The sequence below is a fragment of the Schistocerca cancellata genome, chromosome 1, assembly GCF_023864275.1.
Source record: "Schistocerca cancellata isolate TAMUIC-IGC-003103 chromosome 1, iqSchCanc2.1, whole genome shotgun sequence".
In the NCBI taxonomy this organism is placed as follows: Eukaryota; Metazoa; Arthropoda; class Insecta; order Orthoptera; family Acrididae; genus Schistocerca; species Schistocerca cancellata.
The window spans coordinates 694,417,360-694,561,538 of record NC_064626.1 but is presented as its reverse complement, the minus strand read 5'-3'; the positions used below and the strand labels follow the sequence as shown (position 1 = coordinate 694,561,538).

The 144,179-nt window shown below is 43.2% G+C and overlaps 1 protein-coding gene across 1 annotated transcript; it reads right to left on the bottom strand.

The window, feature by feature from the left end:
• Positions 1–79,177: 79,177 nt before the first annotated feature.
• Positions 79,178–140,241, bottom strand: LOC126094990 (hairy/enhancer-of-split related with YRPW motif protein). Its single transcript, XM_049909682.1, has 5 exons — positions 140,230–140,241; positions 136,955–137,101; positions 136,797–136,885; positions 123,574–123,791; positions 79,178–82,254 (listed from the first exon to the last, which is right to left on the bottom strand). Exons 1-5 carry the CDS (start codon positions 140,239–140,241, stop codon positions 81,593–81,595), a joined length of 1,128 nt encoding a protein of 375 aa, XP_049765639.1. The 3' UTR covers positions 79,178–81,592.
• Positions 140,242–144,179: the final 3,938 nt, after the last annotated feature.

Genomic DNA, 144,179 nt, shown 5'->3' with positions numbered 1-144,179 from the left:
TACAACAAATCGACAACGATAAAACTTCTCGAAACTAGGCATACTAGTATATCTGACATCTGACATCCACAAAAGAGTCTCATATGTTTTAAACTCTATAGCTTGAAAAATGAATCTTTAAATGGATTATAGTTTTTCTAAACTCATTATAATCATGTCTTCATAAATCACATTTAGCAAAATTAGCAGAAACTCTGTTTTATGTTTCTGCTAATACTATCAGTTTCTTTACGTAGATTTTTTGTAACTATTTCTCTCCATTACTTAGGAAAGCGTTTTCATTGGCTTTTCGCTATTTTTTTTCTTATTTCTCCCGACTTCCATGCTAAAATTATCCACGTAATTGATACATACCGATGAGCCAAAACGCTATGAGCACCTACCTGATAACTTGTTTGTCCGTCTTTGGAACCAAATACAACAGTGATTCTTCCTATCAGGGATACAAGAGTTTGTTAGCAGGTTTGTGGAGGTATGTGGCTTTAGATGTCTACGCACAGGTCATATAATTCGCATAAATAACGGGCCGTTCATTTGCGTACGCGGTGATAGCGCCCGGTAGCGACCCAGACGAATTCCACAAGATTTACATCAGGCAAAATTTGTTGGCGAGGCGTGACTTCACTATAAAGCACCTCAAACCACCGTAGCACGGTTGTGGCTCCGAGACACAGACAACTATACTGCTGAAAGATGACATATCCGTCGGGGAAGACATCAAGCAGGTAGGAATGCAAGTGGTTCGCAGCTATCAGCGTGTCTTCGATTACTGCCACAGGTCCCATGCAAGAGCACGAGAACATCTCCAGTAGCATAATACTGCTCCCACCGGCTTGTGTCCGTGGCGCGCTGCACGTTTCTAGCCGCTGTTCACCTGGATAACGGTGTTTGTGGAGGCGACCATCCACCAGTGTAGCAAAAATGTGATTCACCCGAAGAGCCGACACGTTTTCGTTGATCGACGGTCGAATTCTGATGATCCCCTGCCCATTGCAATCATAATTGCGGTTCTAGGCGCGCAGTCCGAAACCGCGCGACTGCTACGGTCGCAGGTTCGAATCCTGCCTCGGGCATGGATGTGTGTGATGTCCTTAGGTTAGTTCGGTTTAAGTAGTTCTAAGTTCTAGGGGACTGATGACCACAGCTGTTAAGTCCCATAGTGCTCAGAGCCATTTGAACCCTTTTTTTGCAATCATAATTGACGATTCGTTGGGTCAATATGTGAACACGTAGGGGTAGTCTGTTGCGGAGCTGCATGTTCAACAATGTACGATGAACGGTGTGCTCCGAAACACTTGTGCGTGCACCAGCATTGTGCTCTTTCAGTAGAGATGCCATAGATCAACATCTACCCTAAATTTCAAAGGAGACAAGCGTCCGAACCCCATGTCCTGTGAAGAGCCGTGGACGTCCAGCCATCTAGCGCCTAGTGGTAGTTTCAGTGTCCTTCCTCTTTCCGTAAATGCTCACAACAGTAGCACGTGAACATTCGACCAGATTTGTACCTTCGAGATACTTGTTCGCAGGATCTGTGTATTAATAATCCGCCCTTTGTCAAAGTCGTTTTTCCCAATGGATTTCCCCATTTGCAGCCATAACTCCAAAATTAAGATGTCAACCAAGATTAATTTACGTCACCAGCAGAGCATAAAACTAAAATCTGTTCACTTTTTCTAGTTCCTTGAGCAGAGGATGAGCGTCTTACCGATTAACTGTTGTTTTGTAAATCATAGGTTCCTGAAAGCACTTTGTACAGAGAAGTTTATCTTCACATGCGTCACATATTCGTCGCAGCATATAATTAAGACAAAGAAACAAAACCACTTCTATTCACTGTTCACTAAACTAAGGCAGGGACATCGAAAGATAAATATTTATGTCTTGAGGTATTTTTGTTCTGTCGTTCCATCTACAAAAATACGTGATTTTTTTCACCAGCCGCTTTTCGCTTTATTGAATTAAAGCAACATTTTTTTAATTTTTTTATTAAATTATTGTATGTGTGTAATTATATTTAATTGTATTGCTGTGTATTTATATACTGCGTAAAAGTAGGGAAGGAATAGTGATGGAGGCACTATTTTCAGTGTAGAGGAAGGAGAAAATCATGATGAGTGGACGTAAGTGTATAGTAGTGTCGTGGAGTGTGAGTTAGAGGAGTAGCTGAGGAGCAAGAAGTGAAATTGTGAGGAGGAGCGGCGAGGGGAGGTTGCAGAAGAGTGGAATGGGTTGAAGGATGGAAAAGGCTCTTTTCTTCTTCATGTAATTTCATCATTTATTTTATATAGAGTCTGCTTTCCAACTGTTTATTTTGTGTTAATGATTTTTGTATATGGAAATTGTCTTGGAAAGGGAGGAGTTGTCTGTCTGTACTGATTTTTATGATATTCATATCTTTTTCAATACTACTTACTCTATGGTGTTCTTGTTTTAGATGATCTGCAAATGTTGAATGGTTTGTACTGTACTTGAATTCTCTGGTGTGTAAAACAATGGTAGACAAACTAAACAAAAAATAAACAGACAAATGATGAGGAAAACTAACCAAACCACACCAACTCAAACAACTTGCACTATGACCAAAAAATGGCATACAGTGACCTATCACAACAAATACTCACGTAAAGTAGGTAACGTATTCAAAAAACAAGGCATAAATATTGCTTACAAAACAAACAACTCAATACAAAAGCACGTCCCAAAACTGAAATTAAAACCAGAGAGATACCAACAATCTGGAAACTATCAGCTCAGTTGCAGAGATTGTGGAAACATATAGATTGGAATGACTGGCAGTACAGTCGGCACGAGATATAAAGAACACATCAGATCATCTAAAACAAGAATACCATAGACTAAGTAATATTGAAAAAGATATGAATGTCATAAAAATCAGTAAAGACTGACACCTCCTCCCTTTCCAAGAAAATTTCCACTTACAAAAAGCATTAACACAAAATAAACAGTTGCTCAAAGATCAAATAAATATTGGAAACAAGACTATATAAAATAACTGATGAAACTACACGAAAAAGAAGAGTCTTTTTCATCCTTGACCCCCTCACACTCTTCCACAATGCCCCCCCCCCCCCCCTCACAATTTCATTTCACTTCTTGCTCCTCACCTTCTCTCCTAACTCACATTCCATGACACTACTATACACTTATGTCCACTAATCATGGTTTTATCCCTCCCCTACACCGAAAAAATTTCCGCCATCACTATTCCTTCCCTACTCTTACGCAGTATATAAATACACAGCAACATAATTAAATAGAATCACACACATACAACAATTTAATTTAAAAATTTAAAAAATATATTTAAAAAAAGGCTGTAGGTCAAAGACAAAGTAGTGGAAACGTAATGTTGGCGCCACTACAAAACGCAAACCGCAACACATACTTAGAAGTACAAAAACAAACAGAATACAGTGGTGTACGTAAACGTGTGCTATAAAAAACATAAGAAATGTACAGTGCTGCAGAACAACTAAAAATTAGACTAAATTATCTCTGTCTAATGCATAAAAACAACGATGTGCTAGCATATGGTATTTCTCGATGTAAGCGAGAAACCAAGCGAAAATCACCGTAAGTACAAATCAACATATTCTTAACGAACTGTTTTTCGATCTAAAAGCAAATCAAAATGTAAATAACTTAATTTCAGACCACTAATGATGCTTTACCACAATAAAGCGAAACGCATCTGTTGAAAAACATCACGCATTTTTGTAGTTGCATCGGCAGAACAAAAATACTCTCAAGAATTGTAAAGCAACTACGGACAATATGGCCACACAAATGAAGAATAAATATTTATATTCGATATAATCTACTGTTGCTATTGTCAATATGGATACCAACGATTAATCGATTTAAAAATATTTCAGAGAACAATAAAAATAAACGGACTATAGTATGTCCCCCAACAATCAGTCTGCACAGGCGGATGACATTTGTCAACTCATTTCGCGACCAGACAAAACAAATGTGGGCATACCCTACAATAAATCTACACTACGCAAATGACTGAAAAAGTGAGACATACGTAAATCAGTCAAATCTAAAATTAATGAAAAACATGCGTGAAACACTTCCTTATATGACATATTTTTCTTGCTTTGGCACCAGCAAATTCCTGTGTGAGTTTGTTCAGATCCAACGCTTCGGTAAGTCATGTTCAATCGACACCGTTGCCAGCCCACTCTGTGGTGCCTAGCCCATTGTTGACCTCAGATACGTTTTTATCAGTTTAAGCTTCGAAAAACTTCGTTCTCCTCTTGCCACTGTTACCAGTTGCGTCAGCAAATTTCGTAATGCTAGACTTACGTTAGGCGCAAAGCCATACTCTTGTATGAGTTTCAGCGTTTCATTTGGCGTTCTACCAGGCTTCACCAACGTTGACACTACTTTAATTTCATCTTTAAAATCGACGAGACTGATGTCCTTAGCCTCTCCGTGACTAAAACTGTCGCACAGCTTGGAACGCTTCTCACTTATAACGTCAGGTGACTTGTCCATAATTGTACTAATGTCATACAAAAAATGGAAAAGGTCACTGTGATTTTGAGCTGTTGAAATCTCTCACTGAGAGCGCACATTATAACATCCAGTACTTTAAAATAAAAATCTACTTTTTACATCAATTGTTAGTTTTAATTTTTTCATCTTCTCCCTCATATTGGAACTGTTTCTTCTTCCTTCGCTTTCGTATCTGTGCTGTACCACTGTAAGTAGGCTGTTTATGTTTTCTTATTGGCAACGTTACGTAGCGCTCTGTATGAAAATCACTGGCTGTGCTGTGTGCAGTATGTGGCTAGTTTGCATTGTTGTCTGCCATTGTAGTGTTGGGCAGCGGCAGCTGGATGTGAACAGCGCGTAGCGTTGCGCAGTTGGAGGTGAGCCGCCAGCAGTGGTGGATGTGGGGAGAGAGATGGCGGAGTTTTGTAATTTGTCATGAACTGCTATATATATTATGACTATTAAGGTAAATACATTGTTTGTTCTCTATTAAAATCTTTCATTTGCTAACTATCCCTATCAGTAGTTAGTGACTTCCGTAGTTCGAATCTTTTATTTAGCTGGCAGTAGTGGCGCTCGCTGTATTGCAGTAGTTCGAGTAACGAAGATTTTTGGTGAGGTAAGTGATTTGTGAAAGGTACAGGTTAATGTTAGTTAGGGCCATTCCTTTGTAGGGATTTCTGAAAGTCAGATTGCGTTGCGCTAAAAAAATATTGTGTGTCAGTTTAAGCACAGTCTTGTATAAATTGTTCTAAGGGGACGTTTCACCACATACGACTGGGTTTTCTATAACGAGTTGGGTTGCCGGATCCTTAGCGTGAAGCAGATAATCTTGGAATTTGGAGTCCTCCCCGCAGTTTATAAAATTCTGTGGTATCTTTCCGAGTAAGTCAACAGCTTTCGATATATCCGTGATAATATTTTGTATGTGTTTGCTGACAACATTGATACGGAGTAATACATCATACTATATTACCACTGAACAAAGAACGTAAAACGACGAATAAGGTTCGCCAAACTACAAGCCTCATGTGCAACCATTCTATCTGTATTTTCGTTTTCCCTTATTTCAACTAGGCCATTACAGACCTCTCCTATGTTATAGTTTGGGGAAGCGATTGCATTGATTCTAATTTCCCATTTTATCGTACTTATTGGCTTCCACGTTAGAGTAGATATATGGAGATATACGTATGGTCATTGAGGACTGCCCATCGTCGCGTAGGCGCAGAAAAGAAGTCATAAATTTTTCTCACCAAACAAAAGAAGGAAACTGTATAGTCTGATGCCTCTGCAGCATCATTCACAACTAGATTTAAGGAATGACTACTGCAGGAAACATAATATGGCTTAGGATTTATTATCTAAAATCCTCTTTTGCATTCCTATGTTCTTCCCTTTCATGTTATTACCGTTACCATGACCCTGACCCCTCATGTCCTCCAAAGGTATTTCTGTTTCTTCTGACTGTTTCAATACTACCTCTGAAAGCCCCAAACCAAACGTATCTCTTACAGGTACAAATCCAAGAAAATGTTCACTAATTTACACCGCACATGTCAAGATCAGTAGAAGTCACATTCGCAAAACACACTATCATTGTCATTTGCTCAACACCACAAATACCTGGCGTACAGTCCAAAATTAAACTATAATATTTAGCAGGTCTCAATAAAGACAATATTGTGTTTTTAATTTTTTGATGGAGAATGTGAATTATTTCATTTTGTATGTATCTGCCCAGATAACGACGAGATTTATTTTCACCACACGTTGTTCTCCTTATATGTTCGCCGAGAACTGAATCAAATTCATCAAATAAATTCGACCAATTTTAAAAAATTCCCATTGTTGTGAGTGAACAGTTCGTCTGAAGTTCCTCTTCAGGGAAGACACTGTTTAGCCAAAAACTGGCTAACTGCTATAAGGCGTTCGATTGTACCTTTCCAATGCCGGGTTTCAGCATTTAATTTCTGCAGGGTTCCCGCATCGTCAGTATTTCCAGATTTTAATCTCCTGGCGAGCTCCACTTTCGGTTCGATTCTAAGTGCACTTGGGGCCTAGCGTGTTATGTCTCAGAAATGTGGCGCCAGTTATTATAACCACCTGAAGTCAATCATATATTTTAATGTTCGAAAAGAGTTAACAGACGAAACAAAAAAACATTTGCACTTTTTAAATAAACTAACCATTTCCTCTGAACAATTTCACCATTGCACAAACTGTAACTGTAATTTTTAGAGGTAAAGCGACGATTATAATCATCCTTAGGGCAGCTTTCGAATTCCGTTGTCTGTTCTGGAGGTCACCTTTTGACTGCCATTGTCCTAACAAAATCATCATTTTGTCAGACCATTTTCCGGGATCTGGATCAACTATATCACTTGACAGTTTGAGTGTCAGATGAGCACTTGCTAGAAGCAGCAGGAACACTTACACATTCTTCAGAGAGCTTGCATGCAATGTCATATTTACCCAGAGGCGTTGAAGGTACATACTTCATCTACCGAAGGCTTACCCTTATTTACGTCTGTATCTACTTTTTGTGCTTGGATCACTCTGATCAAAATCTTCTTTAGGCTGGAAAAATTTATCTAACGAAAATTTCAATATTTTGTCTACATTTTCTATCTTTGTTCATCTTTTCCTACGCTGGCTGCCTTAAATGCGTTTCCTGCCGTCAGACGTTGCAACAGTTTACAACATTCGCAGTAAGTTAACAGCCTAAAGAAAACACATCAAGTCAAAGTGATAAAGCGATTTCACACAAAAATAATAATACGTTGGCACTGCCAGCTGAACGTACAATTATCAACTTTTAACACAATCGTTATTGCCTTACTGAACAGCCTCCAAAAGGAATGATACGAGCGGTGATAGAACAGTCTTTACGTACATCATTCTTGTTCGAAGTTAATAGGCGAAATCAGTTGAGTCTGGCAAATAAAATATGTTTCTAATAAGTGAACCACATACAAACCTATATTAGTGCCACAATCCATGGGTCGACCACTATATCACTTAACTCGCTACTCAGCTATTTACAAACAAGGTTAGCGACCATTGTTGCTATATACGGAAACTGCCAACTGAGAGCAGCGTATCAAATGTACATGGCTACCAACTCCCAAAAATATTTGTCCTGTAAACTCAAATCGAGACATCACTAAGACTAAGTATTCATCGTCTAAAACTTCTAAAAGAAAATATCCATATTTTGCTGTTGATTTTACTTATTTATTTGCAAATTATTCAAAATTTCAAACATAATTTCAGCTCTTCTTGGAGCATTCGAAGTTTTAACGCTAGTGTCAAACAAACATATCATATTGAATGAATTATGTGTCATTTAAGATCTGCATTTTGTTGCAGAAAAATGTGAATCATCAAAACCATCTTAGCTATTTTAATGTATGTGCTTCGTAGATTTTTAATTTTTTTAGAATAATCTAAATACCAGTATTTGAAATTGTTATGTATTAACTTAATACAAACTAAAGAGAAACGGAGAGGCTATATTCTGAAACATCTTCGTTATCGTGCTGTTGGAAATGAGGAACCGAACAGTGAACGCATTATTGTGTTTATAACTGCTCCATGTTATAAACAGACTTGTGGAAGTCTGTGAAAGATTCACACAAATAGTGTTAAGCAACTAAATAGTATCCAAATAATTAAAAACTTCAAGTCCGTTTTTCAATTCGCGAACATTGGCGCGATCCGGCTGTCACCTATTTCACGGTATCGTTATGAGAACGAGACAACAACCAGTGGTGTCATACATGTGACGAATGAAACGTCTTTTTGAGCAAGAGTAATAGAATATAATACGATTATATATGCATTTTTTTTATTTTATATGCGCATAAAACTATTGTCTACATCAATGTGTTCAACAATAAATATTACCAATTTTTTGTCGCAGTCAACGTTCCTTTCGTCAATCGGAAGACACTGTTTCTGTATCGTAGATAATTTTCAACAAGACCATTGATTTTATGAATAATTCGTATTTCCAACTTATTCTCACATTTCTTTGTTTATGCAAGACGAATTTGGCGCCCTCAAACATCTGCCACCCTTGGCGATGGCACAGTTCGCCCCTCCCCCCTAGGCCGGCCCTGCTGCAGCCCATATCTTCGCTAGGGTTTATTCCGCTTATATATATTCATTACTGCGTCACGGGCCCGCAACGCCATCAGTCGGCCTCAGACGTCGCGGAGGCCAGTGGTCTTTACGTTCTGGCAGATCAGTGTATTTCGTGCTCCCAACAATCGATATAATGTGCCCTTTCGAACAACCTCCCCCCTTCCCAAAACTCTACATGTGCTGTGCGAAGATTTGTTTCTACAGCTAATAGTTTTCTACTGTTCATTTAACTTGTATCATCAAGAACCGCTACTGAAATTCGTCATAGATAATAATCCACAACAATTTGAGAAGAATAGTGATGTTCATACCAACAGTCTAGAAGAAAAAAATGACCTTCAGTGCCCAATATTAAAGCTATCATTAGCTCAGAAAGGAACTGAGTGTGCATCAACAAATACTTTTCATGATTTACCAAATAACATATAACGCCTGGCAAAAAGCAAATAAAGTTGTCAGTCTAATCTAAAATCGTGACGTCTGATAATTTCTGCTATACAACAGAGGACTTTTTATTTAAAAGCTGATACCGCAAAAAAATTAGTTGTTAAGTGTTTCTATACGAATAGGAGTGAAAAGTAGCACATTCATTAATGTTAAAATTAATCATATATACATATCCTACAAACTGACTCGTTACACAACATTCCGTTAAAAAAATCGTTAATGATCTGCGCAGAATGTAAATAATTGATATCCACTGTTGAATAAAGGCCACCTCCAGAATTTACATCGTCATCAGTATCATTACACTTGTAATTATGTCTTCAATTTCTGTTTGTTTCTAGTCTATTTCCTCCCTGTTATTGTTCTTTGACAGACACACTCCAGACCAATTGTTTTCTTATATTTATTTCATTACCTGTACATCGAGTCGTTGTCTTGATATGACCTTAGTAAAATGCTCTTCAGCTATTTATACCGTTTCATTGTCAGTTTGTACTCATCTTTCTTTCTATAGTTTATACATTATGTCTTGTTATTATACTTAATTCTCAGTTTTATTTTGAAACATTCTGTGAAATGAAATGTCGTGTGGCTAGAAACTCCCATTGGGTAGACCAATTGCCTGGTGCTAGTCTTTTTAGTTGACGCTTCTTCGGCGACTTGCTTGTCGATGAGGTTGATATGATGACGACGACAACACAACAGCCAGCCTCGAGCGGAGAAAATCTCCGACCCAGCCGGGAATCGAAACCGGAACCCTCGCATGACCTTCTGCCACGCAGACCACTCAGTTATGCAGGCGCAACAAGCATTCTGTTAAAATGTTCTTTAGGTTGTGCTTCACTGCTTTGATAACTGTGTGTGTGCATACCACCAAAAATCTGTTAAAGTTATTATTAAGCTGTAATTAATTTCGAAAACTTCGGTCGTCATTTGTTAGTTTAAAGTGCTCTATTAAGCACTTCCGCTTTAAGTGTTGCAGGACTCTTCATAAGCAGAAGTAACGAAATGCTTAGGAGAGACTAGAAAAATATACTCCTAGATGTAAGAGTAACTGAGGTTACGTAGTACTTTGCACTGCGCCATTTTATTCTTCAGTATTTCCGGAGAAACGGTTTCTGTGTTTTTATACATCTGCATCTACATGGATACTGTGCAAATCCCATTTAAGTGCCTGACAGAGGGTTCATGGAACCACCTTCACAATTCTCCATTATTCCAATCGCGTATAGCGCGCTGAAAGAATGAACACCTATATCTTTCCGTACGAGCGCTGATTTCCCTTATATTATCGTGGTCATCGTTCCTCCCTATGTAGGTCGGTGTCAACAAAATATTTTCGCATTCGGAGGAGAAAGCTGGTAATTGGAATTTCGTGAGAAGATTCCGTCGCAACGAAAAACGCCTTTCTTTTAATGATGTCCAGCCCAAATCCTGTATCGTTTCTGTGACACTCTCTCCCATATTTCGCGATAATACAAAACTTGCTGCCTTTCTTTGCACTTTTTCGATGTATTCCGCCAGTCCTATCTAGTAAGGATCCCACAGCGCGCAGCAGTATTCTAAAAGAGTATGACATACTAACAAAACTGGTAGTGCTTCGCGATTGAAAAACAGGTACGAGAATCAGATATACGCCCTTATCTCCTTCTACCCCACTCTCGATGTCCATCTCAATCTCACCCTCTCTCTGTCCTCCTATTGCTCCTCCCCCCTCCCTCTTTCTGTCGGTTCCTGCTCACTATGTCCATCTCCTCCACCCCCTTATCTCTCTTCATCTCCTCCTCACCGCTCTCTCATCCATCACCTTCTCCCCCTCTCTTTGTCCATTTAATTCACGCCCTGCCTCTTACTCTGTCCATCTCCTCTTTCCTCCTCTCTCGGATCTTGGCCCTTGTTTATTGTTATTGAAAAGGAAACCTTGACTGGGAATTGAATCGCTTAAAATGAATGAGTAAATCAGCTGCGATCGTTGGTCTACGGAGTATGAGAGAGACCTCTCCAGCTGCTGGATCTGTGAGAATAGTATCTTCAGTGATAGTATTTCGCAAAGTTTTATTCTGTGAAAGGGAAGGACTATAGAGTTTCGGGGAAGATTCTAATTCTGTGTAGTGTTCGAATCATAAGCCAATAGGCCATAAACCAACTTCCCTGTTTTTTTTTTTTTTTTTTTTTTTTCACCGCTGTGAGGAAGGAAACAGAACGGCATAGTTTTGTGTGTACTGATTTGGTTAAGATTACATGTAATATATATATATGTAGGAGAAGGAATTTGTCTGAGGTTTAATTGCCCTGCCATTGTAGTAAAAACTGTCTGCGAGAAGGAAATCGAAACCGCACATTTTCATTGGAGAGCATAGCACAGCATTTTCTCTCTCGCAGTCCACTTTAACAGGAAACATGTACATTATTGTTCTGAATAATTCTTTGTTAATCTTGTAAACTTTGTAAGTGAATAATTGGCCGAGAAATTTCGAGATTATTGCCAACACTTTTACCCCATTTTATATTATGTGTAAAATATTGACCAAAAGTCGGAAATAAATGGGCGAGAACCTTACGAGCTTATTGGGGACAACTTCTAACATCGACTTGTATTTCTTTTGTAGTGTAGATAAAGTGTGATACGTACGACATATTGAATACGCTAATTATATTTTTTGCAAGAATTGGTATTTGCCGAGTATTTTACCCACACCCCTTAACGTTTATATTGACTAACGGCTTTCTGGTGAGCAACAAGGATTATTACGATTTGAGAAAGTTAGCTTTACGTCCCATTTTTATGCCCTAGTCGAAAACAGCTTGGAATTTCCATGACATAGGGTTGATAGTATTTTGTAGTCCCCCATACAGATACAATTGAAGGTCGTCTATATTACGACGGTAATTATATTGGCGTGCTGTGATCGGTGTTCGGGTAAATATCATAAGACGTCTCTCCATTGTTTCTGGTGCCACTCACTACGCACTTGATGCTTAGCTGTATCATGTGATTCATTTGCTTGGTACATACAACCGAAGGTTTAGCAAGCTTGCAGTAGCGAGGGAAATCAATGACCAAAGGCATTTTTTCTGCTCCACGTTGGCAGCACTAACTCAACCACTATATGTCTTAGGCTCGCTGGGTTAACTGTGTTGGTTCAGCGAATAGCACTGTTGGTAATGATATCAACACATTTTATTAGAGTACCCCGTTATTGCATGCACCAAGAATGTAATGAAGGGGGTGACACGTTTTCAGTATTCTTAAGGGACTAAATCCGCAGAATTATTCACAGAACGCATCTCCAATACGGTGATAGCTGTCGTAGAGGATGAAAAATTTACGAGTAGATAAATCATTTTAAACTTGGACGTGTATCTACGGCGAAGAGTGTTCGGGTAAGGACATCCACTTCGAAAACCGACAGGAATATTGAAACAGCCAGAATTAACAATAGTGTGTATGAGTTGAAGACAAGCCATGCTTCATCACTTAAAGTCGTCCGTGAAGCTCCAAACTATGGCAAAATTCCTACTCAACGAGTAACCACTCATGTGATAGACAAATAGGAACGTTTGGGAATGTCGATATTATTTCTGAGGTGCTTTGAAAAGGAGGAACAGGACTTTCTCAATCGCATTGATGAGACGCGGAACCATCACTACTAACCACAGACTACGCACTAGAGCAAGGTTTGGAAAGAACCATCTTCGTGTACAGCAAAGTAGTTTAGAAACAAAGTCTCTGCAGGGAAGATATGACGACAAAGTTTTGGGATATGAGAGGTGCACTGTTGATTCGTTACATTCTTAAACGTTAAACGGTGAACAGTGTACAGTGACAGCTACTGAGAGGTTCAGCGTCATACGAAACCCTGAATCAAAACAAAGAGGAGAGGGAAGATTTTACTTCAGGATAGTACCTGCCCTTATACATCCGGGAAAAGAATCCAGTGCATGAAAAAGCTTTGTTTCGAGTTGTGAGAGCACACACAGTGATTTTCACTTTTTCGATCTGATGAAGGAACACGTGAGTGAATCCAACTTTTCGTCGGATGACGAATTTGTGGAGGCGGTGCAAGGGTGAACGTGAACGATGCTCCAAAGCTTCGTCCAGAACGGAATAAGGAAGTTTGTTAAGAGATGGATTAGTTGCGAGGAGGTTGAAGGACATGATGTAGAGAAAGTGTGTTACATGTAGAGGAATTATGTTACATTGAATATAGTTTCGCATTACGAGCTTATCGGCTATCGGGTCAGATTTGTGACTGTATTCAGGACTTCTTTGCAACGGAACTCAACAAGTCGTCCTTAAAGGAACAATATCGACACATATAATTTCAGGAGTACCCCAAGGAAGTGTGATACGACCGTTACTAATTACAGTATACAGGATGAATCACATCTCCGAAAGACATGTCCGAAAGAACAGACACCGCCTATAGGACCATCAATTGATCACTTCAGTGCAGATGCACACCATACTCGAACTGTTACTGGAATTGGCAAAATGCAACGAGTAATGAGGACAATGGGCAAGGGGCATTGCATCTGTAGTGTGTGAATAAGCTGAGGATTTGGGCTGATGGGGGGCGTGATAGGATAGTCCGTGGAGATGCGATGACTGCTGTGTCCGCATGGTCAGCCGGCAGCGTAGCTCAGCGTGTTCGGTCAGAGGGTAGCTGCCCTCTGTAATAAAAAAAAAACTGAGTTAATGGATCAACGACCAACAACGAACAAATGATATAAAAAAAAGCGTTTTTGGTCAGAGGGTAGCCGCTCTCTGTACTAGAAAAAACTGAGTTAATGGATCGACGATGAACGTTGAACAAGAGTCGTGTGACGTCCGCCATGAATAAATTTGAACGAACAATAACGAACAAAATGAGATAAAAAAATGGTGCAGTGGTCAGTGCATATGCGTAGTAAGCGGGAGACCCGAGTTCAAGTACTGGTCCGGCACAAATTTTCAACTTTTCCCGTTGATTTAAGTCAGTATCCACTTGCAGGTAATATCAATAGATCCTTTGTGTCTTGATTGACACCTTTTCTGTTTTTTGTTTAGTCAATAATGTCATCTCTGAAAGTTTTCCCGTATTGTTTCTATTCACTCTATAAGTAAACGATCCAGTGGATCGGCAGAAGCTCGATAATACTATTCGTAAATAATGCAGCTATCTTTAATAAGGTAGCAACGCTAGAAAACTGCACCGAATTGCAGGAAGACCTACGGAGAATCCATAATCGCTGCAGGGTCTGGTAGTTGACCTTGGACATAAATAAATGTAACGTACTGCTCATGAATAGGTGAAGAAGTCCACTACTCTATGATTACACTACTGGCGACAGATCACTGGAAAGACCAGCTACCGTAAAATACAGAGATGTAATCATCCGGAGAGTTATTTTGTTTTGGTTGTATTGGCTTTCGGCATGTACTTATTCAGCCATATCATTAGTGAAATGTCAGTGATGGCGATACAAACGTAAGGACAACCCAGCATCCAGTCTCCAAGCGGAGAAAAATTGCCGATCAGGATGGAATTCGAACCCGGGTCCCTTCGCTAGGCAATTCCCGCGCTGACCGGGCAGCTATTGAGGTGTACCACCCGCACACTTCATGGGAAGGATCTTAAAGAGCCCTGCACATGCACCAACCGATTGTCCATCCGACGGAGTGACCAGTATCGTGTGAGCCTACACATTTCGCGACCGACTTAGCGATTACAGCGCCGTAGCGAAAAAAGCCGAACTTTTGTCGGGCCGTTCAAAATGGTTCAAATGGCTCTGAGCACTATGGGACTTAACATCTATGGTCATCAGTCCCCTAGAACTTAGAACTACTTAAACCTAACTAACCTAAGGACAGCACACAACACCCAGCCATCACGAGGCAGAGAAAATCCCTGACCCCGCCGGGAATCGAACCCGGGAACCCGGGCGTGGGAAGCGAGAACGCTACCGCACGACCACGAGATGCGGGCTGTCGGGCCGTTGGCACGACATAGAGACCCTATACAGGGTGTTACAAAAGGTACGGCCAAACTTTCAGGAAACATTCCTCACACACAAATAAAGAAAAGATGTTATGTGGACATGTGTCCGGAAACGCTTAATTTCCATGTTAGAGCTCATTTTAGTTTCGTCCACCTACGCTCAATGGAGCACGTTATCATGATTTCATACTGGATACTCTGTGCTGCCAGAACATGTGCCTTTACAACTACGATACAAAATGTGGTTCATGCGCGATGCAGCTCCTGCACATTTCATTCGGAGTGTTCGTACGCTTCTCAACAACAGATTCGGCGACCTCAACAGATTCCTGACCTCAACCGTCTTGACTTTCATTTATGGGGGCATTTGAAAGCTCTTGTCTACGCAACCCCGGTACCAAATGTAGAGATTCTTCGTGCTCGTATTGTGGACGGCTCTGATACAATACGCCATTCTCCAGGGTTGCATAAGCGCATCAGGGATTCCATGCGACGGAGGGTGGATGCATGTATCCTCGCTAACGGATGACATTTGGAACATTTCCTGTAACAAAGTGTTTGAAGTCACGCTGGTACGTTCTGTTACTATGTGTTTCCATTCCATGATTAATGTGTTTTGAAGAGAAGTAATAAAATGAGCTCTAACATGGAAAGTAAGCGTTTCCGGACACATGTCCACATAACATATTTTCTTTCTTTGTGGAGGAATGTTTCCTGAAAGTTTGGCCGCACCTTTTTGTAACACCCTGTATAGGCTCTTTATCACGACAGTGCCTAGCGCTACACTCCGCACAATTTGTTGTGTGAAGTGGTGGTGGGGCCCGTGTGAAGTGGATGTAGGGGTCGCCTGTAGGGTGGTCATACCCAACCGACGGCCGACTACTAAAGTTGGTCGGTCGATTGTCCAAAGTGCCTACACACAATAAGTTTTTCGGCCGGTCAGTTGTGTGTGTGTGTGTGTGTGTGTGTGTGTGTGTGTGTAGGGCCCTCAAGGAATGTAAATTCAATCACGATATGGCTTACAAAACATGACCACTGCACATCAGCAACCTTACGGGGCTAGATTAATAGACTAGATAAAGAGGACCAAGGAAGAGCGGCACGTTTCCTCATGATATCGTTTAGTCGGTGTGGGAGTGCCATTGCCAAGCTCAAAAAATTCCAATAGTAGACAATACAAGAGAGGTATTGAGCACCAGGGAGCGGTTTGCTATTGAAATTCCAAGAGAGTACGTGCGGGGAAGAGTTGGGCAACATATTACTTCTGCCATATACGCCTCGCGAAATAACTACAACGAGATAATTCGAAAAATTAGAGCTAACACTGAGCTTTATCGACGATCGCTCTTTCCTCGCTCTGTCCGCTAATGGAACAGGGAAGGGGGCAACAGACAGTGGTACGAGAAGCACTCTCCACCACGCTTGCGGAATATGGATATGGATGTAGATATATTTGCATTTCTGTTTTCCCTATAAATTTTCCTGCTTAGAAAAAGATGCCTTTGCCTTTTGATTTGCTCTCGTCCGTTTAGCTGGACAACGCTAAAAGTTTACAGAAATGAAATTTGAAGGTACTTTCCAGTTGTTGCTGCTATACGGACTTCTGTCGCCTGCCGCATCGGCGAGAAAATTATGGCGCTGGTCCATTGCGTTCGCCCTAAACACGCATGGCCGGTAGTTGACCACCTTCCCGACGTCGCGTCGCGGCCCGGCTGACGGGCACATCGCAGCCGGTAGCTTACCGGCGTTCGCGATGCCACGGCGGTGGCCGAGCGTGTCGGGCGTGCAGGCTCGGTGCCGCATCCCGCCGGGGATGAATGGAGCCGTCTCGGCTGGAGCCAGGTCGTGCTACCGGCGCGCCTTAATGGGCCCCAAACTGGTGAGTAATGGCGCATTGTTGCACGTTCGTCGTTCCCAGAGCGGTTCGCGCGCATGCGCCGATGCGGCGGGGGCACGAGCGGGCTGCACGGCCGGCGGCCGTGAGACGCCGCGGTCACGACCTGTCCGCTGTCCGCGCAGCCAGCGCTCGCCGGGACCTCCGCTGGAGTCCCACTGTCTGGGGCGGCCGTCCTGGTCGACCGTCGTGTTTACCAGCTGCAGGAGGACGAGGGAGGGCCGACGTACTACAGTGAATTAAAGATGCCTAAAATAATACTCGAAACCCAATTCCGTTGTACCAATAACGACTGAACAATTTTAATAAACATTTTTGGAACAGCGATAAAAAATTTTTTTAAAATTTTTCTTTTCAAAATTCAGTCTTGATCGCGCCACGTATGCTACAAGAACATAGGTGAACGGTTTCGGTGATATCACATGACCATCATCAGACCTGTAATTTAATTTAGAAAGTAATAGAAATCTTACTAGATTGACAATAAAATATGACAAAATGATTATAAGATTAAAATACAATAAGAGTTGTTATACCCATGGCACCCTTCGAAGATGGTAGGTGGAGCACTCTTCTCAGCTGCTGTGATGTGAAGTGCCAGCAATTGACAGGCATACGCTTAAGTACGAAGATGCTCCGCCTACCTCTTCTCCCTCTACCTCACGTCAACCAACCAGTGTAAAACGGGTTCACATAATCGTCAAAATGTAAAAAAACAAAGTACAGTAATAACATAAAAGTAGTTATGTATAAAATATCTCTTTACAACCATGGAACTACTTGAATATTGTATAAAATATCAATTAAAAGCTTTAAAATAACTGTGCCGGCCGGTGTGGCTGTGCGGTTCTAGGCGCTTCAGTCTGGAACCGCGTGACCGCTACGGTCGCAGGTTCGAATCCTGCCTCGGGCGTGGATGTGTGTGATGTCCTTAGGTTAGTTAGGTTTAAGTAGTTATAAGTTCTAGGGGACTGATGACCACAGATGTTAAGTCCGATAGTGCTCAGAGCCAAAAAAAGAACTATACAGACGATGTATACTCAGTGTGTCCTCTATGGGCTAAGGCGGTAGCCCGCATCTCGTGGTCGTGCGGTAGCGTTCTCGCTTCTCGTGCCCGGGTTCGATTCCCGGCGGGGTCAGGGATTTTCTCTGCCTCGTGATGGCTGGGTGTTGTGTGATGTCCTTAGGTTAGTTAGGTTTAAGTAGTTCTAAGTTCTAGGGGACTGATGACCATAGATGTTAAGTCCCATAGTGCTCAGAGCCATTTTTGCTAAGGCGGTAGTACCACAATGGTTTCAAAGTCAACGAGGTTGTGAAGTTCTTTGGCATTGCGGCATCAATTCGATATGTGAGTTGTGACTCGACTGCAAGTAGACACTTATGCTAGATTCAGTCTGTCTGTCTTATATTAACTTTATTTGGCAGTGGGGATATATGCAACAATGGAATGATCAGCTGCAGAGTCGTATGATATTACATACATTTTTTAAAATGTTATAAAACTGATTTATTGAAAATGGAATCATATTTAGTAATATTTCTAGCTGGAAGTTTAAGATTGTTGTAGTAATATTTAGGTACTGTTCTAAGGTACATTTCTGCCATGGATACAACTGGGTCCTATGACGGACGTGGTCGAGTCACAACTCACATATCGAATTGATGCCGCAATGCCAAAGACCTTCACCTGAGTATGCATCATCTGTACAGTTATTTTGAAGCTTTTAATTGATATTTTATACAATATTCAAGTAGTTCCATAGTTGTAAAGAGATATTTTATACATAACTACTTTTATGTTATTATTGTACTTTGTCTTTTTACGTTTTGATGATTATGTGAATCCGTTTTACGCTGGTTGGTTGACGTGAGGTAGAGGGAGAAGAGGTAGGCGGAGCATCTTCGCACTTAAGCGTATGCCCGTCACTTGCTGGCACTTCACATCACAACAGCTGAGAAGAGTGCTCCACCTACCGTCTTCGAAGGGTGCCATGGGTATAACAAGTCTTATTGTATTTTATCCTTATAAGCATTTTGTCATATTTTATTGTCAATCTAGTAAGGTTTCTATTACTTTCTAAATTAAATTACAGGTCTGATGATGGTCATGTGATATGACCGAAATCGGTCACCTATGTTCTTGTAGCATATGTGGTGCGATCAAGACTGAATTTAAAAAGAAAATTTTTTTGAAAAATAACGACTGTGTCATCTCCATCGATCGAATTTTTTGAACTGACGTTCATTCATTCATTAATTCTTTCATACAGTCAACCACACTTGTGTTCTGTGAATATCATCATGAAGGGGAACTTCCAGGAATGAAGAACGAGTTAAATTGTACAGGGTAATTAAGCTGGCTCTAGAGCTGGGTTTTATGCAACCCGCAATGCCTCCAAAATCCACGCGCGAGATTGTCATATCCTCTCACTCACTACGCGCAAACTATTAGTCCTACAGAAAAAATGAACAGTACCTTTTTGTAGTAAATTTAATGTAGTTAATAGTTGCACTGGGATATTTGCTGGAGGCCACAGTTTTCGAGTTATTAAAGAAAGCCCTCGTTTGAAAGTCACGTTTGTACGTTTTTCTTGAGTAGTTCGAAAACTTCATCTAACGTAAACGTACCCCAGCACAAAATTTAACTACCTTGAATTTTCTACAAAAATAATCCCGTTCATTTTTTCTGTAGGATTAATAGTTTGTGCACAGCGTGCAAGAGAATATGAAAATCTAGCATGTGGTATTTAAAGGTGTTAAGGATTACATACAGCACATCGTTAGGGGCAGCTGAATAACCCTGTTTGTTTATCGTTGAAACCGAAGTCAACAGACAAAATTTCGGAGTCTTTTCGAGGATAATTTCTGTTCTGGCTCTAAGCACTATGGGACTTAAGATCTCAGGTCATCAGTTCCCTAGAACTTAGGACTACTTAAACCTAACTAACCTAAGGACATCACACACATCCATGCCCGTGGCAGGATTCGAATCTGTGACCGAGCAGCAGCGCGGTTCCCGACTGAATCGCCTAGAACCGCTCGGCCACAGCGGCCGGCTAGTTTCTCCTCTGGTAGAAGTGACATCTCTGGTGGTTCGTTACAGAGTAATTTCATTTCCTTTGTACGTGGTTTAGTCGCGATGGTCCTGTTTCATAGCTAGCTCGGTCACGTGATAACAATCGGCTTCATTTTCTTCGATTCATTGAAGAGACTAGTTTTGGAAGTCCGGTCGATGATCACATGGATCGGTTTATTGCAATTGTTGCAGCCGAGAAAATAGTGAGTCGAACTCCTAATGCTCTTGAGCGTGTAAGACAGTCTGTAAGTAGCCTGTTTCCATGTTGGCAGCGCAATAGACTATGTTCATATCGCTGACAGCGCTCTGCGCCCTAGTCAAGAGATTCTGTGGACTAGCAGTTAGCGAGTGGATAGAGGAGTGTATGGGCTGTCACGAAGCAAAGGCAACTGCGCTTAACAAACTGAATAAATCATGATTGCGTTATTCCTCCGTAACGAGCCACTAGATACCACAGGTGCCGTATATCAAAATGCTAGGATAAATCCCTGTAGCGAGAAACAGATCTGCACCTAATACAGCTGATGTCAAGGAATTCACAGTTATCTAATTAATTTCGAAGTATTTAGTACAGTTGCGGTTCGTCAATAGCGTCTGTTCTTTCAGACATGCATGTAAGTAATATCCCTGAACAGCCTCTTCAATTTTATGGCTGGTGTTCGGATCCACTCTGAACATCAGTAGGCATAAGAAGCCTCTGCTGGCCGCCTCTGTAAAGTAAATTAACAGTCAGCTACAGCCAGTGCTTATATGTTCACATGGTCAATTACAAGGATTACTTTTAGACTGCGTTTTCTAAATCAGTTGTAAATTACAATATTAGGAACGGGTGAGTGCTGTACCTGGAGAATAGTGCACCTAGGAACAGATGATGTTTACTACGCGGTATTTCACTCTAGTGACCGATTCCAGAATCACATTAAGGAAAGCGCACTAGAGGCTGCCATAAGCACTTTACGGCCTTTTCTGCTGTTTCTGTTGATGTGAGAGATGAGATTGTGTTTCGTGCAGCGTTTGTAAATATTATGAGTTTTACATATGTAGCTGCTGTATAATATATGCTGAAGGCGGACCCTATCCAAAAACATACATATTGTTAGATCAAACACGGAAGAAAAGAGCTTCAACCCCAAGATGATTATACGAAATCTGTTTGGAGAATATTGTTAATTCTTCAGTTACAGAATTTTGTGGAGAGTAAAATTCTGTACATTCTAAGTTACATAACACTCGGTCGGTTAAGCCATACTTAGTCAGCTGGGCGCCATGTTGTACCTCGAAATGGAAGAGGGCTCCTTCCATGGGACAGTTGATATTTAAAAATGAAATGAGTTTTCTAATGTTTTAACTATCGATTTTTCCTGTCCTCCAAATGGCAAGTTGTGTTAGTTGCTAATAGCTTTTATTTCAAACTGTTTTTAATGTCATATTGGTTTCTGATTATATTACTCCTTCATTTGATTTCGATTAATGATTATTGATGTGTAGCAGAGTAACACATAGACTATCAAATATATAATTGAGAAGATTTCCTCGATTACAACACTTTTAAATTTGAATATAAATTTGCTCCTAGGTTGTTTGTACCTTGGAAAAATGTTAACTCTCCGGGGTGTTTTTTGTAACTTCAGAAAAAAAGCTGCAGCACGTATAAAATAAATACTATAATTTCGAATGTAATAAAAAATATTAAACTTCTGTTACAGTGTTGGCTAGAGGCCAAAGTTTGAAAAGTGTTCCAAGATACAACACTCTCCCCAATATTACTAAAAATGCCAATGCTTGGAAAGTAGCCTTTGCTTTTTATCTTACTCTAAATACGCTGCAGTTTTTAGTTATATCTCACAAAAACACAGAAGGCGCTCTCGTTGCAAAAGGAAAGATAAATTTTCTGTGTCTAGAGTTGCCCATCGTCGATTTCCACACCCAAACTGCTTTGATCTCGTCGCTCTGTACTCTTTGTGACACCTGAAATCCACCATCACTAAAATTTTTTACATAAAATTATCGTGTGGCACTGATGGCCGGGAGACCCCATCCGGGTAATTTCGGCTACTCGATTGCAAGTTTAATTTCAGGTGACGCCACATTGGGCGACTTGCGTGTCGGTGATGATGACCGACGACAAGGACAACGTAACACCCAGTCCACGAGCGGAGAAAATCTCCAACACGGACCCGCTGCATGGTACGCAAGCACATTACCACTATTTTTTTGCATTTTTGTTCGTTGTTGATAGTTGGGTTTGGTCGTTGCGGACGTCACATGATATCCGTTAAAGTTCGTTTGTTGATCCTTCCACTCAGTATTTTATTACAGAGACCAACCAGCTCTCTGACCGAATACGCTGATCTACCGTGCCGGCGCACTCAGCTAAGCAAGCGAACTATTTTTTTTTTCAATCGTAGACAGTATCCAAAGGCTTGAATGTATTGAGAAAACTGTGCCACCAAGAGTTGCTAACTGGATAGTAATCCTTGCTAGATACTACCCAGCTACCATCATTGGCTGACCTGAGCACAACGGACGTGCACTGGAAACACTTCAGTAGCACATCAGTCGTTAAATAGTATATAAATTATACAGAGGGAAGTACTCATATACTTCGTATTACAGCAGCTCTTACATAGAAACTTCCGTGGCACATAAATATGTAATAAATTTTATTACGACGATTTTGGGATCTATAGTATGTAAATTTCAATAAATGTAATAAACAAGTAATCATAATTTGACGATATGTATTACCTACCATACGAAGAGTGTTTAAAATACGTGGCAAAAAAGGCACATATAACATTATTACGCAAGTAACAGTAACAATTTTCAGTTGCTACTCAGCATACAAGCTGGGTGTACGCCACTGCTTTCTAACGACGTGGTAGTTGATACCTGTTTATTTCAGCGTTCTAATGATAAAGCTAGGCACATACATCATGTCGATCCAAAGGCATCTGTCATTATGTTCTGTTTACACTGTGCTGTTTTAATTAAAATGCTGTGTAGAAATCAGAACATTCAGATGTTATCATTACGACATAATTACAAAAGATTCACGATGGAAACTTTCACCATGTTGCAGTACGGTACACATTTCTTCAGAACAAATGAAATAGAAGTTTTACAAATTTGCTGTTTCATATATCAAAACCATTGGGAAACCATGAATTTTATTAGCGTAAACAGAAACGTAACTAATAGCGTAATCACAGTCCATGAGTCCATGTAATCACCTGCGTATAGAATCCCATCAGTGACACATTAAACTACGTAAGTGGACAATAGATTTGGGGAGCACTTAATTTGTGTATTACATAGTAACAATTACAGACAGTGTGTTCTGTATTCTAAATGTCGCAAAGCATTGATTGTCATGTAATAAACTTCGTACCCTTAATACACTGTGAAGCAATTAGCGGAAGTTAGCATTATCAGCAGAAGATGACAACGTTTTGTACAGCAAGCTAAAGTTTATAACCAACATGGGGTCACTATAATGTCTGATTAACTTTGATATCGATTTCAGAGAAGGGGTTTTTTTTTACGCGGGAGTAATATCGTTTAATTTGCCAATTCTCGTCGACAGTTGCACTTTAAGCTGTAAGTTGGATCAACACTAGCGCGCATCTGTGTTGTTTTACTGTCTTATAGAAGCAATTTTTATATGTTTTGGTGAACTGAATGCATGACATAAATATCAAACTACACTCATCAATTAACTGATAATTTATTTTAGTTTTACTAATAAGCAACTCATGTGTAATTTTATAAGTAATACAGACAATTTAAATGTGGAAATATTTAATCTGAAGTTCCATTGTACTTAGAAAGATCGAATTTAGTCATACTGTAGCGCTGGTTAACCTATAAATTTTATCAGTATTGCCAATATGCAATCCAAGTGTATTTAGCTTTCTAATCTCACTGAACAATTAAATTATGACAGTACTACCACGTTTGTTTTGTGTTCAAGGTCTTCCATATTTTGAGACATAATTTTATTTTGGTGTAAAGTTTGAATTTTTTTTTCAAGATTGGAGACTGTGTTGTTTTATACTTGCATGTTAGGATAAATGTGGGTTAAGTGATGAAACACTTCACTGGTGGCGTCAACAGTCATAATTTTTAGTACGGTTTGTTGTGCTAAAATTTCGGAAAATGTGACGTGGGTAGATAACCTCGCTACCGCAGGTGCTTTCGAGATCAAATGTAACAAAAAATCAATAATAGATGTTAAATATTACTGCATTGCTTGCTGAATTAGTTTTGCACTGTTACAGAACAATTTAGACACGAAAGTAACATTCACCCCTCCCTCCTCTCCCCACAACATTCGAAAACAAGGAAGCAACATTGAAGTTTAGTGTTCCATAGACGAGAAGGTCATTAGAGACGCAGCAAAAATTCGTATTGAGGAAAGATGGGGAAGAAAACTGGTCCAGCCTCTTCAAGGGAACCATCTCACAATTTGCGCTAAATCTTTAAGGCAAATGACGATCGTAAAGAATTTTCGAAAGACTTGGACAAAATTTCCACTTGGAGTAATGAAAGGGAGATCTCTTCAGCTGTGGATAAAGGTAAGATAATGCCTACAACAAAGAGGAAGCACAGTACAACATCACATTATAAGATTAGTGGTGAAATTCTTGAGTACGTCACGTCGTATAAGAATTTAGGTGTAACATTAAGAAGCGATGTGAAATGGAACGATTACTTAAAATCAGTATTAGAGTAGGTGAAAGGAAGATTCAAATTTATTGGAAGGGTTATCTGAAAATGCAGAGCTCATGTAACGGAAATGGCATACAATACGTTAGTGTGACCATTTCTAGAGCTTTGCTCCAGTTTTTGCGCTGCTAGTATCGTAACAGCTCGGTACAGACCACGAAAGTTTTAACAGAAGTATTAGAGGTACTTAAACAGGGCTCGTTTGTACAAGGAAGACGTTGTTCTCTCGAAACCTGTAGGCAGCATTTAGAGAAATTGTTTTTGAAGAAGACTCTGCCATCATTACGCTGCCAACAACGTATATGCAGATGTAGATGTGGGACCTAAATCTAGGTGTTCGGAGGGGTAAGTTAGTCGCTGTCTTCCTGAATACGATTGTAATGTCTACTATTGCGCCAGATCGCTCAGTCATAGTGTTATGGGTCGTGCCCATTCCCTCTCTGTCTATCCATGTCTAATTCTTTCTGCTTCATAGTTCCATTCTGATTATTACTGTTCACCGCGTGTGAACCCTTACTGCTTTCTTTTTCATTTGCCGATACTCCGTACGTTCAAGGTAATATAGCAGGTAGCTGCGAGACCTGATGATCAAGGTCAGTGACGATGAGGTTGTTCTGTCGCTAAGAGGCACCCAGCGTGGAGCACTGGATTCGCGATCTGCGGCAATAAAAAGGAGAGCCGGACGTGGGAGGTATCTGCGGGCCAATCACAGCAGCTGTGTGGCGGTCACTCCCATCTGGAGCCGCCCCCTTCCTCTGGCCCCCCCCCCCCCCCCCACCCTTCCCACCGCTCAACCCAGCGGTATTAAATGCCCGCGGACGGCGCGATTTCTGCGGCCGACCGCAGACTCGAGACGTGATATCCTGCCGCCGGCCCGGTTCCCATAAAGATCACCGACAACACCGCAATCACCTCGAGAACATCATCCTTAAAGCCCCGTAATGAGGCCCCTGCGCGTCGCTCATCTTCTTTAAAGCTTCGGGTCTACCCCAAAAGGCACACTTTGTTCTTTGTTCCGTGTATCGCAGGTGTTCGGTGCCACTCGTGCATTGTGGTTAAGCGGGCATTGAGACTACTGACTTCAGAACATTCCGAAAGGCCTCCACCCAGTAAAGACAAAACAATGGCGGAACTTAGGCGTCTCTAGTGGGAAAATGGTGATGCACCTGGAAACTGTTAGAGTATGCTCTGCTGAACGCATCGGGAGCAATGCTGGCAGAAAGGAGGCGACCTGCGTTCTGTTGAAAATCTGATTTCTTCTAACAACAAAACATCAATAATGACTTCTACTCAAATTTTTATGAGCACCATAATAATTTGCTAAGAAGTATCATCTTTAAAGCGAGAAGTTTAGTCAGAAAAATTAACATTTTTAAAGTAACAATATTTCCTGACATCTTTAAATGTCTCTTTACATATACTGCATACTACAGGGCAATTCAAAAAGAGAGAACAGATTTCAGTTGTTTATTACAGACAAGCTATGAAAGATATAAACACATTGTGCATGTCACTGTATAAAGTAGGGTCCACAGTTTATGTTTGCGAAGACACGACACCATACCAACAACACGAGCGCCATGGACTTCTCGAGAAGCATCGAAACGGTAGTCCATTTCATTTTGCGCACGAATCAACTGGTCCGTTTATTGAATCGCTAGCTTCAACTACTAGGTTTCTCAACTCATGAAGAGTGGTCGCCAAAGCTAGGACAAAGGCTCTCTTTTATTATGTACACACCTAGAAAAAAAAAACGGTGTTTATAAGGTCTAGTCCGGCCTCTAGTGGCCGAGCGGTTCTAGGCGCTACAGTCTGGAACCGCGCGACCACTACGGTCGCAGGTTCAAGTCCTGCCTCGGGCATGGATGTGTGTGATGTCCTTAGGTTAGTTAGGTTTAAGTAGTTCTAAGTTCTAGGGGACTGATGACCTTAGAAGTTAAGTCCCATAGTGCTCAGAGCCATTTGACCCAATTTTTGTTGTAAGGTCTAGTGACCTGCGAGGCCAAAAGCAATTAACTACATCTTGTTTTCCACTTCCTCGAATCCAACATTGTGGGACGGTGTTGCTAATGCCGTACCTCAAGGTGAAAGTGAGGTGGGTCGTCGTCATTCATAAAAATGAAATCATTGGAATCTTCGTGAAGTTGAGGAAACAGGCAATTTTGCAGCATGTACAGGTATGATGCTCCTTTCACAGTTTCCTTCACAAAAAAGAAAGGCGCATGAACTTCGTGAACAGAAACATTCAGTTTCGGTGACTCTCTTTCATGTTCGATGACGACGCAAGGATTTTATGTCTCCCAAATTCGTACATTATGGTGGTTTACTTTGCGCGGTAGATGACATATCGTTTCGTCGGAAAATACCCTGGAGAACTGAAATGCAAAATTCCTACAGTCTGTTATGGTCGCCGGTAAGCAATTGCTGCAGTACCTGCAACTTGTAAGGATTCGTACACAGGTTTCGTCTCAGAAGACGCCACACCGTAGTTTGAAGAAACTGAAGTTCCTGGCCTGACCATTTTGCGGATGTCCGCGGGCTCCGTCCGAACGCATCTCGGATACGCTCGACATATTCACCAGGCGTGCGTGACCGACCAGTGCTCTTCCCTTTACAAATGCAACCATCTTCGAGGAATTTGGCATGTCAGTCGCAAATATGCTTGTGCAGAGGTGGCTTCTTGCTGAATCGGCGACGGAATGTATGTGCACTTGAACATCGGACTGACTAGACGCAAATTCCAAGACACAAAATGATTTCTCTTGTGGTGTAGTCGCTACGTTGCTACAAACGAACAAGAATGCAGCTGTGTCAGAACGTTGAACCTTTCTCCATCCATTGACATGCGCAATGTGTTTTATAGTTTGTCTGTAATAAACAACTGAAATCTGTTAGCCGTGCGGTCTAAGGCGCTGCAGTCATGGACTGTGCGGCTGGTCCCGGCGGAGGTTCGAGTCCTCCCTCGGGCATGGTTGTCCTTAGGATAATTTAGGTTAAGTAGTGTGTAAGCTTAGGGACTGATGACCTTAGCAGTTGAGTCCCATAAGATTCCACACACATTTGAACATTTTGTTGAAATCTGTTCCTTCTTTTTGAATCATCCGTTTCTTCCTCCTTTATGTGCTCATTTATTCTGTAACATTTCTCAACAGAAGTATGCTTTAAATGGTTCCAGTGGCTTCTTCTAGCGTTTTCCCACAGCTGCAGTTGAATTTTGTATAATATTGCGTTCCAGTAAATAACCACAAAAAAATTAAATTTCCTTTACTTTACGTCTATGGTCACAAATTTTTTGTCATCAGCCTACTGATTTCGGTCTATAATTACCATCTTCATATCTTCAGCAAAATATGGGAAAACATAAATACTGTAGCAGATTGTCTACAGCTCTAAGTAATAAGAGAGACCATAATGAAAAGTACTACTGACATACATGTACATTTGTGCGCTTTAAATATGAAGAGGCATACCAGTTATCTATAAACATGTCATAATTTTTTTATATATATTTGACGATACTGGTGCTAATGTTGTGTTTAACATTTGACGATGCCACTATGGCTGCAGTACATAAGGACATGTTTATATAAAACATACTTAAAGCGCACAGATGTACTTGTATGTCTGTAGTACTTTTCATTATGGTCTATTTTATTGTTTTAAGCTGTAGACAATCTGCTAGTGTGTTTATGTTTTCCCATATTTTGCTGCAGATCTGAAGATGGTCATTATAGATAGAAACCGGTAGTCTGATGACAAAAAATTACTGACCACAGACGTAACGTAAAGGAAATTTATTCTATGTTCAGGTCACTTTTTATTGTCGATGTCAGAGCTTGTGATACAGAAAAAAAATTACCTGTATCCATGTCATTCCTGACACCGGAACAAATTTTTCTCTCGAAGAAATATTTTTGTAGGCACTGTAGGTTAACTGTCTGTATCCGTAATTTATTCTCGGGATTTACAGACTGATTTAAAGAAGTTGTTATTGGACAGCTACCCCCCAGGTTAGCCGAGAGCGCTAATGCGCTGCCTCCTGGACTCGGGTAGGCGCCTTGGCCCCGCCTCGCATCCGCCCGGCGGATTAACGACGAGGGCCAGTGTGCCGGCCAGCCTGGATATGGTTTTTAGGCGTTTTTCCACATCCCACTAGGTGTAAACCGGGCTGGTCCCCATGTCCCGCCCCAGTTACACGACTCGCAGCCATTTGAAAACATTCGCACTGTTTCATTTCTTATACTCGACGCAGACAACTGGTGTACAGCATTGCCGTCCCGGGGGTTAGGGGGTGGCGGCAGGAGAGGCATCCGGCCATCCTCTGAGACTAACATTTCCAAAGTGATAGGGCCGACCCCGCGTTGCAGTCGGACAAAGGCCCAAGACAATGATGATGTTATTTGACAGCTAATGGGGTGACTGCTTCCACCAGCAATACACCAACTGGAGCCTGGCACGGTCGGCTCCTAATGCGTTGTACTTTCGGCTGCGCAAAGTATTATGAATCTCAGTAGTCAATGAACCGTTGCAGTGGGAGATTTGTATTCCGTTTAGTTTCTGATGCCTTACGTTCAGCGATGACTTTAGTTGAAAGAGGACGTAGAAATCTACACTCTATGCGAAGATCAGAATTCTTACGTGAATCTTGTAGGAGAAAGGATCTTCCAACTTCATACATGTTATGAGTTAAATACTCCAAAATACCACATTTTCTGAAGCTTATACGTATCAAACAAAATATGTTAGGTAACTTTACAAAAATCTGTTGATGTACGAGGTATTTTGACAATAGCAAAAAAAGTATTTTTGTGAGTTTAATAGTTTTTGAGGTATGGCGTGATACATTTTAAAGCTCTTTCACAGACAGGAAAATTTCGACTTTGTTGTAACTTCACCCTGGTTCTACATCATCATCATCAACATCATCATCATTTAAGACTGATTATGCCTTTCAGCGTTCGGTCTGGAGCCTAGCCCCCTTATAAAATTTCTCCATGATCCCCTATTGAGTGCTAACATTGGTGCCTCTTCCGATGTTAAACCTATTACTTCAAAATCATTCTTAACCGAATCCAGGTACCTTCTCCTTGGTCTGCCCCGATTCCTCCTACCCTCTACTGCTGAACCCATGAGTCTCTTGGGTAACCTTGCTTCTCCTTTGCGTGTAACATGACCCCACCATCTAAGCCTGTTCGCCCTGACTGCTACATCTATAGAGTTCATTCCCAGTTTTTCTTTGATTTCCTCATTGTGGACACCCTCCTGCCATTGTTCCCATCTACTAGTACCTGCAATCATCCGAGCTACTTTCATATCCGTAACCTCAACCTTGTTGATAAGGTAACCTGAATACCCTGGTTCTAATTAAAATTAAAAACAAAGATTTGATATATTAAGAGAGGTATAGAGATCCCTACCATTCGCGAAACTCAGATTATTTTACGTGATTTTGGTAGGAAATAGAGACTTTACATCGATTTTTCTATTGCAGTGGAGAGCGTCGCGATGTGGCGGCTGCTTGCAAGCAGTGCTTGTCGCAACATCAACAACACAACTTTGAATCTCAGACATCTGCCAAATAATTTAAATAAAACTGTAGGAATTGTCATTTTACCTTTTTCTGTGTTGTTTGCCAGTAATTTACTGTACAAACGTGCTACATCGTAAGTAACTGCGTTACAAGGAACGTACGTGTGATTATAAGCAGCACTGGCGTAATTAAGAGTAATTAACGTCAATAAAACTGCGCGTAATCGAAAAATCGTCACATAGTAAAAGAGGTAGCTTCCTATAGGTGACCACGAGAGCCGGTGGTTCAGGTGAGGGTGGGAGCGGACGAGGAGGCAGCAGGCGGAGATTCCGTTAGGTCAGTGGACGCCTCTCGTGCAGGCTAGCCCAGAGGCTCTGCCCCTCACAGCCTACCACGGGGAGCGACTTTGGGTTTGAGGAAGTCTCCATCGGTTCTAGCGCACACGCGGTATCAGAGGCTTTAGGACAAGACACCGAGCGCTATACATTCCCGACATGTTGCTCTGTAACATAAACTCTGTAATGATCGGAAAAAACATGAAAGAAGAAGTGAAACAATTATGCCGTCTCATTTTTCTTCTTTTTCTCACATGTGTTAGGCATGCCATCTTGCTTGAAATTATGCACGTTCCCACCTTTTGTTTTGCCCACAGGATATTAATTCATCGTAAGTTTCGGTATTCTGTTGCCTTCCATTCTTGTGACAGTCCTTCTGATACGTGGTTACTTGGTTAGAGTTTGACTGATGTCAGTTGATTCTCGCTTCCCACGCCCGGGTTCCCGGGTTCGATTCCCGGCGGGGTCAGGGATTTTCTCTGCCTCGTGATGGCTGGGTGTTGTGTGCTGTCCTTAGGTTAGTTAGGTTTAAGTAGTTCTAAGTTCAAGGGGACTGATGACCATAGATGTTAAGTCCCATAGTGCTCAGAGCCATTTGAACCATTTTGTCAGTTGATGAATGCTCACCTTAACAGCCAGGAAGCTCAGTGACTGCACAGATTAGAGCTTCAGTTAATACCGGGTGTTTATAATTAAAGTGCAGTTGCTCACTGGGTACCGGTGTGGGCTGTAATTACCGCGTGGCAGCGAAACTTGGTAGATATTGTAATGCATTAATGCAGAACCGGTTTACGCTGGATCAAGAAAGTTCCAATTTTGGTCATCAGGTGCAAAAATGGGGCTGTAAATGCAAGAAAGGCGCTCAGAAATGTTTCCATGTGTAATGGATTAGGAATGCGACATGATCCTGTCTCGGACATGGATGTGTGTGATGTCCTTAGGTTAGTGAGGTTTAAGTAGTTCTAAGTTCTAGGTGACTGATGACCTCAGATGTTAAGTCGCATAGTGCTCAGAGCCATTTTGAGGAATGCGACATGAGCAGAAAAGATCAAACATGTGAGAATTGCGTAATGTTGATTTTATTATTAACCTCTGCTTGCACAATTTGTTCAATATGAACACCGGAGACGTCGGAAAGATGCCGCAACCATAAAATGACGTCGTCAATAATTGCTCGCAGCATTTATGACGGAATCTGAGCAACGTGTTCCAGTATACTGGTCTTCAGATCAGGTAGAAACCGAATGTGTTCTTGTAAACGCGTCTTTTAGTTATTCCCAGAGCCAAAAGTTACATGGATTCAGATCAGGTGATTATGCAGGCCATACATCTAGCAAACCACTGCAGATGAAACGTTCGTGGAAGGTTGCATTAAGCGAGCGACATGAGATGTTTCATCTTACATGAAAACAATGGTCTCCTCAAAGATGCTCTCTTCCAAAGCATGCTTGTAAGAGGTCCATGATTAAAGAATTTGTTGCTAGCGCAGTCGAGCAGATGTAATTTCGATGGATTGCTCACTCGCTGCCTGCGATACGTAAGGTATAAGAGAATATCAGACCAGAGAGCAGTGTTGTATGCAGTAGGAATAAGTTGTTGCTAGCTAGCAGTCTGGTGTATCGTGTTGGCTGGGCCGGTCGTGGCGGAGCGATGGCGGAGCCTGAGCGTTGTAGTGTAAGGTAAAAGTAGTCTCGCGCATATGTACTGTTGTTACATCAAGTCCCATGTAAATGTTTTAAAAAATCTCTTAATAATAATTTTTCTCGTAAAAAGTAACTTTTGACAACCATTCATTTCAATTTAAAGAATTTACTAATTTCTCCAATCCTTGGTCATCCCGATTATTGAAAGGAAAAATCTGTTGTTTCTTTTTATACATGACAAATCTATCGGGCAGCATTGCACAGGGCTGCGCCAGAAAAATTTCTTATAGGAGCAGATATCCACGTGTTATCCAGCGACCTAATTGAGGTAAGATTTTTCAATTTATTCAGAATGAATTTTCAGGGCCATGACGCAGCACTGATGACGTCCAAAATTTACCAGTTTAAATTGACAGTCAATTATTGAAAGGTTATAAGTGAGTCGCAATTTTTTTGAGAGATTAGTCACATTTTATTATTGATAGGTTACGCAATTTATCTGTTAGTAGGTCACGCTAAATGTCAATGTTATACATATTTTCACTGTTAGGTAGTTACGCTAAATGAGAATATTATTTATATTATTTTTTGCTGTTGGGAGGTTACGGATTAAATCTGTTGGAAGCTTACACTAAATGTGAATGATATAAATAATTATTGTTTTTACTGTTGGGAGGTTACGGAATTTATTTTGTGGGGAGGTTACATGCTGTACAAAGAGGTCTCGATAACATCTAGAGGTCATTGCACACCTGACAGGCCCCCTGTTCTCTTCAAAATGGAACAGACTGAGAATAAAGTTGCTAGTGAATCCACAGTATACAATCACATATGGTGAGTGCAATGGTTCTTCATGCACAACACGCGGTTTAACAGTACCCACATTCTGCAGTTCTGTGTGTTCACTTCCGGCCGCTGTGACCGAGCTGTTCTAGGCGCTTCAGTCCGGAACCCGCTGCTGCTACAGTCGCAGGTTCGAATCCTGTCTCGGTCATGGATGTATGTGATGTCCTTGGGTTAGTTAGGTTCAAAATGGTTCAAATGGCTCTGAGCACTATGGGACTTAACATCTGAGGTCATCAGTCCCCTAGAACTTACAACTACTTAAATCTAACTAGCCCAAGAACATCACACACATCCATGCCCGAGGCAGGATTCGAACCTGCGACCGTAGAAGTCGCGGGGTTTCAGACTGAAGCGCCTAGAACTGCTCGGCCATTTTGGCCGGCCGTTAGTTAGGTTTAAATAGTTCTAAGTCTAGGGGACTGATAACCTCAGATGTTAAGTCCCATAGTCCTTAGAGCCATTTGAGCCATTTAGTGTGTTCACTGCGCCCTGTAGTGTAAACTGTGCCTCGTCAATCCGCAGAATATTCCCCAGTCACACGCCATCAGTTTCGATCCGTGTAAGAAACTATAGATCGAATTCGGCGCGGGTATGAGGTTTCAGTTATTGCATCATCTAGATCTTGTACGGCTACCAGTATAAAATAGACAATTCTCGTGACACTGCACGAGCACTAGGACTACCCGAGGCCCGTGCTGCATGGTCAGTTGCAGCAATAGCAACTTCATCAATAACTTCCACCGGGATAGGAGGCCTTCCTTCTCCAGGTGCCACACCAATCTCAACGGTGTTTTCGAATTTCATTATGATCTCCTTTACACTATTTAATGACATCGAGCCTTTTCAGAGACCTTTCAGTCGGTGGTACTGTCTGAATGCTGAACTTTAATTGCTGCCGTTCACATAAAACGGTTTCACTAACATCACACGGCCTATCTGTTTGATAACTATACTGTTAACTCACTTTGCGGCTTGTCAGATGACAGCATGGATGTCATACCTTCCTACAAATTGTGTACACCGCCGAATTTGCACCCGGTAGCCATAACTGGAACTAATTTTTCCAAGCATAAATGGGTTCCGCATTAACTCACTAGCAGATCTACAGTTTCGCTGCTATGCGGTACAGTCCGTACTTGACCTCCGTGAGTTACTGCAGTTTAATTATAACCACTCGATATCTTATTTCTTTCTCTGCAGAATGGTCACAGTTTCATATGATTATTTCGGTTGGTGTATCCCAGACGGGAACTCAGCCTGTGAACGGCTAGACCGAGATTCCGTACGGTCCCGAGTGAGACGACCCTTTTGGCTTAATACTAGATATAAGAACTAAGAATAAGTTTCACAAAGGTTTAAAGTCACTTACTTTAGTTCAGAAGGATGACCGCTATTGAGCAATACACATTTTCATTAACATGCCAACAGTCATGAATAGTAACTAATAATAATAAAGTTCAGTTGGTGGTCAACTCTTTCTACTCCGTTGAAGAATTTCTGAGCAGAACCAACTGATGAGTATATGTTATTAACAATATCTCATATCGTTAATATTACGCACAATCTGACTTGCTGTACAAATTCTGCCGCAGTAATGCGATCATTATAAATAAGTGCTGTAATCTTTTTTGTTTTATGATGCGTGGTTAGAACAGCCTAAAATTTATCATATGCACACAAGTGTATCACACATTTCATAAAGAGTATTGAACATTTGATATTTGGTGGCAAGTTTCATACCCTTTTAAATGCCAATATGCTTTTTTTTTAACCGATTCCACGTCCACAAGGGCGTTTGGGAACTGTGTAAGGTATATATATTAGCATGTCTCTTCTTATTTTGTAAATATTTATTGTGTATTGTGTATTTATTGTATATTGTGTATTGTGTATTGTTTTCTGACATGTTCCACATCCCAGAGGATCTCCTCGCTATGGAATTAGGAACGAAAAGTACGAGGTGCATTCAAGTTCTAATGCTTCCGATTTTTTTTCTCCGGACTGGAAAGAGATAGAAACATGCGCATTGTTTTAAAATGAGGCCGCGTTCATTGTCAATACGTCCCAGAGATGGCAGCACTATACGGCAGATGGAATTTTACCGCCAGCGGCGAGAATGAGAACTGTTTTAAATACCTAAAATGGCAACGTTTTCCTTACTTGAACAGCGTGCAATCATTCGTTTTCGGAATTTAGGTAGTGAGAAACCAATTGAAATTCATCGACAGTTGAAGGAGACATGTGGTGATGGAGTTATGGATGTGTCGAAAATGCGTTCGTGGGTGCGACAGTTTAATGAAGGAAGAACATCGTGTGACAACAAACCGAAACAACCTCGGGCTCGCACAAGCCGGTCTAACGACATGATCGAGAAAGTGGAGAGAATTGTTTTGGAGGATCGCCGAATGACTGTTGAACAGATCGCCTCCAGAGTTGGCATTTCTGTGGGTTCTGTGCACACAATCCTGCATGACGACCTGAAAATGCGAAAAGTGTCATCCAGGTGGGTGCCACGAATGCTGACGGACGACCACATGGCTGCCCGTGTGGCATGTTGCCAAGCAATGTTGACGCGCAACGACAGCATGAATGGGACTTTCTTTTCGTCGGTTGTGACAATGGATGAGACGTGGATGCCATTTTTCAATCCAGAAACAAAGCGCCAGTCAGCTCAATGGAAGCACACAGATTCACCGCTACCAAAAAAATTTCGGGTAACCGCCAGTGCTGAAAAAATAATGGTGTCCATGTTCTGGGACAGCGAGGGCGTAATCCTTACCCATTGTGTTCCAAAGGGCACTACGGTAACAGGTGCATCCTACGAAAATGTTTTGAAGAACAAATTCCTTCCTGCACTGCAACAAAAACGTCCGGGAAGGGCTGCGCGTGTGCTGTTTCACCAAGACAACGCACCCGCACATCGAGCTAACGTTACGCAACAGTTTCTTCGTGATAACAACTTTGAAGTGATTCCTCATGCTCCCTACGCACCTGACCTGGCTCCTAGTGACTTTTGGCTTTTTCCAACAATGAAAGACACTCTCCGTGGCCGCACATTCACCAGCCGTGCTGCTATTGCCTCAGCGATTTTCCAGTGGTCAAAACAGACTCCTAAAGAAGCCTTCGCCACTGCCATGGAATCATGGCGTCAGCGTTGTGAAAAATGTGTACGTCTGCAGGGCGATTACGTCGAGAAGTAACGCCAGTTTCATCGATTTCGGGTGAGTAGTTAATTAGAAAAAAAATCGGAGGCCTTAGAACTTGAATGCACCTCGTACATCTAATCTAATCTTACGAGGCAGGAGGTGGGCAGTGGTGTCTAAAGCAGGCGGGGCGTTAGCCTTGTCCACAGGCTGGCGTCCTTCCTGCTGATGGCCACCTTCCTGAGAAAATCAGATAACGGAGTGGACCAACACTTGAGCTTGCGCCTATTTGCACATTCAACGTGCCGGGGCAGTCGACCGTTAACATTTGACGAAAGAAGTTTGTTTACGTGACCGAAAATCCTTCCTGTAATCGAATGGAACGAGTCGTCTGTCGTCTTGCAGCATTCTGAGAAACGTGAAAGCCCTTTCCCTCCATGGGGACAAGCCAGACGTTTGCTGAAAATTTGCATCGAAACATCTCATTGGTTAATGGAAATAATTTAGCTGAAAGGAGGAACTGAACGCTGTTTTTTTTTTTTTTTTTTTTGAGTCATCAGTGTTCTGACTGGTTTCATGCGGCCCTCCACTAATTCCTCTCCTGTGTTAACGTCTTCATCTCAGAGTAGCACTTGCAGCCTACATCCTCAATTATTTGCTGGATGTATACCAATCTCTGTTTCCCTCTACAGTTTTTACCTTCTACAGCTTCCTCTAATACCAGGGAAGTTATTCCGTGGTATCTTAACAGATGTCCTACAATCCCGTCCCTTCTTCTTGTCAGCGTTTTCCATGTATTCCTTTCCTCGCCGATTCTCCGGAGAACCTCCTCATTCCTTACTTTATCAACCTACCCAATTTTCAAACATTCTTCTGTAGCACCACATCTCAAATGCTTCGATTCTCTTCTGTTCCGGCTTTCCCACAGTCCATGTTTCACTACCATACAATGCTGTGCTCCAAATTTACATTCTCAGTAATTTGTTCCTCAAATTCATACTAGTAGACTTCTCTTGGCCAGGAATGTCCTTTTTGCCATAGCGAGTCTGCTTTTGATGTCCTCCTTGCTCCGTCCATCATGGGTTATTTTGCTGTCTAGGTAGCAGAAGTTCTTCTTCTACTTCGTGATCACCAGTCCTGATGTTAAGTTTCTGGCTGTTCTCATTTCTGCTACTTCTCACTACTTTCCTCTTTCCTCGATTTATTCTCAGTCCATGTTCTGTATTCATTAGACTGTTCATTCCATTCAGCAGATCCTCTAATTCTTCTTCACTTTCACTGAGAACAGCAATCTCATCAGCGAATCTTACCATCGTTATCCTTTTACCTTGATTCTTAATTCCACTCTTGAACCTTTCTTTTACTTCCGTTATCAATTCTTCGATGTATAGATTGAACAGCAGGGGCGAAAGTTTACATGCTTGTCTTACACCCATTTTAATCCAAGCACTTCCACCTCGGTCTTCCCTCTTGCCTCTTGTTGATATTGTGTAATATTAACCGTCTTTCCCTGTATCTCACCCCTATTTTTATCAGAATTTCGAACATCTTGCACCATTTGACATTGCCGAACGCTTATTCCATGCTGACAATTCCTATGAACGTATCTTGATTTTTCTTTAGTGTTACCTGCATTATCAGCCTCGAGGTCAGAATTGCCTCTCTGTTGCCTTTACCTTTACTAAAACCAAACTTGTCGTCAACAATTACATTCTCAATCTTCTTTTCGATTCTTCTGTGCATTACACTTGACACCAACTTGGATGCAAGAGCTGTTAATCTGATTGTGCGACAATTCTCATACCTGCCGGCTCTTACAATCTTCGGAATGGTGTGGATCATATTTTTCCGAAAGGCTGATGATATATCACCAGACACGTACATTCTACACACCAACTTAAATATTCGTTTTGTTACCGCTTCCACCAATGATTTTAGAAATTCTGGCGGAATGTTGTCTATGCCCTCTGCCTTATGAGATCTGAAGTCTTCCATAGCTCTTTTAAATTCTGACTCTAATACTGGATCCCCTATTTCTTTTATATCGATTGCTTCTATCATCTCATCTACGTCTACATCTACATGAGTACTCTGCAATTTACATTTAAGTGCTTGGCAGAGGGTTCATCGAACCACAATCATACTATCTCTCTACAATTCCACTCCCGAACAGCGCGCGGGAAAAACGTACACCTAAACCTTTCTGTTCGAGCTCTGATTTCTCTTATTTTATTTTGATGATCATTCCTACCTATGTACGTTGGGCTCAACAAAATATTTTCGCAATCGGAAGAGAAAGTTGGTGACTGAAATTTCGTAAATAGATCTCGCCGCGACGAAAAACGTCTTTGCTTTAATGACTTCCATCCCAACTCGCGTATCATATCTGCTACACTCTCTCCGCTATTACGTGATAGTACAAAACGAGCTGCCCTTTTTTGCATCCTTTCGATGTCCTCCGTCAATCCCACCTGGTAAGTATCCCACACCGCGCAGCAATATTCTAACAGAGGACGAACGAGTGTAGTGTAAGCTGTCTCTTTAGTGGACTTGTTGCATCTTCTAAGTGTCCTGCCAATGAAACGCAACCTTTGGCTCGCCTTCCCCACAATATTATCTATGTGGTCTTTCCAACTGAAGTTGTTCGTAATTTTAACACCCAGGTACTTAGTTGAATTGACAGCCTTGAGAATTGTACTATTTATCGAGTAATCGAATTCCAACGGATTTCTTTTGGAACTCATGTGGGTCACCTCACACTTTTCGTTATTTAGCGTCAACTGCCACCTGCCACACCATACAGCAATCTTTGCTAAATCGCTTTGCAACTGATACTGGTCTTCGGATGACCTTACTAGACGGTAAATTACAGCATCATCTGCGAACAACCTAAGAGAACTGCTCAGATTCTCACCCAGGATATTTATATAGATCAGGAACAGCAGAGGTCCCAGGACGCTTCCCTGGGGAACACCTGATATCACTTCAGTTTTACTCGATGATTTGCCGTCTATTACTACGAATTGCGACCTTCCTGACAGGAAATCACGAATCCAGTCGCACAACTGAGACGATACCCCATAGGCCCGCAGCTTGAATAGAAGTCGCTTGTGAGGAACGGTGTCAAAGGCCTTCCGGAAATCTAGAAATACGGAATCAACTTGAGATCCCCTGTCGATAGCGGCCATTATTTCGTGCGAATAAAGAGCTAGCTGCGTTGCACAAGAACGATGTTTTCTGTAACCATGCTGATTACGTATCAATAGATCGTTCCCTTCGAGGTGATTCATAATGTTTGAATACAGTATATGCTCCAAAACCCTACTGCAAACCGACGTCAATGATATAGGTCCGTAGTTCGATGGATTACTCCTACTACCCTTCTTAAACACTGGTGCGACCAGCGCAATTTTCCAATCTGTAGGTACAGATCTATCGGTGAGCGAGCGGTTGTATATGATTGCTAAGTAGGGAGCTATTGTATCAGCGTAATCTGAAAGGAACCTAATCGGTATACAATCTGGACCTGAAGACTTGCCCGTATCAAACGATTTGAGTTGCTTCGCAACCCCTAAGGTATCTACTTTTAAGAAACTCATGCTAGCAGCTGTTCGTGTTTCAAATTCTGGAATATTCCATTCGTCTTCCCTGGTGAAGGAATTTCGGAAAACTGCGTTCAATAACTCCGCTTTAGCGGCACAGTAGTCGGTAACAGTACCATCGGCGCTGCGCAGCGAAGGTACTGACTGCGTCTTGCCGCTTGTGTACTTTACATACGACCAGAATTTCTTCAGATTTTCTACCAAATTTCGAGACAATGTTTCGTTGTGGAACTTATTAAAGGCATCTCGCATTGAAGTCCGTGCCAAATTTCGCGCGTCTGTAAATTTTAGCCAATCTTCGGGATTTCGTGTTCTTCTGACCTTCGCATGCTTTTTCCGTTGCTTTTGCAACAGCGTTCGGACCTGTTTTGTGTACCAGGGGGGATCAGTTCCATCTCTTACCAATTTATGAGGTATGAATCTCTCAATTGCTGTTGCTACTATATCTTTGAATTTGAGCCACATCTCGTCTACATTTGCATAGTCAGTTCGGAAGGAATGGAGATTGTCTCTTAGGACGGCTTCTAGTGACACTTTTTCCGCTTTTTTAAATAAAATTATTTTGCGTTTGTTTCTGGTGGATTTGGAAGAAACGGTATTGAGCCTAGCTACAACGACGTTGTGATCACTAATCCCTGTATCAGTCATGATGCTCTCCATTAGCTCTGGATTGTTTGTGGCTAAGAGGTGAAGTGTGTTTTCGCAACCATTTACAATTCGCGTGGGTTCGTGGACTAACTGCTCGAAATAATTTTCGGAGAAAGCATTTAGGACAATCTCGGAAGATGTTTTCTGCTTACCACCGGTTTTGAACAAGTATTTTTGCCAACATATCGAGGGAAGGTTGAAGTCCCCACCAACTATAACCGTATGAGTGGGGTATTTATTTGTTACGAGACTCAAATTTCCTCTGAACTGTTCAGCAACTATATCATCGGAGTCTGGGGGGTCGGCAGAAGGAGCCAATTATTAACTTAGTTCGTCTGCTAAGTATAACCTCCACCCATACCAATTCGCACGGAGTATCTACTTCGACTTCACTACAAGATAAACCACTACTGACAGACACAAACACTCCACCACCAATTCTGCCTAATCTATCTTTCCTGAACACCGTCTGAGACTTGGTAAAAATTTCTGCAGAACTTATTTCAGGCTTTAGACAGCTTTCTGTACGTATAACGATTTCAGCTTCTGTGCTTTCGATTAGCGCTTGAAGCTCAGGGACTTTCCCAGCACAACTACAACAATTTACAACTACAATTCCGACTGTTCCTTGATCCAAGCACGCCCTGTATTTGCCATGCAAGGCAAGTTCCTCCCTCCATAGAGACCTTCAATGTGTTTTCACCCATCCGCTCTTCCTCTGCTTTTAACAGTGGAATTTCCATTTCGTCCCTAATATTACTTGTTTTTAATTTCACCTAAGGTTGTCTTGTTTTTTCGATATGCTGAGTCAGTCCTTCCGACAGACGTTTCTTTTTCGATTTCTTCACATTTTTCCTGCAGCCATTTCGCCTTCCCGTTTTTTTAATTCCTAAGTGATTTATGTTTCTGATTTCCGAATTTCCCTGAACATTTTTTTTGTACTTCCTCCTTTCATCGATCAACTGAAGTATTTCTTCTTCTACCCATGGTTTCTTGGCAGTTACTTTCTTTGTACCTATGTTCTTCCGTCCAACTTCTGATTCCCCTTTTCAGAGATGTCCATTCCTCTTCAACTTAACTGCCTACTGACCTATTCCTTATTGCAATACCTATAGCCTCAGAGAATTTCAAGGGCATCTCTTCTCTCCTTAGTATTTCCTTGTCCCCATTTTTCACACTTGTTTCTTTCTGACTAGTCTCTTAAACGTCGGCCTCCTCTTCATCATTACTAAACTGTGATCTGAGTCTATATCTGCTCCTGGGTAAGCCTTACTATCCAGTATCTGATTTCGGAATCTCTGCCTGACCATGATGTAAACTAATTCAAATCCTCCTCTTTTGATTCTTGAACAGAGCTGAAATTTACTGTAGAAGTCAGTTAGTTTTTTCTCTTTCTCATTCCTACTAACAAGCTCATATTCTCCTGTAACGGTTTCTTCTACTCCTTCCCCTACAACTGCATTCCAGTCCCCTATGATGTGTATGTATGTGTGTGTGTGTGTATGGGTGTGTGTGTGTGTGTGTGTGTGTGTGTGTGTGTGTGTGTGTGTGTGAGAGAGAGAGAGAGAGAGAGTGTGTGTGTGACTCCCTAAGGGACCCAAACTGCTGAGGTCATCGGTCCCTAGACGTACACACTACTTAAACTAACTTGTACTAACTTATGCTAAGAACAACACACACACACGCACACACACACACACACACACACACACACACACACACACACACACACACCCGGCAGGAGTGGCCGCGCAATCCGTGACATTGCACCTCAAACGTGGCTGCCACTGCGTGCTGCTCCTGTCCCCTATGACTATTAGATTTTCATTTCCCTTTACCTACTGAAATACCATTTCAATATCCTCACCTACTTTTTCTGTCTCTTGATCTTCTGCCTGAGACGTCTGCATGTCTACCTGAATTATTATTGCCGGTGTTGGTTTGCTGGCGTTTCTGGTGAGAACAAGCATATCACTGAACTTTTCACATTAACTCACTCTCCATGTCACCTTCCTGTTCACGACGAATCCAACTCCCGTCATACCATTCTCTGCTGGTGATGATATTACCGAACACTACTTTCCTCAGAAAATTCCAAGGTGCCCAACGGAGTGGCTGGTGAGAAAACGTGGCGACATGAGACAGAAGTGTTAAGAGCTGCGTTCTTTATCGGTTAATACTGCTAACTTGGTACACTCCTGGAAATTGAAATAAGAACACCGTGAATTCATTGCCCCAGGAAGGGGAAACTTTATTGACACATTCCTGGGGTCAGATACATCACATGATCACACTGACAGAACCACAGGCACATAGACACAGGCAACAGAGCATGCACAATTTCGGCACTAGTACAGTGTATATCCACCTTTCGCAGCAATGCAGGCTGCTATTCTCCCACGGAGACGATCGTAGAGATGCTGGATGTAGTCCTGTGGAACGGCTTGCCATGCCATTTCCACCTGGCGCCTCAGTTGGACCAGCGTTCGTGCTGGACGTGCAGACCGCGTGAGACGACGCTTCATCCAGTCCCAAACATGCTCAATGGGGGACAGATCCGGAGATCTTGCTGGCCAGGGTAGTTGACTTACACCTTCTAGAGCACGTTGGGTGGCACGGGATACATGCGGACGTGCATTGTCCTGTTGGAACAGCAAGTTCCCTTGCCGGTCTAGGAATGGTAGAACGATGGGTTCGATGACGGTTTGGATGTACCGTGCACTATTCAGTGTCCCCTCGACGATCACCAGTGGTGTACGGCCAGTGTAGGAGATCGCTCCCCACACCATGATGCCGGGTGTTGGCCCTGTGTGCCTCGGTCGTATGCAGTCCTGATTGTGGCGCTCACCTGCACGGCGCCAAACACGCATACGACCATCATTGGCACCAAGGCAGAAGCGACTCTCATCGCTGAAGACGACACGTCTCCATTCGTCCCTCCATTCACGCCTGTCGCGACACCACTGGAGGCGGGCTGCACGATGTTGGGGCGTGAGCGGAAGACGACCTAACGGTGTGCGGCACCGTAGCCCAGCTTCATGGAGACGGTTGCGAATGGTCCGCCCAGGAGCAACAGTGTCCCCAATTTGCTGGGAAGTGGAGGTGCGGTCCCCTACGGCACTGCGTAGGATCCTACGGTCTTGGCGTGCATCCGTGCGTCGCTGCGGTCCGGTCCCAGGTCGACGGGCACGTGCACCTTCCGCCGACCACTGGCGACAACATCGATGTACTGTGGAGACCTCACGCCCCACGTGTTGAGCAATTCGGCGGTACGTCCACCCGGCCTCCCGCATGCCCACTATACGCCCTCGCTCAAAGTCCGTCAACTGCACATACGGTTCACGTCCACGCTGTCGCGGCATGCTACCAGTGTTAAAGACTGCGATGGAGCTCCGTATGCCACGGCAAACTGGCTGACACTGACGGCGGCGGTGCACAAATGCTGCGCAGCTAGCGCCATTCGACGGCCAACACCGCGGTTCCTGGTGTGTCCGCTGTGCCGTGCGTGTGATCATTGCTTGTACAGCCCTCTCGCAGTGTCCGGAGCAAGTATGGTGGGTCTGACACACCGGTGTCAATGTGTTCTTTTTTCCATTTCCAGGAGTGTATATTGTTACTTTATTCACTACCATACTATTGGAAAGAATATTAAGCTGTCTCATTGGCGCGCAGAAAGGCGTGTAGGCTTAAGAAGCGAGACTGGAGAGTGTAATTAATTAACCTGTTTTTATACTTCAAAGATAAAATTGTACATTTTATCTGTATTACTCTGAAGCCGTCGTTGCTATCATTTTTGCTATTCAATTTAAACCCCCCCCCCCCCCCATGAACCATGGACCTTGCCGTTGGTGGGGAGGCTTGCGTGCCTCAGCGATACAGATAGCCGTACCGTAGGTACAACCACAACGGATGGGTATCTGCTGAGAGGCCAGACAATGGTGTGGTTCCTGAAGAGGGGCAGCAGCCTTTTCAGTAGTTGCAAGGGCAACAGTCTGTTTGATTGACTGATCTGGCCTTGTAACAATAACCAAAACGGCCTTGCTGTGCTGGTACTGCGAACGGCTGAAAGCAAGGGGAAAGTACGGCCGTAATTTTTCCCGAGGGCATGCAGCTTTACTGTATGATTAAATGATGATGGCGTCCTCTTGGGTAAAATATTCCGGAGGTAAAATAGTCCCCCATTCGGATCTCCGGGCGGGGACTACTCAAGAGGACGTCGTTATCAGGAGAAAGAAAACTGGCATTCTACGGATCGGAGCGTGGAATGTCAGATCCCTTAATCGGGCAGGTAGGTTAGAAAATTTAAAAAGGGAAATGGATAGGTTAAATTTAGATATAGTGGGAATTAGTGAAGTTCGGTGGCAGGAGGAACAAGACTTATGGTCAGGTGACTACAGGGTTATAAACACAAAGTCAAATAGGGGTAATGCAGGAGTAGGTTTAATAATGAATAGGAAAATAGGAATGCGGGTAAGCTACTACAAACAGCATAGTGAACGCATTATTGTGGCCAAGATAGATACGAAGCCCACACCTACTACAGTAGTACAAGTTTATATGCCAACTAGCTCTGCAGATGACGAAGAAATTGAAGAAATGTATGATGAAATAAAAGAAATTATTCAGGTAGTGAAGAGAGACGAAAATTTAATAGTCATGGATGACTGGAATTCGAGTGTAGGAAAAGGGAGAGAAGGAAACATAGTAGGTGAATATAGATTGGGGCTAAGAAATGAAAGAGGAAGCCGCCTGGTAGAATTTTGCACAGAGCACAGAGCACAGAGCACACTTGGTTTAAGAATCATGATAGAAGGTTGTATACACGGAAGAACCCTGGAGATACTAAAAGGTATCAGATAGATTATATAATGGTAAGACAGAGATTTAGGAACCAGTTTCTAAATTGTAAGACATATCCAGGGGCAGATGTGGACTCTGACCACAATCTATTGGTTATGACCTGTAGATTAAAACTGAAGAAACTGCAAAAAGGAGGGAATTTAAGGAGATGGGACCTGGATAAACTGAAAGAACCAGAGGTTGTACAGAGTTTCAGGGAGAGCATAAGGGAACAATTGACAGGAATGGGGGAAAGAAATACAGTAGAAGAAGAATGGGTAGCTTTGAGGGATGAAGTAGTGAAGGCAGCAGAGGACCAAGTAGGTAAAAAGACGAGGGCTATTAGAAATCCTTGGGTAACAGAAGAAGTATTGAATTTAATTGATGAAAGGAGACAATATAAAAATGCAGTAAATAAAGCAGGCACAAAGGAATACAAACGTCTCAAAAATGAGATCGACAGGAAGTGCAAAATGGCTAAGCAGGGATGGCTAGAGGACAAATGTAAGGATGTAGAGGCTTATCTCACTAGGGGGAAGATAGATACTGCCTACAGGAAAATTAAAGAGACTTTTGGAGATAAGAGAACCACTTGTATAAACATCAAGAGCTCAGATGGAAACCCAGTTCTAAGCAATGAAGGGAAAGCAGAAAGGTGGAAGGAGTATATAGAGGGTCTATACAAGGGCGATGTACTTGAGGACAATATTATGGAAATGGAAGAGGATGTAGATGAAGATGAAATGGGAGATACGATACTGCGTGAAGAGTTTGACAGAGCACTGAAAGACCTAAGTCGAAACAAGGCCCCCGGAGTAGACAACATTCCATTGGAACTACTGACGGCCTTGGGAGAGCCAGTCCTGACAAAACTCTACCATCTGGTGAGCAAGATGTATGAAACAGGCGAAATACCCTCAGACTTCAAGAAGAATATAATAATTCCAATCCCAAAGAAAGCAGGTGTTGACAGATGTGAAAATTACCGAACAATCAGTTTAATAAGCCACAGTTGCAAAATACTAACATGAATTCTTTACAGGCGAATGGAAAAACTAGTAGAAGTCGATCTCGGGGAAGATCAGTTTGGATTCCGTAGAAATACTGGAACACGTGAGGCAATACTGACCTTACGACTTATCTTAGAAGAAAGATTAAGGAAAGACAAACCTACGTTTCTAGCATTTGTAGACTTAGAGAAAGCTTTTGACAATGTTGACTGGAATACTCTCTTTCAAATTCTAAAGGTGGCAGGGGTAAAATACAGGGAGCGAAAGGATATTTACAATTTGTACAGAAACCAGATGGCAGTTATAAGAGTCGAGGGACATGAAAGGGAAGCAGTGGTTGGGAAGGGAGTAAGACAGGGTTGTAGCCTCTCCCCGATGTTATTCAATCTGTATATTGAGCAAGCAGTAAAGGAAACAAAAGAAAAATTCGGAGTAGGTATTAAAATCCATGGAGAAGAAATAAAAACTTTGAGGTTCGCCGATGACATTGTAATTCTGTCAGAGACAGCAAAGGACTTGGAAGAACAGTTGAATGGAATGGACAGTGTCTTGAAAAAAGGATATAAGATGAACATCAACAAAAGTAAAACAAGGATAATGGAATGTAGTCGAATTAAGTCTGGTGATGCTGAGGGAATTAGATTAGGAAATGAGACACTTAAAGTAGTAAAGGAGTTTTGCTACTTGGGGAGCAAAATAACTGATGATGGTCGAAGTAGAGAGGATGTAAAATGTAGACTGGCAATGGCAAGGAAAGCGTTTCTGAAGAAGAGAAATTTGTTAACATCGAGTATAGATTTAAGTGTCAGGAAGTCATTTCTGAAAGTATTTGTATGGAGTGTAGCCATGTATGGAAGTGAAACATGGACGGTAAATAGTTTGGACAAGAAGAGAATAGAAGCTTTCGAAATGTGGTGCTACAGAAGAATGCTGAAGATTAGATGGGTAGATCACATAACTAATGAGGAAGTATTGAATAGGATTGGGGAGAAGAGAAGTTTGTGGCACCACTTGAGCAGAAGAAGGGATCGGTTGGTAGGACATGTTGTGAGGCATCAAGGGATCACCAATTTAGTATTGGAGGGCAGAGTGGAGGGTAAAAATCGTAGGGGGAGACCAAGAGATGAATACACTAAGCAGATTCAGAAGGATGTAGGTTGCAGTAGGTACTGGGAGATGAAGAAGCTTGCACAGTATAGAGTAGCATGGAGAGCTGCATCAAACCAGTCTCAGGACTGAAGACCACAACAACAACAACAATTTAAAAAATAATTGAGGTACATACAGACTCCTCAACATCGCCTTTCTTCTTGTGTCTGCTTCATGTAAGAGCGCATTTTCTAGTTACTCATGCTGTTACAAGTAATAATAATGGTTTTCAGATACATGTATGTGTTTATTTTATAGCTGTCCGATAGAGATCCTGATACTAATGATACGTCAAGAAATTTTCTCTGTTTTAGTTTCGAATTACGTTGGGAAGCGACTGGTTTGGTGACTGGTCGATCAGCGCGTCATATGCGCGCCATTGTATGCAGATTTTCGTTCTATTATGAGTCGAAACTTGCACTCTAAATTACTTGTCACGAAGTTCGATCAATTTTTTTTTGTTTAATGCAAAACATTTTGTCGCATTATACTTCATATTATCACGGTATACCGCCGTCAAGCTTATCCGCTCCGCAACAACAACTCTTAACCTGACCACTACGAAATGAAGTGAAGGAAGAGTTTTATTTTGGACAGCAAAAAGTGAATTATATTAAATTGAACTCGTTATGCCATATTTTTCCTTGTTTTACTCCTGTTCTGGTCACAGTGATGCCTTCCGTCTTCTAAAAATTAGTTTTCGGAGAAGTACATTCATTTCTTTTCAGTCACATTTTTTCTTTTATTATGAAAGGGATGCATTACAAGAGCGAGCAGAATTCATTTCCTGTGCAGAGAGCAACGAGAAATAACTTTTTCCTTGGCAGACAACGAGAAAGGACCTTTTCCTCCGAGAGCATCGAGTATGGAACTTTACCTAGGTAGTCGGAGAGCGAGGACTTCGTCCTCGCTGTAGCAGTCAGTAGCAGGTTACGGCACACACAGTCAACGACTTGCAGAATTTGATGAGATTTTGCGATCTTAGGCGAACAGATGACAGGACTCAGAAATTATTTATAGGCGTTATGATAGGAGCAAATAACTGATGCGAACCTTGTAAATTTTGGAAGATTTTGAGGGCTCATTCACTATTCAACGTTTAACATGTCTTAGTGATCAGTTCTTTCGGTGAAATGACGCAGTCACTGATCAAGTACTGCGAGTTTGCCCTCACAGAGTTGCTTTATTAGATGACGACCTCACATGTTTTCCATCACCTTCTGGTCTTTGCCAAGGGTTTTGTTTCACTCGTGTTAAACGACTATTCACTCTGTGGCCTTCGCATTTCATTTCTTAGTCGGATGATTTCTCCTTTTAATTGTGTGTTTTAGTTTGTTGTTCATCTATAACTGATGTCTTATCAGGGCTACCATTTCCTAAGTAATTTAACCCGTTGTGCACAGTTTCAGTGAGAATACATGAGCCTATAGAGATTTGCGCATCACAGCCCGTCGGTAACAGTTCCATTTGTTCCAGTATTCCCTAATCTGCTCATTTAAGCTTGTCATTCCCAGTCTCTGACATCAGCATTCATCGTCATTTCGGACAGAACGTATGCAGCCATTCTTCTTACGGCTCACATCTCCGGTGTTTGTGTTCTTCTTTAATTTCTTTTTGCTACAGTCCATGACCCACTTCCGTACGTCATGGTTGGTACGGACATCGTTTTGTAGGACTAAAATAGAGATTCTCTCCTTATTTTAGTTCTGAGAGTTCGATGTAATTAACTACTGTCTCCTGTTAATCCACTCCTGTTATGAATGAGATTGTATTTCCCAATAATTTGAAGGATTTACTCTTTCTATTTTCTTATCATTTATTATTATTCTGCCGGGAGCTTGTTCCTGGCTCCTGAGCACCATAACTTTTGTTTTCCTCGAAGTCCTAATAGATTATATAACTTAACTGTTGTAGATAGAATGTGGGCAGCTCTTTGGAGTGTGTTACCGCTGTCAGCAATTACCATTTGTCATCAACAAAGAGTAATGTCAAAGGATTATACCTTTGGTTGAAGTAAATTTGCTTACCCATTGCCTCAGCATGTCATCAATACAAAATGTTAAAAAGAATCGAAGAGAAACTGCATTCTTATCTTACTCCCAATTTTTTTTGCTTTCCTGCAACGACGATTTCTGGTACTTCCTACTACCTTTATTATGTGCAGAGGCATTCCTGTTTTGTTCATGATTTTCCATAGTTTTTCTTTATTTACTTTATCCAAACCTTTCGTATAGTATATGAATAGTATGTGTCTCCGTACTGAAAACTGTGTTTCTCAGTGACTTGTCTCATTGCGAATCTATTGTCTGGGTGCACGATCTATCTTCCCTTAAGCTCGGCTGCTCTTCTAACAGAATATTTTGTGATAGTGTAAAGGTAGTTATCTCAGAATATGTTTTACACCCAGTGTTTTGCAGCGAGGTGCCCGTATAGTTTTCGCAATTTCCTCTGCCTTCTTTCTTCTAAAAAGGTATTACTGTAGCTAATTTCTAATTCTCCGGAAGTTTGTTATAATAGTCCACGCACTGTGTCTCACTTATTATTTCTACTCTTACACCATTTTTTATGTTTTTATTCAAGTTCTTCATCCTTTGATAAGCATATTCGCGTCTAACATGAGCATGTTTATCACTTCCGAAGTGTATCTTCCCTAGCTTTCTCGATTAATTTTTTGACTGTCTTTTTAGCTTCCTTAACAGTATTTTATATTCCTCTGTATTTTCAGCTGTCTTGTTCTCTAACCATTTCGAATATTCCTCTTTTTTCCTCTTTGTCTATTTATATTTTGATTCCAGTAGTTCAATTTTTTCGTTCTTTCTTTGACTTTTTCATGTTCTAGAGCGTCCGCAGCTGCCTGCTCTGTTACAGTTTGAATATTTTCCCATTTCTTCTCTAGTTCTTGTTTTTTTCCCTATGTTATCACAGAATTCATTCAATCTCTCCCCAAAATGATAGTTGATGGAATTGCCTGTTAGCAAACATTTACTTCTTATAAATGGCTCTGAGCACTATGGGACTTAACTTCTGACGTCATCAGTCCCCTAGAACTTAGAACTACTTAAACCTAACTAACCTAAGACTTCTGACGTCATCAATCCCCTAGAACTTAGAACTACTTAAACCTAACTAACCTAAGGACATCACACACATCCATGCCTGAGACAGGATTCGAACCTGCGACCGTAGCGGTCGCGCGGTTCCAGACTGTAGCGCCTAGAACCGCTCGGTCACCCCGGCCGGCTGTACTTCTTATGCTTACGTCACTGTTCTCCGGCGATCTTTCAACTTCTTTCAGCCAGCCCCTTCCTCTAAGGGTTCTCAGTGATAACCTTATCCCGGCCGCAAAACGAGCGCTGCGCAGAGTAACTCGTGGTGTGGGACTGCCGCCTCTAGGTATTGCGACCTGCTTGATTTCCCGTCGGAGCTGTCTCCCTTTGCCAGAAAACCAGTCTGGAGGTGCCAGAGACTCGCCTTTCGCCCTCTCCCATCTGGTGCTCTTCGATGGAGTGCATTACCCATTAACTACGCGGCTTTCGCTTTTGTGGACGCAGGAGTAGTATTTACTGGCAGAGCTGGTAAGAGGCCGACAAAGACAAATAGCTATTATAATCGTCATCGTCGCCGGCTGAGCTCGTATCCGAGTTTTCGTTTCTCTCCTGAGATTTCCTTTGTCGCGGTTCAGGCGTGGAAATGTCTCTGATGGCTTAGCAGTCCAGGAGAAATTGCCATTTGTGTGATTTTGTTTAAGGTGGATTACAGCTCGCGAGAAAGTAACCCACACACTATGATTCTGGAAAAGTTCATCACGGCACGTATGTATAAGTCATCTGGCTTCAGGTACCAGAACTGCAACAGACTGCCGCGAGCTCAACGACGGCTGAGCGGCGACATTACAGCCAGTCCGTCCGGCATGACCTCTTCCACCTCCACGCTATTATAATATCAAGTGACAAAATCTGTTGTCTCTGAAATTACCACGAAGTGCGACAATAGACTCTGCATTCTGAGCCACACAGGTTTTTAGTTTGTCTCAGAGAAATGGTACCCTTGACAGCTTCAACCCTAGTCGAAAGCTCAACTAAATAGTTGACTGTATGTTCTTTAATAGCGAAAAAAATCCAAAGCTGTTCAATAGAAAGTATTCCAAGCGAACAAATGATATTCAAACTCCACCTGTAACAATATCGACACAGTATTAAAAACACACTCGGTCTTCACAACTGTTCAGTTACGGTGATCATGAATGTCGAAATTCCAAGTAGTAAATGAAACTGCTTGAAATTCTTTTCTAATTAAATGACTGACATATTACTTCTGGAGGCAAATGTTTCGTTACGAATATTATACACGCTATAAATCATACTAAACTTTTTGCTGTGAAAAATTTTTCAAGTTCGTTAAGGGCGATGGAAAATATTTCGTATGTACAGATATTAACAGTTAATAATATGAACTACTCATATCAGTAATGTAAAATAACTGCAGTTTGCTGGCAATACAAAACGCAGTTCCCTATTCATTTGCAATGTTATGGGCTACAACTTCCACAGCTGGTGTAAATTGTAACAGAGCAGAAGTATTTGCTGCCCTCGACACATTGTCAACCAATTACTCGTAACGGATTCTTTGACGTGTGATGCCCAGATTTCTACAAGTCGCACAGCATATTCATCAGCCATTTGGACACATTGTAGTGTAAAACCCTCCATTAAAGCTATCTACGCATCACTTTGTCCTACACGAATCCCTGGTGTTCTTGCAAATGTTCATATATCCACCTGCCTGTTGCACATGTCTTGAAATTCAGCAAAGGAGTTGTTATCTCTTAGTACTATCCATGAACTCTTATTTTCAAATAAATTTTAAGTTGAGCTTTGAAAACTCTGTTTAGTTTCATCTTGTGACTGAAACCCACTTTCTGTTCATGTTTCGATGTTAAAGAAGAAGAATTTGTGTTTATTCAAGGACCATGATTATCTACTTAATTTATCGAAAGCACTCTGGACATCATACTCTTCTATTTATTTCTTTTGCTAACCATTCAGTCGTCTCCAAATGCAATGAGTGCACTTGACAACCAGTTCTATAATTTAATTATAAATTTATACTCTTGTTGAGATATGTTTGTTATACATTAATTTAGTTATATTATAATGTCGTACTTGATCAAGGGATCTCATTCGTTGTGAAAATCTATGTACACTAGCGCTAAACAGTGCAGGTGACTCTGCTGTGTCCAGTTAACCAGTACTCCTTTTTCGTTTTCGGTACAAGGATTTGGAAACTTCCTGTAAGGCTGCTGAGAATAATTTTGGAGCCAATGAGTCTCACTACCTGGCTCCCTGTCCAAAGAAAGCTCAAAGATAGCTGTAGGATTGACGAATTGTTCAGTATACCAACGTATGTTCAATCACTGGCTTAATGCTGAAGTACTTTCAGTACAGATTTTATTGAGAGTAAGTAAAAAAATTTCTCAAACTACGGTATATTAATCCCAAAGTGGTACGTCACTAATGTTGCCCCGTCCAAAATTTCGTCCGCGACTTGCAAGTAACCACTGTATTATAGCCACAAATAAAGTCAACTTCTGCCTTTAGTTGTTGAAAATCCAGTTTAATTCCTACGCAGTTAGCGTTGTTTTACCAAGTAAAATAATTACAGCACGCTTCTTATTTTCATGAACTGTCTTTCTACCCAGACTGGTATTAATTTATCTTCAAGTCGTCACATAAATAAAAAGTAAAAAAGAAAAGGATTCCTCACTAAGAGACTTGTGGTCTCTTTTCAGAGCTGCATTAATTACAGAGATGTCAGTGTCAACATCGCTTTTTCAAACGGAACTGTACTTATTTCTGCTGTGGTATCATACTTCGAAAAGAGACGAATGCGACTTGTTTCTCTCTTCTAGAACAGGTTACTAATGTAGGAGTATAAAATCGATTGTTACTTATACGAATGTTCGTGATTTCATACACAATGCGTCACACATTAAATCACCGCCACGATACCGGAATAAAATGGGCACAGTAGAAACTAAGCTTTCATTCTGTTTATTCGACGCGCAAGTTGCCGAAGTGGCGTCAAATCGAAATAATTGCACCCGGCGAACGGTCTACCCGATGGGAGGCCCTAGTCACACGAAAAAAAATTTCTGTTTATGTGGTCCACGCGTCTCAAGTGCTAATTAGTTTGAAAAAATAAATGTCTTTTACAAATCAAGAGAAATTAGATATGCCACTTATTTACGGATATTGCGGAAGGAATGTGAAAATAACAGTTGAGTTAAGCAGATGGTGTCAAGAGGAATGACAATTCAGCAAAAATGGAGAAGATTGTTACTGGAGGGACACTGGAATACAAGGCGGAGTGTGACAGCAAAGTCTACAACGATCAGGGTGAACGAAATATATCTTCTGGCAGCTATTGCTCATAATTACCGTGTTAACGCCAGAGAACGTGTGAGTGAAATACGTCAGTCCAACGTTGTTCAAATTTTGCGTGCGATGAGCTTCCATCCGAGTCACGTGTTACTTTGGCAGCAGATTAATCATCGGGACTGCAGAAGACGCTTGGAATTCTGTCGCTTGGTTCTGATGTAATGTCGGGAAAACAGTTTCTTTCTTCGAAGAATTCTCTTTATCGGACAAACAAATCATAGAATGCTGGATGTAAGAAATGTACAGCAATTTTAGTCTTCTTTTGAAAACCGATCCGTTCGCCAAGATCGCTATGTTAACATAATTATTGGGTAACTAGTTTCGGCAATATGTATTGCCATCGTCAGATCCGTAAAGTTGGGCGATGCTTGTACCACTCTATCACATGAGAACTATACAAACTGCATAAAGAAAGTCGAGGCATCTTTGTGCAAGTTGTATAATCCTCACGTGACAGAGTGGTATAAGTGTTGTATGATGTAACTAACTACCACCGCCCGGTTTTATGTATCTGAGGTTGGAAATACGTATTGCTAATACTAGTAATCCAGTTATTGTGTTAACATAGCGAACAAGGCAAATAAATTAGTTTTCAAAAAAAGACTACAACACAGAATTATGGATTGCCTCCTGAACTGAATGATCAGTTCAGGTAACGATAACAAATATGTCGCTGAGAAATCGCACTGATTGCGGTAGGCTGAACGTCAGAGGCAGTAGCATGTGAATAGCTAGTGTGCATATATCGGAGACTATGTGATAAATGATTGTCTCACTGAAGAAGTCTTAAAGTGGAAGGAAAACGCACCCAAATGTTTCCGGCTCCTCCAGAGAATGCACCACTTGAAAAACGTATGCGTATGCGGGATCAGCACAACCATCGCGCGGCTCACTAATCGCTTGTGCCTACGAAAGCGCTCACCCAGCTGTTTCGTGGTCGCTGAATAGGATTTCGAAGCATTAATCATTTGGCCTGCACTTTCGCCTGATTTGACGCCAATGGTCTTTTTCCTCTGGGGTAAATCCAAAGACTAAGTCAGTGCGGAAGTTCTGACGTCCCAAGAGGAATTAAAACATGGCATTTTTGCAGCATGTACAATGAAGTCAAAGGAATGTCTTGACTACCCATAAGTCCTTGCACTATCGACTGCACATGTGTACAGCAGTAGACGGTGAGCATTTCGGCCACTTAATGACATAAATGATAAGTTTTTGTGATTTCTTTTTTTTTCCTGTTGCTGATAAAATTTTCCAACCTAATTTAATTTTGACATTAAAATCATGAGGTGAAGTTGTTATTTAGCAATATTGCTAGTTCATTCATCATTTTACAAATCCACTCAATTTTTGACGAGCATCTTCCTTTCAAGGCCAGAACTGTAACCGTTGTTAACCAGTGAATCATACTCAGATGCCACATCCCTTTTTTATCAGTTGGTGTCTCGGTCCAGCCACATGTAGCCAAGTGTGATTAGTATCAATTTTTAATTTAAACGTTTCTCCATTACTCCGATTTTGCAGGTAGACTCTCTTAGTTGCATCAGGCTGGAGCGCCCATCAGCCTCACGCGACAGTTCCGTGTCACACGAATTTCCGCACAAGACGGTAATCGATTTTGCGAGTATGTTCAAAAGAGATGAATCCTAAGTTCTGAATATTACAATTTTTCCCGAACTATTTAAGCCATTTTGAAGAGTGAAACGCGTTTGAATTTGTCTCTTTTAGACCCGCAGTATTGGCAGCTGAAATTACTGCAATTCTATTTGAAAAAATTGATACCTATGTAATGAAAGCACGTATGTAAAGATACTATACGTCGTTTAGTGAGGACTTTTTCGCTATTCATTTTCGTGCAGACAGAATTACGATGTATTAAGTGGCGCAGGCTGCAACTGAGGTGAACAGACTGTCTGAGTCACCATGTGTTCTGCGTCCTAGTACCTACGACTAAAGTGGTTGCTATTACTATGAAAACGTTCCTTTGTCTCGTCCTCGTGCAAGCCGCAGCGTCGCGCAAAGCCTCACTCGCTGCCGGAATTCGGCGCTATTGGCGAACGAAACGAATTACACGACCTAGCCCTATTAATTCATGATCAACTAAGGTTTTTTTTATTCAGTCACAGTCTTGTGACTGATTCTATACGACCCGCAACGAATTCCTCTCTTGTGCAAATCTCTTAATTTAGGCGGTAGCACTTGTACCCTAAGATCTAAATTATTAATTGGATATATTCCAATAACTGTCTTCCTCTGTAGTTTTTACGCTCTGCAGCGCCTCTAGAACCATGGAGGCAATCCCCTGATGTCTTAACCCATGTCCCATCATACTACCCATTCTTCTTGTCAATGTTTTCGCTGTTTTTCCTTTCCTAATTGATTCTGAGAGAACCTACTCGTCCCTTAGTCCCTTACCAGTCCACCTAATGTTCAGCATCTTTCCATAACACCACATCTCAGACATTTCTATTTTCTTCTTTCCCGGTTTTCACAGTCCATACTTCACTGCCATATGATGCTGTTCTCACATTCTTCCTCACATTGAGGCCGGCATCTGATACAAGGGGCTTTCTCTTTACCAGGGATACCCTCTCCGCCTGTGCCAGTCTGTTGTATGTCATCCTTTCTTCGTCCGTCATGTGTTATGCAGCAGAATTCCTTAACTTGTACACTCGTGATCACCAATGGTGATGTTAAGCTTCTCGTCACACTCATTTCTACCATTTCTCAACTGTTTTCTCTTTCTTCGCTTTACTCTAAATCCATATTCTATACTCATTATACTGTTCATTCTATTCAACAGATTCCGTAATTCTCGTACACCTTCACTGATGGTATCAATGTCATCAGCGAATTTTACTATTAATATCCTTTCACCCTGAATTTTAATCCCACTCTTGAACCTTTCATTTATTTCAGTCATTGCTTCTTCGATGTATAGACTGACCAGTAGGTGCGAAAGACTACATACCAATCATAAACCATTTTTAACCCGACAACTTCGTTCTTGGTCTCCCACTCTTATTGTCCCTATTGGTTCTTGTACTTATTTTAATTACCGGTCTTTCCCTGTAGCTTACCCTTACTTTTCTCAGAATTTCGAAAGTCTTGCCCCATTTTACGTTGTCGAACGCTTTTTCCACGTCGAGAAATCCTATGAAGGTTCATAATTTTTGTTAAGTCTTGCATTATTATCACTCCAAAAGTAGAAACTGTTTGGTCCCATTATCTCTCCGAAAGCTAAGCTCTTCATCATCTAATAGATCCTCAATTTTCTTTTTCCTGCTTTGTGAACGATTTCGAGATCCGACCATTGGGCTGGAAAATGTGCATCAGGGAGGGATCTAGTGGCGTGGTGAAGCAAGCTTCTTTAACGGAGACAACGCCGACAGAAAATCAAATAGGTCGCGCACCTAGTCGTGGCAGCCCCATCACGCGATTTAACCTGCGCAGCGCTCGTAACTCAGCCAGGGGATTGAAAGTTACTGGCAAACTCACAGACAACCTTGGACACAGAACTGGATCAAATGGTGACAACCGGAAAATCTTAAAAGTCAAACGATTTGGCATTACGGATTATATGTCTTTGGCAACGTGGAATGTTCGAGGACTGACCAACAAAAAAAGCGAGTTACATCTATTACTCAACGGAGGAGAGCAGACACTGCAATAACAACAAAAAAAAAGAAAAAACTAAAAAGGGCAAAAGATTTGAAAGACTACTGGATGACTTACAGTGGCGACCCAGAAAGAAAACGTGATAGTGCTGGAGTAGGAATTTTAGTCAGTGATAAATGGAGAGGAAGCGTTCGTGAATACAATACCATAAATGAAAGACGAATGACAGCCAGATTTCAAATTTCAAGAGGTCATGTAACAGTTATGGCCCAGTGTATGGAAGGAAGGATAATACCGATACTTTTTAGGACGATCTTCAGAAAGAAGTGAACAAAGTCAACAAGACAGACCATGTTGTCGTCCCTATACCAGGAATAGTACGACTATTTTAAGAAAAGATTATTAATAATGATGGCCATGAATTACGACAATTTGCCTCCTTCAATAATTTTAAAATTACTGACACATTTTACAGAAAGAAAGACATTCACAAGTTTACATGGAGTGCACGAGAATTAAGGTCTGTGATTCGTCATATACTGCACTAAAATACTAATTAATGATAAAATAGATAGCGACCATTTCCTTTTAGGCTACGTAGAAACTCCATAAGAAGCCACAACATCAGTAGTTCAAAGTACATCTCCTGTTGGAATATGGTATTAGGAAACTTTATCAGTACAGACTTCAACAAAAGCTTGCTTCCCTACCAGTCAATAAAGTCATCGATGTAGAACTGAATAGTATCAAAATCTGCATCATTGAAGCAATCTCAGGAGCACTTGGTAAAAGGAAGGAAACAGACGGGAAAAAGCGGTTCAGAATTTGAAAAACAGAAATTGAAGAAGCCATTAAAGAAAAACTAATAGCTTATTTGGAGTTTCTACAGACAAATACATCAGAGAGCTGGGAAAAACACAAAACAAAAAGGAATGCTGCGGAACAAATAGTGTGCAAATGACACCAAGAGTCTTGGGACTCATTCATAAACGTCTTAGAACACAACGTACACGTTAGATAGCAATGTACATACAAGGTCGTGAAAGCCCTCAACAAGGAAAAAAAGGATACTTCCTCACTGAACATTATACATGGATAAATCATGATACAGACTTGTGATGTACAAGAGAATGACACTGGAGAACGTATGTACAATGGAACAGTAGACCCAGTTACTATGGAGGAACTATAAGAGGCTTTGAAAGGCACGAGCAGCATAAAAGCTACTGGTATAGCTAGAATAAATGCAGAGGGTTGCTACAAGATAAAAGACTTTTACAATTAATAAATGAATGTTGGACGAACTGCAAGATTGCAGACCCATGGTATCTCAAAAAAGCGAAACGTAATGAGTGTAAAAACTGTCGCGGCAACAGTCTCCAAACATTGATTACAAACTATACTCAAAGATAGTCAATAACCGCATAAAGAATATAGAAGCTATTATTTCTGAAGAACAAAATGGATTTATATCAGGTCATTTAAGCACAGACAATGTGTATGTAATTTAAAAAATTATAGAAAAACAAAGAGAATTTAATACAGAGACCCATATGGCCTTTATCGACCTTGAGAAGACTTTTGACCGTGTGACTCGTAATAGCCTATTGAAGATTGTGTCTGAATATGGATATTTGGAAATTTATGGTAAGTTCCTACGGGACCAAACTGCTGGCTTACACAGTACTTAATCTAACTTACGCTAAGGACAACACACACACCCATGGCCGAGGGAGGACTCGAACCTCCGACAAGGAAAGCAGCGCGAACCGTGGCAAGGCCCCCTTAGACCGCACGGCTACCACGTGCTTATCACCTAACAGAGGTAGCGAAAAGTCTTTACAGAACTACGTGCATGGCAATAAACACAAGTAGGAATCGAGTAGAAGAAGTAATTACTAACCAAGGTATTATAAATGGGTGAGAACTATCGCTTACCATTTTTAATATTTTCATTCACTTCATTTTTCAAAAATGGAAATATAAAGTAAACAAGAGAATTAAGATAACTAATGAGGAGTATCTGAATGGACTTTTGACTGCTGATGACATCGTTAATATTGAAAAGAATGAAGATGGTCACCAGAGATCAGTACACCAGCTAAACGGAATTTGCAACAATTACAGCTTCTTTAAGATAATTCAGTTTTAGAACATGTGTTTGAAATATCTTATTTAGGCTACGCTATACGTTTTGATTTTGACTCTGAAGTTGAAAATAGAATACACAAATTCTAAGCTGTCTGTAGTACCATTAACAGAACGTTGGGTCATGAAGTACAGAAAGAAAGCATCATGCAATTATATAAAGTAATGGCGGTCGCTAAGCTATACTATAGAAGTGTAAGCTTGGTTAAAAAAAAACCAACCAAACAAAAAAAAAAAAAAAGCAGACAGGAGGGATGAGGTTCCTAAGAAAGACGTAGGGTTGTACAAAAGGAGATATGATCAGAAACGAAGATATTAGAACACAATTAAATATTTACAGCATGAATGAAAAAATTCAGAAATATCGCGAAAATTGGAGAACTCATGAGATTGCCAGGTCGCAGAATTCCTCAGAAGATCCTGAACTACACGCCGAAAAGATGTAGTGGAAGATGGGGATGATCTTGTTTGTGAGTTCGGAACAGTCGACAGCCTAATCCTTGAAAGGAAGATGATGACGATGATGATGATGGCTAACAGTGACTATATTTCCTGCGCCTGGATTTCAAAAGTTCCGAGGATAAGTTGCACAATGACAAAACAGGATAACAGTTCAGTATCCATAGGTGAAATGTCACAGAAAACGTCAAACTCAAGTTCCCAAGAAAACAAATGTGAGTTGTTGGCTTCAATTAGACCTCGCCAATTCTGTCTCTTTTGTTAAACGGTACCTCCGATAAGCAACTCGTACCATGCTCTGATATGAACACACAAAGGATCACTAAACCACAAAATTCGCCTCGGAAACCGGAAAATAACTTATACCAGAATTCGAAACCTGCACACGAGAACACAATTGTGAATTCTAATAGGTCTTTCGTACTGAAACGAACACAACTGTGAATTCTAATAGGTCTTTCGTACTGAAACAATACCTTTTTGCACGGCGAAATATAGCATATTCCCTATTTCAGATGTGTTATCGCTTTGGAACCACATCTCTGGTGCAGAGGATCCACGAGTTGCATTCTAGGCCTAGGAGGGAGGGGGGGGGGGTTCCAGCGGAATGTGTAGTTTTGCTAGCTCCAAGCAGTCCCACGAAATGATGTTAAGATTCGAGCCTGTTAGCCTCGGGAGCGTTATGCACACATTTTCACTGGTCATTTACTGTTCTCACTTATAGAACTCCTCTGCAAAGTGTCGCTTTCTGCTAGAACCTTTCAGACGTTTATTGTCAGCAGGTGGTGGAAACATGGTGACGTCGCTGGAGTTTAAGATAACCTAGTAGATTCTGAGAAGATACCACTGTAGGCGGATTACAGAAATACGAGTAGATATGCGTCGTATCCATGTTGGACAAAGCTCCAATTCACTGGAATACCTAAAGTTGGTTCTGGTGTCCACAACAGACAAGAGGACTACCCGACAGGAATCATGTCTTACATCATGGCGTGAAGAAGTCGTTATAAATTTAATGGTCACACAATAATGTATGTCATCTTTTTTTTCTTTTCATAACCGGTGACTCGCCCCATGAACCATGGACCTTGGCGTTGGTGGGGAGGCTTGCGTGCCTCAGCGATACAGATAGCCATACCGTAGGTGCAACCACAACGGAGGGATACCTGTTGAGAGGCCAGACAAACGTGTGGTTCCTGAAGAGGCGCACCAGGGGCAACAGTCTGGATGATTGATCTGGCCTTGTAACACTAACCAAAACGGCCTTGCTGTGCTTGCACTGCGAACTGATGAAAGCAAGGGGAAACTACAGGCGTAACTTTTCCAGAGGGCATACAGCTTTGCTGTATGGTTAAATGGCGATGGCGTCCTTTTGGGTAAAATATTCCGGAGGTAAAATAGTCCCCCATTCGGATCTCCGGGTGGGGACTTCTCAGGAGGACACCATAGTGAACGCATTATTGTGGCCAAGATAGACACGAAACCCGCGCCTGCCACAGTAGTACAAGTTTATATTCTACCTAGCTCCGCAGATGACGAAGAGTTTGATGTAATGTATGATGAGATAAAAGAAGTTATTCAGATAGTGAAGGGAGACGAAAATTTAATAGTCATGGGTGACTGGAATTCGATAGTAGGAAAAGGAAGGAAACGTAGCAGGTGAATATGGAATGTGGGTAAGGAATGAAAGAGGAGGCCGCCTGGTAGAATTTTGCACAGAGCATAACTTAATCATAGCTAACACTTGGTTCATGGATCATGAAAGAAGGCTGTATACATGGAAGAAGCCTGGAGATACTGACAGGATTCAGATAGATTATATAATGGTAAGACAGAGATTTAGGAAGCAGGTTTTAAATTGTAGGACATTTCCAGGAGCAGATGTGGACTCTGACCACAATCTATTGGTTATGAACTGTAGATTAAAACTGAAGAAACTGCAAAAGGGTGGGAATTTAAGGAGATGGGACCTGGATAAACTGACAGAACCAGAGGTTGTACAGAGTTTCAGGGAGAGCATTAGGGAACGATTGACAAGAATGGGGGAAAGAAATACAGTAGATGAAGATAGGGTAGCTTTGATAGATGAAATAGTGAAGGCAGCAGAGGATCAAGTAGGTAAAAAGACGAGGGCTAGAACAAATCCTTGGGTAACAGAAGAAAAATTGAATTTAATTGATGAAAGGAGAAAATACAAAAATGCTGTAAATGAAGCAGGCAAAAAGGAATACAAACATCTCAAAAATGAGATCGACAGGAAGTGCAAAGTGACTAAACAGTGATGTAAGGATGTAGAGGCATATATCACTAGGGGTAAGATAGATACTGCCTACAGGAAAATTAAAGAGATCTTTGCGGAAAAGAGAACCACTTGTGTGAATATCAAGAGCTCAGATGGAAACCCAGTTCTAAGCAAAGAGTGGAAAGCAGAAAGGTGGAAGGAGTATATAGAGGGTCTACACAAGGGCGATGTACTTGAGGACAATATTATGGAAATGGATGTAGATGAAGATGAAATGGGAGATACGGTACTGCGTGAAGAGTTTGACAGAGCACTGAAAGACCTAAGTCGAAACAAGGCCCCGAGAGTAGACAACATTCCATTAGAACTACTGATATCCTTGGGAGAGCCAGCCCTAACAAAACTCTACCATCTTGTGAGCAAGATGTATGAGACAGGCGAAATACCCTCATACTTCAAGAAGAATATAATAATTCCAATCCCAAAGAAAGCAGGTGTTGACAGATGTGAAACTATCAGTTTAATAAGTCGCAGCTGCAAAAGAGTAACGCGAATTCTTTACAGACGAATGGAAAAACTGGTCGAATCTGACCTCGGGGAAGATCAGTTTGGATTCCGTAGAAATGTTCGAACACGTGAGGCAATACTGACCCTACGACTTATCTTAGAAGATAGGTTAAGGAAAGGCAAACTTACGTTTCTAGCATTTGTAGACTTAGAGAAAGCTTGTTGACTGGAATACCCTCTTTCAAATTCTGAAGGTGGCAGGGGTAGAAAAAAAAAGGGAGCGAAAGACTATTTACAATTTTTACAGAAACCAGATGGCAGTTACAAGAGTCGAGGGACATGAAAGAGAAGCTGTTGTTGGGAAGGGAGTGAGACAGGGTTGTAGCCTGTCCCCATGTTATTCAATCTGTATATTGAGCAAGCAGTAAAGTAAACAAAAGAAAAATTCGGAGTAGGTATTAAAATCCATGGAGAAGAAACAAAAACTTTGAGGTTCACCGATGACATTGTAATTCTGTCAGAGACAGCAAAGGACTTGGAAGAGCAGTTGAACGGAATGGACAGTGTCTTGAAAGGAGGATATGAGATGAACACCAACAAAAGCAAAAAAAGGAGATAGTGGAATGTAGTCGAATTAAATCAGGTGATGCTGAGGGAATTAGGTTAGGAAATGAGACACTTAAAGTAGTAGATGAGTTTTGCTATTTGGGCTGAAAAATAACTACTGATGGTCGAAGTAGAGAGGATATAACATGTAGACTGGCAATAGTAAGGAAAGCGTTTATGAAGAAGGGAAATTTGTTAACATCGAGTATAGATTCAAATTTCAGAAAGTCGTTTCTGAAAGTATTTGTCTGGAGAGTAGCCATGTATGGAAGCGAAACATGGACGATAAATAGTTTAGACAAGAAGAGAGTAGAAGCTTTCGAAATGTGGTGCTACAGAAGAATGCTGAAGATTAGATGGGTAGATCACGTAACTAAGAGGAGGTATTGAATTGGATTGGGGAGAAGAGAAGTTTGTGGCACAACTTGACTAGAAGAAGGGATCGGTTGGTAGGACTTGTCCTGAGGCATCAAGGGATCACAAATTTAGTATTGGGGTGGCAGCGTGGAGGGTAAAAGTCGTAGGGGGAGACCAAGAGATGAATACACTAAGCAGATTCAGAAGGATGTAGGTTGCAATAGGTACTGGGAGATGAAGAAGCTTGCACAGAATAGAGTAGCATGGACTGAAGACGTCAGCAACAACAATAACAACAACAACGGGTAAGAGCCTGTCGCAAAATAAGCCCGTGTTCCTGGTCAAAGTCAAGTTGGAGGGTTAATAGCAACTGAACAGGCCAGAGGCGGACAGCACGTGGCCGAGTTGCTGTAGGACTGAGGCGGTGACAGGCGTGCGGCAGCGGCGGCGGGACAATGGCGCAGCACGGGCCGGCTGCGGCCTTTCCCAGGAGCGGCCGGGCAGCGCGCGCCGCCTTTTTGCTGCAGCCCGTGTCCGGAGCCTGCGGCCAGCACGCGTGAAGGCGAGCGCCGCAAGAAGCGCCGGCCCTGCCGCGGCTCGCGCTGCCACCGCCGCCACTGCGGCTACGCCGGGCCGCGCCGTCCCACGGCCGCCGCCGCAGCAGCCGCATTGCCTGGGAACGTCGCCGGCCGCCGGCAAAGGCAAAAACGCGCCCGGCCGCCAGCACGTGCGGCCCGCTCGCCTTCTGCCTCCTCCCACCCACCTAACCACCGGCCGGGCACCGCCCCTTTCCGCTACCTCTCCACTCTATTTTCTCCATTTGCTTCCGAGATGAATTGTGTGGCGAGCTCGATGCGGAGCGGACATCGGACTGCGGTAGGACCAGTCCCCGGATCACCACTGGCAGGCACACCATTCGTGGGAACCCGGGCGTCACATTGTGTGTCGCCGTTCAGGTTGTAGTTAATTTTTCTTTCTTACTTCAAAAGTAACTCAGGGTTCTTGCTGTGCCACAATGACCGCTTCACGCAGCCCAAGGCGTCGTCATTGGACGAAAGGTATGTGGTTAACATACTGCTGTCCTATTCGTTATGTCGTCTTTCGAAATGGGAGTGCTACTCCTTCTTGAAGTACGGGAATTGGGAAAAAAAATGGAAACACGAAAAGTACAGCACATTACCGTGCCTAATAATGTAGGAAACACGTTGGCACTGATGATAACTTTAGTGGGCTCAGAATCGATAAATATGGGCCCTGTATGGTTTTCAAGAAATCTTATACACTATACTACTGGCCATTAAAATTGCTACACCACGAAGATGACGTGCTACAGAAGCGAAATTTAACCGACAGGAAGCAGATGCTGTGATATGCAAATGATTAGCTTTTCAGAGCATTCACACAAGGTTGGCGCCGGCGGCGACACCTAAACGTGCTGACATGAGGAAAGTTTCCAACCGATTTCTCATACACAAACAGCAGTTAACCGGCGTTGCCTGGTGAAACGTTGTTGTGATGCCTCGTGTAAGGACGAGATATGCATACCATCACGTTTCCGACTTTGATAAAGGTCGGATTGTAGCCTATCGCGATTGCGGTATATCGTATCGCGACATTACTGCTCGCGTTGGTCGAGATCCAATGACTGTTAGCAGAATATGGAATCGGTGGGTTCAGGAGGGTAATACGGAACGCCGTGCTGGATCCCAACGGCCTCGTATCACTAGCAATCGAGATGATAGGAATCTTATCCGCACGGCTGTAACTTATCGTGTAGCCACGTCTCGATCCCTGAGTCAACAGATGGGGACGTTTTCAGGACAACAACCATCTGCAAGAACAATTCGACGACGTTTGCAGCAGCATCGACTATCAGATCGGAGACCATGGCTGCGGGTAACCTTGACGCTGCATCACAGACAGGAGCGCCTGCGATGGTGTACTCAACGACTAACCTGGGTGCACGAATGGCAAAACGTCATTTTTTTCGGATGAATCCAGGTTCTGTTTACAGCATCATGATGGTCGCATCCGTGTTTGCCGACATCGCGGTGAACGCACATTGGAAGCGTGTATTCGTCATCGTCTCGGTCACCTCTTGTTCGCATTGACGGCACTTTGAACAGTGGACGATACATTTCAGATGTTTTACGACCCGTGGCTCTACCCTTCATTCGATCCCTGCGAAACCCTACATTTCAGCAGGATAATGCACGACCGCATGTTGCAGGTCCTGTACGGGCGTTTCTGGGGCGATGAGCGATGAAATGAGAGGGATATTTGTTGCTTGGCAGGTAATATGATTTGGCTTATGTTAGGGAGCATATGTAATTAATATAAGGGTAGTATTTCGTAGAAGCTGCAAATTTCTTAGGTGTTTATATTCGTCCATCTCCCAGACTACGCATCCACACAAAAGGGTAGCAGTTTGAAGGGATGTCAGTAAGTAGCACCCCAATTCTTTTAACAGCCGTTGATATCTACAGGGTCGTCAGAAACAGTTCGAAAAGCTTGTAAGGCTGGATAGATTGTGCTGAGAAATAACTGTTAAGAAAAAAATTCTATACGTTGCGCCGTTTCCGAGCTAATAAGCATCATAGTCAGCCAGTCAGAACGTTACGCACTGAAATTCAAGTGGCCAGACAGATATCATTAGTGTCCCTAAATTGTTCTCATAGCGTGTTGACTGCGCACCAGACTGTTCAACCTTTGGATCGGATTCGGTCCTAACTACCTACCTTTCCATGTCCAATTTTTGTATCACTTTCTAGTTCGGTTTAAGGAAACGAAACGAAGGAAACATTTCGTCATACATCTCTGACGGGCCGCTTGAATTTGCGTGTGCAGCGGCCTGGCAGAGTAACTTCAATGCTAATTAACTCGGAAACGTCGCAACTTATCGATTTTTTATTAATTACTTCCTAGCACAACATTCCCTGCAACAACTTTGTAAGCTTGTTACAAGCTTTTCAGATTGTGTCTGACCACCCTGTATAGGACAACATCCATTTGGGCGCTTAAAACTTTGTTTATTCTGAGTTTCCAACAATTTTGACAGATGGAAGAGCCGTAATGAACCATCAAAATGGTGTCTACGAAGTATACGCGTTACAAGCAACTGGCTGTAACTAGACTCTTGACTGCTGAAAAGAAAACCGTGCTGAACATCCATAAACATTTGTGTGTAGTGTATGGAAGTGTTGCAGTTGACAGGAATACTGCTGGGTGATGGAATCGCAGGGACGAAATTATTCGCGGAGTTCAGTGCATCTCAACTCGACAGTTGGCTCTGGTGTTGTCGGTGAACACTGGAAGTGCATGTGAAGTGATTGACACTCTTGGGCATTCCAAGGTTTTCTCGAAATGGGTACTACAAATATTCACAGGAAGCCTCAAAATTCAAAGAAAATTCGTTTAATTTGAACTGTTGGAATAATCTGAGACCGACAGAGAGGCCTTTCTCTCATGAATCGTTACAGCTGACAAAACCTTGTTGCATCACTTTGAGCAAGAAGCAAAAAGGCAGTTACTGCAATGGCACCAGCCGAAATCTCCAAAAAAGAAGAACTACAAGGCAAAGACATGATGACAGTCTTTCGGGATAGTGATGGTGTCATTCTCGTGGATATGTAGCCAAAAGGGCAAACTATTAATTCACAGGTATATGTGAAGTCTCTGAACAAACTCTAGAACCATTTCCGACATATTCAGTCTGACAAGCGTCCAAAAATAATCTTGCTCCAAAACGACAGAACACGCCAACACACCGGACTTACATGTTTTTATACCATTTAAGGATTATCTTCGTAGAACACACTTCGGAGGTGATGAGAGCTCAATTTATGCAGTAAATATGGCTATGAGCACAGTACAGGAATATATGCTTTTACACAACGCTGAGTTGAGGCCATCGAAGTTGGTGGAGCACTGTAGGAGAATAGTACAGGGCTATTACAAATGATTGAAGCGATTTCATAAGTTCACTGTAGCTCCATTCATTGAAATATGGTCACGACACACTACAGATACGTAGAAAAACTCATAAAGTTTTGTTCGACTGAAGCCGCACTTCAGGTTTCTGCCGCCAGAGCGCTCGAGAGCGAAGTGAGATAAAATGGCGACAGGAGCCGAGAAAGCGTATGTCGTGCTTGAAATACACTCACATCAGTCAATCATAACAGTGCAACGACACTTCAGGACGAAGTTCAACAAAGATCCACCAACTGCTGACGCCATTCGGCCATGGTATGCGCAGTTTAAAGCTTCTGGATGCCTCTGTAAGGAGAAATCAACGGGTCGGCCTGCAGTGAGTGAAGAAATGGTTGAACGAGTGCGGGCAAGTTTCACGCGCTACAGGACACGTGTATGTGGACATGCTGGAAAATTGGCTCATGCCACAACTGGAGACCGACAGCGCCGACTTCATCTTTCAACAGGATGGTGCTCCACCGCACTTCCATCATGATGTTCGGCATTTCTTAAACAGGAGATTGGAAAACCGATGGATCGTTCGTGGTGGAGATCATGATCAGCAATTCATGTCATGGCCTCCACGCTCTCCCGACTTAACCCCATCCGACTTCTTTCTGTGGGGTTATGTGAAAGATTCAGTGTTTAAACCTCCTCTACCAAGAAACGTGCCAGAACTGCGAGCTCGCATCAACGATGCTTTCGAACTCATTGATGGGGACATGCTGCGCCGAGTGTGGGAGGAACTTGATTATCGGCTTGATGTCTGCAGAATCACTAAAGGGGCACATATCGAACATTTGTGAATGCCTAAAAAAACTTTTTGAGTTTTTGTATGTGTGTGCAAAGCATTGTGAAAATATGTCAAATAATAAAGTTATTGTAGAGCTGTGAAATCGCTGCAATCATTTGTAATAACCCTGTACATGTAAAAGGGATATTGGTTGGTATTGTCGCCAAATTCCAGCACTTAAGAACAAATATGTTCTGAGAAAAAAATGGTGGGGCATTATCTGTTGAACTGTCCTTGTTCTATATTTTCCACGTTACAATCTAACTCTAGTGGTCAAATCATTCGCCTCCAAGAGCATACAGTTGAAAGGGTTTCTTAGAGCCTAGTTTACATGCTTCCGTAACGTCTAATTTTTTTGTGAGCTTGTGATGCATTTTGCGCTGAGATATTTTATCAATTAAAAGTAGAGGTGGCATTTTCCCTAAATCGAACTTCCCGAAGAAGCGGTCTTCTTTCGTAAAAGAACATGATAACTAGTACCCACAACAGGCAGCAATTAAAGACCTTTCAGTAACCAATGACGATGACACGTAACATTATTGGAAAAGTCTATCATAAGATTAAAATGAGAAGATTGTGTGACATAGGTAATCGCTGTAGCTCTTCGCACTTTCTGAGCAAATGACCAGCTATAATTGTCTGTCTACACAGTCATATTTAACGAAAGTTCCCAACAGAAGATGCTATGTGTGACCAGTTTATCCGTCCTCAAAAATGGTTCAAATGGCTCTGAGCACTATGGAACTTAACATCTGTGGTCATCAGTCCCCAAGAACTTAGAACTACTTAAACCTAACCAACCCAAGGGCATCACACACATCCATGCCCGAGGCAGGATTCGAACCTGCGACCGTAGCAGTCGCGCGGTTCCGGACCGAGCGCCTAGAACCGCTAGACCACCGCGGCCAGCTATCCGTCCTCTATCACGCCACTGTGTCCATATTTCAAGAAAGCAACACTCTATCGCATATCGCTTGTACCTAGAAGGTTTCCCCGCCTTCTCGTCCGCCCCGATAGCTGAGTGGTCAGCGTGACGGACTGCCGTTCTACGGGCTCGGGTTCGATTCCTGGCTGGGTCGGGGATTTTCTTCGCTCATGGACTGGATGTTGGTTGTCTTCATCATCGTTTCATCCCCATCGGGGCGCAGGTCGCCCAATGTGGCGTCGTATGTAGTAAGACCTGTACCAAGGCGGCCGGACCTGTCCCGTTAAGGGGCGTCCCGGCCGATGACGCCAAACGCTCATTTCCATTACCATCCATCTTCCTGTGGCTTATCGAGTTTGAAGGTCGCTTGTAGAAATCAAAATATGGATTCAGAACCTCCGATCTTAAACTGTTGCAGTTTATCTCTGTCCGCCTGTATCATAGACATTTCATAGCTTCATCCATCTATCGCTCTCCAGGCCCGCACTGCGTAAATGTTCCACTGGATTTTTCACCACTGCAGATATGACTTCAAAATCCTGTATGTCTGTTGTGTGCATCACATCGGCACTAAACGGTTTTGCCAGAGACGGTGTATGGTGGTGGTCGTGGAATTAGTGCTCCGACTGCCTGACCTGGGAAGACAGATTTTCGTATTCGTTTTTATGTCTCTTTAGTAGTTTTGAAACTTGAGCTCTCCGTGAGATCTCCAAAATTTGCATGGTGGGTCCTCTGTGCGATGTACGTCTTTCGTAGCGCCTTCCACCGCAGATTGTCCGGCGTTTTGGGACACTCTTCTGTGTCCAGATAGATAAGTGTCTCAGACCGACGAACAGTAGTCACGCAGTGAATGCGTTCTCTTTCGTACTTGGATTCCCCTTCCTCTGCCTTCTTCCTGTAAAGCCATGTAGCGTCTGCCACCTACATTGCTAGATTTACTTGCTCAGTCCATTTTAAATCGCTCAAGATACAAACTCAAAGATATTTCAAGGTTGTGAGTATTCGAGAGACTGGTCGCTATCGCGTAATCAAACGCTGTTGCATCTTTCCGTTTTTTATGTGCGTTACATAACGTTATTCATGTTTTGAGTCAACTGCCAATCTTTGCTCCAGACGCTGACCATCTGTAAGTTCTCTGCATTTCGTAACAATTTTCTCTCAATTCCTCCTATATAACAGTGTCATCCACAAACAGCCTCATAGGCAAGAAATCTACACTCGTGGATTAGGCTTTTTGAGCCTTTTTAAAGGACCTGCGCCTTTCTCTGGTCAAAAGGCGCACTCCGTTGTTCCAGCGACCTACGATGAACTAATGCTAGAAGATGGTGCGGATTTCTGTATATCCAACACTGCATATAACGGCCACCCCATCAAGTCGTGTGGCCTTTCCCCTATCGAGCGACTTGGATTGTATTTCGATACCACACTCGCTATGTCATTCGGACATGAGAGGATATTTCAGCCCTTAAATTAGCTACCGTTTTGAATTCATCATGTTCAAGAAGCGTTTCGACAGACTACTTTATTCGACTAACAGAAATTTTTGAAGGTGACCACGCTCTGGAATTCATCCAACGTTTATCGCCTAGCTGCACCTTGTTTATTTTGATTTCGCTCATCTTTTGTTTGTCAGGAAGTTGTTGCTTCGTTTGAATTTGGTATGCAGGTCTCTGTGCTTTCTTGGTATCTTCCTAATGCTGTTATCGAACCATGGCGGTTCTTTCCCATCTGTCACATCCATCCACAACAGGGACAGCATTTGGCCTATATTGCCTCTGAGGTTCTGCCAGACATTCTCCATATTCTACTCCCCGGAGCGGAATGTTTAATGTTGACTGCTCAGGTAGTTTCTAATTATCTTTCTGCGGCAATACGCACGTTTAGCAGTGCAACGCGTATTTTCGTCCCTACCTACTGTTCCGAATAAGTGTGTCACACTGTATGTGGACGGCAGATTGAGATGTCCCCAAGTCACTGTGGTATGATCTATGTACCATATTTTCCAGTACAGACGAAAAGAGAAAAGAAGGGAGTGAAACCTCGTATTACAGGCGAATGCTGAAGAGTGTGTGGGTAGAGCGGATAACAAATGATAAGCAACGAATTGCGGAAAAAAGAGCTCTATCACAGAAACTGACTACAAGAAGGAATAGATCGATAGCACGTATCATGAGATGTCAAAGACTGGTACATTCGGTAGTTAAGTGAAGTACTGAGGTAAAATTTGTATTAGGATACCAAGATCTGAGTACAGAAAGGAGGTTCAAAGGGATGTGAAGTGCATTAGTTATGCAAGGACTAGCCCAAGGTAGGGTAGCGTGGAGAGCTGCATCAAATGTAATCGGGCTGCTGACAAAATAATATTTTACACGGTTTCTCTGAAATATTCCACCATATCGATACACATTGGTAGACGATACTAATTACTAGTAACTATTTTGGCACTTATCATCCACCCTTTATATCCTCGCATTGTGACATTACGGAATGCAGTACTAAAATAAATAGAAAGTAGCCATTAGTGTACAGGCTGTCCTTTTGGTGTATATTCCATTCCGAGTAATATATCACTGACATTTATTTATTTCTGCAACATTTTCTATTCCACATGCTTCTTGTTACTGTTAATGAGTGAACAAAAACTCTGAACTCTTATGAAACTTCCTGTGTGGCACACAGTTTTAATCTGCCAGGAAGTTTCATATCAGCGCACACTCCGCTGCAGAGTGAAAATCTCATTCTGGACTCTTAACCTGAACGCGTGTGCATTTAATCATTTTACGCTTGTATGGTCGTCTAATACGCAAATGAGTTTCCTTAATCTAAAAAACATTCATTCGCATGCCGCATATACTTTCTTTGCGTAAATTTTGATCGTTCCCTCTCGATTTACGACAATTCGCGTCCCTGCTCATCTCGGTTGCTGAACACCGTGTACTATTCTGTATCTAACATTAAAAAGTCGCGGTCAGCATGGTCAGCTTATTTGGATCATACTGAATATTTTGGAGTTCCGATGGAAAAAACATTCTAGCTGTCATCTCCTCCAATCATTCCTGTGATGAAGACTGCTTTCCTCAATGAGTGGCAACATGTTCTTCTAGAATCCATCAATAAGGGTAATGATTTTTTCTCTCCATGTGGAAATAAGTGCGGGCTCTTAGCCGTGACTACACAATGTATTGGGTTAATTATGGTTACCATTTCGCTAGTAAAAAACTTTCTTGTTATATTTTAAACTTCTTTAGATAATATTTACCTCTGTCTATTTCTGTAAGTTTGTTATTATTATTATTATTAGTAGTAGTAGTATTATTTTTCGCGAACGGCTTTGTCACAGTAGTAACACCAGTTCCCGTCAGAACACCGAAGTTAAGTGCTGTCGGGCTTCGCTGGCACTTGAATGGGAGACCTGTAATGCAGATAAAATACCTTCTGCACCGTCCAAAATTTGTCACCGTTTAATATGCTTTGATAATTTGTACTGTACTTCTAATTCTGAATCCATAAGCTTTATTACAGAAACTATATTTAATATATAATGGCTGTAATAGTGTATTTATTTCCGACTGTATATAATTGACTGTAATTATAATGTAAATATTTTAAATCTTTGGGTAATAGCCAAGGGAACTTTATTTAAATGTATCGACAGACAAGATGAAATGGCAGTAGCTGTGCCGTTGTTTATCTTTGCGTATGGAGAGTCTCTGTCGTGCTGTGAGCAGAGAGGAAACAGAGCAACTTGAGTCAAGAAAGAATGCGAAAGTGCTTGTTGGGTGCTCCCGCAGACGTTGTGTGCCACAATGATCACGTAAACGTTGGTACACGTAATTCGTTAATCCGCGAGTATTGAGAGCAAGGTAAGAGTGAACAGGCGGAGGAATCTGCGTTTCAAACTGTTGCCTGTCCCATAATTATCCGTGACTCTCAACCAGCAGCAGCAACAATAGCAGCTCAGCATCGTCGTCGGCTACATTCTTCGTCGACGTCACAGCTACAACATCGTAAGACTGTTAACTAATATTGTACAGACTTTACTCAGTGGCAATTGTTTCACAAACTTTAATAATTCTCTTTAATAACAATCAGCCCATGTTGTTATTGTCCTCAGACAATATTACCGAGCATGGTCCTTTTTCCTTTCCATGCAATCACCGAATGTAGTAAAAATGTGACAACTGATTAACTATTTACTGCCAGTTTTGTTTGTTTGCTAATGACCAGTTTCAGTTAAAATTTTACTATAACAGTAACTGTTCGTTCTTGTATTGCATAACAAAGGCTTAACTAATTTTCAATTTTGAGTATTAACTTCACTCACATAAAGTAATGTAAAATTTCACCGGCAAAACTAATAACTAAAGATACAGCACAAATTAAGAGTGCGCAATTTCATTTATTCTGTATTTAATTTAGCGAGTGACTTCTACTAGCTTGTTATGTACCTTATTGGTACGCTAAACGTAAATCTGTTGCTCATTTCCTTAAAGTAAATCCGGTTCATTTTTTCAGTAATTAAAAGTAAATTGCCTTTTTTCCAAATTTTGTATTATGTTTTGCTTAGGTTGCTGAAAATCGTTTTTTACGAAACCAAGTTTCGATTACAGTCAGTCATTTATTTAACCAGCAACTTCATTTAACTGTACTTTCAAAATTTAGTATTTCAGGATAAGTAACTGCAAATTCAGAGCTTTCCGATTTATTTGTTTCTCGTGAACTGTTGTGTTGTGGAAAGGCGTGACAACATTCTGTTGCACGCGACTGGTTATTTGCTTAATTTTCTTTACCATTATTTTTCTTAGAATTTTGGATATCCATTGACCTAGTAGGTTGGCGAATGTTTAATTATCCCTTTTTTAGCTAATTTTTTTGTATTATCAGTATTTTTGTATTATCAGTATTTTTTGTATTAAAATATTACGAGGTACCCTTCCCCTCACTCCTTGTGTGGTTCATGAGTGATTGCACTATATTCCACCCATTTCAAAATTATCATCTGTACTTAGATTATGTTTAGAATAGATACTTCCTTCAGAAGGGCCTGTTGTACACATCTCTCTGGCTAATCAGTATTATTTTCCTTCGGTTCAAATGGCTCTGAGCACTATTGGACTTAACTTCTGAGGTCATCAGTCCCCTAGAACTTAGAACTACTTAAACCTAACTAACCTAAGGACATCACACACATCCATGCCCGAGGCAGTATTCGAACCTGCGACCGTAGCGGTCGCGCGGTTCCAGACTGAAGCGCCTAGAACCGCTCGGCCACACGGCCAGCGTTTCCTTCGGTAACTTTAGCCTTACTCACTACAAAATTTCACTTGGCATACACGATACGGTCACTTATATCACAATCCAGTAGGACGATTAGGAAGTGGGAGGTTAAATACCCTACGGGTCTGCCGAGCGATGTTGGCAAGCAGGGCACACACAGTCCGTGTGAGGCCAATTGAGGAGCTACTTGAAAGAAAAATGGCGGTCACGAAAATTGACAACGGCCGGGAGATCGGTATGCTCACCACGTGCCACTCAATATCTACTCCGGTGACGCCTAGCATCTGAGGATGACACGGCGGTCGGTCGGTACCGTTGAGCCTACCGAGGGCTGTTAGGATGGAGTTTAGTTTTTATTGTTCTTATTCAAGTTCGATTCCAAATGAACCAACCGATGTATAGCAAGCGCATGTTCAGAATTTTGTTTCACCTTTTCTTAGCAAGCGCAAGACTTTAAATGTCTCAGAACGCTACGTTTTCCGCTCGTCAGACCACGATATAGGGGGTCTTCTTGGCGTTTCATGCCTGACCTCTCTGTCTAGTATATCAAGTTGTGTTACTTTTGCTTCCTTCAGGTCTTGTTTTACTGCACCGATCTATTCAGCTGTTGCAATTTTAGCTTTACTGCGACTGTCGTTGAATTTCACAACCTGTCTAGCTAACCTAGTTGATTCTGTTCCTTTTATATGTTTACAGAATTTTATCCTGCGTTTTTACATTTCCGAATAAATTTTGATACACTTCTCAGTTTCTTTATTTGTTCTTAGTCTGTACGTTTCCTTTTCAGTACAACTTTGACCTAAATTTTTTATGATTGCTTTTCTTTCTCTGTTTTTGATTGCTTCGATGTGTCTCGTTCTATTGAATTGAGTGTTTCAGCCCTATAAAGACACTCTGGTATGAGAATTGAAGTAGAGCCTCATTTTACTGTGTTTTCAGACGCATTTTTTGTTATAGATATCGTTGTAAGTCTAAAGGATTTTTCTATTTTGAGGCACGTTTCTTATAACCAGTCCTGTTTCCTGAATGGTTTCGCCTAAATATATGAACAGAGATACTCTCTCGATTTTCCCGTGTACAGTTTTAAGTTTTTGCGTGCCATGTTGTAGCTAGAGAGATATATTGTTTTCTTTTTCTAATGATTTTGCAAACCTACTCTTTCTGCTCTTTCTTTAAGAATGTGTTAACATAGAGCCGCCAGATCGTCTCGAAAAACTAAGCAGTCTGACGCAATATTAATTTTTCCTAATCTGATTGTTTCGTCAGTTTCAAACATCGATTTTAGTTTTCGACACTCTTTGATAGCTTTTTTGAAAGACACATTGAAAAGTAATCAAAGGCTATCAGCTCGTCTCCCCCTGCTTTAATTTCCAAATTCTCCTCTGAATTTTGCCTCAGGTTTTCTAACATTCAGTCTTTCACTAATAATCGCAATGGTTCTGAGGTCCACGCTTGTTGTTTCAGAATTTGAATGAGAGACTTACGATATATAGAATCGTAAGTTTATTTAAAAATCTGCAAAGGTACGAAACATTTTGTTATCATAAGTTTTTTGATGACCGAGAATATTTTTCTGTATTAAAATTTGTTCTGGGTAAGCGCTACGATATTTAGCAGAGTGGTCAACATAGACGACTCCTATGTGTGGGACCCGCCTCAGTCTTTGGCTGAGGATGACACGGCGGTCGGTCGCTCCCGATTGGCCCAGTGGTGACCAGAATGGCGGAGAGGTGTTCTTCGTCTACATCCTGCTTTATTTTTTAGCCTTTTAATAATTTTTGGGGAATTTTTGACAGAAATCATTTTTTGGTCTCAGGATAGTGTATCAGCTCTTTAAAACACGTAAAAGATTCTCTGTAGTTTACTTGTCTAACTGCCAACTATCTATTTTCCTTCATGAAGCAGAGATTTTGTGACTGGTACTTATTTAGGTTAGTTTTAAATGTTTTATAAAAAAATCCTAACGTGTTCGTTTTTTACTTTTTCGAGTCTTCTTCAAATTCACGGAGTTAACAGATTTAATGCTGTCTTTGTGTTCATCTAATTAATTTTGAAACTTCTTTTGCACTTGCTAGGAACGTATTATATGCATTTTTTGATTTGTTTCTTTTTCATGTCTCGATGCTTTGTGTCTATAAATTTTACTGTCTGTTCGTATCTGGGTGCTTCATTCACCTTTGTAAAGGAATTTAATTACGGATAGTTTTGATAAGCTTGTTACTTGTATTGGTTCCAGTTTTGTGCTTGCGTACTGTACTTTGTTTGCTGATACTGGTTGGATTTTACTAGTATCAAATTCAGTAATTACAGACATTCTTTTGCTTGATTGTTGAGGCTTTAAATTTAGGTAGGTAGTGATCTGTGTCAATGTTTGTGTCTTTGCGTACTTGAACTTTCAAAATCTCCTTGTGAAGTGGATAAGAGATTGCGTTGTGATCGGCAATTTTACTTTGTTTTTTCGTTTCCTGCGTAACTGTTGTACGTCGTTTTGATTTCAATGGTTGATGGTAGAATTCTGTAGTGTTGTTACTGCTCTTGTCTGAAATGAACGAGATGTTTTAATAACAATGCGGAATTTATCATCAATCTGAAATTCTCTCGTAATTAATAAAGCAGAAGGAAAGCTACACTGAACTAAAAATGGAAGACCTACGCTTAAGGGAAGAAGAAAATCCGGTGCAGTGTTTGAGGTACAACAGAATAGAACAAGTTCTGAAATAACTGATGTTGGGTACCATTCTGAACGTCTAATAAATAATAAACGAAGTACAATAAGAGATTGGGAAAGAGAGTATCATAAATGCTATTCTGAAACCGAGCGAGGTGGCGCAGCGGTTAGCACACTGGACTCGCATTCGGGAGGACGACGGTTCAATCCCATATCCAACCGTCCTGATTTAGGTTTTCCGTGATTTCCCTAAATCGTTTCAGGCAAATGCCGAGATGGTTCCTTTGAAAGGGCACGGCCGATTTCCTTCCCAATCCTTCCCTAACCCGAGCTTGCGCTCCGTCTCTAATGACCTCGTTGTCGACGGGACGTTAAACACTAACCACCGCCACCACCGCTATTCTGAAGTGCTACCAGGTAAGTAGCTATTTCGATGAAAGGTAATAATTCCTTTGAATTGTACAGAAATTTAAAGTGTTTTCCTCTAGGTAAATTGCTGAATGGAATTAAAAACTATTCTTTTCATAATGCGAAAGATATTACCTATTCTGTGTCGATAAATGCATAAGCAGTTATAAGTGTCTTCGAGTAGAGTTATTACCTTCTGTCAGCTGTGAGATATGTATCTCTTGTCTGTATTAAAGGGTACGTTTGACCACGCTACTGAGTGTTACATAGGGTATATGGACGCTAGTCGGGAATATGGTTTGCCGTTTTCCTCGGATTTCATCCTGTACAGATTAAAATACTGTTTTGTCTGCCTGCTTAGCTGGATGGTAATGCGCTTTCCTCCCATGCAGCGGGCTCGGGATCGAATCCCGGCCGGATTTTCCCCGCCCGTGGACTGGGTGTTGTGTTGTCCTCATTGTCATTTCATGCCCCTCACCGGCCTGCGAGTCGCTCAGTGTGGCGTCGACTGCACTGAGACTCGCACCCGGCGGCCGAACTTCCCCGTATGGGGCCTTCCGGCCAGCAATGCCATACGATCATTTGATATTTTTGTAATACTATTGTGTCGATATTCGTGTGTAAGTCGGTAACCCAACAGAAAAAAAGACGTAGAATCTTGGCACTGCCACCAGCACTTCACGGGTAACAAATAGTGTGAACAATCCACAACGGTGTCTCCACATGTACTGATACTGTCAAATTTCGTATATACAGATAACTGTGTGCATATAGTGCTCCTATCAGAATGAACTGTTGAAATCAGAAGTTTCAACAATAGTACCATAGATGCTGAAAAACAGCTGCGGAAGAGCTATATTCATTTACGGGTTATTTCAACAAAAGTTTAATATGGGACTAATTTGGAATATTATCTTCCATTGGCTCACTTAATGGTGGTGTACATATGTAATACAAGTAACTTATTGAAGAAGACAACTCAGTTATTATTGATCTAACTATGCTGATAATTTCAAGTGCAGTCAGTGGTTTTCCATCTCTCTTCTCACATGTGACTGTGTGGAAAAGTGTTACGCTCTGTTTGTGTATATGTCTTACCTTCTTACCTTTCGAATGTACTGTCTGCTTTTGCTCTGCCTTCCCGAAAACAACATATATGGAAAGGGTTCTAAGTCTTCTAAGAAATGAATTTCAACAAGTTAAATTTCAGGTATTTATTTCCATTTTTAATCCTTGTGAGATCAGTTCTCTAGTATATATTTATTCAAAATATGAGATCAGTTTACTCAAAAATATACTTCTATGTACAAAAGATAATTTAAGATGGCATTTGACATCAGAAAAGGCACATTAGAAAGACACCAGTATTGTCACATCTTTAATACTGCAGTGCAGCCGATCGGCCCACTTCAGAAGACACTTGCGTGGAAACATTAGTAATACTGAGTCATAACTCGTGATTATTCAACAACTCACACGCCGTGCTTGCAAATGCTTTCACACACACACACACACATATAAACAAGACACGAAATAATTTACAGAGAAAAAGGCACACAGGCAAATCGACTAGCATATTTGGAATATAACGCAACATAAAATGTCGCGAGATAATTTACAGCAGGTACCTTAGTGTTTATTGTGCTCTGTCGGTTGACTCACAGACGACATAGGGCACTTCAGAAACCCAGGCAATTATGCAATGGAAGGAACTTGTTTAGCACATTCTGTGCTGGTTTTGTCTGAAGCACGAATTTATTAATTCAGCCTGCAAGGCTTGTCACAGCGACAACGTCTAGCGCAGAATTTTATCCCCGTGACATTATTTTTTCTTTACTAGGGCCGCAAGCTACTCTACGTCACATTACCAACAATATTTCTGTAGGACAGATATGGAATGAAAGCAGAAAGATGTGCCTCTCCTATCACAGGTCGGCGATCACAGTCAATTCCGTGCTTTCTATGTAGCTGCCCTTGGGGCCGGAAACTACTCATGGGAAATGACAAGTAGAAAGTTTCGTTCGCGATGTAGCTCGATCGCGAGAATTTTGCAAGATAGAGTTGCACTTTGAAGATTTTCCCAAAAGTTTTGAACCTATACGACACGGGAATAATTCTTCTCCGGTGACGATCACTTCTTGAAACTGGAAACTACTATTTTAGGCTACAGAATTCACTTTTTGTGAAATCTTCTGTGATGTTACGAGGGTCGACCACTTGTAAAGGATAATTTTCTAAATAAAAATGTTTTCTTTTGCAGCTGTACGCACCATCGATTAATAATTTTTGTCACCCTTTGTGTACCAATCTTCACGATGAATGACATGCTAGAAGGTCTTAAACTAGCTTTAACAGAGCATCTGTTGAACGGGAAGGTCTGTGGTGAAATACTAAATTTCACTAGTGTCAAAAGATGTAACTTGCAATGACGATCACTAGACGATGGAGCCACACAGAATTCAAAATGCCTGTTAGCTGTTAAAAATTTCATATCAGCGTCTATGCGTCGTTAATTTAGCTTTTTTTGGCTTTTTTGTATTAACGTGAACTGTTCGCAGTGCATACTGCTGCCAATTACTGTGAGAAACTGAATAGCCAGCGTCCTTCTCTACAGTTACAAGGAAATACCATACAATACTCTGGAACATCAATACGGGGCAGCTTCTCAATTGTGTTGAATACAATCCAATTATTATTTAGAGTTAGGTAGAAAGTAAGGAAACAAAGGTCAGTTTGCTGTGTGTGGGTTTTGTGAACTTCTATTACGAGACTAAAAGAATACTATTACTCAGGTGATAAATATAAACTCGTAAATAGTAACATATGTAGAATAATGTTCTGATTCTTTGTTTCATTTACCCTGGCAGAATACCTGATTGTTACATCATTCAATTCTTTCTGTCTTAAAAAACATTTAGAAAATAAATTCTCTACTATTTTGGTTGTTAGAACCTATCACGTTCGAAAATAAATTTTGCAAAAAATGTTTGTGACATAATTCCATTTAAATGCTGAACGCCAGTTCAGTTTTAGTGATGCATTTCCTGTATCGAATTCTCCTGTTTGGTAGCAGATATATATTCTGCGTTACTATATTTCCCACGGACAACGAATCAAATTTTATCTTACTGGTACTCTTCAGTGTCAAAAGAAAGGTTCTTTTCTTGGGTTGATTTCTTCTTACTACCCGTAACGAAGCACAGAGAGGAATAGAGATAATTTATAAATTCATATAATTTGATTGGATCTGTCAAATTTCTAGTTACAAAAGTAGGAGTATTACGATGGAGTATCAAAAAGTAGGCGAGAAGCGACGGCAGAGTACTGTGCTGCTCTGTACGTCAGGATCGAACAGCTCTGACTGACAGCGTTTTCTGCGAAACAGAAATATATGAGTTCCTGTCAGAAATAATTTTAATGTCTAAGCTTGGCCCACACTGCTGCATAGTGAAGCTTTCTTCTCGTATATGTATATAAGTGATCGACCCTCGAAGTTACTTTGTAGCCGTACGGAAGCCGTTGCTACTGCTGCGAGGTTTCCCAGAGACTAGAAGAATATCGCGGAATCTCTTCGACATACTGTCCTCGGAGTACAGTCTGTAGGCGAAGACGTGAGTCGACGGAAGACAGGCGTTCAGTAGGCTACCTCGGCGCCCCACGGCCGGTACGGCTTGGCGCCGGCCGAGTTGAAGGGCGTCTGGTGGTGCGCGCCGCCCGACGCCGAGGGGAACGAGTTGAGGCTCATGTGGTACTGCGAGGGCGGCGGCGCCGCGTAGCCCAGGGAGGCGGCGCCGGCCGCCGACGTGGCGCTCGTCGTCGCGGGGTTCTGCTGCTGAGGGTGCCTGCCCGCCGAGGAGACGGCGGTGGAGGTGGGCGGCGTATGGCATTGCTGCTGCTGGGCTTGGTGCTGGTGCTGGTGCTGCTGCTGGTGGTGCGAGCCGTGGTGCAGCCCGGCGGCGCCGCCGCCGCCCCCGGAGGCGGCGCCCGCCCCCGAGGAGGCGGCCGCCAGCTCGGCGGCGAACGGGTGGTCGGCGCCGTAGGGCTGCGGCGCGGGCGCCGGTGCGGGGGCGGGCGGGTATGGCCATGCGGGCGGCGGGCCGGCCTGCTTGGCGGCGAGCTCGCGCTGCGCGGCGCAGCACTGCAGGTGCGACATGAGGCGCAGGCGCAGCGGGTCCTGCACGTCCAGCCCCTCCACCGTCACCAGGTAGCGCGCCACCTCGGCCGCGCACTCGCGGAAGCCCAGCCCGTGGTAGTCCATCGCGAACTTGTGCGGGTCGTACGCGAACGCGTCCACGCCTGCAACAAGCCATCGCGCACCGCTACAGAGCACAGTCGCAAAGACGCACAGCAGCAGCGCGACTAGCTTCCTAAATGTAACTACACAGGCTACAGCGGCTGGATTAGAGATATGAGACCACTGAAATTCATGCGATAGCAATATGCACATATATAAATGGCGGTAGTATCGGGAACACAAGGTGAAAAAGGCCACTGCATTAGCGGAGCTGTCTTTTGTACTCAGGTGATTCATGTGAAAAGGATTCCGACATGATTATGGCCCACGGCGGGAATTAACAACTTTGAACGCGGAATGGTAGTCGGAGCTAGACATATACACTATGTGATCAAAAGTATCTGGACACATGGCTGAGCCGGCCGTTGTGGCCGAGCGGTTCTAGGCGCTTCAGTCCGGAACCGCGCGACTGCTACGGTCGCAGGCTCGAATCCTGCCTCGGACATGGATGTGTGTGATGTCCTTAGGTTAGTTAGGTTTAAGTAGTTCGAAGTTCTAGGGGACTGATGACCTCAGATGTTAAGTCCCATAGTGCTCAGAGCCAATTGGACCATATGAACACCTGGCTGAAAATGAGTTACGAGCTCGTGGCGCCCTCCATCGGTAATGCAGGAATTCAATATAGTATTGGCCTACCCTGAGCCTTGATGAGAGCTTCCACTCTCGCAGGCATACGTACAGTCACGTGCTGGTAGGTTTCTTGGGGAATGGCAGCCCATTCTATGCGGAGTGCTGGACTCTGGAGAGGTATCGATGTCGGTCGGTGAGGCCTGGCAGGAAGTCGGCGTTCCAAAACATCCCAAAGGTGTTCTATAGCATTCTAGTCAGGACTTTGTACAGGCCAGTCCATTACAGGAATGTTATTGTCGTGTAACAACTCCGCCGCAGGCTGTGCATTATGAACATCGCTCGATCGTGTTGAAGCATTCGCCCAACAGATGGAAGCACCAAGGTGTTTAAAACATCAATGTAGACCTGTTCTGTGATAGTGCCACGCAAAACAACGAGGGGTGCAACAGCCCCCTCCACGAAAAACACGACCACACCATAACACCACAGCCTCCGAATTTTAATTTTGGCACTACACACGCTGGCAGATGACGTTCAGCGGCCATTCGCCACACCCTCATCCTGTCATCGGATCGTCACATTGTGTACCGTGATTCTTCACTCCACACAACGTTTTTCCTCTGTTCAGTCGTCCAATGTTTACGCTCCTTGCAGCAAGCGAGGCGTCGTTTGGCATTTACTGGCGTGATGTGTGGCTTATCAGCAGCTGCTCGACCATGAAATCCAAGTTTTCTCACCTCCCCCCTAGTTATCACACTACTTGCAGTGGATCCTGATGCAGTTTGGAATTCCTGCGTGATGGTCTGGATAGATGTTTCCCATTACACGTTACGATCCTCTTCAATTGTAGGCCTCTGTCAGTCAACAGACGAGGTCGGCCTGTACGCTTTTGTGCTGTACGTGTCCCTTCATATCTCCACTACACTCTCACATCGGAAATAGTGGACCTAGGGATGTTTAGGAGTGTTGAAATCTCGCGTACAGACGCATGACACAAGCGACACCTAATCACCTGGCCACGTTTGAAGTCCATGAGTTCCGCGGGACGCCCCATTCTGCTCTCTCGCGGTGTCTAATGACTACTGAAGTCGCTGATATGGAGTACCTGGCAGTACGTGGCAGCACAATGCACCTAATATGAAAAACGTATGTTTGTAGTGGTGTCCGGATACGTTTGATCACATAGTGTAAGACATTCCATTTCCGAAATCGTTAGGGAATTCAATATTCCGAGATCCACAGCGTCAAAGTTGTGAAGAGAATACCAAATTTCAGGCATTGTGAAAATCTTCTTTACTCTCAAACCGAAGACTTATGGGTAGCAAGCGGCGGGGAATGGGTACAAGGCAGAGCACCCTTTTTCCCTTGCTCCTAATGGCAGACGAACCAGCAAGGTCATCTCCAAAGAATGGAAAAGGCTATATGGAAACCAGAAACCACTTTGTTAAACATGCACTGGATATCCATTGTTCCACAGGAAAGCTCGTAACAAAAACAATATGGAGCAACTCTGTAGGAATCAGCATGGGTTTCGAAAAAGACGGTCATGTGAAACCCAGCTCGCGCTATTCGTCCACGAGACTCAGAGGGCCATAGACACGGGTTCACAGGTGGATGCCGTGTTTCTTGACTTCCGCAAGGCGTTCGATACAGTTCCCCACAGTCGTTTAATGAACAAAGTAAGAGCATATGGACTATCAGACCAATTGTGTGATTGGATTGAGGAGTTCCTAGATAACAGGACGCAGCATGTCATTCTCAATGCAGAGAAGTCTTCCGAAGTAAGAGTGATTTCAGGTGTGCCGCAGGGGAGTGTCATAGGACCGTTGCTATTCACAATATACATAAATGACCTGGTGGATGACATCGGAAGTTCACTGAGGCTTTTTGCAGATGATGCTGTGGTGTATCGAGAGGTTGTAACAATGGAAAATTGTACTGAAATGCAGGAGGATCTGCAGCGAATTGACGCATGGTGCAGGGAATGGCAATTGAATCTCAATGTAGAGAAGTGTAATGTGCTCCGAATACACAGAAAGATTGATCCTTTATCATTTAGCTACAAAATAGCAGGTCAGCAACTGGAAGCCGTTAATACCATAAATTATCTGGGAGTACGCATTAGGAGTGATTTAAAATGGAATGATCATATAATGTTGATCGCCGGTAAAGCAGATGCCAGACTGAGATTCATTGGAAGAATCCTAAGGAAATGCAATCCGAAAACAAAGGAAGTAGGTTACAGTACGCTTGTTCGCCCACTGCTTGAATACTGCTCAGCAGTGTGGGATCCGTACCAGATAGGGTTGATAGAAGATATAGAGAAGATCCAACGGAGAGCAGCGCGCTTCGTTACAGGATCATTTAGTAATCGCGAAAGCGTTACGGAGATGATAGATAAACTCCAGTGGAAGACTCTGCAGGAGAGACGCTCAGTAGCTCGGTACGGGATTTTGTCAAAGTTTCGAGAACATACCTTCACCGAAGAGTCAGGCAGTATATTGCTTCCTCCTACGTATATCTCGCGAAGAGACCATGAGGATAAAATCAGAGAGATTAGAGCTCACACAGAGGCATACCGACAATCCTTCTTTCCACCAACAATACGAGACTGGAATAGAAGAGAGAACCGATAGAGGTACTCAAGGTACCCTCCGCCACACACCGTCAGGTGGCTTGCGGAGTATGGATGTAGATGTAGATGTAGAATTTAGATCTGTGGCTGCGGTCAGGTACAAATCGTAGAAGAAGTGAAAGAACACAAATATATATTCTTTAGTTATAAAAATGGATGTATTGTCCAAAACACTTCCTACATGTAGTTCTCCATACCTCTGAAAATTTTTGAAAAGGCATTTTAAACCACCCAAAGGTGCTCAATTAATTACTTTTTGTTATTTTCGATTAGTTTTTATCTTAAATCACTAGCAGGTCGACAAATATAAAAATAACATGGGAGGATTCTTAGTTGATTTTGTCTCTGTACTTGGTTAAAAGGAGCGTGAATAAAATTCTACACATCATTGGATGTCGGAAGGGAGATGGAGATGATGTTCTTTTTTGGCAGTAATTTAAAACTGAATTTTCTTGGCACACATTGGGAATCGGTATGATTATCAGAACAGTGCCCGAAACGTTGATACATTTTACACTGAGGTGACTTGAGTCACGGGATAGCAATGTGCACGTACACAGATGGCGCTGGTATCGCGTATGAATGGGCATTGCTTTGGCAGAGCTTCATTTGTACTCAGGCGATTCACGTGCAACGGTTTCTGGCGTGATTATGGCCACACGATGGGAATTAACAGACTTGGAACGCAGGATAGTAGTTGGAGCTAGACGCATGGGACATTCTCCTTTGGAAATCGTTATGGAATTCAATATTGCGATATCCACAGTGTTAAGAGCGTGCCGAGAATACCACATTTCAGGCATTACCTCTCACCACGGACAACGCAGGACGGCCTTCGCTTGACAACCGAGAGCAGTGGCATTTGCGCAGAGTTTTCAGTGCAAACAGACAAGCAACACTGCGTAAATAAACGCAGAAATCAGTGTAAGACGTACGACGAACGTATCCGTTTGGACAGTGCGGCGAAATTGGGCGTTAATAGGCTATGGTGGCAGACGGTCGAAGCGAGTGGCTTTGCTAACAGCACGACATCGCCTGAAGCGCGTCTCTTGCGCTCGTCACCATATCTGTTGGACCCTAGACGACTGGAAAACCGTATTCAGGTCAGGTGAGTCCCGGTTTCAGTTGGCAAAAGCTGATGGTAGGAAACAAGTGTGGCGCAGACGCCACGAAGTCATGGACCCAGGGAGCCAACAAGGCACTCTGCAAGCTAGCGGTGGCTCCATAATGGTGTGAGCCGTGTTGACATAGAATGGACTGGGGCTTCTGGCCGAAGTGAACCGATCATTGACTGGAAATGGTTATTTTCGGCTACTTGGGGACCATCTGCAGTCATTCATGGACTTCATGTCTCCAAACGACGGTGGAAATTTTATGGATGACAATGCGCCATGTCACGGGGTCACAGTTGTTCGCGATTGGTTCGAAGAACATTCTGGTCAATTGGAGCGAATGATTTATCCGCCAAGATCGCACGACATGAATGCCATCGAACATTTATGTGACATACTCGGTAAGTCAGTTCATGCACAAAATCTTGCACCGTCAACAATTCCGCAGTTATGGAGCCCTAGAGCAGCAGCGTGGCTCAATATTTCTTCAGGCGACTTGCAACGACTTGTTGAGTCCGTGGCACGTCGAACTGCTGCATTACGGCCGGCAAAAGAAGGCATGACACGATGTTAGGAGATATTCCATGACTTTTGTGATCTCATTGTATAACATGACATGGACTACAAACAAGAGGCATATAATGAAAACTTTCTCTCAATCGAAGCCTCGTAGATAGCCGTTCTTCATACCGGAAAGGGGTAGAATTTCTAGTGAGTGTCGTTAAGGCCCTAAAGTAGATGAAAGGAAAACCTGACATCCAGCTTCTCGTGGTAGAGAGGTAGTAAGTTTGCACAGCAAGTGGCTAACGGAGGCAGGTACCTCTTATTAGATACTGAAAAGCGCACTTTAAAACAGCTAAAAGCTGCTGAATTAATAAGTTTCCTAATTCTCGATTAGTTTTATCCTAAATCGTCAGTATCTCGACAGTTATGAAGATAACATGGGAGGATGATCGTCTGATGTCAGAGCAGTGTAGTTGAACGGAAAATGTGTGCTGAGAATATGAAATGCGCAGGGGAAGACGTGCAGTGCTGAGGAACGCTAAACGGACTGCACGAGAGCCCGGGAGGAGACGGCTGTGCGGGCAGGCCGAGGCGCGGGTCGGCCGCAGCCGTGGGAACCGCGTGAACCCGGGCCGCTGCACCAGCCGGCCGACGCCGTTACCGCCAACCTTCACACCGACATCCCTAGGGCACTGCGTCTAACGTGCTGCTAGAGGGACAGGCGCAGTGTGTAACGTAAAAATCATAAACAACTCTGACAAAAAAATTGTTTAAATTTTACCCATGTTCAGTAGCAATGAATTGAAGTCAGCGACTGTTTTCCAAATTTATTAAATTATTTTTACTTCTACAGTCACTCTTTACTTTTATTAACACGACACGTTTCGGCAGCACGCTGCCATCCTCGGTTGAGATACGATTACTTGTAGCTACATCAACCTGAATCACTGCTATTAATCCATATGTATTACAGAAATGGATGTACGTATGTAAATATGTATATATGTGTGTTACACACCTCGTCCTAAACAGATGGACCGATTTCAACCAGACTTGGTACAAATATGAGAACTTTTAACGTTGCACCTCGTCAGCAATCGTGAATAATTTAATGATTATAAAGAATCCGCCTCGATTGCAAATAGAAACCGGATGTTGACCTAGGTTTCGGCGCGGATAACCACGCCTTCTTCGGAACACACCAAAACTACAAACTGCCTAAAGAGGCCCCGTTTGGGCGTTCTTTATTAATGTTTGACTATGCCTCTTTAGGCAGTTTGTAGTTTTAGTATGTTCCGAAGAAGGCGTGGTTATCCGCGCCGAAACCTAGGTCAACATACGGTTTCTATTTTCAATCGAGGCGGATTCTGTATAATCACTGTACAAATATCGCTTACTGTGGGCATAAGAACCACGTGCCTATCATAGGGGCGACGGTGGGTGTGACTACCTGTGTAGTCACCATAAGCGACTGTTCATCCATTATTTGAGAATGAGAGTACTTAGTGTAGTGTTGGCAGGAGAGCCAACACCGTGTTACTAGACGAGGCCGAAATACACGCGTTTCAGCTCAAGCAGGCTGGCGTGCGGAGGGAATAACTACACTGACGTGAGGTCTGGAGCATGACAAGGAATGAGAATTCAGAAAGCGGACATAATTAGTCTGATACCTAACTTTAATCCATTAATGATGAACGTCGGTCTTGACGGTACATGATTCACAATATTATCTGTTCAGAATAGTAACGGAATATGGCGCCTTGCTAGGTCGTAGCAAATGACGTAGCTGAAGGCTATGCTAAACTGTCGTCTCTGCAAATGAGAGCGTTTGTAGGTAGTGAATAGCAAAGTCGGCTGTACAACTGGGGCGAGTGCTAGGTAGTCTCTCTAGACTAGACCTGCCGTGTGGCGGCGTTCGGTCTGCAATCACTGATAGTGGCGACACGCGGGTCCCACGTATACTAAAGGACCGTGGCCGATTTAAAGGCTACCACCTAGCAAGTGTGGTGTCTGGCGGTGACACCACACTTAGTGACCTGCAGCAAACTTTCAAATCTTTAACAAACTTTTTCTCCCCGACAACCCCCACTAAATGGCGAAAGGGAGAACTGCATTTTCTTTGTTTATGCAGTGAAACTACCACATCAGGCAGGACGTTTTAATTCATTACTTCTTAACTACAAAATTTATGCACGACAAATTTTGCAGACAGTAATCATTCATTTATTCCACTGAATCTAACTGTAAAATTATATCATTTTACGACGCACAATTCAGGAGATATGACGTCATAAATACTGGTATGAGTGAAAAACTGACGAATCACGCATGGCGTTTAAATTTATTATCTGTTAACAACTCTATTTGCAACAAATTTTGCAGATAGTAGCCACATATCCCGCTGGACGTCCCTACACAAAGGTATCTTCGCACGACACATAGTTCAGGAGGATACGACATCATCAACACTTGAGCTGCGTGGAAACTAAACTGCACGGCGAAATTCACTACACATACAGGTGAAATGTTTGTAAAAATATATGCGACGTATGTTAAATACGTGTAAAATGTATTTCACATGTGCGCATTCTGGCAAAGTCGCACGAGAAAAGCTCCTACTAAACCCCTAGATCGATTTCAGTCAAACTTGGTACTCATATTACTTACTATCTGGAAAGAAGTACTGTGTGGGTAAGAACCACCAGCTTGCTATTGTGGCGGCGATCACAGCTTGGTGGTGGTGATCTAAGGTGGGGAGGAGGACATGGACGGACAGGGGAAGAGGCAATGACGAGAAGAACGGGGCAGGGGGAGGCAGACAAAGAGAGGAGGAAGGAGGAAATGGAAAAAAGAAGTTGAGATGGACGGAGAGAGGGGGAAGAAGCAGAAAAAGCAAATACAGTGCGTACAAGAAAATAGGGTTCTCTCATGGCCAAATCGCCAAGAAGTTGAACCGTTCAAGTGCAGTGATGAGTTCGTTAGATTGGGTGCACGGGATGGACAGAACCGAAATCGCGGGCAAAGTAAAAAATTATCTGAGGCATCGAAACGGTTACTTTTGCGAAAAGCAAGGGTCACAGAACGTTATTCTTCTCAATTTGTTGCTGATTTACAGTTGCCAGTAACTGCCAGGTGTCTATGACAAATTTTCTCGGACGATAAACATCTTGCATTCAAGAAGCGACTGCAGAGACCTGCTCTAATACCTAAACATGCAAGGGCTAGTTTGGAGTTTGCTGGAAAAAGAAAGAAGTTATGGACTTCAGAATGAGATAGAGAGACCTTCCGTGATGAGAAGAAGTTTAACGCAGATAGGATGAATGGATTTCAGTGTTATTGGCACGATCTGAGAACAGAGCAGCAGCTAAGAGTGAGCAGAAATTTTGGTGGTGGAAGTGTTATGATATAGGCAGCCTTCTGCGCTAAAGGTAAATCGCGCATTGTTTGGTTGAACACTGCAATTGTCTCTAACATGTATATTGAGATGCTAGAGAGAAAATTGATTAGAATGTATGAGGACATGGGGGACGAAAGTCTAAAGTTTCAACAAAACTGGCGAAAACTGTGCAGCTTTCTATTACCACCAAAAAGTGGTTTCAAGGTAAAGATATGTCGATGTCTTACTCTGGTCTGCACGTAGCTCGGATTTTAACACATTAGAAAACATTTGCGGAATACTTGCGAGGCGTGTTTATCGCAATGGAAGTCGATATGAGGCCGTATATACGCTGAAAAGAACGATACAAGAAGAATGGGCGGCAATTTCATTGCAAGAACTAGAAATTCTATCAAACCCAATGCCGAAGAGCATTTCTGACGTAATTAGGAAGAACGGAGGCTGGACAATGTGCTAACAACACAGTAACACATCAGTGAGTGCCTTTATATTAATTTCCATCCACGAAATGCAAACGCCGTTTTTAGTTGCTTAAGCTATGAAAGAAATCATGTAATTCCGTCATGATTCCTTGTGTCTTACATGTATCATGATAAAATATATATGTGCTTGAGGTATTTTAGTGTTACTTTTCTTAGCAACCCTGCCTTATATTAATTTCCACTACATTATACGCACAGTGGACTTCTTTTCCGCTGCTTTGTCAGGTATAATTTCCATATTGTCACCAGTTTGTCACTCGTATAAGAAACCAAAACCTCCCTCAAAGTTTGCTCTGATCACAGATAAGGTTTCTCATCACAAGAAAACATTCACCGTACCTTATCTTAACTGTGAGGGCCTGTTACATCGAATTAAGGAGAGTGAGTCAACTATGAGTTTAGGGAAGGAGTTACGGCGGCTAGAACAACAAGGAAAATGGCAGATACAGTGGCCGCACTGAAGATAAAGGCGACTGAATGACAGCGAAATTCGAGGAAAATCGTCGCTTCATGTTGACAAGTCCTCGTCAAGAAATGTACCTGTAGAGATTTCATCTTAACGCTCCAGCTGACCCGTTAGTCCATTACAAATGCGATAATTCAGTGGATGTATTTTGATGATCCACCATACAAGTCTGAAACAGAGTTTAATTCTACCTTATCACCTTGCGAATTTATAACAGTACTATTTCTGAAAGAATCGACGAAAACCAGTAATTTAAACACTCCGAACAAAACTGGCGAAAACTGAAGCCCGTGGATTATATGAAGATGTGTTGAACATTGCTTCACACTATTAAAAGTGAGTGGACTGAGATGAACAAAGACGTGATAAGAGTAAAGCCGGTAATACGTGTAATACTAAATTAATTTTGTTACATATTTTGCTACAAGGCCCATCTCTTTTTAACTCTGAAATTTCTTTCGTATTTGCGCTGCACTACCATAGCTCAAGAATACCACAAAATTCTGATAGAATCTTCCATTATTTGTTTTAAGAAAGACTTTCCTAATCTCGTTATCAGACAGCATGCTGGTAAACTACTAATGTGTTGAAAATAGTACTTGTGATGGTGGCAATAAGTGTAGCGTCTGAGACAATGTCCGGTCATCCCTTCCGCCAGCCACTGCGAGACGGGCGCCAGGAGACGACAGAAGAGAACAGTTGACATGTTTTGCATCATGCAGCATGGGACGATTCTTTTTCAACGAGCGCGGGTCAAGTTCAGCAGCTGTGATAAGTGTAAATAAAACAGCGGCTGGTGCTTCTAACATCAGACAGTGATAGCACGTGTCCTTTGACCCTGAGACTTAGGCAACGGGCCCCCAGCGGTGTGTGTCGGAGATAGCGCCGGTCTCTGCGGGCGTGTTGTGGCGCTAATCGGCGTCGAAACCGAACCGAAAAAAGGAAGCGCAGCCAGTAGGCTTCCGAACAACGGACAGTTATGGCTCCGAGGCAGAGTGGCTGCGCCAGGACTCTGTTCGCGTTGTTGCGCTTGTCGTACAGGTACTCCCTCCATGCTCGCACTTGTTGAAGCACAGGCGAGTCAAAAATGGTTCAAATGGCTCTGAGCACTATGGGACTCAACTGCTGTGGTCATAAGTCCCCTAGAACTTAGAACTACTTAAACCTAACTAACCTAAGGACAGCACACAACACCCAGCCATCACGAGGCAGAGAAAATCCCTGACCCCGCCGGGAATCGAACCCGGGAACCCGGGCGTGGGAAGCGAGAACGCTACCGCACGACCACGAGATGCGGGCATACTATTTCAAGAGACACTTTTTTGTTACGGAGGTTTGAGCACATGATCTGCACTGACCATGTCTGACCATTTGAACTTAATCGATGACGAATGTATCACAGTCATATCTTTATTCTACGTAGAAAAGTTGCGGAATCTGCAACATTTCACTATTTAAAGTTTGTAACAAGTCTGTGTCCCTCAGATCTCTCGTCGATCTTAATCCTTCTGTGTGAACTGAATAATATCTCCAGTTTCAAAACACTGTTAATGAGCAATAACTGCTACCATTGTCCCTATGTGCACTCGTTACCCGTTTCCATACTTCTTTCCAACCCTATCCTTCTCATTTCCCAGCGTTCTTAACTCGTGCGATCTCCTTAAATTTCTCTTTGCCAAAACTAGCTACATCGCAAAAAATCTACCTTGGACACCTAAATATTCTTTTTTTAAGTGCCATTATCACAACTTTGTACACCTACAAATTCTTTCTGTAACTGCCACTATTATAATTATTATTATTATTCGGAGCTGCAGTAATAGAACTGCTGGAAGCATTAAATTTATTAGCTCTTAGTCAGTATTATTTATTCATTTTGTTTCTACAGATACTCAAATCATTTTATTACTACTTGTCAAAATTGTCGTACTAAAATTAAAGTTATTTCTTAGGTAACTATGATGTAGAAAAGGTAGTGTGTATGTAAGAGCTAATCAGGTTAAATAAAAATTAATAAATAAATAGCACAAAAAGAAAGGGAGTGACAAATAAGAAGGATAGTCAGAAAATTTTAATTATTACCTCGAAAAACTATAGTACGCAATTAATTTTTTGTATATTTGGAGGTACGTATCTGCAGTATTGATACACATTGAAATCCCTGCGACATATTGCCGTAAGTACCGTAGCATGACACCAGAGAAGCCAAAACAAAATGGAGCCGAATATCTTTACTTTATCAATATCCTCTGGCGGCTTGGTACGGTACTGTGGAATAGGAATTTGACAGTAAACAAGGACTTCAGGTACGAATCCGAAAGGTAACTCCATTTTTTCTACGTGACTGTTAAACGGCAGTTTTAATGTAGAATAGGGGAAAACAGAATTAAAAAAAAAAACGAAACATTAATAACGCATATGTCCTCAAAAAATTAAAAGTCTAACGTTTTCTATGCAAACTGTATTACTGATTTATTAAAAGCATGATTTACGCAGGTAGTGGGGGAAAACGTGGGCACAGTGCGGTGGGAATCGAGGAAAGCGAGAGAGCACGCGGTCCGCTTGGGAACGGAAGAGCGCCAGCGCCGAGCGTGTGCGCATGCGCGGGCCGTGTAATGAAGCAGCGGCAGGCCCTGTAATTTGGGCGAGGCCCGGAGCAAGCGGCGCGTGAACCGCCACAACAGGTAGCCGGCCACTAGCCAGCCGACTGGCTTTTTTCTGCTCGTCCTCGCTCCCGCCGCGCTGCGGTTTCCGACGTTCCGATCCACACGAAATTTGTCCGCCCCAGCGCGCATGCCGGCCGCTCTTTCGATCCGACATTAATTTGAGCCATTTTATGTCCTGTAAAGAAATACTACTCGGCCCGAAAACACGGGCACACAGTTCGTGGCGCGGTCCCAACCGAACCTCGCTGCAGATTTATGTTCTAGTATACTGCGTGCGAGCAAAAGATTACACGAGCAACGTCTAATTTCCCGACGACGAAAACCGTTCTCACGGGCCATTTGGCTCTTATTATAGACCCGAAGGAATGCCCAGTCGTACTGGTGGGCCAATGGCGCGTACCTAGTGTCTCTCGTCGACCGTTGGAAAATGGTTGTCTGCCTGAGTATACTGGCTATAACTATGTGGAAACACGATGTTGACTAATACAGGGATCATTTTTTCTCGTGGGCATGTGCTGGTCGCTCTTTACGCAGGTTTTTACAAGTGTCCCATAAGCGCAGTCTCCTACCTCCACTGGGAATATCTGTTGTTTATATTCTACTGGACGACCTCATTAGTTTAGATTTCGAATGTCTGTCGTTTGCTTCAAAAAAATGGTTCAAATGGCTCTGAGCACTATGGGACTCAACATCTTAGGTCATAAGCCCCCTAGAACTTAGAACTACTTAAACCTAACTAACCTAAGGACATCACACACACACCCATGCCCGAGGCAGAATTCGAACCTGCGACCGTAGCAGCCTCGCGGTTCCGGACTGCAGCGCCAGAACCGCACGGCCACCGCAGCCGGCTCGTTTGCTTCGCTACATTAACTGCTCAGCAAAAAGTTCTCTTGAACCACTCTAATTTGATCAAGCTTATTAAGTTAAGTCACTTAATCGCTAACTGAAGATGAAAAATCGTTCACAGTTAACTTGAGGGAAATGTTACGGATTGGAAAGGAAATCTGTAATTAATAATTAAACACTTCAGTTTTTGAGTGATAGATCCAGGAAACAATAATATCGAACCCTGCTTAAAAGCACTTTCTCGCCTATCCATTTTGGTGGGGCGAAAGAATCCGAAAACTTCACGTTTTTCTAGAGCTTACAGAGCATCACATTCTGGACATGAATCTACGTATTTAGACACCGTCTTCCCGAAACAATGTGCTTAATCGAATGAAACATTAACGTTTGAAAGATTTACTGGGTTGGTTGGTTGGTTTGGGGAAGGAGACCAGACAGCGTGGTCATCGGTCTCATCGGATTAGGGAAGGATGGGGAAGGAAGTCGGCCGTGCCCTTTCATAGGAACCATCCCGGCATTTGCCTGGAGTGATTTAGGGAAATCACGGAAAACCTAAATCAGGATGGCCGGACGCGGGATTGAACCGTCGTCCTTCCGAATGCGAGTCCAGTGTCTTACCACTGCGCCACCTCGCTCGGTGATTTACTGGGTTTTTCAAGTCAGTGTCTGATTAGTTTCTTATGAAGTCGCCATGTGAACTGTTCAACCAGTTTACTGTCTGGACTGCTAGAACCAGGTGCTTGTTCCTGTGACGCGTTGGCTGTGGGACACTAACTAGGGAATACACTGTACAATGGAAGGGCATGCATACTATTACAGATTAAATGCCATGCTTAGATGTTGAATGATTTTAGCAAAAGCGAAAGGTTATGAAAACTCATAACGTCATCGGAAAGATCGACGTATCCTGGTGGTTCCGCTACAGAAATAAGTTTCCTAAGGCGCTCGTTAGCGCTGGGATCGCTTACAAACTTGTGTAAATTTTTAGGTAAACTAAAAACAGAATCAAATTTTTTCTGTTTATCAATAATTTCCATGGGCTACTTTTTCTTGTACGAAGAAGCGAAACTGAAAAATATCTGTAGAAAACAGGATTTGTCCAACAACTCTGGTTTTCGAATTCAAAAAGGTTTAGATACTGGTTCTCGTACAGAAATGGAGGGTGATTACGATTAAACTTCCTCTACTTGAGCCAGTGTAGATGGAAAACTATTTACTGTGCGTTGTTAGTAGTGTTATTGTCATGACTGCACCGGTTCTGGTACGACGATGTAGTGTTGAAGTACAAGCATCGTGGCAGCTGCAGACAGTCGACATGCGACTGGACAAGGTGAGCAGGGTTTTGCACAAATAGCTATTTTATCAAAAGAGGAACAGTGCTGCTGATCTGCAAGAATATCCACGCGTTAAAGGAATACGGAGAGGTCCTTTTTCCGCACCGGGGTTGAAGGATATAATTCGGAAGTTGGAAATAGCTGATGATTTCGGAATTGCTCCTAGGAGAGGACGACGATCAATTGCGCCACGAATTGTGGAAGTATTTACTGTTGCCATGGCTGAAAATGCTGGACGCAATGTGCGAGCTTCGTTCAAGCAGTGCACGCGCTGTGCAGCGCCACCTTGAACATTTCATGGCCCACAGTGCTGCGGACAATTGTGAAATGGTACCCATATAGACTCTCAGGCTGTCGTGGGTACAGGTGGTGGCTACATGGACCAATGGTAATAACCTGAAAGGTAGACATGGCTTGCAGTTAACAAATACCTTCTCTTGTGGAAATTAAAATGTCTTTGTTTCAGTGGTTTATTCGTTTTTTCTTTTTTTTTTTCTTCCGCATGTCCTTACAAATCTTTCGACAAAGTTGCATTTCCCTACAATCTCTCTTTTTTCTTAGTGACTCTCTCAAGTGGCGAAAGTTTAGTTATAAGCACCCTGTACGTTGCACGAAGTGTGAAGCCGTCCCTGTTTTACAAAGTGCACTTACCACTCAGTTGCAGAAGACGACCACTCTCGTCTCAGGCATTAATTTCGTTTAGATATTGCAACAGTTTTTGCAATGAAATTGGTTAAATTAAATTTTCTTCTGACTGTGACCGTAAATACTGACTACACATAAAGTTTTATTGCGATCTAAAGACGCAAGCTTGTTGACTGAAAATTACAGCATTATGAAAATCACACGCGTTATGAAGTGCGTGGACAATGTGTATCTGCAAGGAAACCATAGGTAGCAGCTAGTCTTTACTTTTGTTAATATCCTGAAAATGTTAGTCCAGGGTCTAAATCTAAATTTCAAGGACTATTAGTTTTGAATAATTGTATCAGGTTGATGCTTAAGTTCGCAGCGTTTTGTTTCGCATGTTGATATTACGGTTGCTATGCCTTTATTTATCTATTATCATTTTCTGTTTGTAGTTCACTGTTGCTATTTGAGATTACATATTGTCATTTTGTGATTTGGAGATACTGAATGGAGCTGTTGTCGCTAGAAAAGAAGGGAAAGAAAGCAATGTTTGAGTCCAAACAGAGCAGCAACTCCCCCCTACAAGGACCTGAGCTCATGGACAAAACATAATGTTATATATCTAGTGGAACAGCGACAGAGTGGTATACGATGAATTGCTTCCCCTAAGTGTAACCATCACTGCTGACACATCTGACGACTGAGACGTCTTGAAGATGCAGTCCAAGAACAACGACCAGGAAGTCCGCGTGAAGTGATGCTGCTGCGCGATAACGCCCACGTGCATTCTGCTGTACTGACAAAAAAGCACTCTACAGGAGTTGGGTTTGCAAGTCATTTCGCACCCACATTATTCACCTCGCGTTGCGCCCTCAAATTATCACATTTTCTAGGCGCTTCAGTCCGGAACCGCGCTGCTGCTGCGGTCGAAGGTTCGAATCCTGCCTCGGGCATGGATGTTTGTGATGTCCTTACGTTAGTTAGGTTTAAGTAGTAAGTTCTAGGGGACTGATGACCTCAGATGTTACGTCCCATAGTGCTCAGAGCCATTTGAACCATTTATCACCTTTTCCGCTGTTTATCGAAAAACCTTCAAGGAACTTCTTTTCCGGATGAAAATAAGTTCGGAACATGGCTCGACGAGTTCTTCGCTTGAAAACCAAGTAATTCTATAGTCGCGAAGTCAAAATGTTACCACAGCGTTGGCAGGCTATTGCAAATAGCGAAGAGAATATTATTTATGACTAATGTGTATGTTATATGCATCTGTTGAGTATAGGAAACTTATGGAAAAACGCTACGAAGTTATAAACTACTGGCCATTAAAATTGCTACACCACGAAGATGACGTGCTACAGACGCGAAATTTAACCGACAGGAAGAAGATGCTGTGATACGCAAATGATTAGCTTTTCAGAGCATTCACACAAGGTTGGCGCCGGTGGCCATACCTACAACACGCTGAAATGAGGAAAGTTTCCAACCGATTTCTCATACACAAACAGCAGTTGACCGGCGTTGCCTGGTGAAACGTTGTTGTGATGCCTCGTGTAAGGACGAGATATGCGTACCATCACGTTTCCGACTTTGATAAAGGTCAGATTATCGTATCGCGACATTGCTGCTCGCGTTGGTCGAGATCCAATGACTGTCAGCAGAATATGGAATCGGTGGGTTCAGGAGGGTAATACGGAACGCCGTGCTGGATCCCAACGGCCTCGTATCACTAGCAGTCGAGATGACAGGCATCTTATCCGCATGGCTGTAACGGATCGTGCAGCCACGTCTCGATCCCTGAGTCAACAGATGGGGACGTTTGCAAGACAACAACCATCTGATCGAACAGTTCGGCGACGTTTGCAGCAGCATGGACTATCAGCTCGGAGACTATGACTGCGGTTACCCTTGACGCTGCATCACAGACAGGAGCGCCTGCGATGGTGTACTCAACGACGAACCTGGGTGCACGAATGGCAAAACGTCATTTTTTCGGATGAATCCAGGTTCTGTTTACAGCATCATGTTGGTCGCATCCGTGTTTGGCGCCATCGCTGTGAACGCACACTGGAAGCGTGTATTCGCATTGACGGCACTGGCTCTACCCTTCATTCGATCCCTGCCAAACCCTAGGTTTCAGCAGGATATTGCACGACCGCATGTTACAGGTCCTGTACCGGCCTTTCTGGGTACAGAAAATGTTCGACTGCTGCCCTTGCCAGCACATTCTCCAGATCTCTCATCAACTGAAAACGTCTGGTCAATGGTGGCCGAGGAACTGGCTCGTCACAATACGCTAGTCACTACTCTTGATGACCTGTGGTATCGTGTTGAAGCTGCAGGGGCAGCTGTACCTGTACACGCCATCCAAGCGCTGTTTGACTTAATGTCCGGGCGTATCAAGGCCGTTATTACGGCCAGAGGTGGTTGTTCTGGGTACTGATTTCTCAGGATTTATGCACTCAAATTGCGTGAAAATGTAATCACATGTCAGTTCTAGTATAATATACACTCCTGGAAATTGAAATAAGAACACCGTGAATTCATTGTCCCAGGAAGGGGAAACTTTATTGACACATTCCTGGGGTCAGATACATCACATGATCACACTGACAGAACCACAGGCACATAGACACAGGCAACAGAGCATGCACAGTGTCGGCACTAGTACAGTGTATATCCACCTTTCGCAGCAATGCAGGCTGCTATTCTCCCATGGAGACGATCGTAGAGATGCTGGATGTAGTCCTGTGGAACGGCTTGCCATGCCATTTCCACCTGACGCCTCAGTTGGACCAGCGTTCGTGCTGGACGTGCAGACCGCGTGAGACGACGCTTCATCCAGTCCCAAACATGCTCAATGGGGGACAGATCCGGAGATCTTGCTGGCCAGGGTAGTTGACTTACACCTTCTAGAGCACGTTGGGTGGCACGGGATACATGCGGACGTGCATTGTCCTGTTGGAACAGCAAGTTCCCTTGCCGGTCTAGGAATGGTAGAACGATGGGTTCGATGACGGTTTGGATGTACCGTGCACTATTCAGTGTCCCTCGACGATCACCAGTGGTGTACGGCCAGTGTAGGAGATCGCTCCCCACACCATGATGCCGGGTGTTGGCCCTGTGAGCCTCGGTCGTATGCAGTCCTGATTGTGGCGCTCACCTGCACGGCGCCAAACACGCATACGACCATCATTGGCACCAAGGCAGAAGCGACTCTCATCGCTGAAGACGACACGTCTCCATTCGTCCCTCCATTCACGCCTGTCGCGACACCACTGGAGGCGGGCTGCACGATGTTGGGGCGTGAGCGGAAGACGGCCTAACGGTGTGCGGGACCGTAGCCCAGATTCATGGAGACGGTTGCGAATGGTCCTCGCCGATACCCCAGGAGCAACAGTGTCCCTAATTTGCTGGGAAGTGGCGGTGCGGTCCCCTACGGCACTGCGTAGGATCCTACGGTCTTGGCGTGCATCCGTGCGTCGCTGCGGTCCGGTCCCAGGTCGACGGGCACGTGCACCTTCCGCCGACCACTAGCGACAACATCGATGTACTGTGGAGACCTCACGCCCCACGTGTTGAGCAATTCGGCGGTACGTCCACCAGGCCTCCCGCATGCCCACTATACGCCCTCGCTCAAAGTCCGTCAACTGCACATACGGTTCACGTCCACGCTGTCGCGGCATGCTACCAGTGTTAAAGACTGCGATGGAGCTCCGTATGCCACGGCAAACTGGCTGACACTGACGGCGGCGGTGCACAAATGCTGCGCAGCTAGCGCCATTCGACGCCCAACACCGCGGTTCCTGGTGTGTCTGCTGTGCCGTGCGTGTGATCATTGCTTGTACAGCCCTCTCGCAGTGTCCGGAGCAAGTATGGTGGGTCTGACACACCGGTGTCAATGTGTTCTTTTTTCCATTTCCAGGAGTGTATTTGTCCAATGAATACTCGTTTATCATCTGCATTTCTTCTTGGTGTAGCAGTTTTAATGGCCAGCAGTGTACACCATCCGAATAATTGAAGCAACCATTTAGACTAACAGGTCTGCATTTACAAGTAGTGTTGGAAATTACAGGTAGACAATTTCAGAGTGAGTGGTATATGTTCCTCTGCATCCTTTCTCTTCATATAATTGTTTCGAGTGACAATAAAAGTCTGTAATTCCCTGTGGGGACACAAGAACATTTTTTTATCCAGAAGTTTCTCTGTAAACGGACTAGTGGACGAGTGGAAGGGAAAATATATGCAGAACGGAATGGGACGGGCTGGGCATATGCAAGATCAACGATGTGGAGTGGTGAGAGAGAGAAAGAGAGTGGGGGGGGGGGGGGGGGACTAGCTGACTCGCTGGCTGACCGATAAGCAGCTAAGCGAGGGCCTAGCAGAGCGCGGCGCGTGCAGATGCCATCTGCGGCGGCGCGGCTGATGCAAGGCGGCGGCAGGGCCTCTCATACGCCCACGCCTTATCGCGTGGCGGCCACCGGTTGCTGCGCGAGGCGGCGGCAGACAGCCACCGTTCTCTTTCACTCTCTCACTCTCTTGCTCTCACTTTGCGATTCACTTGCAGTCAGGCGCATTGTGACTCACTGTCACAATACCAGTTTTCGCAAATAATGACCAAGAACGTTTAACATGCAGCAAATTATGTAACTACGCTCTGGCACTCTCCTTTCAAACATCAGCTGAGCGTCCACCACTGCGTGGTCTACCACCTCTCAAATTTGATGCGTTATGGTTCATAGAACGTCTCGAAAAATATTGGCAGGCACTTAAAAAAAAGTAAAAGTTATGACAGCTGTTTTCGTTCTACCGGAGGTAATCTGTTTCGGTTATAATAACGATCATCAGATCATGATTCCAGACTATGTGAAGAGCCAGTGCTCGCAGTCGCTGCCCACTACAAAAAGGTATCCGTCACCAACTGCTCAACAAGGATTAGTCATGCTCATTTGGGTGCATCAACGTTTACCCTAAATTGTTGGATAGTACCATGGCACGGAGCAATTGGCGGAACAAAACTGAATTTCGGCGTCTCGTAATCTTTAAAATTAAGCAGATGAAATGTTAGCTTAGGAGCTGTCTTTCGACGTCTCTCTCACGGTGCCGTCGGAAAAACTAATACAATGTAAAATAATTGGGAACTTGAACTCAGCTCCTTCTGAAAAAAAAGAAGGTTACATCTTAATTCGCACATCACCTTCCTAGATAACATCGCTAGAAACTTAAAAACCAGACAAGTCCGAGTAGGACTCTTGCTGTGAAGGCTCCTAAGAAACCCAGTTATGTGTATAGATAGTTCATCTTTAGGTTTCGATGAATGAGTTTGCGCGTATCAAATATTTGCAACATAAGTGGCCATATTTTTGAATGCATTGATTTAAAGGCTTAAATTTATTACACTGCCAAGGGACCGCATATCTTAGCATTTGACGTAAACTTCAACGTGGTACATCTACCCTTTCCTGAGAGAAGGGGGTCTTAAAAGACAGACAGACAAAAGAGCAACGAAGTTGTCCTACAAGGGTTCCGTTTTTATCGATTGAGTTACAGAACCCTAAAAATGGTCTTTATGTTGGCAATGAGTCACAAGCAAAAGGAAAGTACATGAATTATATTCTTCTGTTGCTTCTCCACCGTTTTGAAAACGCAGTGTGATACTCGTAGGTGATATAAAAGGTTGTCCCATACTATATTCCCCATTTATCGATTGGAAACTGAATATATTCATATAGCGCAGACTGAATGCCGAGGCAGGATTCCTCTCCTAACAACATTTCACAGTCGAGTTTATTTTGCTCATAGTAAGAATAAACCTGCTGCGCGGAGTGGCCGCGCGGTTTGAGACGCCAAATCAGGATTGCGCGGCCCCTCCCGCCGGAGGTTCGAGTCTAGGGTCTATTACCTCAGCAATTTGGTCCCTTAGGAATTCACATACATTTGAACAAGAATACACGTGACGTAAACAAACACAAACGCTATGAAAAAATGTTCAAATGTCTGTGAAATCTTATGGGACTTAACTGCTAAGGTCATCAGTCTCTAAGCTTACTCACTACTTAACCTAAATTATCCTAAGGAGAAACACACACACCCATGCCCGAGGGAGGACTCGAACCTCCGCCGGGACCAGCCGCACAGTCCATGACTGCAGCGCCTTAGACCGCTCGGCTAATGCTGCGCGGCAAACGCTATGATTGGTCAGAAGCCGAAGGTGTTGTTACGCTCTTGGAAGTAGGTCCTACTTATGCATTAGATATATTTTTACTAAATTACGTTCAATGAAACTTTACGACATTCTAATGTACTGACAGCCAACAACGTTTTTCTTAATTACGCTTTAGGTATGTAGCTTTTATTTCAAAAGTCTTGTACACTCACAGTCTCTGTACTGTTGTGCTCTGTCTGTCGCGCTGTTAATATGCAATACGAAAATGGCTGAGGCTGCTTCCGGCTCCGTAGTGAAACACGCGTGTGGAACACGGTTAAAAAGTGCCGAGAAGTAGTTTGTTCTTACATTTTTTCACAAATTTACAGAAAAAAATCTGTTTCGAAGTTTTCCAAGGGACTGTATTTGATACAGTTGAGATAAAAATGCACACTGGATGAATAGTGGAATCGGTAGCATTGTAGTTTGATAATATGGCGCAGTTTGTGGATGGCTGGTTAAGTCTTGGCGTGGTCATTCATTTTTTTTTTCTTTTCATTCTGTTTGAAATACCTACATCTTGCAATCGTAAAATTCATCATCATTTTGTCTGGTGCAGTTTGTGGATCGCTGGTTTACGACTCGACTTGGTCATCCCATTTTTTCGTTCAATTTGAAATACCTACATCTCCCACTTGTAAAATTCATCCTCATTTTATGAATAACGCACGTCTGCTTGTTTCTAATTACATACTGCAAGCTAAATTCCTGTTTTCATTTCAAATGTGAATCTTAACTATCGATATTTTGTGAAAGATTGTTAATAAAGGTTGATTAAATTAAGAAAACATAACAATTTAATTTTTAGGACAAAAATGAAAATCCAAATACTCTTTATTTAGATTACGTCCATTATTTTGTACCACAGATGTAGTCTCGCACGAACCTAAGTGATTAGTGGCGTAGAAACTTGAAAAATAATAATTTTCACGGCTTCGAGCACATCATACAGATGTTGCATTTTTAAATTTGTCACTGTACCATTACACTATGAACCCAACAGAACTGATGTGGAGCCAAGTTAACGAAGGGATTTGTCGCGAGAAATAACAAGACCGCTAAGCTGACAGACGTTCTGGAACTAACGCACGCAGCTTTTTCACATGTCGCTGCCACAACGCACATCATAAACGAACAGGAGAAATGCGGCGCATGGGTGGCTTCGTGGGTTCCGTTGTTGATCTATTCGTTATACACGCATCAGATGACAGTTCCAGAACTGAAATGTATTTCTCAGATTCGGTTAAGGAAGGACCCAAGAGAATACCAGACGACTGACTGTATTTAATACCTTCAGTGGCGTCAGTATTCAACAATATGGTGAAATCCTTGGAGTATGCTTTTGCATCATACGTAGCTCGCTCAGAAAAATTACTCTGTGTCTAAGGAATTTTCATCACTCTTGGTAGTAATTCTAATATTCTGTTAGGTGAGAGGCCGGCCGGGGTGGCCGAGCGGTTCTAGGCGCTGCAGTCTGGAACCGAGCGACCGCTACGGGCGCAGGTTCGGATCCTGCCTCGGGCATGGATGTGTGTGATGTCCTTAGGTTAGTTAGGTTTAAGTAGATCTAAGTTCTAGGGGACTGATGACCTCAGCAGTTGAGTCCCATAGTGCTCAGAGCCATCTGAACCATCTGAACCATTTTGTTAGGTGAGAACGAGAACATTTCATTATTTCCGCCCGATCACCAAAGAAGGAGCGGTGGTGCTGTAGTTTTACCGAACATTCGAAACTATATTGTTTCTCTGCTCGTCGCCTTTTATGTCTGAACTGCAATTGCTCACATCATTGCAGGTTAGTTGGACCAGCTAGCTGGTCAGTGCTGTCCAGGTTAAATGCGCCGGTAAAGCTGTAGTGCTGCATTGTCGCTCATTCTATATGCGTGTAACATAGTATAAAATGTATCCCCATGATCGTACCTGACTGTAGTGGACACAGCTTGGCTTCTGCTCCACGAGAAACGAAATCCAACGAGATTCAGGCAAACGCGTAAGAATATGTGGTGTAATATTTATGTCAGGTTCAGTCTTATGATGAACACAGTATAGGGACTGCTCCCATGCCCCGTCAAACACTCCCTCACGAATTTCTTTTTACACTATAATGTTCCAATGAGTCACCAAAGTCAGCTGAAGTGATGCAAATCCTTACTGAATATTCGAAGTCTGCTCTTTTTTAGCATGTGTCTCTGGATAACGGTTAAGCCATATTAACTAAGATTTCACTTGGATACCGGCGGTGGCTGCGCGAGATTACCCGAACGGTCTTAGGCGCTGCAGTCATGGACTGTGAGGCTGGTCCCGGCGGAGGTTCGAGTCGTCCCTCGGGCATGGATGTGTGTGTGTTTGTATTTAGGATAATTTAGGTTAAGTAGTGTGTAAGCTTAGGGACTGATGACCTTAGCAGTTAAGTCCCATAAGATTTCACACACATTTGAACATTTTTTGATACCGTCGGTCACTAGAAATTTGTCAATTCTGATTTTAATTTAATCGAAACAACAACCAAACATAAGTGCATCAAAAGTATTTTTTTTACAGTTGATACCGAGTTCAACAGGGAGATAATTTGTGTTACGTACATGATCATGCTCTGTAAGCTCCTGAACGTTTCGAACTGGTTAGCAAAGTAAGTATGATACTGATCCAGCGCAATGCATTATCAGTTTCTTGACCGCTTCAGCTTGCTGCGGAAGCGGGCTGTAGCGTGACAACGCAGCTGAAGGTTGGCGTACGCCACTCCCTCGCTGCAGTTTCCTGGCGTGGGCACGTCCACATCCTGGCGACAGGGACGGCGCGTGGCGCTGGCCGCCTAACTGCTGGCTCTAGCCCCGGTTAAAAAAAAGCAACGCGGACTCTAGCAGCGAATACCGATCGGTATGATTAATTTAGTTTTAAAAGCCTTCCCAACGTGTGACGGTTTTCGTCACGGCTGATGAGTTGCATAAATAATGTACACATCGCGAACAACAATTACTTTAGTAGCTCACTCTGTGGTCGGCGGAGTCGCGGGATTTTTGATCATCCTTTTCTTGGTACACGAGCGGCTGTGTAGAGGAGTGAAGCGGCGACGGGATCAAGTTGAGATTTTTCAGATCTCTTTAGCTGGAGACAGTGCAGGATGACTTGGATGTTCGGCTAAAGAAAGTAGATACGGTGATGATAGTGAAATGAGACATTCCTTTTTACTGTTTCTTCACATGTTAGCAATGAACACCCAGGAGACCACAGATATTGGTTTATAATAACATAGATGAGGCTTACTAGATTATCCAATCAATTGCCAGATCAGCAGGCTGGAGTGGCCGAGCGGTTCTAGGAGCTACAGTCTGGAACCGCGCGACCGCTACGGTCGCAGGTTCGAATCCCGCCTCGGGCATGGATGTGTGTGATGTTCTTAGGTTAGTTAGGTTTAAGTAGTTCTAAGTTCTAGGGAACTGATGACCTCAGAAGTTAAGTCCCATAGTGCTCAGAGCTATTTTTTTTTTTACCAGATCAAATGGCCACTCCGGCCCAGAGGTACGTACAAGCAAGTTTTGTTAGTTCTTCTTAGTACACAAAGTTGATTAAGTCTGACTGCTCACTTACATAGCATATGCTGTAGGCTCGTTCATCCGAGGCTGTTGTCGTTCGCTGGAACTCAAGGACTCAGCCGAACGCTTAACTCGCTTGGCCTTTGAGGGCCTCTACATAAGGCGTTTGAGGCTGTTTGCTTACAGATTATACGCGACTGCTTCGCTTTTTACGTCCATTTCGCAATCAGTGAGCATGAAGTCAACTGTTTCCCAATGCGTATGACTTAACGGGCTGACGAATGTTACAAGGCTTACAGCTAATGTTCATATTTTCTTGATTTTTCTATTTCCTTTTCTGGCAACCTTCCATGAACTTTAGAAGTTGATGCCTATCGTCATTTCGATAGTACGATAGTGAATACAAAAGGAGCAGAATTGGGAAACAACGCTTCTATTAGACATGCGTAGCCAAAGTGATAAATGAATAATGGAAAACAACAGTCGACACTGAAAGTAATATCAGTGTTGAAAGCAACATACTACTTCGTTAGTAGCCTCTTGTATTGAGAAATAAATTTGGAGCGGGGTCTTTAAGAACGAGAAATAATTGTTTTTTCCTGCTTGAAATGGCTACATCCGGTAACATTGTAGAAGTGAAATCTCTCCATAACTGAAACAATTCTATCAATAATCTACACACTTCGTATTCCAGTAAAAATCCCTCATCCATTAGAAATTCCACTATCATGGCGATTACTCGTGGACGTCTAAATAAATATCCCGGCATTATCACATTTGAGAAACGCTTTCTTTCCTCATGTGTTATTTCTTGTAGGTTTTTATTTAGTACTTCTTTCGTCTACCTTATTTTTAACATCACTCTACAGCAGTGTTTCGGAATTGTCACTAGTATTTTCTTCTCTTCCGTTTCTACTTTACTCGTTTCAGTTTACTGCAATGCTATAGTACCAAATGAACTCCTTCAGGGATTTCTCTTTACCTTGTGTGATACAAATGAATCTTTGTGTCTTCAGTAATTGAGTAATTTAGTTTCTCCCACAACTAACGTTATTACTAACATGCTTCAGATAACGTTACTCTACATGCAATGCTCTAAGCAGACGACCAAGTGATTTTAGTGAAGCCTACCTAGCTTGGATTTAGGTACAAATTTCCTAAGATTATTGTCTTGAATTGTTGCCAGTTACGTAGGATTTGTCTTTTACATATGGCATGTTGCCAGCTAATTATACAAGACAGCTTACCTCTCTTGTAATTTTAACTTCGTTCCATTGTTATTCTTATACTGTAGTTTTAAAATCACTTGCATTTAGACATACGGTTTTTAGGTTTCTGTCTTGACTTCGGCAGTTTATAACCTGGCTCACTCTCGATGAAGCTTTTAATTGCATACTTGTTGGCAAATAATAAGAATGCATCTCACTGCATGACTTTTGCTAATGATGTTTTCCAACGCATATTCAACTCGTTTTTACGATTTGAACGATAGGTCTTACTTAAAGCAGCAACATATTACGTAAACGACACTGTTAAGTTATTTGTTACGCATGAACTTTTGCTACTGGAATTGACTCTCCTTATATTTATTGTTCATCTGTTATGGAGAGTGACTCAAGAGAATGGGAAATTTTGCAACGTGTTCTGGCAACGCTGCGAGGTAACTGCTGCCGAATGGCATATAGAATGATGCTCGCACTCTCTTGCCATTTAGTAAACAGTTAAACATGGAGCAAGAGAAAGGTGTACAGCGTGTCTTTGCGGTAAAAACCTATTACAAGAATGGGAGTGTGGACGCCGCGCGTCGAGAATTTCAGCAGTGGACGGTATGGTCGTGTTCCCTCAGGCATGTAATCAATACTTGGGTTCACAATTCTGAAGCAATTAGTTATGCACTGAAGAAGCAGTCTGCAGGGAGGCTCAGACCGCTCGTACGGGAGACAATAGTCGAGGCTGTGCGAAGTACTTTCGTAAGGAGCCCACAGCGCTCTGTTCGACGTCACACAGTCTCTACATTGGCATCGTTCGAGTGTTCATCGAATATTGAAAGGGGATTTAGAGTTCCGTCCGTACAAGCTGCAGATTAGCAACTTCAACCTAACGATCTGCTAATACGTAGACAAAATGTTCCACCTCAGTGGCTTTGTCAATAGACAGAATGTTCGAAACTGGTAAAATTCACGTCATCAACACGAGCGTCCATTGCACAGCAGCAAGATTACTCTATGATACGCCATGTCATCGACTGGCGTTATAGGCCTCTACTTTTTTGAAGATAATGATGTGTGCGCAACCGCTGTAACGTCTGTTCGGTATGTTGCCATGATAGGAAGTTTTGTTGCGCATGAACAGCCCCATTTTCCTGCTACCAAACAGTTGGTTTCAATATGACGGAGCAACGGCACACAAGGCACAGATATTGACGGTATACCTTGATAGCGCAGTTTATGTACACGACCCGTTACCACCTAAGAACTTAAAGCAAAAATACGAGTGGAAATCTCAAAGATTCCTATTGAAATGTTGGGTCGAGCCATGCATAACGTTCCTACTAGGCTGCAAGAATGTGTGCGAGGTAGAGCTCATCTATCGGGTGAGATATTCAAGAAATAAAAATGCTGATGACATTCTATAATAGCAGACTCTGTAGTAAACACTGACATAATTAAATATGTGCAAAGTGATTGTGTTTATCCATTAATCTCCATTCAAAAATTTCCGATACTTTTGTGTCACCCTGTACATATTTTTTATAATCTACTTCACTGGACAGAATTAATGTGTAAATATTTTTTTATATTCAACTTCACTGGATAGAATTTTCTTAGGCTTTTTTTTGCTCTACATTTTTACAGATCTGAAGATGGTTGTGGAGAGCAACCGAAACTATTTATCATGTTTCACTGTATAATGAAAACTGCGGTCTAGGCAATAACAGCTTTTTACATTAAAATTGTTTTTATTTAATAAACCCAGTGACTTTAATTATAACGGGCAATGTTCAGCAGCCAGAGCTGTACCTCCTCGTGAAAATAGTAAATTAATGTAACTGAAACACCTCCACATCAAAACAAAGGTGATGCAATATAGACAGCATGAATCTATTGGTGCCAAAATCGTCATCAATAACAAAACAATAGAGCAATGTACCAAATTGCTTTTTTTCAAATGTGATATTACTGACACATTGAATGATGATTTGATTAGAAACCTACAGTTATAGCATTATCTATGTGACACAATGAAACACTGAATGGTGGGCTCCATATGGTTCCGAAGTTGTGCAGCGGCCGTAAACCATAAAATTACCAAATAAGCAGCAATGAGTCGCAAGATCATGTTTTCTTTATTTACTTTTGCAAGTAGATTTCAACTGATTAACAGCCATCATCTGTGGTACAAATACAAGAATAAAAATAATAATAATTAATAATAGTGACCAAATGAATAAATGGACATAAAGCAACGTAAAACCAATTAAATGTATATAGACGCATTAAAGAATTTGAAATGCACACCATAGAAAAAATTTTAAAAACCTTATTAAAAAAGTTTTTAAAAAATTTTTAAAAATTATCGAAGAGCAAAAGTTAATCACAATGCCAAAACCTAAAAACGGTGTTGGCATCCATCTAAGGTTCTTAAAATTTATTCTATGATGTGCTTCTCACCTGTTTGTACCTATTTTTACGTATTTGTACAATCGCTTTTTGGCGTATATAACTGTACTATGTGGATGACAAAATCTTTGCCAATATATCCATTTTTGTAAATTTTTCAGTATTTTATCATTATATTTTACGGCACTTTGTATGTCATTTCTTCTTCTCATTTTTATTTTAGCTATAGTTTTTGCATAGAGGGCGGGTTTGCTTTGCAGCGCCCCCTTATGGTTTCTCGTTGTCATAGTAAATTCTCTATGTATCACTTGTGTTTGGCGTCTGTTTAAGGCAGTGTTATTACTCAGGGAACATACACGTTGAAAGGTAAATTTGTATGTGCATTTTAAATGGTTTGCGTCTATATACATTTAATTGGTTCTACGTTGCTTTATGTACATTTATTCATTTGGTCACTGTTATTAATTATTATTATTTTTATTCTTGTATTTGTACCACCGATGATGGCTGTTAATCAGCTGAAATCGACTTGCAAAAGTAAATAAAGGAAACATGATCTTGCGACTGGTCGCTGCTTATTTGGTAACAATGAAACACCATTTAAAAGGAACAGAAGAGTTATACTGCATAAACATTACAAAATAATGCCAGTACCTACGTTGCTATGTGAATGTTTGACGCCTTCTAAACGACAGAGAGAAAGGATAGAAAGAGTAGAGATTTCTGTGAAAAGTAGGTGGCTAAACATTGTCTGATATGAATGGAAGCGAAGATATGAGGAAATAATGAAACATAAATAACTTGGACAAAGAAACAGAAAAGTACAGGAACATAAAGAAACGACACGTGACAAGAATAGAAGACAGAAGAATACGAAGTCACTGACGAACTGGAAGACAAGGAAGAAGGATGATTAGTCAGTCCAAAAAACGATGGACAGAGCGAAATACTCGAGGACGGAAAAACCAGAGGTGGCTTAATCCTCAGTGTCGATTATGATGATGATACTGACGAATGGACTGATCGGTTTATCACGAAATGGCGTTTGGTTGAAGAGTGCGGATCTCGGCACTATGGAGAGGTAATGCGGGGGATGCACCGACAGTGCGATGAAAGAAGCCGAGTGCAGCAAGCGTTGGAGGGGGGAGACGAAGAGAGGGGGCGTAAGGCGGGAGGGGGGGGGGCAGTAATTGGCGTCCGTGGGAGCGGCGCTCATTGCTGTGAGAGCGCGCCGGGGCCGGGAGCCGCTCTCACGCCGGAACTCTGCCGCCGCCGGGGGCAGACACGCGCCAGCCCGCTGCCTGCTCGCTGCCGCGGGAAAGCGAGTGGGCTGCCGTGTGAAGCGCGACACTGCCGTCACCTGGCGCAAGACGGGGCCAATGACGTACACGGGCCCTGCAAAGAACTTTTGACAACACTAGTCGGATAGTTCTCCACACTTCGCGAGCTCTCGGTCGGCTCCGTGCAGGGCCCACGGGAAATCAATATTTAAGTACACCAAGAAGAAATGCAGATGATAAACAGGTATGCACTGTACAAATATATTATACTAGAACTGACATGTGATTACATTTACACGCAGTTTGGGTACATAGATCCTGAGAAATCAGTACCCAGAACAAGCACCTCTGTCCGTAATAACGGCCTTGATTCGCCTGTGCATTGAGTCAAATAGAGCTTGGATGGCGTGTACAGGTACAGCTGCCCAAGCAGCTTCAACACGATACCACAGTTCATCAAGAGTAGTGATTGGCTTATTGTGACGAGACAGTTGCTCGGCCACCATTGACCAGACGTTTTCAATTGGTGAGAGATGTGGACAATGTGCTGGCCAGGGCAGCAGTCGAATATTTTCTGTATACAGAAAGGCCCGTACAGGACCTGCAACGTGCGGTCGTGCATTATCCTGCTGAAATGTAGGGTTTCTCAGGGATCGAATGAAGGGTATAGCCACGGGTCGTAACACATCTGAAATGTAACAAAAATAACAATAACTGAGGAGATATAGCGAAGCATTAAATTATTTTACTGTAAACATTCGAAAAACCGATCTAATGTGTTGTGAAATAATTTGCCAAAAACCAGGAAGCAAAACACATTACAGAAACCATTGACGCGCCTTTGAATGATGCTCGAAAACTCATTGCAGCAAATGAGCTTCTAAGTTGTATATTGTACTTTAAATTCTGAGTTAGGACCTCATTAACTGTACATGATTTCGACATTATTCAAAGGCGCGTCACACGTTTCTCTATACAATTTTGTTACTTACTTTTGCACAAATCTTTTCACAAAACATTTAACAGTATTTTCCAGTTTTTTTTAACCTCAAATTTTTAACGGTTAAGTATCACACCAACGTAACTTTTAGGCACAAAATAGCTAGACCTTGAAGAGATGAACTTCTTGAGACTTGACTTACACAGCTAGCAGCAGCTGCTGCTCGTGAAATATTTCAATTTTCCCTCAAATCACTAATTAAGTTTTTTTAATTACCCTAATTATTTTCAAGCAATTGATTTCCAAATCTAAACCTCACGCTGGTCAATTCGATACGTACTTCATTTGCTCATTTCCCACTCTTCATTTGGCTATGAAAATTCGGACAAAAACCCATTGTGTAATTGCTAGGGAGTTTCGCACCGCTTGAACATTTGAGCAAAAAGATGTGGTACACTACAATTTGCGCGACAACATGAAACGTACTCCGAAGTTGAAGTAAGCGGGACAATACGATACTTATCGGCAAAACGTCTTAATTGTACACAAAATCGCCGTGAAATTCTGTCGGTATAGGGACCAAATGTAAAGTCGCGTACATCCGTAGTGCTAAGATGCCAACAATCTGACGAAAGCTGCCCAGACGTGGGTGATGACCTTCGGGAGGGAAGGCCACCGACATCGACCACAGAAGAGAGCTTCCAGACTATTACGGAATCGATTCGCAGCAATTTTCCGACGACGGAGTCGTTCAGACTGCGGTTCTCGAGTGGCTCCATGGCCAAGGAGTGAATTTATATCGTCGAGGAACTCAAGTATTCGTAGAACGGTCCGACCATTGTTTACAAAGACTTGGTGACTATGTTGAAAAATAGTGCCATGTATATGTGTCACATTGAAATTTAGCGCAACATTATAATGTTGCATAGTCTGCCATAATAATGTGTAAGTTACGCTTTGAAGTTTCCTAATACCTTTCCCTTAACTTACGTTTACACCATAGTGTCACCATATCGTCCGGTAATGTAGTGTGGTGTAGCGCTTGCAACCTACGTCCTTAATTATTTGCTAGATGTGTTACAATCTCTGTCTTTCTCTACAGTTTTTGCCCTCTACAGCTCAAAAATGTGTGTGAAATCTTATGGGACTTAACTGCTATGGCCATCAGTACCTACGCTTACACACTACTTAACCTAAATTATCCTAAGGACAAACACACACACCCATGCCCGAGGGAGGACTTGAACCTCCGCTGGGACCAGCCGCTCTACAGCTCCCTCGAAAACCATGGAAGATGCTCCCTGATGCCTTAACGCATGTGCTATCATCGTGTGTCTTCTTGTTGTCAGTGTTTTCCATAGGTCCCTTTCTTCACCGATTCTGCGGAGAATCTCCTCAAAAAAAAAAAAAAAAAAAAAAAAAAAAAAAAAAAAAAAAAAAAAAAAAAAGTTCAAATGGTTCTGAGCATGATGGGACTCAACTGCTGTGGTCATAAGTCCCCTAGAACTTTAGAACTACTTTAACCTAACTAACCTAAGGACAGCACATAACCATGCCCAAGGCAGGATTCGAACCTGCGACCTTAGCAGCAGCGCGGTTCCGGACTGAAGCACCTAGAACCGCTCGTCCACAACGGCCGGTGAACCTCCTCATTCATTATCTTATCAGTCTAACTAATTTTCAACATTCTTCTGTAGCACCACATCTCAAACGCTTCGATTCTCTTCTTTTCCGGTTTTCCCACTGTGCAACATTCACTACCAGAGAATGCTGTGCTCCAAACGTGTTCTCAGAAACTTCTCCGCCAAATTAAGGTCTATGTTTGAGACTAATAGATTTCTCTTGGCCAGGAATGTCCTCTTTGCTTGTGCTAGACCACTTTTTACATCCTATTTGCATCGTCCGTCGTGGGTTATTTTGCTTCGAAAGTAGCAGAAGTCCTTAACTTCATCAGCTTTGTTATTACCAACTTTTATGATAAGTTTCTCTCTGTTCTCCTGTCTGCTGCTTTTCATTACTTCCGTGTTTTTCCGATTTACTCTCTATCCATATTCCGTACTCATTAGACTGCTCATTCCATTCATCAGATCCTGGAACTCTTCTGCACTTTAACTGAGACAGCAATGTCAGTCAGTGAATCTTACCGTTGATATCCTTACACATTGAATTTTAATTCCACCTTGAACCTTTATTTTATTTCCCTCATTGGAATAGAAGGGAGAACCGATAGAGGCCGCGCGGGATTAGCCGAGCGGTCTGGGGCGCTGCAGTCATGAACTGTGCGGCTAGTCCCGGCGGAGGTTCGAGCCCTCCCTCGGGCATGGGTGTGTGTGTCTGTCCTTAGGATAATTTAGGTTAAGGAGTGTGTAAGCTTAGGGACTGATGACCTTAGCAGTTAAGTCCCATAAGATTTCACACACATGTGAGCATGTGAGAACCGACAGAGGTACTCAAGGTACCCTCCGCCACACACCGTCAGGTGGCTTGCGGAGTATGGATGTAGATGTTGATGTAGATGCTTCTTAACTGTATAGATCGAACATTAGAGGCGACGACCTGGTTCCCTGTCTTATATCGTTTTTAACCCGAGCACTTCGTTCCTGGTAATCCAATTTCTATTATTCACACACAAAAAGGCGGGGTGTAAAAAGTAACGAACAGGTTTGATAATTTTTATGGGAAAAATTGCGATTTTTCTCATGGAAAGAATGGGATCTGCAATGGAACTGACTAGCTGGCTTCGTAAAAAAAAATGTTCAAATCTTATGGGACTTAACTGCTAAGGTCATCAGTCCCTAAGCTTACACACTACTTAACCCAAATTATCCGAAGGGCAAACACACACACCCATGCGCGAGGGAGGACTCGAACCTCCGCCTGTACCAACCGCTTAGTCCATGACTGCAGCGCCCTAGACCGCTCGACTAATTCCGCCCGGCGCTTCGTAAAGAGAACGATGTTCAGAATGAAGATAGTTGAATGGCTCGTCGGTATTAGGGGCATAAAAACATTGTATTTTCGGAGAAATATGATTGGGTGTCTCGGTCGAAGGAGCCCGTAGCGAGTTAGACTCATATTACAAGTATTGGGAAGACATTATTGGAGTGAACCAGTCAGCATGGCTTTAAACTGAAATAGTAGGTTACTTCTCAGTTTAGCTGAAGACAGGGCCTCGAGCAGAAGACTTCGAATGGCGGTAATTAACAGCGAAATGGGCGCGGAAGCAGCCGTGTGACAAAAGCGCGTGGGCCGGGGAGCCAATAAGGCACTGCGGAAGGGAACAGGTGCGGAGGCCGGAAGCTGTTGCCGGAAGTGCCATGTGGCCGTCGCAGAGGCGGCAAGCAGGCGGGCAGGCACCTGTGCTCGGCGCGCCTCCGCTGCCGCCGCCGCCGCCGCCACCCGACACCTTGCAGGCCAGCCATAGCCGCGTGGGAACGGCCCGCCACACCGGGGGCCTAGGCAGCAGCTACACCAGGGAAGGCGGTTTTTCGTGCAATTCTGAGGGCAGCTGCGACAGACGTTCCTGACCCTGTCCATTGGTAGCGATGTTGTCAAATACAACATGTAGTTGCAGAGTTCCCGCCAAACACTGCGATCCTGCACAAGTTGCGCTGGTATGCGGGCGGGCTCTTCACTATGTGTTCCACATTCTTGGAAGAGAAATGTAGGATCATCACCTTGAATAAAATGTGTCTGACAGTACACCTCTCATACGTCGCTGCGCTGGGCAGCCGCCAGGTCTGAAGCGTCTTGCCACAGTTCGTGCGGCTCCCAGCGTCGGAGGTTCGAGGCCTCCCTCGGGTATGGGTGTGTGTGTTGTCCTTAGCGTAAGTTAGTTTAAGTTGGATTAAGTAGTGTGTAAGCCTAGGGACCGATGACCTCAGCATTTTGGTCCCATAGGAACTTACCACAAATTTCAAATTTTTCACTTACGTCCTCTTACAATGTTATTATGTTTATTAGGTTATCTTAGCAGGAAGAGTAATATAATCACAAGACAGCCACCTTCTTTATGTAAGAGATGTGTTATCTCTGCTGAAGACGCAATAATTAATATGTGACAGGATCGTCTATGCTACCTCATTGCATCCCACATAATGAAATTGCCACTGTCACGTTTTTTAATTTGTCTCGAGGTCGTATTCGATTTTAGTGGATTGGCACGTTGTAGTGCGGTTCTTCGACACATGACCTACTTCAGCATTCCGATTCCCCCACCCCCGCAGCCCCCTTCCCCTCCCTCGGCGACAGCTTCACTCCACCTGACTGTATGGATTAAGATTAATAAGAAGTTACTGTAATACAAACCAAAAATGCACGAAATATCCTCCTGGGAGTATAAATAATAAGTCTTGAGGGGGTATTCGAGAGGTGCAACAGAGGCTGCTCGTAGAGAATCTAAATTATAGGCAGTGCAACAATGAATGTCGGGATTTTAAAGTGATTTTGAAGCTAGATGCCGAACTGCTGAAAGACAGTAATCAGCATAAATACTAACGCTCACAGAATACTTCCGCAGTAAACTTAATCTGATACAATATTCCGCTAATATTAACAGCGTTTTGTGAATGTAGCCTTTCTCTGCGAATTTCAGTGATGAATTCTTCTGAGCATACCAACCAGGTAAACTTGTTCATATGTAGCGACATCTCAGTAAGTTTCTTACTTGCCACTTTCTGGCTACACAATGCCAGTTCACTCGATTAATACCGCGAGAATAATTCATCAGTGATGCCCTTCTTTGTTCTGAAAAGAGCGAGGTGAGGAAATAAAAAAAAAAAGAAAACCTGTGTGTAGTCCTTTGAATTCGGACTTGTCATTCCGACAGACGAAATAAAAGTAAAGCCAGAGGACGAGTTAGTGAAATGTGACGGTCGCCGAATGACACAGATAATAAAGTGAAACAGGGAAAAAAATGACACTTTCGTTCAGTCTGGCGTATGTGCAATGAAATGGCAGGCCCTAAACATCCATACCATTTAGAGATGTAGATAACTACGGGTGATAGATAGATATTCAGCGATCACAGGCCCTTCAGACCACGCGCTGATTCCACAAACTGCCTCCATTCCTTCCTGTTTTGTGCCCGGTTCCTCCAGGTGTCTTCAATTCCCAGGGCTACAAGGTCTTTCGCCAGGTCGTCCATGCAGCGCTGCCTCGGTCGTCCAGTGGGGCGTTTGGTGTTTGGTTTCCCCGCTAGTGCCATCACAGTAACTACGGGGGATGTTTTTCTAATTCGAAAAAATGTTTCGCAACAATAAATATTGCTACAGAGAAACTGATTTAAATTTTCAGTATGGAGTGCTGGGCTGCAATTGGTTCATAACCGAACTGTCGTGTCTTTGACATTTATGAGTCTAAATATTCGTTTTTTAAGTGCCATACCATTATGACAAGAATTTGGTTCAAATGGCTCTGAGCACTATGGGACTCAACTGCTGAGGTTATTAGTCCCCTAGAACTTAGAACTAGTTAAACCTAACTAACCTAAGGACATCACAAACATCCATGCCCGAGGCAGGATTCGAACCTGCGACCGAAGCGGTCTTGCGGTTCCAGACTGCAGCGCCTTTAACCGCACGGCCACTTCGGCCGCCCAAGAATTTGTAGATGAGATAGTAAGTTAAGGTAGACGAAACACTCTTTATCAGATGAAGTTCTAAATGTTATTTAATATATATTTTCTCACTACTTCTGGATATGAAATATGGGTAAATATAAAAATTAAAAATAATTTTAAAAAATAAGTCTATCTTTTGTACGCAGTGTGGCAATATTCGTTACATACACATGCTAAGATGTCTCCCGCGCAATGAATCTGAAGTCACCGCAATTAACTTCTCACAGGCAGTCGTGAGAAGTGATTCACGCACTCGCGGAGTGATTTGCCGCAGGCAGTGGCCAGCTGCCTTCACCGGTGTTCCCTTGGTAAACTGAGGTGGCCGCGGCCGCCGGCCGTGCTACGAGTGGACATTAATTGAGAAGCCACGTGGCTCGGTCGCCGCCAGTACGCGGCCGCACGCGCTCTGTGCACACACGGCAAGTAGGGCAGCAATTAGCGGCCAGCTGCCTCACCGGCTCTCTGCCGCACCACGTCTGCGGCGGAGGCGGCCTTTGTCCTGCTTGGTTCGGGACGGCGATAACAACCAGTCGCGGGACGCATTTTACTCTACGAAGTCTTAAAAACGCCTTATTATCTTAATTCTGCAGTTAACAACAGATAATCCAAACGTAACAGAAAAACAACAAAGATAACTGTCGTCTTCAGGTGCTAACTTTACGATGAAAGATTCTCTGCAGTGTGATAATGCAGTACATGAATACAGCACTGGACATGTATCCCCCCTAAAACTATCGAGACATACGTTTTCGTTAAGTGTTGTAACTAAGTGTCTATGTGAAAGAATACTTCGTCAAGGACAAATGGTCAAATGGCTCTGAGCACTATGGGACTTATCATCTGAGGTCATCAGTCCCCGCGACTGCTACGGTCGCAGGTTCGAATCCGTCCTCGGGCATGGATGTGTGTGATGTCCTTAGGTTAGTTAGGTTTAAGTCGTTCTAAGTTCTAGGGGACTGATGACCGCAGCTGTTAAGTCTCGTAGTGCTCAGAGCCATTTGAACCATCAGTCCCCTAGACCTTTGCTCATTCACTTTGGAGATGTGAGAAATGTAACCACTTAAACCTAACTAACCTAAGGACATTACACACATCCATGCCCGAGGCAGGATTCGAACCTGCGGCCGTAGCAGCAGCGTGGTTCCGGACTGAAGCGTCTAGAACCGCTCGACCACAGCGGCCGGCTATCAAGGACAACCTAAGAAACTAGTCTGCGGCACAATAACTGCGGGTCGGCCGTAGCAGCAGCGTGGTTCCGGACTGAAGCGTCTAGAACCGCTCGTCCACAGCGGCCGGCTGTCAAGGACAACCTAAGAAACTAGTCTGCGGCACAATAACTACGGGTCAGTTTTAAAGGATGATGCAGTGGACGGAAATAGAAGCCAGCACGTAAATGTTTACAAACTTCAGACTGCAGCAGACACGTTCCTCTCGTCGGCGCCTCGTAGCTTCCAAAGCGTCGTGCGAAATCGCACTCGCCGTCGCGGCCTGTGTCCATGCGCTGTGAGCAATATGCGATGAGGGACACAATGTACCCGACGCGCTGCTCGTTGGATTTAATCGGAAACGTTCAATGCCGAATCTGGGTCAACTCCCTGCTCTACTAGACCACGAGTCCAAATATCGCTAGCCAGTCTCGTTTTGATCCGCGAGACAGTGTTACATTTCTCGTATCTCCAAAGTGAATGAGCAAAAGCCCTGTAGCTATCTAACTAATTTCAGGAAAAATTACGAGGCCTTACCACTGGGCTGCAATATGTCCATTGCTAGTAGCCCAATACACTGGCTACTGGCAACTCTTGCCGATAACTGCCACAACGACAAAACATGAACACAGTTCCCTGAGTCACACAAAAACATCACTCTCAAATTTCCACGGAAACAAATACGAGGTTCACTCCATAAGAAATGCACACTATTTTTTGTAAAAATACAGTTTTCATTCTGCATGTGTGAAAGTTTTACAGTGTGTAGTTATGGCTACAGTGTTTTTCGATTCCGAAGGATTCTTGCTTGTGGACATCATGCCAAGTGGAACCAACATAAATTCTGATGCATATGTGACGACACTGAAGAAATTTCAGGCTCGACTGAGTCGTGTTCGACCACATCGGCGAAAGCAGGATGTTTTGCTGTTTTACGACAATGCACGGCCACATGTCAGCCAAAAACCATGGAAGCGATCACACAACTTGGATGGACAACACTCAAACACCCGCTTTACGGTCCTGACCTGGCTCCATGTGACTATCATCTCTTTGGGAAACTGAAAGACTCTCTTCGTGGAACAAGATTTGAAGATGATGACTCCCTTGTGCACGCTGTCATACAGTGGCTCCAACAGGTTGGTCCAAAATTTTACCGTGCGGGTATGCAGGCGCTGGTTCCAAGATGGCGTAATGCAGTTGAGAGGGATGGAAATTATGTGGAGAAATGAAAATATTGTTCCTAAAAGATGTATCTGCACACTGTAAGACTTTCGAACATGTAGAACGAAAGACGGCTTTTAAAGAAGCAGTGTGCAATTCTTTTGGAGTGACCTTCGTATAATTTGTTGGCGTCTATTAAACCTTGCCAAGCTCGTGTCACTCACTAAAACAATACTTCCAGCTAGCTACTTTCTCCGTGATGTCAGCATCTGTGTTATGGCTAGCGAGCACTTGAACGGTCTCTAAAAAGAAAACACTCGTTTAGGACACCGGGAAGTTCATCCCAAAATCCAGAGACCCGCGCGTGGGAACTCATTTATGAACTCTCATAATTTTCCGTACTCAAAGAAATAATTCGACTGATGGAGAAAGATCAGTTCCTCCCGACTTTTAAGATATACTATAAACGATGCCTCCTCCTCAGAGGGTACAGGACATCTGCACCCCCCCAAGAGGGAGAGCTCCAAACTGATCCACGAACAAGCAGTTAACAATACACCCTGACGAAGGCTTCTTGCAACTGTCGCCGAAACGTCAAAAATATACAGATGAAAATGCGGCCTCAAACCCAGAAAAATTTTATTGACTGATCCAAAAAATTTTTTATAAGAGGCGATCAAGAAGTTTCCGTTCAAAGGCCGTAAAATGCAGGATCGGTGTGCCTATCAGGCAGAATCGTCGTGGGCACTGAGGCAATAAACCCACCGTCGCAGTAGGTTGAAGATACCCTTTGGTAAAACACCTTGTCGTGCTGCGTAAAGAAGTCATTAACTGCCTGCTGCACAACGTCGTCTGACAGGAATCGCTGATCCTTCAAGCCTTTTTGAAGGGCCCTAAGGCGCGATAACCGCATAGAGATAGATCAGGACTGTAGGGCGGGTGTTCCAGTGTCTCCTATGTGAGTTGGCGTAACTTCTGATTTACGACATTTTCGATATGGGAAGAGCGTTATCATTACGCAGCAAGCACCATTCCTTGTCGCAGAACGGTGGTTTTCGACAGACATGATGTTCCATACATATTCTTCACTCTCCGATGTCACGTTTACCGGTGTTGGTCCTTCGGCAAATGTGTCCTGTGGACACATTTGTTAATAACATCACCATAGTTAATGTTTTCGCATTTACTACAGGCAGGAAAGATACGCCCCTTGCCTACATGTTGGCGCTTATATGCACTCATCGAAGTAGCGCTACACTGCATATACGCTGCAGCAAAATGATCTCCTGTTATTCGGGCCTTTCAGCCAGGCAGTCAGGAGCAGAATGTGGGCATTCTCACTGGCCATTTTCTGCTCCCTTTAATAAACGTATTGTAAAGTGCTGCTCATGGTCGGCCTTTCATAACTTTTTCTGCAACGGATGTTGGAAACAATGGCTGTCGTGGGGAAATTACCCTCCCCATAAGGCAGCCACTTACGTTTCAGCCACAATTCATTTGGCAGGAAATACCGACCCATCAGCTCTAGGTGAAGAATGCTTTCTTGTTCCAGAACCCGACCCTGTCGTAGACAATGAATAAGGAAAGACTCACATCCATGACCAAAAGATGTTGCAAACTTTTGCTGCTCCAGCCATTAGGCTGCGAATGTATTGCGAATACTAGGAGCGTAATCTTGGAAAGAACGTGTAGAATGTCACCTAACCTTTGCATTTAAACTTCCTGGCAGGTTTAAACTGTATGCCGGACTGAGAGTTGAACTCGGGACCTTGATCTTTCGCGGGCAACTGCCCTACTGGCTGAGCTAGCCAAGTACTACTCACGACCCGCCAGTGCCTCGTCTACTATCTTCCGAAGGTCCCGGATTAGAGTGTCGGTCCAGCACACAATTGTAATCCGCCAGGATGGTCCATATCAGCGCACACTCTGCCGCAAGGCGAAAATTTGATGCTGGAAATCTTGGCATAATGACGTAATAGTACAGTCGTCTAACGTTGTCGTCTAACGTTGACCCGAGGTTCAAAATGGGTATTTGGTATTAAACTTAATAACGAAATGCATTCAACATTAACTGAGACTTAATTTGTTAATGATGAATTTGGTGAATGGTTCAAACAGAATTGACTGTATACTGATTATTAAACTAATATTATTGATTAATGACAACCATTGCAGGTGTGCTGATACACACTTATTGTGTTTCGACCAGTTCCGTTCGATGTGACACTAAAATGTGCACCAGTATAGCTGTCCTGGTTTTTATTAACAATTAATAGTAGTATCAATCAGTTGTGAAGCTCAAAATGGTCAAGATTATTAGTGAGATACAGTTTTCGTACGAATGTACATCGTTATGAGCTAAAAAAATGGCTCTGAACACTATGAGACTGAACATCTAAGGTCATCAGTCACCTAGAACTTAGAACTACTTAAACCTAACTAACCTAAGGACATTACACACACCCATGCCCGAGGCAGGATTCGAACCTGCGAACGTAGCGGTCGCGAGGTCCCAGACTGAAGCGCCTAGAACCGCTCGGCCACAACGGACGGCGTTGTGAACTGTACAAAGCTAGACAAAGTACTACCTCAACTAAAGCAACACCTGTCACTGAAAAAAGTAACTTTAACGGCAATCATTTATTCGTTCATAATATCGAAACCTGATGATTTATTGCGCATCTCATTGCAGGCAATAAATTTTCTAATGACTGTCGATCGGCCGGTGTGGCCGAGCGCTTCTAGTCGCTTCAGTCTGGAACCGCGCGACCGCTACGGTCGCAGCTTCGAATCGTGCCTCGGCATGGATGTGTGTGATGTCCTTAGGTTGGTTAGGTTTAAGTAGTTCAAAGTTCTAGGGGACTGCTGACCTCAGATGGTAAGTCCCATAGTGCTCAGAGCCATACTAATGACTGTCGTTCACATGGGCTTATGTGAGAGTTCTCGGATGAACAGCTGGTCCATGGTGGCGGGCAGAAACAGTATTTAGATATGAGAGATCCCGATCATTGGAACGTTGCCAGAGTGCCACAACGGTTCGGCCGTTCGGCCGAGAACCCTCGCCAGTAGCTTCGCTGCTACTCGTCGGCGTGGCGGCCGTGACTGTGACTGACCTTTGGCGTGCAGACTCTTGAGGTGGTCGACGGTGAGCTGCAGGATCTCGGCCTTCTCCAGCTTGGCGGAGCCCTGCTTCTCGAAGGCGGCGGGCACGAGGCGGCGCAGCTCGCTCAGCGACGTGTTGATGCGGTCGCGCCGCCGCTTCTCGATGATGCCGCGCCGCTTCTTGCGGCTCAGCAGCTGGCAGCTGTCCGCGTCGCCCGGCGACGAGCACCTGCGGGCACCACCACAAGCTCTACCTCTCTCTCACTTACACCACCCCGCAGCAGTTCCTAGTCGTCGGAAGGTGGTTTGTTTCCCTCGAGCTGAAGTTACTGCCGACGATCCGAAACGCAATGCAGCCTGACATTTTGCACGAACAAACAGCACTTGGTGACGTAAGAATTACTTTTCATAGCAGAGACAAAAGTAACGTCAAGAACCAGGCGCCGAGCGGTTTCAGATCCTAACCCACTGAAATATAACTGCCCTACAACACCAAATACGGCACTGATATTACCACAGTCTTTAGCGATTGATTTGTTGTGTAAACTGTCCTCGATGCACTTGTCTCGTTTATTAACTGTGAAAATTTGAGCTAATCAGCAAACGCGTGGTCTAAGGCGCCTTCCACTGTTTGCGCGGCTCTGCCCGTCGGAGGTTCGAGTCCTACCTGGGGCATATGTGTGTGTGTGTGTGTGTGTGTGAAATCTTATGGGACTTAACTGCTAAGGTCATCAGTCCCTAAGCTTACACACTACTTAACCTAAATTATCCTAAGGACAAACACACACACCCATGCCCAAGGGAGGACTCGAACCTCCTTCAGGATCAGCCGCACAGCCCATGACTGCAGCGCCTTAGACCGCTTGGCTAGCCGGCCGGAGTGGCCGAGAGGTTCTAGGCGCCTCGGTCTGGAACCGCGCGACCGCTACGGTCGCAAGTTCGAATCCTGCCTCAGACATGGATCTGTGTGATGTCCTTAGGTTTAAGTAGTTCTAAGTTCTAGGGGACTGATGACCTCGGAAGTTAAGTCCCATAGTGGTCAGAGCAATTTGAACCATTTTGAACCGCTCGGATAATCCCGCGCGGCTGTGTGTGTGTGTGTGTTTTGTGTGTGTGTGTGTGTGTGTGTGTGTGTGTGTGTGTTGTCCTTAGCGTGAGTTAGTTTAGGTTAGATTAAGTAGTGTGTAAGCCAAGGGATCGATGACTTCAGCAGTTTGGTCCCTTAAGATCTTACCACAAATTTTCAAATAAAATAACTTATTCTACCCATCGTATACTTAATGAGCAGTGCTAATGAAGTTATACAGCCATTGTTTTTGAGTTTCCACAAATCGAAACGCACAATAAAGGAAGCGACTTATAAGATTATTGGAGCTATACGCCTTGCACTGCACCGTGACCAATAATGTAGACCTATCTGGGTGACAATACTTCGATAGCAAAATATTAAGTAACGTTTCTAGCTTACTGTCACAAACGTTTAGTTTTCATATCTAAGAGGAGGCGAAGTGTACTTCATACACGCAATGGCTAAAGTTTGAAAGGGGAATGAAGGAAACAAGATCACTCAAACACAAGCAATGAACTCTACAGATATCAAATACTGGAAACATGATTACACAACATGACCAGATAAAGCTACCGATATCAAAATAATTAAAATGGTTCTAAGCACTATGCGACTTAACAACTGAGGTCATCAGTCCCATCGACAATTACTTAAACCTAACTAATCTAAGGTCATCACACACATCCATGCCTAAGCCAGGATTCGAACTTGCCACCGTAGCAGCCGCATGGTTCCGGACTGAAGCGCCTAGTATCGCTCGACCATGACGGCCGGCTACCGATATCAAACACAGGCCGTAAATGAGAATGAAGTTTCGGAAATTGGCTGTCCGTTCTCAATATTATATGGTAAGGGAAAGAAAGTATTTTAAATTTCTACTGCGAGGGGAGATGTAAATGACGATATATATATATATATATATATCGAAAACTACTAAAAATCAATAGTTGGACATGAGCTACGGTTCTCCCATAGTTGGTTAATTAACAGGTGGCAGGTGCAATAGGGGTTAGTGAAGTGGTGGGAAATCGAAAGGCAAAGACAACTATCTGCATGTGTATGCACGGATTTGATATAGGACGAACAGAGAAAAGTAACCGTCGGAAACCCAAACTGAGCCTCATTAGAAGAATACTGAAGGAGGCAGCTCTGAGAACTCTGATTCGATCCATGCTTTTGTACTGCGTCTTCGCTGCGGCCCTTGGAAGGTGGGACTGATACACGAAATAGAGAACACAAGTGCGAATCGCTACAAAAGATCACTGAAAACATGGAGTACAGTGAGATAATACATTTTAGGGCGCAGTGAATGTATTTCAGCTGTGTCAGACCAAGCCAGATGACTTCCTTAGCAGTCCGGCTTGGTCTGGCAGCTGCAACATTTACGCTGCTGCCGAAAACGAATTAGCTCACGATACTCCATTTTGTCAATGAGTTGCACCATTTCGTTTTAGCCCCACTAGCTGCGCGTTGCGGTACTGTGGCGAACTCTAGACTGTGGTTTATTGGTAGAATCCTGAAGCGATGGAGTCCTTCAACAAAGGAAATTACTTACAATAGGTTAGTTCATCCAGTCTTAGGATATTGTTCGTCTGTATGGGACCCTTAATAGTTGGGTCTGATTCAACAGATTGAGAAGGTCCAAAGAAGGGCGACAAGATTTGTGACTGGTACATTTAGCCATCACGAGAGCGTTACAAATCTCACAGAAAGTTTGAAGTGGGACACACTTGGAGATAGACGACGCGCTAAACGGAAGGGGGTGGACCATAAATTCCAAAATACGATCTTCGCCGAGGATGTAGAGCATATATTGTTACCACCAACATTCAAATCGCGCAGTGATCACCATTCAAAGATAAGGGAAATTAGAGCTCGTACTGAGGCGTACACATAGTCGTTTTCCCTCGCGCGATCCGCGAATGGAACAGAATGGGGAATATGACTTTGGCGCGAATGGTGTCCTCCACACATTTCTTGGTGGCTAGCGGAATGTAGATGTAGATGAATTTCAGTTTGTACCAGGGCTGCAAGGACGTACCCACAAACAAACAAAAACTTAATTACGGAACCTATTTTCTCGTCGTGATAATTGCAAATTTGTGACTACCGCTCTCACGAAAAGGCATTGACAGCAAAATCGGATTTGAGCTCTTTCGGAAACTTATCAACCGTCTTTCTTTGAGCACCGTTCGGAAATGGAACAGGAAAAGAGAACAGTGACAGTGGTACGCAAAGAAGCCTCCACCACACACCGGAGGCAGGTGTAGGTGTAAGGCGGCGGTTGCGGCAGGTATGCTAAAACGAAGTTTGTGCCAGGTACGGTACAAGGAGGACACCAAGAAACCACTTAAGAAGGAATATGGGTATGTGAGTCGTACGGCAACCGCACCACAAGAGGACCTTGTCACATCACAGTTATTTGAGACTGATAGGGTTCATTTGCCAGGTAAGGTTGGTGGAATCGTGAGAAAAATGTTTGGAAGGTAACAGAGATATAACAGTGAGAAAAATGTCACTGCAGCAAACATATGCGTAGCGAGAGAACAGTAACTGTGTTGATGTTTAAGACAGTTTTACGTAATATATTATTTATTTTTCAGTCCCAGTGGCATATCTTTTTTTTTAAATACGTGACTAGTGTTTATCTCCCAAGCATTCAGATATGTGATTCTGATGCAGACACGAGACTCGACAGTGTCAAAATGGTTCAAATGGCTCTGAGCACTATGGGACTTAAATTCTGAGGTCATCAGTCTCCTAGAACTTAGAACTACTTAAACCTAACTAACCTAAGGACATCACACACATCCATGCCCGAGGCAGGATTCGAACCTGCGACCGTAGCGGTCGCGCGGCTCCAGACTGTAGCTCCTAGAACCGCTCGGCCACTCCGGGCGGCTCGACAGTGTCTAAAATGGTTCAAATGGCTGTAAGCACTAGGGGACTTAACATCTGAGGTCATCAGTCTCCTAGACTTTAGAACTACTTAAACCTAACTAACCTAAGGACATCACACATATCCATGCCCGAGGCAGGATTCGAACCTGCGACCGTAGCGGTCGCGCGGCTCCAGACTGTAGCTCCTAGAACCGCTCGGCCACTCCGGCCGGCTCGACAGTGTCAAAAATGGTTCAAATGGCTGTAAGCACTAGGGGACTTAACATCTGAGGTCATCAGTCTCCTAGACTTTAGAACTACTTAAACCTAACTAACCTAAGGACATCACACATATCCATGCCCGAGGCAGGATTCGAACCTGCGACCGTAGCAGCAGCGCGGTTCCTGACTGAAGCTCCTAGAACCGTTCGGCCACAGGGATCGGCCTCGACAGTTTGCTGACACAGCTACATAGATCTGAAGATGATCCAGGAAGTTCGAAACTAGTCATGTATTAAAAAAAGTCGTGCAATAGGAACTGAAAAATGAACTATATGTCAAAATTATTTTAAATATCACGGAGTCTACAGCGCCGGCGAAATCTTGGCTGGGTGAGTGGTGTCGGTAAGAAGACTGTGGCCGTCGGCGTCAACGGCGAGTCTGCCGTGCTTTGCGTGCCGCGCCGGCTGACACCGGAACACTTCGCCGCGGCGCAGGGCGGCTCGGCCCTTGAAACGGGAGCCAGCCGCAGCCCCGCGAGGCTTGTGTGCCCGGCTGGCGGGCCGCCGTGTATCGGGTGTTGCGGCGCCGTCACGCGCACCTCCGCGCCGCTTCTGCGAACCTCGCGTGCACCACGCCGCGCCGCACGGCCGCCGCTCACGTGGGACCGTGTGAGCGAGCGCGGCCTCTGCCCTTCCCACCCCCTGCGCTGCCCTGGACACGTTGCTCACTGCAGTTCTCCGTAGCAGTTGCTATCATTTCATCTTCACTAAAAGGTTTGTCGAACATGTCGGTATCTAAAGGCTCCTCACAGCAAACTTGACATGTGCACAAGATCTAGCATTCCTGCAAGCATGCAGAAATCTCATTTGCTCCACACAGTCCAAGAATGCTCATACAAACATCAGTTCGTGCTTTCAGTAAATGGAGCTAGGACACGATTTTGGTCGGCTACTCCATAAAATGTAGACTGGCAATGGCAAGGAAAGTGTTTCTGAAGAAGGGAAATTTGTTAACATCGATTATAGATTTAAGTGGCAGGAAGTCGTTTCTGAAAGTATTTGTATGGAGTGTAGCCATGGATGGAAGTGAAACGTGGACGATAACTAGTTTGGACAAGAAGAGAAAAGAAGCTTTCGAAATGTGGTGGTACGGAAGAATGCTGAAGATTAGATGGGTAGATCATATAACTAATGAGGAGGTATTGAATAGGATTGCGGAGAAGAGAAGTTTGTGGCACAACTTGACTAGAAGAAGGGATCGGTTGGTAGGACATGTTCTGAGGCATCAAGGGATCACCAATTTAGTATTGGAGGGCAGCGTGGCGGGTAAAAATCGTAGAGGGAGACCAAGAGATGAATACACTAAACAGATACAGAAGGATGTAGGTTTGCAGTAAGCACTGGGAGATGAAGAAGCTTGCACAGGATAGAGTAGCATGGAGAGCTGCATAAAAAACAGTCTCAGGACTGAAGACCACAACAACAACAACAACAACAGTCTGCAGCTCCTGGTCTCGCGGTTGCGTTCTCGCTTCCCGAGCATGGGGTCCCGGGTTCGATTCCCGGCGGGGACAGGGATTTTCACCTGCCTCGAGATGACTGGGTGTTTGCGTAGTCCTCATCATTTCATCACCATCCAGGAAAGTGGCGGAATTGGGCTAAGCAATGGTTGGGAAATTGTACGAGCGCTGATAACCGGGCAGTTGAGCGCCCCACAAACCAAAAAGACAACAACTCCATTTTGGTGCGAGCTCACCGAAAGAGGAGACGTGATATGTTATTTAAGGACTGGTTAACGGATGGAAAACTGATTCTACCAATTACTCTGTGTATGGAAGGTATGTCCACCAATAATTTCACGATCAGTGGAGAAAGATATTTTAACTTCTATACACTCGCAACACCACTAACCCGCCAGGTTAGCCGAGAGCACTTATGCGCTGCTTCCTGGGTTCGGGTAGGCGCGCTGGCCCCGGATCGAATCCGCCCGGCGGCTTAACGATGGAGGCCGGTGTGCCAGCCAGTCTGCATGTGGTTTTTAGGTGGTTTTCCACATCCCACTAGGTGAATACTGGGCTGGTCCCCACGTCCCGCCTCAGATCCTCGGCTCGCAGACATCTGACCACATTCGCACTATTCCATGGATTACACTAGACACAGACAGTTGGGGTACACTGATTCAGTCCTGGTGGGTACGGGGTGGCAGCAGGAAGGGCATCCAGCCACACCTTACATTAACCTTGCCAAATCCGATTAACGATGCCGACCCTGCGTCATTGCGGGAAAAAGGTATAAGCAAAAGAAAGAAAGAAAAAGAAAGACACTCGCAACACCACTGATTAAAACGCAGAATACAGTCATGATGGTGTTTGTAACATCACATGAAAGACAGCAATATTGAGATTTCTTGCGAGTTGAAGCTAGTTTGAATACTTCAACTTCGCACTTATAAACATTTGTAATACGCGAGCGTTGACTTCTGTACCTCATCTTTCCCTGTGGTTGATTACGGGAAAATGTTTGCGACAGGGTCATCTGTTTTTATAACTTACTGAGATACGGTTAGTTTTCGATTTTATGCTTCTGAAACAAGGCTAACTTCCCTATACTCAACTAAATTCTTTCAGCAATTTGTGAATGATTTCACTCATATCGCTCGACGCAGTGCTGCTACGAAGGTTTACTTCGCAATTGACGTTTGCTTTTACAAGTCTGCACATTGTCAGTGCACACATTCAAGCAAGTGCACGTTGGTATGCTTGCGCCAGCTTGCTTGATTCAAAACTGGTCAAAACTCAAGCAGTTCGGTCTAAATGCTTGCGTAAAATTACCTGCAGATAGCGCAGCAGGCTTTGCAAAAAATGCTTGAACAGGTATGCTTGCCAACTTTGCAGTGACATACGGGAGGAGAAAAACCTCTTGATACGCCAAACGTCGTCAGAAATCCTAAGCTGGAGCAGATTAATCCGATGCGACCAGTTGACGACATTTAGAGTGAAGTCTCCAGTGGAGTGGCTAAACGTGTAACTGCGAAAAACGGCGATAGAGAGACGTGTGATGATCGTGCAAGTGTACGGGGCGAAGTCACAGAGAGAAAATATATTTTCGACTGCTTCGAACGCTTTTGAGACAGGAAATAAACACTTGTGATGCACCAATTTCTGGTCCACCTGGACCAAGCAGAGCAACAGTCGTGTGTAACTTAGACAACCACTGGCACAATACAAATGACTGTTTCGGAGATTGGTATCGAGGGATTATAGGACTAGCAGAGACAGTGTTTGTGCCACCATTCACAATGATTTCGGCAAACGGAAAATCTGTTCTTGATTTGCATTCTACCGCAGAATTTGACTGACGAGCTGCAACAGGCAACAAGAATGGGTACTGTTAGAGAGATATGTGACAGAGATCCATTTTTTTTTTTTTTTTTTTTTTGCAAAACCAGGAGACGTTAACAGTTTGATTCAGAGTTGGGCGGGCAGCCATCGCAGTCGAAGCGCTTTACTACAGACGCCAGAAAGATGTGTGGCATTCAGTGTTTCAATCGATTTCAAAACTTCCATATTTTGCCATGGTTGCCAAAGGTATTTGCGACCGATGCAGACCACTTTCATATTGAGTACAGGTGTTTTGTTCGTATCTTCTCTTTCCTTTGTTTTACAATACCACTCACCGAAATTTCGACAGGAATATTGTTTCACTGCTTATAGTAACAATGACTCACCACCTTTTCCTGAATGTTGACGTACCTCGATTTTCTTACTGTTGGTTTTTGCAGACTTTTGTCTGATGTCTATTTGTTGCCGCTTTCTGCCGTACCCTCAAGTTACAGTAGCAGAAAATGGTCATGTACACAAGTATGGTAGAGTTAGAATCTTTCTATTTAGCTGGCTGTAGTTGCTGATTTCTGTAATTGCTGCAGTTCGTGTTATGAAGAGGTAAGTGACTTCTGAAAAAGTATGGGTTATTGTTAGGATTACTTACAATTCAGGGCCATTCTTTTATGTAATTTACTGGAAGCCATGTTGTCACTGGATAACAGTCAGATTGCTTTGGGTTTGTATATTGTGGGAATAAATGAATAGGTCAAGTTTGAGTTGCCTTTGTCAGGGAAAATTCTGTAGGTCAGTGTTGAAATGATAAAAATAAGTAAAGAGACAGTAGTTTGAGTTCACAGACAGTAGTTTCAGTAGAACTGTAATAAATTTAAAAAAAGAAACACAGAAGAGTGTCATTTCATAAAGAAAGACAAATACTTTTATAAAGCCACTGGATCAACAAATTTTCTGATTGTTGAATCGGGCATGACTCAAACTAAATTAAGTATTTCTTAGTGTGAATGGCTGGCAATTAACAATTATTAAATGACAGTAAAACTTATAAAATAAAATAATTAAACTTTCCTGGTGTTCTCGGAGCGTGACATGCACGGCAATTAAGAAGTATAAGATGAAGTCAACGAGGAGGTGAGTGGCTATAAAACTGGATGGCAGCCACAAAATACACTGGACAACCTACCTAGTGACGTAAAATTGCTAACAACAAATGAGAAAAGCTTCAGATACAAACAGAAATCCATTGTGCGTGGTATCTACATTCTTCTAATTCAGTGTGGTCGTCTCAAATAGGTAATATTTATTGTCTATGATCGTCTGGTTCTCGCCTCAAAGACAGGTAAGTAGAGAGTTCTTTCGTTGTAGATTAAAACTGTACCTGTATGTATCCACCATACAGCCATTTTTTTTGTTCTCTTTTGTTTGTTTGTTTCTTTTGTTAAAATTTAGTGTTTTTGTACACTATCTCGAAAAATTGCACATTATGACGAGATACCGTAAACATCACTGGATCATTGAACAAAGAAAATAACTTATGAACCAATATTCCAGAGGAAGTAACAAGGTTAATATCCCAGACTGATTTCGGTTATTCGTAGTTCACCTTGTTGTGCTACAATGAATGCAGAGATGGCTCCTCAAACAGTGTAGTGTCACTTCCTTATCCCATGGAGTCTGCGTTCTGTCTCTAATGCTAACGCTTTCTGCGAGAGTTGGTAAGCCCTAATGTTCCTCTCTCTTTTCCACCACCCTATCTGTTTCAGAGTATAACAAATTTGTGTATACAAACACCGGCTCTTCTGATTATCTCCATAAATGAAGGTAAATATATTATGGATTTACTAATGAAATCGCTAGCCTGTTATAGCGACCAAATGTTTGAAACATACCTGTCGAGGTGTGTAAGGTGTGAACTTCTTAGCAGGAGAAAGCAATTGGTACTGTCATTCACTAGAGTCTATCAGGTGAAGCTGAAACCCCACTTCATGCGGATGTTTTCGATCACTCTTGAAGTACGGTTCGTCGGACGGATTACAGTTAACTAATTCCCGTGACTTATTGTAAAATAAATGCATAGGCTATGTCACAAGTGACACTTCCAATATTTAGAGTAGTAGCTTTCATAAAGAAGTCAAAATACCTATTATTTCCGGGTACACAAACGACCACATTTCTCCCATAGTTTCCATAATTCCTTTTGGAAAGTAACTGTACTTCACGCACAGGAAGGTACACAGTGCTCGTGGTACAGTGAGTGCGCCCTGCCATTTTCACACAATGGTCTGCGGGGCACAACTGTTGTAGATGATAGGTGACAAAATAACTAAAGGGGTGGAAGGTTGTGATCGACTTCGTACGCCTGATGTTTCAGTTCGTGTTGCAAGAAATATCATCAGATAATCTGAAGATAGCAAACTATTCTTTCACTTACTCGTACACAGAAAAATAAAAATGTGCACAATGTATAAACAAGACCTTCTCAACACCACGAATGGCGCCTATTCCCGGCAACATGTGCATTAGGCTAGCGAGAGAGACCGTTCTACTTTCAGTGACAAGTTCGCACTAAGTAGACATTTTGTTTTGATAGAAACAAACTAATAAGGTAGGGAAACTTTCGCTCAGGTTACTTTATTCATGAAAACCCACACTAGGCGTTTCTACAAACAGGCAATATCATATTACGAATTTAGCGAATGATAAAATATAACGATTTCATCTATGTTGTGAACATAAGAACGTATTTCAGATGACAGCTTCTCACGAACGTGGTCGTGTGAATTAATAGCGCAAAGTGAAGGGTAAATTGTCATGTGTGTGTAAACAATGCATTTATTACTTCTCAAAATTCATCACATATCTAAATTACGTCACATGAGAAGTCACATGCTGCAGCACTCTCTGTAAAAACATTATTGGCAAACGTTTTATCTATGTGTATACTAGCAACTTACAAATGTGGTGTACAAAAAGTACGAACTTTTCATTGAAGGCGTTCATGGACAATATTTTATTTCATTGGAGCTAGCAGTTATGGGATGTTAGCCTGTGATGAATTAAATAATTTCCTGCTGCAAATAGGGCTACCATCTTCAAATTATCAAAAAAAAAGGGCAGTGCTTCACCAAAAGCAGAAAACTTTTTAGAAAGCCGGGCAATTTATTTTAGAATGAACAAATTGTTCATGTTTTACACAGTGGGGTAATAAACATGCTCTAATCTCAATATGAGCAGAAAATGATATAACATACTTCTTATTAGTAGCACGCAATCGTATACAGCGGCAGTACTTCACCGAAGTTTAGCGCTTCTAAGAACGACAACATGCGCAAACTCCAATTTCAAATGATTACTTAACAACCTTTTGTTTCAAAGCCTGAAAATATCGAGACAATGCTAAACAAACTACATTATCTCGAATCGCTGTATTGCATATACCGACTATGAATCAACTTTTCTCCAATTACACCACTGGTGTAGGGAACGACGCGGAAAATTTTAGTCAAGTGCGTGCTGATCATAATTCAGACGCTACACTGAAATTCGTTAGATAATATAATGCGACTTTTTTTATTAAGAAGCCGGACATCTTTAAAAAACAAAAATGCCGGCTGGATACTAAAAAAAAGCACCGAAATGTTGGGAAAAAGCGGAGCGGTTGGTAACCCTAGTTGCAAAGGACTTTATGTCTGATAACCTGGACAGAAATATTGCGCTATGGCATAGTCTTTGCAAACGTCTTATTGCATGGAGGCAGATGTTACATGACACTCCGCTTTGCTTTAGTGAACGTCGCTTAACACTATGTGGTTTTTAGTATTTGTTAAGTAATTATTGCTGATGTCGAGAGTTTGTCTTCCGACTGGGTGCGAGCATCTATAGACGACTTAAGTGAGAAAGCAGAAAAACAGTGTCACTGTAGTACTGCAGTTCAAACACAGCCCTCGTATGTTCTATCTGAAAAGGCGGATGGTAAACACAAAATGTTAGCAAGCAATTAGGAAGCATAACTTCGTCTTGTGGAAAGTGTGCCGGTAGTTACGGAGAATAGTATTTTACGTGATGTTTCGGAAGGAAATTGTTGGAAAATGATTGATTTCTTCGAAGCCAGGATCGATTTATGTGACATAGTTTATTCCACGATCAGTTTCGACAGTAACTAGGTGTCATCCTCTGACTCTCAGATCTTCCAGGAATAAAATTAAACATGAGTCTCTTCGAACATATTAAAAGCGTGTTTCAGTCATAATAATGCAGCTCTACACTGATAAGATAGTAATTGAGGAGCGCCGGAACAAAAACCGATAAATCCGCATTTGCTGTTAATACAGAAAGTAACAAATAGTGATCTCTAAATGGCTCCACATGCTATGAAAAGAAGTAACACACCATAAAACACTTGCGATGTGCTGAAAATTATTTTGTGGCAGCATGTATTACTCCCGTATTTCCCCCCTACAGCTCAAACACGTGAATACAACGAAAGTGGATATATCGGGTTTTGTTCCGGCGTTCCTTAACTATAATAATTGGAGCATGTTCTCAGTATGTAGACGAGACTATAGTGTATTTCTGGGACATAGAATGTGAGGATGACAGCTAGTTACTGCCGAATCTGATCGTGAAGTAAACTATTTCACATGAAGCGATCTTGGCTTTAAATACCGGGTGATCCAAAAGTCAGTATAAATTTGAAACTTAATAAACCACGGAATAATGTAGATAGAGAGGTAAAAATTGACACACATGCTTGGAATGATATGGGGTTTTATTAGGATGGCGCTCCACCCCATATTGCTAGACGCGTGAAAGATCTCTTGCGCGCGTCGTTTGGTGATGATCGTGTGCTCAGCCGCCACTTTCGTCATGCTTGGCCTCCCAGGTCCCCAGATCTCAGTCCGTGCGATTATTGGCTTTGGGGTTACCTGAAGTCGCAAGTGTATCGTGATCGACCGACATCTCTAGGGATGCTGAAAGACAACATCCGACGCCAATGCCTCACCATAACTGCGTACATGCTTTACAGTGCTGTTCAAATGGTTCAAATGGCTCTGAGCACTATGATACTTAACATCTGTGGTCATCAGTCCCCTATAACTTAGAACTACTTAAACCTAACGAACCTAGGGACATCACACACATCCATGCCCGAGGCAGGATTCGAACCTGCGACCGTAGCGGTCACGCGGTTCCAGACTGAAGCGCCTAGAACCGCAATGCCACACCGGCCGGCAGTGCTGTTCACAACATTATTCCTCGACTACAGCTATTGTTGAGGAATGATGGTGGACATATTGAGCATTTCCTGTAAAGAACATCATCTTTGCTTTGTCTTACTTTGTTATGCTAATTATTGCTATTCTGATCAGATGAAGCCTCATCTGTCGGAAATTTTGTAAACTTTTGTATTTTTTTTTGTTCTAATAAAACCCCATGTCATTCCAAGCATGTGTGTCAATTTGTACCTCTATATCTACATTATTCCGTGATTTATTCAGTTTTCAAATTTATACTGACTTTTTGATCACCCGGTATTATCAATTACAGCATTAGATTAACATGTGTAAATTGTACTGACTTACTCATTTACTAGATGCTACTGAAAAATGGTGCACTTGGTATAATTTTCCTTAACAACATGAAAATTTTCCATCAGAGGAGGCTAACACACAGTATTATTGGCTTATTGCAAACGACGCGCTTCCATAAGGCACGGCTCCACTCACCGGTCCTTGGAGGACTCCTCCGAGAAGACGTCGTCACAGTCGTCGCTCTCGCTGAGCGCCCTCTTCAGGGAGGAGGGAGGCGGCGGCGGCTGCACGTGAGGCCGGCAGGGGCCGAGCGGGTGGCCGGGGGCGGGCCCCGGGGGCGGGTGGACGCCGGCGGAGGCGGCGGCCCACCCGCCGTAGCCCCAGGGCACCGGCGGCTCCAGCGCGCCCACGCCCACGCCTACGCCCACGCCGGCACCGGCGGGCTCCGGCCCGCGCGGCACCACCACGCGCCACACGCTCGCGTTCTCCAGCCCGTGTCCCTGTCTCACCACCGCGGCACTTGTCACGTCCGAGACTCCCGCACCAGATCGCGTGTCACATATAAATCCCCTAGGGTCTAGGGTACGCAGCACTCAGGAGTCCACCTAAAGGTTCAGCTTGGCTCACACACACCAGCGTTCTTACACAATTGTCCAACTCAGGTGAAGTCTTGATCGAGAACTGTCAATGTTCGATTGAGCTCTGTATGAAGCAACAGCGACCTACGAAAACTGAATAAATTCTTCGGAGGTAGTCTGAGGCGATGTTAAAATGAGGATAAAAGAGATGTCGAAGCCGTCATCGTCAAGGGAGAGAATCTTCTTCGGAGACACGCAGTGTAGAATATCATTAATCTATCGAATAACTTTGGTGCTGCTGTCTGCACGGCATTAACTAGATTTCCCACGGTGCATCTTCATTATGCCAAACACGGCGGCAGCAGTCGGAAAGCCTGAGTAATGTTTGGGCCGTTTAATGAACGATCGGCGGCGGGCGGGGGTGGCCGGACAATGGCGCATCCCGTGGCGGCTGACGAAGGCACTTGTCTTGGGCGGCGTCGTCTTGTGCTTCAATTAGGGCGGCACGCGGCCGGCGCGGTCTTCCGGCGAGGTGGAGGGGTGGCGCGAGGCGTGCGCACGCGTGCTCGTCCGGCGCGCAACTGACTGCGGCCGCCGCTCGCCCTGCCGGCTGCCGTGCGCCGGTCGTGTGCGGAGCGCCGCTCGGCCACGCGGCCGCCCCCCTCCCCCTGCCCCCCTCGCCCGCGCCGCTGGAGGGAGGGGGGGGGGCACCCCGCCGCGCCGCGCCGCGGCCAGCATCCGCATAATCGCGAGGCCTGCCGCCGGCCGGTATCTCACGGCAAATGTAATTGCAGGCGCCCGCTATTGTGGCCCGATCGGCGCGCGGATCTCGGCCGGCGGTGCTGCGCGTGCCAAATCCTGCCACCGCGAGTCCAGTGTCGGCAACAGCTGTGATACGGCACCGTGGTGGTGCACGTAACAAAACAGCCGGTGCAACAGCTTTTCGGTGTCACGATTGCAGCAAATCCAAGCAGTTAGTTAGTGGGGGGGACCCACAGTAACATACCACAAGATCAACAATAGACAGTAAAATATTACAAGACGCTCCATCGGATTCCATACCTATGCCGGTGCAACAGCTTTTCGGTGACACGATTGCCGCAAATCGAAGCAGTTGGTTAGTGTGTGTGTGTGGGGGGGGGGGGGGGGGGGGACACCCACAGTAACATACGACAAGATCAACAATAGACAGTAAAATATTACAAGAGGCTCCATCGAATTCCATACGTATGCTGGGATCTACTTCAGGATTGGTCTGGTATTCCCGGATGGTATCACTGACATCGGCTTTGAAAGATCGCAACTTCCATCACATTGACAATCTATCGTCTCCCTCTGCAAATGGACATTTTGAGATCGCATTTGGACTTCTTGTTTTCTTCCTGTAAATCCATCTTCAAACAGAGAGGCTGATGGACTTCGGCTATTTATTATGAAAGGTCAAATAAAAAAAACCGTAAGCCATCTGTACTTCAGATTTTATGCTGCTTATGCGTTTCACTACGTCATCTTCGGCCCCCGTGACCGATGTTTAGGCAGAATCGAACCTCATGTGCAGGCAGTCTGCAGCTGATGAACGAACGGATTACTTTGTTAAGCAGTTAGTCTACGGACACCACTTATTACATTTGCAAAAAAAAGTTGACGCTCGGCGCGGTGGCCGATGCGACCGACTGTAAAAGCATTTCCCATCTACAGTCGTTCTCATCATCCACCGCGCCGAGTGTCAACTTTGTCTGTGCGTATATTACTGAATGCCTGCCCCTATTTTCATTGCACATGAGGTTCGATTCTTCCTACACGTCGGTCAGGGGCCTGAAGATACGGTAGTGGAAAGCCGAAACTGTTCGCATAAGTAAAGCAAAACTTGAAATATAGACGGATGAAAGTGTGTTTGATGCCTTTTTTCCCACCAAGTACGACGATTGGATATGCCCACATTTCACCCACCATTTGCAGCTGCTATTTTTCTCGGCAACTGCTTGACTTGACTATCCATATACTAACATTTATTTGGCGCGGGTATATTAGGAGCTATCCGCATCTATCTGTAGTCTGTTGTGGTGCAAGTTACCATTGCGTTGTTTGTTTGACGAATTTGGCGGCCAAATCTTGAAATTGTCTACTTGCTGTTCTGTCCTATCTGGTTCACATCAGTTTCTTTCAAAGAGCCAATTATTGTTATTCCTGCCATTTATATTGATTCAGTTGTTTCTCCTTTCTGGGGTGTTCGTATGCTTGTGGACGGCCATAACCATGCTGTCCTTACGATCCATATCTGTTGTTGTTCCGTCTATCATTGTTCCTGTTCGACTGTTTTTCGCATATTATTCGCTTCATATGCAAATTCTTATTCTTGGAGAATGCTCCTAAATGCTTCTACGTTGTGTTTGATCCTTCCTTCTTGTATTTGTTGATAGCTAAAGGACAGCTTCATGTAGCAGAACCGTATGATTTCGCTTGTGGTACATGGAGCATCCAAAAATTGATTCTTCTTTACTAATGAATCAAAAAGCTGTACTGGTTTTTGGATCCTGACGATTCTATGCCTCTGCACATCATGATTCCTTGTTTAATTCTTTCTTGTGCCTCTTGTGACAAGTAGCTGATGGAGAAAGCATTTCTAAACTCTTGGTACACACTGCATTCATTCTGCAACTTTTTGACTGCAGACAAATTCTAATTTATGTCATCAGATCCAAAGGGAGGGGGGGGGGGGGCGGGAAGGGCTTTGCTTTAACAAACTGAGCTATCGAAGCTTTTGAATGCAAATTATTACCACCCTCTTTGTAATTTTGAAAATTTTGTACCAAGATGAAGAGCTTGTGGTCAAAGTCTCTGTCAATAATTGTACTTGGTCTTTCTTGTCCATCAGATACTCGTACGTGATGCGTGGCCCCATGACACGAGCTACGTCTGTGTCATATGCACTACCTTATTTTCTAATATGAGAGTCGTACACTTGGACGCACTCGATACGATTGTTGACCACTCGCTGATGGTGAACACACAACACCTGGCTGACAAAGAGGGGTTCCCACAAGACTTACAGACTCCTTCATTGTGGAGTAAAATCTATCCCTACACTCCTCTCGCTCCAAACATTTTGTATCATCCTAGTAGTCTCTTGCTTTCTTAGCACACCAATCCTCTACTTTCTTAAAATGGTCCTGTATTTCCTTTGAATCTTTAATTAACTATTTTTGTTCGGTACATATGTGCGTGTGATTCTCCTGTTTTCTATCTTCTGACTGCCTTAAAAATTCTAGGACCAGGTTATCTGTTTATTCTTATCCACGCTCATTTTCGGCATAGACGCCTGGGAACCCACTGCACTACGTCGCTGCAGTGGCGACACCGATTTCTCATAGTGTCCTGCTGAAACATACTTGACTATCATAGAATGAAGGCTTCCACGGCAGGTGTTGTCATCACTTAACACTTCCGGGCTGAGATGCCGTGGTCCATACATAAGACTCTCCCCTGACGTTTCGCCTTCGACTGCGGAAGGCATCTTCCGAGGACAATCGCGAGCGGGGGCGCAACTGATCAGACTGGCGCTCCACGAGCCCGTCGACCATACGGATGTAACAAAGATGGCGTCCCTGGCGGCGGAAAACAGTGACCGGTCTCCACTAGGCCCACCAACAAAACCCTCGCGCCCACACCGGCGGCACCGGCGTGAAGCGGCCGGATGAACCCAACCGCGGCAGGTCGGCGCAGGCTGCAGAAGATGGAGGGACGTCTGTGGCTGCCGGCCATGAAGCAACTCAGCTGCGCTCTGCTCCTGCGTAAGCGTGAATTGATAGGTGCTCAGAAAATGGAGAAGGGCACTGTCCGGCGAAGAATCTTCAATAAACTATTTCATTTGGCATCCGCCTCGCTATTTGATTGAAGGTTGAGTGATAAAGCTGTAACATGATTAATGGCGTGACAGGATTAGCAGAACTGAAAGGCGTGAGAAACGAACTGGGCCCATTATCGGAAACTAAGGTACAAGCAACCCCTTAATAGAAAAAACCCTCAAAAGGGTACAGATTGTGACCTTAGCCAATTTTGACCCACAGCAGAGACTGTAAGGAAGCTGGGAAAATGTATCCATAACCAAGAGCCAACAGGAATTGAAGAAGGGACTTGCGAAGTCTGCATGAATGTATTTCCGTGGCTGACATGGAGTGGGCCAGGGGGACAGAGAAGCCAGGGGAGGTGCTTGTTGTCAAGCACACTGCTCACAAGCCGCGACAAAACGGACGATTTCGCTCTCAATCCCCGGCAAAAAAAAAAAAAAAAAAACATGTCTCCCAGCTAACATTTTAGTGCGCGAAACTCTCCAATGGCCCTGGAGAAGAAGGCATAGAACCTCGTTCCGTAATGCAGCGAGAATGATTATTCTGGGAGAGAGGTCTTCTGTGGCCACAGGGAAACACTGTCAAAAACAGAGAGGCGGTATCATAAGGAAAAATAGTTGCCGAGGGGATATGAAGCCCAACCCAGAGGTTTATCTGACCAGCTTTGTCGAACAAACCGAACCACCAGAGGGAGAACCGGATCGACGGCAATTGCAGCTGCTATGTGTGACCTTGTAATTGGGAAACACTTGACCGCAGCTTGTGTTTCAGTAACAAGATGGAAGCAACGCAATTCTTCATGATCCAAGTCGGAATCGGGAGCTACAGGAAAAGGGGACCAGGTGTCTGCATTGTCATGTTTTGACGTAGGTCGAAAACGGATTTCCTAATTGTAGCGAGACAAGAACAGCGCTGAGCATTGTAGGCGGTGTGTTGCTTTGTAAGGCAAGAAAATGTGAGGGTTATACATGGAAATCAAAGGGTTATGCTCAGTAAGGTGAAACTTAGGGCCATATAGAAAAAAAAAAAACCATGAAATTTCCGGAGAGCACAGACTATGGCCAGAGCCTCTTTTTTCCACTTGAGAGTAACGCTGCTACGCCGGAGTGAGGGATTTAGAGGCAAAAGCAACAGAGCCACTAGCATATCGGCGCGCTTGACCAGGTTGAGGCCGTACTGTGAGGCGTCAGTCGCCAAAACTAGCTAAACAAGGGGCCGAGGTAATGTACACGACAGCAATCCAACACACATTTAACTGGCGGCAGCGGCTACACTGTGGGAGCTTTGGGTGCCTCACCTTGTGAAGAGTTATTAGTATCCGTATGTCGAAGCTACGTAGAAATATGAACTATAACTAATTGATTAATCACCTTGTCCCGTTCATCATCATTCCTCGATCATATTCATTTTGGAAAGTTTATTTTAACTTTTTGATAACATCGCTATATGTGTTACATTTTGATGTAAAATCACCGAAAGCTGCGTCTCATTTCTACATCGTCTTGTAGACTTTAATTTTTTTGGTATGTACCACATATCTACAATTCTAAAATATGTATCGTAGACACATGGTGTACACCGTCAAAAATTTGAAGTCTTCCAGACCGCGACGTCAGTATCGAAACTATAGCAGGATAGCAGTAAAAAAAAAAAAAAAAGAAGTGAACTTGTGATGTTTTAAATCAATGGATCATTTACAAAAGCTGTCCGGAGCTACTTAGAAAAAATTAGTCCCATAGATTATTACGTTCGAGTACGAAGGGCGTTCAATAAGTAATACAACGAACTTTTTTTCTCGGCCAATTTAGGTTTAAAAAATCGGGAATTTGTCGTGGGACATCAAGGAATATTCCCGCTTCAGTCCCTACAGTTTCATGAAGTTCGGACAGGTGGCTGCGGTATATGTAGCTTTCGAAATGCGAGTGTAACGGAGGCGCATTCTGAGCAGAGAGTTGTCATTGAGTTTCTTTTGGCGCAAAACCACAGCATCGCAGATAATCACAGGCGCTTGCAGAATGTCTCTACGGAGACCCGGCACTGAACAAAAGGATGCTGAGTCGTTGGACGAGGCCTCTGTTATCGTACCTGTCCGGTACCAGCCGTCCGCACACAGCTGTGACTCCTGCAGTGTTGGAAGGTGCGGACACTCTCATCCCAGGTGATCGACGGATCGCAGTCAAACACCTCGGTGCACAACTGGACGTTTCTGATGGCATTTCTGACAGTCTCGTCCACCAGTTGGGTTACTCAAAGGTGCGAGTCCACTTAATTCCTCGCCGCTTAACAGAAGACCACAAATAGCAACGAAGAACCATCTGTGCAGAGTTCCTTGCGCATTGTGAGTCTGATCGTGACAATTTTTATAGTACATCGCCACAGGCAATGTAACATGGTTTTATCATTTCGAACCGGAAGAAAACGGCAATCCAAGGAGTATTGCCACATCAGCTCTCCTCTGAAGAACCAGTTCAAAGCTGCACCGTGAATTACGTAACCATTACGGCACCTAAACCCAACCTCTCGATACCAGTAATATTCTACTGTGTTTCTGTAAAGTAGTTAACATATTTCTGACACAACATTCAGATTTGATTTCATTAATGGTTCAAATGGTTCAAATGGCTCTGAGCACTATGGAACTCAACATCTTAGGTCATAAGTCCCCTAGAACTTAGAACTACTTAAACCTAACTAACCTAAGGACATCACACACACCCAGGCCCGAGGCAGGATTCGAACCTGCGACCGTAGCAGTCCCGCGGTTCCGGACTGCAGCGCCAGAACCGCACGGCCACCGCGGCCGGCGATTTCATTAATGTAGAGGTACTTCAATACATCAATATGTTTATGTTGCAGTGATATTATTCTTATGTGTATTCTTTCTTTTGTCACTATGATCTTTGTCGTACTTGTAACTCTGATTTTTGGGCACGTAAGCAGTTGTTAGAGAGTTAGCGACTAAAAAGTCAAGTCTTGGACGTCATCTTGAAAAGACGCATACTGCAGTCAGCTTGTAAAATGTGGACTTTAACAGTGAGGAAGATGTTTTCAAGTATGTTTTGTATTGTGAAATGATGTTTTGTGTGTTACGCGATATTGCAACAAAAGCAATAAAAAGGAAGTGTAACTTAAATTCGGAGTGCTGATTATTT

Coding starts and splice junctions, on each gene's coding strand:
- LOC126094990 (XM_049909682.1), bottom strand. Junction 123,792..136,796: donor GAGGAGTCCTCCAAGGACCG/GTGAGTGGAGCC, acceptor TGGTGCCCGCAG/GTGCTCGTCGCCGGGCGACG. Junction 82,255..123,573: donor CAAGAGTCTGCACGCCAAAG/GTCAGTCACAGT, acceptor GGCTTGTTGCAG/GCGTGGACGCGTTCGCGTAC.